Raw genomic sequence first — 144,179 nt, 5'->3', positions numbered from 1 at the left:
GCTCCTCTGAGACCACTCTGTCTGAGATCACTCCGTCGATGACCGCTCCTCTGAGACCACTCCGCCGGAGATCACTCCGTCGATGACCGCTCCTCTGAGACCACTCCGTCGATGACCGCTCCTCTGAGACCACTCCGCCTGAGATCACTCCGTCGATGACCGCTCCTCTGTGACCACTCCGCCTGAGATCACTCCGTCGATGACCGCTCCTCTGAGACCACTCCGCCTGAGATCACTCCGTCGATGACCGCTCCTCTGAGAACACTCCGCCTGAGATCACTCCGTCGATGACCGCTCCTCTGAGACCACTCCGCCTGAGATCACTCCGTCGATGACCGCTCCTCTGAGACCACTCTGTCTGAGATCACTCCGTCGATGACCGCTCCTCTGAGACCACTCTGTCTGAGATCACTCCGTCGATGACCGCTCCTCTGAGACCACTCCGTCCGAGATCACTCTGTCGATGACCGCTCCTCTGAGACCACTCCGCCTGAGATCACTCCGTCGATGACCGCTCCTCTGAGACCACTCCGCCTGAGATCACTCCGTCGATGACCGCTCCTCTGAGAACACTCTGTCCGAGATCACTCCGTCGATGACCGCTCCTCTGAGACCACTCCGTCCGAGATCACTCCGTCGATGACCGCTCCTCTGAGACCACTCCGTCGATGACCGCTCCTCTGAGACCACTCCGCCTGAGATCACTCCGTCGATGACCGCTCCTCTGAGACCACTCCGCCTGAGATCACTCCGTCGATGACCGCTCCTCTGAGAACACTCCGCCTGAGATCACTCTGTCGATGACCGCTCCTCTGAGAACACTCCGCCTGAGATCACTCCGTCGATGACCGCTCCTCTGAGACCACTCCGTCTGAGATCACTCCGTCGATGACCGCTCCTCTGAGACCACTCTGTCTGAGATCACTCCGTCGATGACCGCTCCTCTGAGACCACTCTGCCTGAGATCACTCCGTCGATGACCGCTCCTCTGAGACCACTCTGCCTGAGATCACTCCGTCGATGACCGCTCCTCTGAGACCACTCCGCCTGAGATCACTCCGTCGATGACCGCTCCTCTGAGACCACTCTGCCTGAGATCACTCCGTCGATGACCGCTCCTCTGAGACCACTCCGCCAGAGATCACTCCGTCGATGACCGCTCCTCTGAGATCACTCCGTCTGAGATCACTCCGTCGATGACCTCTCCTCTGAGATCACTCCGTCGATGACCGCTCCTCTGAGATCACTCCGTCTGAGATCACTCCGTCGATGACCTCTCCTCTGAGACCACTCCGTCCGAGATCACTCTGTCGATGACTGCTCCTCTGAGACCACTCCGTCCGAGATCACTCCGTCGATGACCGCTCCTCTGAGACCACTCCGCCTGAGATCACTCCATCGATGACCTCTCCTCTGAGACCACTCCGTCCGAGATCACTCTGTCGATGACCTCTCCTCTGAGACCACTCCGTCCGAGATCACTCCGTCGATGACCGCTCCTCTGAGATCACTCCGTCTGAGATCACTCCGTCGATGACCTCTCCTCTGAGACCACTCCGTCCGAGATCACTCCGTCGATGACCTCTCCTCTGAGACCACTCCGTCCGAGATCACTCCGTCGATGACCGCTCCTCTGAGATCACTCCGTCTGAGATCACTCCGTCGATGACCTCTCCTCTGAGACCACTCCGTCCGAGATCACTCTGTCGATGACTGCTCCTCTGAGACCACTCCGTCCGAGATCACTCCGTCGATGACCGCTCCTCTGAGACCACTGTCTGAGATCACTCCGTCGATGACCGCTCCTCTGAGGCCACTCCGCCTGAGATCACTCCGTCGATGACCGCTCCTCTGAGACCACTCCGTCTGAGATCACTCCGTCGATGACCGCTCCTCTGAGACCACTCCGCCGGAGATCACTCCGTCGATGACTGCTCCTCTGAGACCACTCCGTCGATGACCGCTCCTCTGAGACCACTCCGTCTGAGATCACTCCGTCGATGACCGCTCCTCTGAGACCACTCCGTCTGAGATCACTCTGTCGATGACCGCTCCTCTGAGACCACTCCGTCTGAGATCACTCCGTCGATGACCGCTCCTCTGAGACCACTCCGCCTGAGATCACTCTGTCGATGACCGCTCCTCTGAGACCACTCCGTCCGAGATCACTCCGTCGATGACCGCTCCTCTGAGACCACTCTGTCTGAGATCACTCCGTCGATGACAGCTCCTCTGAGACCACTCTGTCTGAGATCACTCCGTCGATGACCGCTCCTCTGAGACCACTCCGTCCGAGATCACTCCGTCGATGACCGCTCCTCTGAGACCACTCCGCCTGAGATCACTCCGTCGATGACCGCTCCTCTGAGACCACTCCGCCTGAGATCACTCCGTCGATGACCGCTCCTCTGAGAACACTCTGTCCGAGATCACTCCGTCGATGACCGCTCCTCTGAGACCACTCCGTCCGAGATCACTCCGTCGATGACCGCTCCTCTGAGACCACTCCGTCGATGACCGCTCCTCTGAGACCACTCCGCCTGAGATCACTCCGTCGATGACCGCTCCTCTGAGACCACTCCGCCTGAGATCACTCCGTCGATGACCGCTCCTCTGAGAACACTCCGCCTGAGATCACTCCGTCGATGACCGCTCCTCTGAGAACACTCCGCCTGAGATCACTCCGTCGATGACCGCTCCTCTGAGACCACTCCGTCTGAGATCACTCCGTCGATGACCGCTCCTCTGAGACCACTCTGTCTGAGATCACTCCGTCGATGACCGCTCCTCTGAGATCACTCCGTCTGAGATCACTCCGTCGATGACCTCTCCTCTGAGACCACTCCGTCCGAGATCACTCTGTCGATGACTGCTCCTCTGAGACCACTCCGTCCGAGATCACTCCGTCGATGACCGCTCCTCTGAGACCACTCCGCCTGAGATCACTCCATCGATGACCTCTCCTCTGAGACCACTCCGTCCGAGATCACTCTGTCGATGACCTCTCCTCTGAGACCACTCCGTCCGAGATCACTCCGTCGATGACCGCTCCTCTGAGATCACTCCGTCTGAGATCACTCCGTCGATGACCTCTCCTCTGAGACCACTCCGTCCGAGATCACTCTGTCGATGACTGCTCCTCTGAGACCACTCCGTCCGAGATCACTCCGTCGATGACCGCTCCTCTGAGACCACTCCGTCCGAGATCACTCCGTCGATGACCGCTCCTCTGAGACCACTGTCTGAGATCACTCCGTCGATGACCGCTCCTCTGAGGCCACTCCGCCTGAGATCACTCCGTCGATGACCGCTCCTCTGAGACCACTCCGTCTGAGATCACTCCGTCGATGACCGCTCCTCTGAGACCACTCCGCCGGAGATCACTCCGTCGATGACCGCTCCTCTGAGACCACTCCGTCGATGACCGCTCCTCTGAGACCACTCCGTCTGAGATCACTCCGTCGATGACCGCTCCTCTGAGACCACTCCGTCTGAGATCACTCTGTCGATGACCGCTCCTCTGAGACCACTCCGTCTGAGATCACTCCGTCGATGACCGCTCCTCTGAGACCACTCCGCCTGAGATCACTCTGTCGATGACCGCTCCTCTGAGACCACTCCGTCCGAGATCACTCCGTCGATGACCGCTCCTCTGAGACCACTCTGTCTGAGATCACTCCGTCGATGACAGCTCCTCTGAGACCACTCTGTCTGAGATCACTCCGTCGATGACCGCTCCTCTGAGACCACTCCGTCCGAGATCACTCCGTCGATGACCGCTCCTCTGAGACCACTCCGCCTGAGATCACTCCGTCGATGACCGCTCCTCTGAGACCACTCCGCCTGAGATCACTCCGTCGATGACCGCTCCTCTGAGAACACTCTGTCCGAGATCACTCCGTCGATGACCGCTCCTCTGAGACCACTCCGTCCGAGATCACTCCGTCGATGACCGCTCCTCTGAGACCACTCCGTCGATGACCGCTCCTCTGAGACCACTCCGCCTGAGATCACTCCGTCGATGACCGCTCCTCTGAGACCACTCCGCCTGAGATCACTCCGTCGATGACCGCTCCTCTGAGAACACTCCGCCTGAGATCACTCCGTCGATGACCGCTCCTCTGAGAACACTCCGCCTGAGATCACTCCGTCGATGACCGCTCCTCTGAGACCACTCCGTCTGAGATCACTCCGTCGATGACCGCTCCTCTGAGACCACTCTGTCTGAGATCACTCCGTCGATGACCGCTCCTCTGAGATCACTCCGTCTGAGATCACTCCGTCGATGACCTCTCCTCTGAGACCACTCCGTCCGAGATCACTCTGTCGATGACTGCTCCTCTGAGACCACTCCGTCCGAGATCACTCCGTCGATGACCGCTCCTCTGAGACCACTCCGCCTGAGATCACTCCATCGATGACCTCTCCTCTGAGACCACTCCGTCCGAGATCACTCTGTCGATGACCTCTCCTCTGAGACCACTCCGTCCGAGATCACTCCGTCGATGACCGCTCCTCTGAGATCACTCCGTCTGAGATCACTCCGTCGATGACCTCTCCTCTGAGACCACTCCGTCCGAGATCACTCTGTCGATGACTGCTCCTCTGAGACCACTCCGTCCGAGATCACTCCGTCGATGACCGCTCCTCTGAGACCACTCCGCCTGAGATCACTCCATCGATGACCTCTCCTCTGAGACCACTCCGTCCGAGATCACTCCGTCGATGACCTCTCCTCTGAGACCACTCCGTCCGAGATCACTCCGTCGATGACCGCTCCTCTGAGATCACTCCGTCTGAGATCACTCCGTCGATGACCTCTCCTCTGAGACCACTCCGTCCGAGATCACTCTGTCGATGACTGCTCCTCTGAGACCACTCCGTCCGAGATCACTCCGTCGATGACCGCTCCTCTGAGACCACTGTCTGAGATCACTCCGTCGATGACCGCTCCTCTGAGAACATTCCGCCTGAGATCACTCCGTCGATGACCGCTCCTCTGAGACCACTCCGCCTGAGATCACTCCGTCGATGACCGCTCCTCTGAGACCACTCCGTCTGAGATCACTCCGTCGATGACCGCTCCTCTGAGACCACTCCGCCGGAGATCACTCCGTCGATGACCGCTCCTCTGAGACCACTCCGTCGATGACCGCTCCTCTGAGACCACTCCGTCTGAGATCACTCCGTCGATGACCGCTCCTCTGAGACCACTCCGTCTGAGATCACTCCGTCGATGACCGCTCCTCTGAGACCACTCCGTCTGAGATCACTCCGTCGATGACCGCTCCTCTGAGACCACTCCGCCTGAGATCACTCTGTCGATGACCGCTCCTCTGAGACCACTCCGCCTGAGATCACTCCGTCAATGACCTCTCCTCTGAGACCACTCCGTCTGAGATCACTCCATCGATGACCGCTCCTCTGAGACAACTCCGTCTGAGACCACTCCGTCGATGACCTCTCCTCTGAGACCACTCCGTCTGAGATCACTCCATCGATGACCGCTCCTCTGAGACCACTCTGTCTGAGATCACTCCGTCGATGACCGCTCCTCTGAGACCACTCCGTCTGAGACCACTCTGTCGATGACCGCTCCTCTGAGACCACTCTGTCTGAGATCACTCCGTCGATGACCGCTCCTCTGAGACCACTCCGTCGATGACCGCTCCTCTGAGACCACTCCGTCTGAGATCACTCCGTCGATGACCGCTCCTCTGAGACCACTCTGTCTGAGATCACTCCGTCGATGACCGCTCCTCTGAGACCACTCTGTCTGAGATCACTCCGTCGATGACCGCTCCTCTGAGACCACTCTGTCTGAGATCACTCCGTCGATGACCGCTCCTCTGAGACCACTCCGTCTGAGATCACTCCGTCGATGACCGCTCCTCTGAGACCACTCTGTCTGAGATCACTCCGTCGATGACCGCTCCTCTGAGACCACTCTGTCTGAGATCACTCCGTCGATGACCGCTCCTCTGAGACCACTCTGTCTGAGATCACTCCGTCGATGACCGCTCCTCTGAGACCACTCCGTCGATGACCGCTCCTCTGAGACCACTCCGTCTGAGATCACTCCGTCGATGACCGCTCCTCTGAGACCACTCCGCCTGAGATCACTCTGTCGATGACCGCTCCTCTGAGACCACTCCGCCTGAGATCACTCCGTCGATGACCTCTCCTCTGAGACCACTCCGTCTGAGATCACTCCATCGATGACCGCTCCTCTGAGACCACTCCGCCTGAGATCACTCTGTCGATGACCGCTCCTCTGAGACCACTGTCTGAGATCACTCCGTCGATGACCGCTCCTCTGAGACCACTCTGTCTGAGATCACTCCGTCGATGACCGCTCCTCTGAGACCACTCTGTCTGAGATCACTCCGTCGATGACCGCTCCTCTGAGACCACTCTGTCTGAGATCACTCCGTCGATGACCGCTCCTCTGAGACCACTCTGTCTGAGATCACTCCGTCGATGACCGCTCCTCTGAGACCACTCTGCCTGAGATCACTCCGTCGATGACCGCTCCTCTGAGACCACTCCGCCTGAGATCACTCCGTCGATGACCGCTCCTCTGAGACCACTCTGTCTGAGATCACTCCGTCGATGACCGCTCCTCTGAGACCACTCCGCCTGAGATCACTCCGTCGATGACCGCTCCTCTGAGACCACTCTGTCTGAGATCACTCCGTCGATGACCGCTCCTCTGAGACCACTCTGTCTGAGATCACTCCGTCGATGACCGCTCCTCTGAGACCACTCCGCCTGAGATCACTCCGTCGATGACCGCTCCTCTGAGACCACTCTGTCTGAGATCACTCCGTCGATGACCGCTCCTCTGAGACCACTCCGCCTGAGATCACTCCGTCGATGACCGCTCCTCTGAGACCACTCTGTCTGAGATCACTCCGTCGATGACCGCTCCTCTGAGACCACTCTGCCTGAGATCACTCCGTCGATGACCGCTCCTCTGAGACCACTCCGCCTGAGATCACTCCGTCGATGACCGCTCCTCTGAGACCACTCTGTCTGAGATCACTCCGTCGATGACCGCTCCTCTGAGACCACTCCGCCTGAGATCACTCCGTCGATGACCGCTCCTCTGAGACCACTCTGTCTGAGATCACTCCGTCGATGACCGCTCCTCTGAGACCACTCTGTCTGAGATCACTCCGTCGATGACCGCTCCTCTGAGACCACTCCGCCTGAGATCACTCCGTCGATGACCGCTCCTCTGAGACCACTCCGCCTGAGATCACTCCGTCGATGACCGCTCCTCTGAGACCACTCCGCCTGAGATCACTCCGTCGATGACCGCTCCTCTGAGACCACTCCGTCGATGACCGCTCCTCTGAGACCACTCTGTCTGAGATCACTCCGTCGATGACCGCTCCTCTGAGACCACTCTGTCTGAGATCACTCCGTCGATGACCACTCCTCTGAGATCACTCCGTCGATGACCGCTCCTCTGAGACCACTCCGCCTGAGATCACTCTGTCGATGACCACTCCTCTGAGACCACTCCGCCTGAGATCACTCCGTCGATGACCGCTCCTCTGAGACCACTCTGTCTGAGATCACTCCGTCGATGACCGCTCCTCTGAGACCACTCCGTCTGATATCACTCCGTCGATGACCGCTCCTCTGAGACCACTCCGCCTGAGATCACTCCGTCGATGACCGCTCCTTTGAGACCACTCTGTCTGAGATCACTCCGTCGATGACCGCTCCTCTGAGACCACTCCGCCTGAGATCACTCCGTCGATGACCGCTCCTTTGAGACCACTCTGTCTGAGATCACTCCGTCGATGACCGCTCCTCTGAGACCACTCTGTCTGAGATCACTCCGTCGATGACCGCTCCTCTGAGACCACTCTGTCCGAGATCACTCCGTCGATGACCGCTCCTCTGAGACCACTCCGTCTGAGATCACTCTGTCGATGACCGCTCCTCTGAGACCACTCCGTCCGAGATCACTCCGTCGATGACCGCTCCTCTGAGACCACTCTGTCCGAGATCACTCCGTCGATGACCGCTCCTCTGAGACCACTCCGCCTGAGATCACTCCGTCGATGACCGCTCCTCTGAGACCACTCCGCCTGAGATCACTCCGTCGATGACCGCTCCTCTGAGACCACTCCGCCTGAGATCACTCCATCGATGACCGCTCCTCTGAGACCACTCTGTCTGAGATCACTCCGTCGATGACCGCTCCTCTGAGACCACTCCGTCTGAGATCACTCCGTCAATGACCGCTCCTCTGAGACCACTCTGTCTGAGATCACTCCGTCGATGACCGCTCCTCTGAGACCACTCTGTCTGAGATCACTCTGTCGATGACCGCTCCTCTGAGACCACTCCGTCGATGACCGCTCCTCTGAGACCACTCTGCCTGAGATCACTCCGTCGATGACCGCTCCTCTGAGACCACTCCGCCTGAGATCACTCCATCGATGACCGCTCCTCTGAGACCACTCTGTCTGAGATCACTCCGTCGATGACCGCTCCTCTGAGACCACTCCGTCTGAGATCACTCCGTCAATGACCGCTCCTCTGAGACCACTCTGTCTGAGATCACTCCGTCGATGACCGCTCCTCTGAGACCACTCCGTCCGAGATCACTCTGTCGATGACCGCTCCTCTGAGACCACTCCGCCTGAGATCACTCCGTCGATGACCGCTCCTCTGAGATCACTCCGTCTGAGATCACTCCGTCGATGACCTCTCCTCTGAGACCACTCCGTCCGAGATCACTCTGTCGATGACCGCTCCTCTGAGACCACTCCGTCGATGACCGCTCCTCTGAGACCACTCCGCCTGAGATCACTCTGTCGATGACCGCTCCTCTGAGATCACTCCGTCTGAGATCACTCCGTCGATGACCGCTCCTCTGAGATCACTCCGTCGATGACCGCTCCTCTGAGACCACTCCGACTGAGATCACTCCGTCGATGACCGCTCCTCTGAGATCACTCCGTCTGAGATCACTCCGTCGATGACCGCTCCTCTGAGATCACTCCGTCGATGACCGCTCCTCTGAGACCACTCCGTCTGAGATCACTCCGTCGATGACCGCTCCTCTGAGACCACTCCGCCTGAGATCACTCCGTCGATGACCGCTCCTCTGAGACCACTCCGCCTGAGATCACTCCGTCGATGACCGCTCCTCTGAGACCACTCCGTCTGAGATCACTCCGTCGATGACCGCTCCTCTGAGACCACTCCATCCGAGATCACTCCGTCGATGACCGCTCCTCTGAGAACACTCTGTCTGAGATCACTCCGTCGATGACCGCTCCTCTGAGACCACTCCGCCTGAGATCACTCCGTCGATGACCGCTCCTCTGTGACCACTCTGTCTGAGATCACTCCGTCGATGACCGCTCCTCTGAGACCACTCCGCCTGAGATCACTCCATCGATGACCGCTCCTCTGTGACCACTCTGTCTGAGATCACTCCGTCGATGACCGCTCCTCTGAGACCACTCCGTCGATGACCGCTCCTCTGAGACCACTCTGTCTGAGATCACTCCGTCGATGACCGCTCCTCTGAGACCACTCCACCATGCAGTGTCTCCCTTTTCTGCCTGAACCTTCCCTGCTATCTATGTCATGATTGGTGCTCCAGTTATACCCACTGATAGGCCACGTACAATGGACAAACACTCTCAAAGCTCCCTTTTTAAATAACCACCGCTGACCTGTGAGAAATCCCTCCTGTAAAGCTCTGTTGACGCCCCTGATAGGCCACATACAAGGAGTTATAGAGACAATTCATGTTCACTTGTCAACATCTGGAGTTAGAATTGGAAAGAAGGAAGGAACTCAAGAAAGTTATAATCTGTAAAGGCGTGGTACTGAGCAAACATTTGGGGTTTTTAACTGAGAAATCTTGTTACTGGCGTCTTAAAACTGGCCAATGAGGTAGGATGTGTTGGCTTCATTTTTCAAAAAACCTTAGATTCAGCTAAGGTTCTACTAAATTGGAAAATAATATATGCAAATCATATATTACAATAAATGAGTATAGAATATTGAAATATTGAATAGGCAAAGATCTGGCAAGTGAAGCTTAATGTGAATTTGTTCATTTCAGTCAGAAAAATAAAAAGCAAGCATGTTCAAAGTTCAAAGTAAATGTTATTATCAGAGTACATATATGTCGCCACACACAACCCTGAGATTCATCTTCCTGTGGGCATTCTCAGCAAATCTATAGAATAGTTACTGTAAACAGAATCAATGAAAGATCAAGTAGAGCATAGAAGACAACAAACTGTGCAAATACAAATATAAATAAATAACAATAAATAATTAGAGCATGACATACCAAGATACAGTAAAGAGTCCTTAATCTGAGATCACTTGTTGTGGGAACATCTCAATAGATGATGTAGTTATCCTCCTTTATTCAAGAGCCTGATGGTTGAGGGGTAGTAACTGTTCTTGAACCTGGTGGTGCGAGTCCTGAGGCTCCTGTACCTTCTACCTGATGGCAGCAGTGAGAGAAGAGCATGGCTTGGGTGGTGAGGATCTTTGATGATGGATGCAGCTTTTCTGCAACAGCATTTCATGTAGATGTGCTCAATGGTTGGTAGGGCTTTACCTGTGATGTACTGAACAGTATCATCCAGCTGTTGCAGGATTTTCCATTCAAAGGCATTGGTGTTCCCACACCAGACTTCTGTCTGCATGGAGAGAGATTACAAAGCTGTGGGACATCGGGGAATCTGTGTCTTTCACTAAGGGCTAGTGTGTCATGAGCCTATACAGCAAGTAATTGTACCGGCTAACAGTGTACTGCAAGGATAATTTAAAGAAAGTTTGGGAGTGTATGCTTTAATTATATAATGCCACCTTAAGTCCACATCTGTAATAGTGTATGCAGCATTGGTTTCCGTACGAGAGGGTGTAAATGTAGTTTGTTGAACTAATACCGGGAATGTGTGTCCTGTGAGAAATGATTGGACAGGCCTGCTTCGTATGCTGGAGATTGGAACAGTGTAAGGAGACATGATTGAAACATAAAATATAACAAAAGGTCTTAAAGTGGGACGTGGAGAAGATGTTGCTTCTAGCAAGAGAGTCTATAGCTAGGGACTCACTGTTTAAAAATAATGACTCACCTATTTAAGATAGAAGTAGGCCTATTTTTCAAAGTACATTCATTATCAAGGTATGTATGTAGCAGACACCCCTGAGACTTGCCTTCACCACAGACAGCCACGAAACAAAGAAAACCACAGTACCCTTCCAATGAAAAAGTTCAACGACTCACCCCCCATGCACTAAAAAATAACAAACCATACAAACAGCAACGAACGAAGAGTGAAGAACACAGAGCACAGAAAATTGAGAAGAGACCAGGAATTTTCGGTGTTTGGTATCTGAAATCCAGTCTGATTGGAAATCATCCAAAATAGCAACAGAAAGAGAAGCAATCAGAAACCATAAGCACATTATGATGTGAACCAATCCACGAACTGTGTCATTTAATCCTTGCTCCGCCACCGTCCTCCGACAGCATCGAGGGAGAGAGGGATCACTCAGTTGCGGGGTCCTTCCCTCAGCAGCAGTGAGAGAGAGCGGGAGAAAAACCATCACACACAGACACCTTCTCTGGCAGCAGCGAGAGAGAGGCGATTAGACAGCGCTGACACCCGCTTCACCTTACACATTCACCTCGGTGATTTCAGTCTTCCTCGACACTTCAATCGGCGAGATCAGCAGGAAACGGAGTCAATCATGAGCTCACTCCCCGTCTGCAGGTCTCTGGCCACACACTTCTCCCAAAACCTCATGGAGCAGTGCCACATCGCTCAATTGGCCCAAAAACACACCTCCAAAATGTAGGTTGCTGGCGCTGAACAGTAAATTTCAGGCTCCATCAGTACATTTGAAGGAAAAAGAAGTGAAAGAAGTAGTTTCATGAACCATCTAGAGGATGTCGCCTTTGGTTGTGGTGTTCAAAGGTGCCATCTTATGAATATTTGGAATTCTCTTCCCTAAAGAGCAATAAAAACTTTTTTTGCCTATTTTCAAGACAGGAGAAGATAGATTTTTGATGTCCAAGGTTCCCAGGAAGAAGCAGGGATGCAGATTTGAGGTCAGAGTCATGATTGTATTGAATAGTGGAGCAGGCTTGATACATAGACCATCCCCACTCCACAGCAAATTCAGATTCATCTGAGCTTCGATGATTCTATGGGTTTCAGGATTGTCAGAAGTTCTCAGTTTTGGCAGATGCTTTAACTCACTCATCATAAGCAGCCTATTGCAATGCTCCTTCCACTAGCTAGCCTGGCCTTTCACCATTGGCACTGTGTCTGCAGGGGGCACCATCTACAAAATGGGAGTCAGCAGCTTGTCGAGGCTTCCTTCCCTGCCTCACCATGGAAGGATGGGGACGGGAATTGCTCAGTGCCTTCAGGGTGGACCCTTGAGTTTCAAACTCTCTTAACTCAGAATCATAAACCGCCGTTCTTCTGTGTGATGTCACTCGCTGAGCTGGAGCTCCACGCCTATCCGCGCTGGGGATTCCTTCGCTGGCCCTCCCTTCTGTGGAAACAGTGATCAATCAATTCCACCTCCCCCAGTAACACACAAATCCCTTGGAATTAGTCTTCGATCTTGGGGACGTGGGTGCCATTGGTGAAGTCAATATTCATTGCCCATCCGCAATTGGCCATGAAGCCCGGAAAGAATCCTGAAATACTTGATTTACGTTAGCAGCGTTAGCAAAGGAAGGAATGAGTGGCTTAGGAACCAAGGAGTAATCTGCATGTGGACTCAAAGGGGTGTGAGTGAGATCCTAAATGGAAGCTTCACCAGGGGAAGGACCTGTGAGTTAAGTGAGGGGCACACTGATATTCTGAGGCTTGAGTGTATCAGGAGGACGGAGGTGTTAGAAATATCGATACACATCGAGGAGAAGACACAGACTTTAAGGAATATGCCTGATCGGTCACCAGTTACATCAGTGTGTAGATGACGTTGGTACCTCAAGAGTGATCGTCTTATGGCCCAGCCAGGAGCCTGGCTGAACACAGAGGTGCATTCCCTAAGAGCCTGGGATGCTCTGAAGCTCTAAAAAATGCACATGCACCTCCGAGGCCACGAAAGCTAGTCACCTCCCAGATGAGCAGCAGCTGCCGTGAGAAGGGCTCTGCCGGCGTAAGGTGGCCGGACCAGGTGACATCCAGGCTGAGTCCTCAGGGAGCGTGCACACAAGCTCACTAACATCTTCAACACTTCACTCATCCAGGCTGCTTCAAATCAGCCACCATCATCACTGTGCCAAAGGACCTTCTGAACTAAACGACTACCGCCTGGGGTTACAGCCACCAGCCATCATGAAGAGCTTTGAATGGTTGTTAATGGTACATACAAAAAATTCCATCCCTGCAGCATCGGATAGTCACCAATATGCTTACTGACAGAACCGCCCTGACATACCTAGAAAACAAGGGCACACATCAAAGTGCTGTTTCTAGATTTCTCTTTGGCATTCAACACGATTGTTCCACAGACCTTGATGAATAAACTCCTAGTCCTGGGTCTAAGTACACCACTGTGCGACTGGGTGTTGGAACAGACCTCAGGTAGTCAGGGCGCACAACCGCTCCCCTCTCCCCAGCATCCTCAATGCGGGCGCCCGCCCTCCAGGTCTGTGTGTTGAGCCCACTCTACTGACACACAACTGCGCAGCCAAACACACGTCGTCAAGTTCACCAACGACACGACAGTGGTGGGTCTCATCACCAACAACGATGAGGTGGCCTTGAGAGAGGAGGTGGAAGAGATCAAAGCCTGATGCCAGGCAGTACCCTTTTCCTCAATGTCAACAAGACAAAGGAGATGGTTACTGACTTCAGGAGAATGCCCACCACTCACATGCCCCTATACACCGGTGGCACAGCAGTGGAAACTGAGAACAATTTCAAACACCTGGGAGTGCACATCACCCACAACCTCTCATCCTACACAGTCAAGAAAACTCCCAGCACCTCTACTTTCTAAAGAGGCTGGACCCTGCACATCCATACTCAAGTCATCCTATCACTGTTTAGTACAGAAACTGCACTGCAGCAGACAGGAAAGATTTACAGCGGGTAGTCAAAATTGCCCAATGCATCCCCGACACCAGCCTAATTGCCATCATTTACAGAAAGGTGCCAGAAAAGGGCCAGTAACATCGTGAAAGATCCCAAACACCCCTCTCATATCAGGGAGGAGGCTACATAACATCCACTCCAGGACCACTCCGAAACAGTTACTCTCCCCAAGCAATAAGGCTGATCAGCTTCTCCATCCACCCACTCCACCACTACCTCGTTATTTCCTGTCAGTCACCTTATGTGCCACCTAGTGTCATTTTATGGACATACAATCAATTTATGTATATAAGCTACCTTATGTATTTATATTAACTATGTTTTTATTATTGTTATTGTGTACTCTATCTTCTGTGCTGCATCGAATCAGGAGTAACAATTATTTCACATCTTTACACTTGTGTACATTAAACAACCATGAACCAGTGTTCATAGTGGGGTGAGGTAATTCCCTGTGGATTGTTAACACCCAACAATGTGTATTTGCTGGGAGTGAAAGGATATCCACAGAAGGCTGAGGTTGTTCGAAGCAAAGTGCTCAGCTGTACCCCAGGACTCCTCACTGCAGTTAGTTACTAACACAATCTGTATAGAGCCAACAGCGTTAATTGCCAGGCTGGTAGACAAATCTTCTGGTCACTCTCTTTATACTTACTATATCTGGGTTTCGTGAATGGAGTTCGAACACCATCTGCTTTGGGATCACTGTACCGTGACTACCAGCACTTATAACACATAGGGCACAGGTCAAAGTTTATAATTTGATCTTTTTTCTTTACAATATATCAATCTTGAAACTAGTTTTCTACATATTTAAGGAAAATTACCCTCAAAAGCTGTGTGTGAATTTTTAACAACATTGAAAGAAAAATTCTGAAACCTATTTATAATGATAGCGTGTGGAATATGTGTCAACTCACCCTTACTTCTTTTGATCTCTTGCTATCAATGTCAGTCTGTTAACCTCATCAGCCACCATAATGAGTGTTACTGCCCATCGCACTGCTGACCTTTAGGGCAGCAATGAGGGTCCTCCATCTCTGTGGGAGTTCAGGGCTTCCATCATCATGTCAGTCACTTTCTCTTGGTTATCATACCGTCAGTCAGTCATGCAAGTCCCCGGTGGAGACTCAGGAACACAGTTACACTCAGATGTAGAAAGATTCTTCATTGCTGTTTCCATTACAATTTTGTACTACCATTCAGGGTTGTTAGCCCTGAGTTGGACCCCCAAACCTGGAGGACCTGTGGACTACTCTTAGACTGGCCTCTACCTTTTAAACTGTTTGGCATGAGTGACCCTACCAAGAGCGAAAGCATAAAGCCCTGACTCCAGCCAACGTAGCTCATTGAGGCAGGCGAGCCTTCATATCCAGCGACAAGGTTGTGGTCCGCTTGGATGAGGCACCATGATAGGCCCAGTCTTCTCTTCTTCCCCTTTATAAAGTCCATTGTCTTAATGTTGTTATGGTCTTCGCAGAGAACATTTTTTTATTTTAAATGTCTTCCAGTAATACCCAACTAAACTATTGCATGTACATAGAAGAGTTCAGCACAGGGACAGTCCCTGGGGTCCACAACACTACGCCACACTAATTGAACTGGTAACTAAATGCCAAATTAAACAAACCCCTTTTGCCTGACTGTCTGATATAATTGTCTGTTGCCATGATGCAACAGTCTAGGTTTTGGACAGTGGAAATCTGAAACTGCTGCAGACGCTCAGCAGGTCAGGCAGCATCCACGGAACAGGAAATAGAGATAATGTTTCTGGTCAGCGAAATTTCAACAGAGTTGGAAAAGTGAGAGCACGTGACGTCATAAAGAAGCTTTCGGTGCATTGGCCTTCATAAATCAAATTATTGAGTGGAGGAGATGGGATGTTATGTTAATGTTGTGTAGTACATTGGTGAGGCTTAATTTGGAGTATTGTGTGCAGTCTTGGTCACCCACTCACAGGAAAGATGTAAATAAGGGTGAAAGAACACAGGGAAAATTTACAACGGTGTTGCTGGGTCTGGAGGAGCTAAGTTATATGGAAAGATTGAATAGGTTAGGAATTATTCCTTGGAACATAGAAAATCGAGGAGAGGTTTTGATAGAAGTACTCAAAATTCTGAGAGATACAGATAGGGTAAATGCAAGCAGGCTTTGTCCACTGAGGTTGGATGGGACCTCAGGTCATGGGTTGAGTGTGAAAGTAGAAATGTTTAAGAGGTACATGAAGGGAAACTTCTTCACTCAGAGCATCATGGGAGTGTGAACAACTACCAGGGCAAGTGTTGCATGTCAGCTCAATTTCAATGTACAAGAAAAATTTGGATAGTAGGGGTATGGAGGGCAATGGTCCCAGAACAGGTCGACAGGTTGAGGCAGTTTAAATGGTTAGACGTAGACTAGATAGGCCAAAAGGCCTGTTTCTTTACTGTACTTTTCTATGACTCTCTGACAATTTAGTTATCAGTTGCAGGCAGGAGAGAATGGATAGAAGAAGGGAATATCTTTGATAGGGTGAGACCAGAGTTGCCATGGTAAGTGTAACGATAAAGCCATCTGATTGATTGATTAATGTGGGAACTTAGAGATAAAGAACACAAAGAAATAGGCAACATAAAGGAGTGAGACGCAGGTTAGAGTTGTTGAGGAGCAATGAAACCAGAAGGAGAATTAGGGAGTTTCAAAGGTCATGAAGCAGAATTAATACTACAATTGAAGAAACCTAAGCAGTTCTGAGAAAAATAAATTATCTGAGATTGTTGTAGTTGATATTGGGTCCAAAAGGTAGCAACGTGTTGAGGCAGAAGGTGAGGTGTTTTTCCTCAAATTACATTGACCTCATTGAAAGATGTGCACAGATTGGCATGGATTAGGGAATTAAAGTGACAGATAATAGGAAGTTTAGGATTGTCTGAACAAGTGTGGTCAACAAAGCAGAGACCAATACGCACTTGGTTTCTGTGATGTAGAGCAGACCACATTATAAGTAAGTTTGTAAAAGGTGAGTGCAAGTGAGTCATTGCTTCACCTGCAGTGCGTGGTGAGAAGGAACAAATTGAAGTGGGAAAGTGCTGTGAGAAGGGGAATGCTTGGTGGAGGCAGATGAGCTGACCAGGGAGGCAGAAAAGCTATCGTCCCCTCAGAATGGGGAAAGGAAAATGGAGGAAAAATTGTCACCACTGGTGGAATCCCACTTTAGGGCAATCGCAAAGTTTGATCCATTGAATGTGGCGGTTGGTGATGTAGAAAATTAAAGAACTCTATGCTGCTCTGCCAACAATAGTAAAGAGGGTCCACATTAAAGGAAAGCGTATGGCAGAGGTATCTGTGTGGAGACTCTTGTCCTTGGAATTGATACGATGGAGTTTAAGATTGATTCTTCTTTTAATTGTGGAGTAACTTCTCTCAATACTTTATCACTTACATCTGGTGTTCAACCTCAATGTGTAACCGTGCCTTCTGTGGTTTCTACCGTGTTTGCATTCCCTCCACTGGGACTTCACTTGACCAGGACACAGCTCCCCTCTCTTTACCTGCCCTTGCTCCGTACACCAGCACAGTGCTGTGTCGGGTAGGCCTTTGAGTTTAAGAGGCCACCTCCCACAGACTTGCCCGACCAGCATAGCTAGTCAAACATTCATCGTGTCTATTTAGTATTTCGGACATCAATCCGACACCAACCTGTCTTTGAGTTCGCAACCCAGAAGCACACCAAAGTACAGTGACTTGACAATCTTTCTTCAGAGAAACTATGTAGGTTCTAATTGTTTTCTTCACCTTTGCTTACAGCCCCCAAACTTATAACCAGCCAGTATGGCCCTGTTTTGCATTGGATTTGTGACTTCCATGCTAGTTGGTAAATTGGGCATGGATTATAATTATCTGACAAATTTGCCACTGTCTGTCCCAATTTCAACCAATAGGATCATCCTCTTGCATTCACGCACTCATTATATATATCTTTCCCTTTCCCTCTATTTAAACAGTATTATTCACTCAAGAAAGAATCCTCATTGCTTGAATTGAAAGGCTCCTGTATTTTGTTCTGGTCTCTAACATCTTCAGTACATCTGCTCTGGGCCCAGCCTGCCATCCGGTGCTTTCCATAGCCAGTAGAATGATTCAGGGGTGCGCAGAAGTTAATGTACACCAGTTACATGCATGTGTTTCAGAGGAAAGCTGGCTCTAGCCTTGTAGTCGATTGGGTGGTGGGGTTCAGCCGAGCTGTCATGGTCAATGTGGCACAGTGCTTTAAAAACATCACTGTTCCACACTGCTGGCCACCGCTCGTGCAGTCTGGACAGCGGCAACTCAGCTGGAGACCGCCAGACGAGGCTGAGGAAACAGCACTATTGCAAAGAAATGGAACTCAAGAGCATCAGTAATCATTTTAATAATTCTGTCCTGCAACAAGTCATGAGAAGTAATTGTCCGTCCGTGGCCAGTGTTTACACTCATCTCCCATTGCCCCTTGGACTGACAGGCTCAGCAGACAATGCACACTCAACTGCACAGAGCCCACAGTGAATGGTAAAATGACTGGGACAGAGGAGGATTTCTTTCACTTAAGAACACTGGTAAAATAAATATGTTTTAATAATAATTTTGTAGTTTCAGAGTCACACTTATTTAAGTCCAGATTTTATTTACTTACTTTGGAGTTGACGATGCTGTCGTCTACCTGCTGAACAGATTTCCTCCCATTTGGATAAGCAGGACAGCACAGTGAGGATCACAAGTTTTCATTCCTCAGTACCACACACCCTCACTGCTGGTGGAAGAGTTCCATTCAATGCAGGCTGGCACACCCTTTGTATTCTGGGTAATGGACTACCTGTATGCAGAGCTGTGTGTCAGACATGGCTATAGCAGCACTGGGGCCCCACAGGGGACTGCTTTGCTTCCCTTCCTGTTTACCTTGGACTTTAGATACAACACTGAGTCATGTCATCTGCAGAAATTCTCTGATGACAGGAGCAGTTGGGTGTATAAAGGGAGGACGGGAGGATGAAAACAGGCCCTGGTGGAGGACTTTGTCAAATGGTGCGAGCTGAATCATCTGCAGCTCAACATCAGTAAGACAAAGGAGATGGTGACGGACTTTAGGAAGATTATGCCTGCACTGCTCCCTATTATTATTGACGGTGAGGACGTGGACGTGGTGAGGACTGTTGTTGCCCGTACAATCTTCTATGCGGTGGTGTGCTGGTGCAATGGTGATGCCCAGAGGCTTAATGAACTGATTGGAAAGGCTGGCTCTGGACACACTGGAGGCTGTGGTAGAACAAAGGACCCCATGGAAAATCCTGGCAATTCTGGAAAAAGTTTCTCACCCTTATGCCGCCTTGACTGAACAGAGGAGAACTTTCAGTAATAGACCAAGACAACTGCGCTGCTCCATAGAGGCTGCATGAGGTCATTCTTACCCGCGGCCATTAGGCTCCGTAATGAGTCAACCTATAGCCGGGGAAGTGATGACCCCCCCCCCCCCTATAGACTGTTCAAGGTAACTTATTTTTTTTAATTCTCACTTACTTCTCTTCTAATATTTGTATATCTGTGCACGTGATGCTACTGTGACACTGTAATATCCTTTGGGATCAGTGAAATATCTATATCTAAATGTGTGGGGCTTCAGGAATGGGAATGAAAGGCAGGCTATTATCGAAATGGATAAAGACTGCAGGTGAGTTCAGGAGTGCTTGGTGGCCTTGGGCCTGTACTCGATGGAGTTCAGAAAGATGAGTTTGAGTTTGGACTTAAACCAATCAGTAACTGGGATCATGAGAAGAGGTGACTTCACTCAGGTCCGTGATTGAAGATTTAAAAAGCGGCGCTGCACAACAGTTTTCAGAGATTGAACTGCAGCTAATCAGTGAACAGGATTCATTAGCAACCCTGAACCTCAGGGGGACTAATATCCTCGTGGGAAGGTTTGCTCGAGCTGTTCGGGGTGGGGGGGGGGGTGGTTTAAACTAATTTAGCAGGGGGATTGGAACCGGAGTGATAGGGCTGTTGGTTTACAAACAGAGGCAGTGTGTAGTGAGACTGTTAGCAAGCACAGTCTGAGAAGGGCAGAATTTCAGTCAGCAGGATGAGTTGCAATGTAAAAGGGGGACCAAATCAAACAGGTGATGAATACAAGACTGAAGGTGTTATATTTCAGTGCTTGCAGTAGGTGGAGTAAGGTAAATGAACACGTAGCACAGTTACAGATTGGTGCTGTTGGCATCACCGAGTCGTGGCTGAGGGAAGTTTGTAGCTGGGAGTTTGACAGCCAAGGATACACATTGTACCAAAAGGACAGACAGGTAGGCAGAGAGAGTGGGATGGCTGTGTTCGTGAAAAATAAAATTAAATCCTTAGAAAGTGGTGACATAGGATCAGAAGGTGTAGAATCCTTGTGGGTAGAGCTTAGAAAATGCAAGGGTAAAAAGACTCTGATAGCAGTTACACATAGGCATCTGAACAATGGCCAGGACGACAGCTACAAATTACAATAGGAGATAGAAAAGGCTTGTCAAGAGGGCAATGTATGATAGTAATGGGGGATTTAAATATGTAGGTAGATTGGAAAAATCAGGATGGTGCTGGATCCCAGGAGGGGAAATTTCTCGAATGCCTACAAGATGGCTTTTTCGAGCAGCTCATGGTTGAGCCCACTAGGGGATTAGCTATTTTGTATTGGGGGTTGTGCAATGAACCAGAACTGGTTAGAGCTTAAGGTTACGGAACCCTTGGGAGCCAATCATCATCATAAGATAGAATTCACCCAGTAATTTGAAAGGGAGAAGCTGAAGACAGATATATCATTATCAAAGTGGAGTAAAAAGGAATTACAGAGGCATGAGAGGGGAGCAGGCTAAAGTTGATTGGAAAGGAACACTAGCAGGGATGATGGCAAAGCAGCAATGGCTGGAGTTTCTGTGAGCAATTTGGAAGGCACGGTATAGATACATCCAAAAGAAGTTTTCTAAAGCCAGGATGATGCAACTGTGGCTAACAAGGGAAGCCAACACCAATATAAAAACCAAAGGAAGGATTTATAGTAGAGCAAAGATTAGTGGGAAGTTAGAGGACTGGGAAACTTTTAAAATCCAACAGAAGGCAACTCAAAAAGTCATAAAGAACAAAAAGATTGAATATAAAGGTAAGCGAGCCAATAATATTAAAAAGAATACCAACAGTTTCTTCCAATATAAAGAGAGGCAAATATTGGACCACTGGAAGATGATGCTGGAGAGGTAGTAATGGGGTACAAGGAAATGAAAGATGAACTAAATAAGTATTTTGCTTCAGTCTTCACTGTGGAAGACATTACTAGAATGCTGGAAGCTTGAGAGTGTCAGGGGGCAGAAGTTGCCATTACCGTGGAGAAGGTGCTTGAGTAACTGTATTCTCTGAAGGTAGATAAATCATCTTCAGATGGACTACGCCCCAGGGTTCTGAAAGGGTTGGCTGAAGAGATTGTGGGCATTAGTAACGATCTTTCAACAATCAATGGATTCTGCCATGATACTGGATGTCACTCCAGTCAGCAAATGTCACTCCGCTCTTCAAGAAGGGAGAAAGGAAATTATAGGCCAGTTAATCTGACCTCACTGGTGGCAAAAATGTTAGAGTCAATTGTTAAGGATGAGGAATTGGGGTTCTCGGAAGCAGATAATAAAATAGACTGAAGTCAGCATGGTTTCCTCAAGGGAAAATCTTACCTGACAAATCTGCTGCAATTCTTAGAATAAATAGCAAGCAGGATAGACAGAGGTGGCTGTTCTATTCTTGGATTTTCAGAAGGCCTTTGACAAGGTGCCACACATGAGGCTCATTGACAAGTTAAGTGTCCATGATATCACAGGAAAGATATCACGAATAGAGCAGTGGTAGGAGGCAAAGAGTGGGAATACAGGGAGCCTTTTCTGGTTGGCTAGTAGTGCTTCATAGGGGTCTGTTTCTGCTTATATTATATGTCAATGGTTTGGATGACTATTTTCCAAATGGAAAGAAAATTCAAGAGTCTGAGGTGCAAAGGGTGCTTTCGAGTCCTTGTGCAGGACTTCCTAGAGGTTAATTTGTTGGCTGAGTCGGTAGTGAAGAGGGCAAATGGAATGTTAGCACTCATTTTGAATGGGCAAGAATATCACATTGGGGTTTTATAAGGAACTGATAAGGCCACAGATAAAGCATTGTGAGCAGTTTTGGGTCCCTTATCTACAAAAGGATGTGCTGACCTGTTCAGAGGAGGTTCTTGAGAATGATTCTGGAAACAAAAAGGTTACCATATGAGGACTGATTGATGGCTCTGGGCCTGAACTCACTGGAATTCAGAAGAATGAGGGGCGATCTCACTGAAATGTTGAAAGGCCACGATAGAGTAGATGTGGAGAAGATGATTCCTGTGGTGGGGGAGTCTAGGACCAGAGGGCACAGATAGAGTGGATGTGGAGAGGATGGTGGGGGAGTCTAGGACCAGAGGGTACAGATAGAGTGGATGTGGAGAGGATGGTGGGGGAGTCTAGGACCAGAGGGTACAGATAGAGTGGATGTGGAGAGGATGCTGGGGGAGTCTAGGACCAGAGGACACAGATAGAGTGGATGTGGAGAGGATGGTGGGGGAGTCTAGGACCAGAGGGTACAAATAGAGTGGATGTGGAGAGGATGGGGGGGGGGAAGTCTAGGACGAGAGGGTACAGATAGAGTGGATGTGGAGAGGATGGTGGGGGAGTCTAGGACCAGAGGGCATGGCCTCATAATAGATGGACAGAGATGAGGAGATATTTCTTTAGCCATGGAATTCATTGGGACCTGTGAAGGCCAGGTCATTGGGTATATTTAAGGAAGAAATGGATAGATTCCTAATTAGTCGGGGCATGAAGGAATTCGGGGAGAAGGCAGGAGATTGGGGTTGAGAGGGAATTGGATCAGCCATGACAGACTCGATGGGCCAAACTGTCTAGTTTTTCTCCTATAGCTTATGGTAATATGCGGGGAAACCACTGAAACCATTTGAATTGTGAAGTGTCTGGATAGAATGGATATAGAGGGGATGTTTTCATTATCAAGTGAGTTCAAACTATGAAGGCACAGCCTCGGAGTATTGGAGTATTAGAACCAAGAGGAGGAGGAATGTTTTCAGCCACATGGCAGTGGATCTGTGGCATTTCTTGATTGATAGAGGGGTAAAGGGTTTTGGGGTGAAGGTAACAGAATGGGGGGGGGGTTGAAAAAAATAAAAGTTCTAAGTAAATTTATTATCAAAGTACATATGTTACTATACTACTTTGCAATTCATTTTCTTGCAGGTGCTTGCAAAAAAGATTAAATATATCAGAATTTATGAAAAACTGTACATAGACAAAAACTGACAAGCAACCAATGTTCAAATGAAGACATTGTACAAATAAAAACAAACAGCTGAGAATGTAAATTGTAAAGAGTTCCTGAAAGTGTGTGCCTAGGCCATGGAGTCAGTTCAGAGCAGTGGTGGATGAAGTTATCCACACTGGTTCAGGAGCCTGATGGTTGTATGGTCGTAACCATTTCTGAATCTGGTGGAGTGGGTATTAGTCTCTTGTACCTTCTTCCCAATGATTCCCCCCTCCCCCCACCACCGAGCACTCAAGCAGTTTGAGGGTACTGGGCCAAGCTGAGGCAACTGGGACTAGCAGAGAGGATGCTGTGAACAGTATGGACCTGTTGGCCTGAATGGCCTCTTTTTCCAGCTGTTTTACTCTATGACTTTGACTCTTAATTTGACTCATAATTCATTATGGGCAGAACAGCTTTGTTGGCCGTCTGCTTCTAAATTTCTTTGATTATTTTTCTTTAAGATCCTTTAATACAGTTTTAATATTTGTACTTCTGTGTCGTGGTTGTTTAGCTTTCAAACTCTGGTTTAATTTGAATCCAACATGCAATCAACCTCCCTACTTCAACAACTCTACCCAATGATTTTGGCCGCACCCCTGAACACCGACAGAGACTGCCACCTAAAATCCACCTAAAATCAAGAATCTTCTGGAAGCAAAGCATAAATTATTCAAGAAAAGCTTTGAAAATAAAAGAACTAAATGATCACAAAATAATTGTGATTCTTATTAAAAATTAAGTTATTCAGTTGACAACTGAATATGTCTGGTTTTGTTTAACGTTACACTCGTTGCCATGACTTTGTTATAAGCACAATTTCTCTTTTCTGGCACTTTGCTCGCCCAGGGGTTGTTGGCAGACAAACTGCACCACCTTTTGGCAAAATTGTTTGTAACTTTTATTTTTTTTAGATATAGCAGTACAAATATTAAATTGTAATAAACAAGGAATCTCTTTGTTTGAAATCATATTTTGGCCTCATGGGTTCCCAAAAGGATCAAGCGTTAAAGGATCAACTGTTAAAGGAAAGTTTCGCTGGGTATTTAAAGCTGCCTGGTGCGTCCTGGGTTGTGTAATCTCTGTACATTCAAGAAAGCAAAGACACAAGAGCAGCTGAAGGGACAGCAACTGATCAGAATATAAGGTTAGAGTAACATCATTGCTTGGACGTACTAACTCCCAAAGGCACTGACTCAGGATGGAGTTATGTACTTTTTAGAGCAATAGTTCTGACATTAAGTTGCTATGGACAAGGAATCTCTTTGTTAAAATCAGATCTTGGCCTTTGCTTAGCTAAGGGTTCCCAAGTAGCTCATATTTAGAGAAAAGTTCCAAAAAGTCCATCTCCTGGGACTTGGCATCTTTACGAAGCACGGTATCCAGGTTTGATCACAGTAAGCTGGCTTAATATTAATTTAACTTGCTTATTTTTGAACATTGTGGCCCAGTTAAAATGGTGTCCCCATAGGACTTTCATGCAGTCAACCTTGGACATATTTAAAAGGTGCCATCTTCTCCAGTAGTGCTGGTTAATCATGGATAATTTTAAGACCAGCTAAAGAGAACCTCTATCAATTTATACTGTCACGGAGGTTTGTCACTGCCACAATGCTGCTCGTGGAGCCCTGGAGCATGAAAGCAGTGTGGATTTGGGAGCAGACCTCACCATCCTAGTCAGACTGGTAGTCAGACTAGTCAGACAGATAGAGACTCTGGAAGAACTAGAGATTGATCAGTGGCAGGAATGATGACCTGAGCCATAGGGTGCTGAATTATTTAGTAAATTCAAGGCTTAAATAGATAAACCTGCAAAAATGGGCTATGGGGAAGATGGAGGAAATGGAGGTGAGGAAAATGCATAGATCAGTCATCTTGAGGGCCTTTGCTTCCTACTGCTTTCATTTCTTGGTTCCTATCGGTGCATTACATGTAAATAAAAGTGATTATAAATTACATTGTCTGTTGTGAGAGCAGTTGGGCCCTACTGCTCTGATTTTGTATCGTGTGGTGCTGTGATTGAATTTCTACATCCATTCTGGCATTGATAATTGTTATGATAAATCCATTTAGCAGGCTTCTCAACTTTCCCTACCGTCTGTCGGAATTGTAAACAAAAGCACGCCCATGTCTGCAGTTTCATAGTGCAGCAAATGGTTAGAGTCTGGGATGGTAATGGGCATTTGTTCCGTTGAGTCAGTTAAAAAGTACTGGGCAGGTATCAGAAAGGAACACATTTATAAGGTTGTTTGGAGGGAACAGAAGAGTGGGATGAGATGGATTGTCACAGAGTTGGTATAGACTCATTCCCTGCTGTAATGTCGCTATGATTCTCTTTCTACTTTCGTCTGTTTTTCTTTCACCCCTTTTAAAACAGTGCCAAAAATTTTCTGCTGCTTCTCCCCAAAACCTATTGCTTTGCATTTCTCTGTGATGTTTTATCTGCCACATGTCCGCTACTTCCTAAGCCAATTGGAAACCAGGTGAATATGATCCACAGTGTTTATCTCATTTCAAAAGTTCAGTAACTTTTGAAACCTTTAAAATTGTATTCTGTCTATCCAGGTCCAAATGCTTCATTTAAAAAAAAAATCAAGCTGTGTGTTACTACCCCACACTCTGAAATCCAGCCATTCACACTCTACTCTGCTGCCTACCAACCACTTGGCTAGTGAAATGATATGTACTTCACAGAATATTTCTGTCTATGCCACTTAATTTTGTTGATTTTTTTTTCCCACCCAATCACTTCTTGAGAATGTGGTGTGAAGAGTGACTGCAATATTCTCTTTAAACCTTAATGTAAACCTACAGTGGCTAGATGGGAGATGCCAGAGAGTAGTGGTTGATAACTGTTTATCAGGTTGGAGGCCGGTGACTAATGGTGTGCCTCAGGGATCTGTACTGGGTCCGATGTTGTTCGTCATATACATTAATGATCTGGATGACGGGGTGGTAAATTGGATTAGTAAGTATGCAGATGATACTAAGGTAGGAGGCATTGTGGATAATGAAGTAGGTTTTCAAAGCTTGCAGAGAGATTTAGGCCAGTTAGAAGAGTGGGCTGAACAATGGCAGATGGAGTTTAATGCTGATAAGTGTGAGGTGCTACATTTTGGTAGGAATAACCCAAATAGGACATACATGGTAAATGGTAGGGCATTGAAGAATGCAGTAGAACAGAGTGATCTAGGAATAATGGTGCATAGTTCCCTGAAGTTGGAATCTCATGTGGATAGGGTGGTGAAGAAAGCTTTTGGTACGCTGGCCTTTATAAATCAGAGCATTGAGTATAGGAGTTGGGATGTAGTGTTAATATTGTACAAGGCATTGGTAAGGCCAAATTTGGAGTATTGTGTACAGTTCTGGTCACCAAATTATAGGAAACAACATAGAGAGAGTACAGAGAAGATTTACTAGAAACCTGGGTTTCAGCACCTAAGTTACAGGGAAAGGTTGAACAAGTTAGGTCTTTATTCTTTGGAGTGTAGAAGGTTGAGGGGGGAACTTGATAGAGGTATTTAATATAATGAGGGGGATAGATAGAGTTGACATGGATAGGCTTTTTCCATTGAGAGTAGGGGAGATTCAAACAAGAGGACATGAGTTGAGAGTTAGGGGGCAAAAGTTTAAGGGTAACACAAGAGAGAGTTCTTTACTCAGAGAGTAGTAGCTGTGTGGAATGAGCTTCCAGTAGAAGTGGTAGAGGCAGGTTCGGTATTGTCATTTAATGTAAAGTTGGATAGGTATATGGATAGGAAAGGAATGGAGGGTTATGGTAACTGAGTGCAGGCCAGTGGGACTAGGTGAGTGTAAGCGTCAGCACGGACTAAAAGGGCCAAGATGGCCTGTTTCCGTGCTGTAATTGTTATACGGTTATATGGTAATCTTAGAACACAATCTTGATCATAGACAAGAGAGCATTTTCAGTGTTGTTTGGCCATGTGCACTAAAATCGACTTTTCTACCCCCCCACCCCAGTTTTGTTTTCTTGTAATTGCTGCCTATCTGATGCTCCGAGACTGCAATGTTGTTGCAGGTAAGCTTTCTTTGTAATTGTGCATTCATGCACTGGTGCCTATGATAATAAGCGTGACATTGTTTTCACACAATTCAAATAAATTTGGCTCAACAGTAAAATATCGGGGAATCTTGATGACAGCTGACAGCACTTCCATCAGGCAGGTTGACCAGTGACGCCAGAAATAGGAAGATTTTCCAGTTCAACACGAGGCGAGGGAGATGATGTAGGAGGGGAGCTTCAGATTTTTGGATCATTGGGCTCTCTTCCAGGGATCGTGAGACAGCTTGCACCTGAACTGGAGGCGGAAGGTTTGCTGGTACTGCACGGTGGGGTGGAGGGGAGGGGGCAGTTTAAATGAGAATTGCAGGGAGATAGGAACCAGAGTGACAGAACCGGTTGTAGAGACAGATGTTGATAAGGCCTCAAAGTCAGGAATCAAAAGGTTGAGCATGGCACCACTAATGCCCTGAGCTGTGTATATTTCAATACAAGTATCGTAGGAAAGGCAGTTGAGCTCAGGGCTTGGATCAACACTTGGAATTATGATATTGTTGAGGCCATTACTGAGGCTTGGTTTCAGGAGGAGCAGGACTGGAAGCTCAATATTCCAGGGTTCCATTGTTTTAGATGCAACAGGGTGGCAGGGATTAAAGGAGGCGGGGTGGCAATACTAGTCAGGGAAAATGTTATGGCAGTGCTCAGTTAGGACTGACTGGAGAACTTGGCTAATGAGGCATTATGAGTGGAAGAATAAGAAACATTAATGGGGCTATATTCCAGACCATCCAACAGTCCACAGGATTTAGAGGAACAAATTTGTAGAGAGATCGCAGACTATTGCAAGGAAAATAAGGTTGTTATAGTAGGTTATTTTAACTTTTCTCATATTGACTGGGAATCCCATACTATAAAAGGACTAGATGGGATAGTTTGTCAAGTGTGTTCAGGAAAGTTTCCTTTATCAGTATGTAGAAGTCCCGGTGAGATTTGCTATGAGGGAATGAGACAGGGTGGGTGACAAGTGTGTGGGGGGCACACTTTGCATCTAGTGATCATAATGCCATTAGTTTCAAAATTAATATGGAAAAAGATAGGTCATTTCCTTGAGTTGAGATTCTAAATTAGAGAAAGGCCAATTTTGATGGTATCAGAAAGGATCTGGCGACTGTGGGTTGGGACAGGCTGTTTTCTGGCAAAGGTAAACTTGGTGAGTGGGAGGCTTTCAGAAGTGAAAATGAGTCAAAGCTTATGTGCCGGTCAGAATAACAGATTTAGGGAACCTTGGTTTTCAAGCGATATCAAAACCCTGGTTAAGGAAAAAAAAGGAGCTGCATAGCAGGTATGGACAGGCACTAACAAATGAGGAATTTATGTAGTATAAGCAACCCAACAGAACACTTAAAAAAAAATCAGGAGGACTAAAAGAAGGCATGAGGTTGTCCTCGTAGACAAATTGAAGGAGAATCCTGAGGGATTCTACAGATATGTTCAGAGCAAAAGGATTGCAAGGAATAAAATTGGTCCTCTGAAAGATCAGAATGGTAGTCCATGCATGGAGCCAAAAGAGATGGGGTAGGTCTTAAATGGATTATTTTGCATCTGTATTTACTCAGGAAATGGGGACAGAGTCTGTAGAAGTGAGGCAAAACAGCATCAAGTTCATGGACCCCACACAGATACAGAGGCCAAGGGGTTTCCTTAGACTCTGTGAGAGGCAAGTGCAGAAACTGCAGAGGCCCGAGCAGAGATAGTTACACCATCCTTAGTGACAGGTGAGGTACCAGAAGATTGGAGGATACCCGTTGTTCCTCCATTGTTTAAGATAGGCAGTTTCTTATTAGTTAAAAAAAATAAAATTACATTGCTTTAGACCAAATTAGTGTCTTCTCAGCCCAAAGGTAACACAAGTTGTGGTCAGAAATGGTGAGAGAAAGCACACTTCTTTCCTCCAGTAACTTACATCCACATATATTACTTGTTAAAGAACTGGAGCTGCAGCTCGATGCCACTTACCTCATACCAGAACTGAATTGACTTTATTACTTACATCCACATACACGAATAAAAATCTTTGCTCTACGTCCCCATCTAAATGTGCAATCATAGTCACTTATGATAATTTTCAATAAATAGAACAGTCAATGTAACACAGAAATACACTCAAATCAGTGTGAATTAATCAGTCTGATGGCCTGGTGGAAGAAGTTGTCCCAGAGCCTGTTGGTCCTGGCTTTTATGTTGTGGTACTGTTTCCTGGAGGATAGTAGCTGGAATAGATTGTGATTGGGGTAGCATGGGTTCCCAGTGATCCTTTGGGCCTTTTTTTTTACCCACCTGTCTTTATAAACGTCCTGAATCATGGGAAGTTCACAACTACTCCTGGTGCATACGAACAAGGTGGATGAACTCAGCAGGTCAGGCAGCATCCCTTCAAATGAGCAGTCAATGTTTCAGGCCGGGACCCTTCGTTAGAAAGGATCTGACAAGTGTGTGTTGGGACAGGCAGTTTACTGGTAAAGGTAAACTCCCGGTGCGGCCTCCTCTACATCGGCGAGACCCAATGCAGATTGGGGGACCACTTTGTTGAGCACCTCTGCTAAAGGGAGGTAGTCACCCCTAGGTTACAGAGGGCAAATAACTGGGTGACTGTCAGGACTAGGAAGGGAAATGGGCAGCCAATATAGAGTACGTCTGTGGCCATTCCCCTCAATAAGTATAGAAGAAGAAAGCCTTCAACTCTGAGTGGAGTCATCAGAACACCATCATGACGGCAATTTTTTTTAAAAGCAGGTTTTCTTATTTTTACGAGGCCGAGTTGCTAGCTCAACACTCAACCCAGCATAGATGGAAAGTGTGCAAGGGAGCCAGCTGGATTCGAACTCGGAAACCTTCGCTCCGAAGTCCGGCGCTGATGCCACAATGCCACCAGCCAGCTACCACTTTGGTGGTTGTTGAGGGGAATGACCTACCAGAGAGGCAAAGAAAACTGCAGTAACGATAGGGGATTCCATGTTAGAGGAATAGACAAAATTCTGTAGACACTTGGATGGTATGTTGCCTCCAAGGCCAGGTTCATCCCAACGTAACAGCTCCCTTTCCCATTGTCAGTACCCCATGAACTGAATCCATGATCTCCTTGAAAAGAAGCACGGATAGAAAGCATCAAATGGACCATTCTGGTTCCATTTCCCCAACGTCAGTGAAATAGGGCCTCCTACCTCCAAGCTCATAGGTTCCAACTTGCTTCCAGTTCTATGACTGAATCGTGTACCATTCACTGGATTGACAAGGGCAGTAGTGTCACGTTTTGCTTTTGTGCCGCAAGTGTACAGAATGAGACCGCCCTGTCAAATTCCACTGTGATGAATGCACAAGGAAGCTAATGTTTAAATCAACCAAAATATCATAAAACTCTACTTAGGCCGGGCCCAGGTGTTGATTTTCACCGGTGTTTTGATGAGGTTTCCATTGTCCCACATTGTTCAAAATTGCATTCCAGTCCTTACTTTGAAGGAGACCCTGGTCTTTGTTAAAATCCCTATTCTCTAGTCTTACTTCGATAGATTCCTTCACCAAGTGGTTGCAATAGCCTTCGGCACAGTACAGTAACGTTGCGCCAAAGTCAATCCTGTGACGGGTTTCTCCTCATTGTAAAGTTTCCTGTTTTCTCCCCCACTGGACCTTTTAAGCAGGAAACCATCGCTACCTCCTGTTTTCCCTATATTTCCATGGCCTCTGACAATACGGCCAGAATCCTGAAGAAATACCAGATAAATACCATCCACGAACCTGTATAGATCCTCAAATTCCAGCTTACACGGATCAAAGATGACCTATGACTCAGGACGGTTGGCACTTACAGGATTCCCTGTGCAGGCAGAGCAGTGTATATTGATAGGACACACAGTGGAAACCCCCATTAGGGAGCAGAGAAAGTATATCCATTTGGGTTGCCCAGAGAAATCGGTGGTGGCAAAACACAAAGACCACAGGATTGAGTTTGACGGCACAAAAATACTGTATGTACCATTTAGTGGTCACTTTTGGGTCCATTTAATGAAGGGAGGCATTGTAATAGGACTAGAGAATAAGAATTAAAACAAAGGTGAAGTTTTCGCTCTAATCTCTGTTTTAAGATGGCACTGCCGAAGTTGTGTGACAGTTTACTGGTAGATCAGAAGGTGAGTACAACTAAAGACATTACTGATAACAGGTTTTCTGAAGTAAATTGTGGTCAACTATCAGTGCAAACGTGTGCGTGTGTGTGTTTTCCCCCTTTCTCTGCAGTGATTATGATTCTTTTAAATTGGGTTCTTCAGGGTTTCTTGCTTTTGTAGCTGTCTGTAAGCAAACAAATCTCAAGGTTTATAATTTATACATCCTTTGATAATGAATGTACTTTGATTTGATTTGAAGTTAGAACTGGAATCTGATTTTAAACAAGGTGGGACAGCAGAAACTTGATCAGGAGAGACGGATACTGGGAGTTGAGCATATAGACCACCGGCCTAGACATCATACCTGATGAAGATGGGGGGAGTTCCTGTGTGCAATAGTAGTTGTTAAAGAAACAATTACAGCAGCAAAGATATACTGGGAAGGCAGTTAGTTAAGCCCTAGCTCTAGTTTAGAAAGACCAAAACAGGGTCTGCACTGGATTCTGGAAACAAAATTTTAAAAAAAGGTAATGATGTTGCTGGCAATACACTGCAGGTTTATCAGTCAGAAGATAGAAGAGGTAGTGGAGAAACAGACTCAAAACATTAAATACCTGGGAAAAATTTTGAATTGCCAAATCATAGGAGATGGACCAGGTGCTGGAAAATACGATTAGCATGGATGAGTAGGATAGAAGAGGCCCAGAGAACTACAAAAGCAAATATTTGAGGTGAAAAAGCAACAAGGTATTTAACCCACCCCCATTCCTCTAAACTCCAGAGAACATAGCCCCAGAGCCAAACACACTTTATTGGCAAATGGGTGGAGGAGGTGTATTAGTGAACAGGTTGCCATGGGTTTGGATGATAAAATCAGCAGTTAAATAATGTCTGTGTGAGGTGTGTAGTGATGGTAGGTGTGTGAAACAAACTGAATTGTTGGATGAGAAATGATTACTTTAACACAAGTGAAAACATGCAAATACAAGTTAACCTCCTGAGGCTTGAATTGAATTTTTTGTCCCTACCTTTTTCTTAACCAGTCTGAGGTGTATTGGCAATCCGTTTCTTGTCTTCCATTTCTTACTCAGTTTAGGTGCCCATACTTTGGCAGCTTGTTCCAACTCACAAATCTCAAAATTAAAGTTAACTTTAAAATACTGTATTTATTGATAAGTCAAAACAAAACTTGAACTTTATTCAAATTTAATAAACCAGACTGTACACAAGTACAAAGGAGTTAAGAATTTTGCATGGAGCTTTAAAGTTACAAATGTGCAATGCAAAAGATGGAAAATAATAGATAAATATTAAATTGCATCACAGTTTGAAACCTAAAAATAAACTAATTGTCCCAATGTGAGACTCACTACAGATGTGGAGATATTTTGGCTATGAAAATAGTCTTCCTCAAAATTACGAACACATCCAATTTGAAACTGTAAATCTTTGACAAACAAAATTAAGTTTCTTGCACTTAAGTTTCCACTGCATATAATAGATCTATGTTCAAAGCAAAATATAGTTCAGAAAATTTCCCTTAAAATCCTAGGTGGAGTGACAAGTAATGCATTGGTAATGGAAAATGGGAGTAGTATAGATGGCATACTAAGGGTTCAGTTTCCATGACATAATACTCTACAAGGTGCTAGACTCTGAAATAACAAGCAGGAAACAATTGCCAAGGTACATGATACTGTCTGGAATGTCAAATAGGGCCTCCCAGTGTAAACAAATCTAGACCTCTCCACATTGATCCAAAATAAAATTCTGGTTTGCAACCCCAATATGTGATACATTACCTGTGGGAAGGCTTCGGGACCCACAGCACTTTAATAAAATGAATGATTATTAGAGAGCAAGCTGAAACAGCTTTCGTCACTTGTTAACGTGGAAATGGTATTGGGGAACAAGAGCTTTTGCAAGTCAACAAAGCATCATCAAAGAATGAGAAAACTGAAGGACAATGGGAGGTAGAAACTAATTCCGAATTTGGTCAATCCATTTCTACTTAAATGTTTAAAAAATGAGTATAAGCATTTTACCCATTCACTGAAATAGTAGGGATGGGATATTTTTTGTCAATGATAATCTTATCTATTAGAATGCACATGTGCAATATTCTGTTCTGGACTGGAAAATTAACGTAGATATGTGCGTAGCTAGCTCTTGAAACCATTTGAAGCAGTTACTGGAAACAAAGTATTGTTAAATTTCTACAAAGTTCTTGCTGAATGACTTCTGTATTTCTTTGGGATGTCCTCTTTGTCTTCTGCCGATGAAACTCACTAAGCTTAGCTTAATTCATAGGGACTGGCAGAAAATATGGAAAGAGGCTTAAAATGATTAATATTTGACAAATAAGCACACAAGTGAACCCTGTATGTGGTGAGGTTGCAAGATGAGTTGTTCAGGTACCACCTTATCAATTAACAGAGAATCCATTGGCCTTGGTTAGACTATCCTGCAAATTAATGCTACAAAATATTGAAATATCATAAAGATGAGATCAGCAGACAACCATGCAAATAGTGAAAGATAGAAGGAAATCAACCATAGCTTTTAAAAATTTAGTGTTATGTTGAAGCCACTGTTAAACTACCTCCACTTTAGAGAGAAGTCGTTTCTTCTGAAAGTTTTTTTTCTATCGTCGTTTCCGTAACGAGTCAGTTCTTGAGATCACACCATCAATAAACATTGCTCCAACACTCCATCAATACATATACAAACATTTTCTTCTTGACAACTTTTCCTTCAACGTTAGCTCTAATAAAGCATCCCATGGTTAACTCTGTTTGCAGTAAATGAATAACTACACACATATACAGATGTCTAGGGAGCTCACTTGGGCTCAAATGAAATCCTTTTTATATATTAAAAAAAAAGCTGGACTGACATCAGTTGGGAAGGGATTGACTGTTGGGAAGGTGGCCTTGCAGTGTTGGATCCACAATCTAAGTAAAGAAACTGATTCAATGGAAGAACTGGACTACGAGGTAGAATTTTCAAAATCAAGCACCAATACCAATGGTGATGGTTTGAAGAGAGAAAAGAAAATCAGCTTTCAGAGAAAAGGCAGCTCTGCAAATAATGCACACAAAGATGAGACAGCAATCTTAAAGATATGGTTCATTCCCCTCTGCTTGAATTGCCTGTGAAGTACTTTCTAGCCAAACCAAAGGCCAAAATTTACACTTTTGGATCAGGATGGAGTGTTGGAGTCTGCATCCCGAGGAAAATCGTTATTTTAAAGGATAAACCTGTATTTCCTTTCTATGCAAACATTATAAAAATATTAAAAATCCCTACATTCTAGATCTATGGCTCAAATAAGTCTACTACAGGAATGGAGGAGCTTACTTTGTGGAGGAGGGCTTTGACGGCAGATGAAAACAACACTTTTAAAAAAGGCTGTGTGCATGCAACTCAGAACACAACCACAAGTTGAAGTTGCTGCAGAGGGGGCAAAACAAACCAGCAACATTGGGCAATGGGAGAATGGCATGGCAATAATAGAGAATCACAGAAATGACTGATCCAAACCAGACAGCCACTAATCAAGTACCTCCACAAAAAAGCCAAGCTCTCCTAGATATACACATTCATTGAAAAAAACTAATCATAACTTAGTCATTACTTCACAAGGTTGCCGTCTAAATTCTATACACTCTGACAAAGAAGGAACAAAGTTAACAACCAAATGATATCTTGATACACTAGGTTCATTGACTAAATGTCAAATAAAAGTTATGGATTAACAACTTAGTCAGTGTGCAATAGCCCTGACAATTAAGTGGGCTCAAACCCTTACAAATTTTTAAATATTATAGCCAAATCATTCACATTATAAAAGTTAGATCTAGAAAATTTTGGGGAGCTGGACAGTCATGATATTGGGCTGATTCCCGTTGCCCCAACTCTCTGCTCTGCTAACTGGAGCAACATACATTAAACAATGTAATTCTTTAATCATCCTAACATTCACTAGCATATTAAATAGGGCCTGTGCAGCCAGCAACACTGACGTGAACACTCAGTTCCATTATTCAATGTAAAATGTTTTCTGTAAAACAATTATGTACAATATAATCAATTTGCTTTATAAAAACATTAAAAAATAAATTAGAAAGTTCTCCAGCTAAGCTGGATATTATGCTGTCCTCTTTGAACTATCAAGTGTGCTGATGTTGCTGGGACCAGACTGCTGTTTCTCTAGCCACAGTTCTGCCAGCTGCTGAGTACAGCCATAGGTTGAGGCTCTGGAGGCCAAGCACATTTTGTGCTGATTTGGTTCCAAGTTTGGATCACAGTAGATTGGATGGTGGATGTGAACGATTCCAACTTCTTGACTCCTGAATGGTTTTAAACCAACCTGAATGACTTTGTTGTAGAGATCCACATCCTCCATTCCCCAGCCTTGGATCGAGATGTTAAATCCACCAGCAAGTACAAGATCACTTTTGTAAATGCACGAGATCCCAAACCCATAGTATCTCCAGAATCCAGTATTTTTTGTAAAAGCAGAGTTGTTATTATTGGGAGATTTCCCTGCATGTACAATCTTTGGGTCAAATTGGGTAAAGATAACTGGGAAGTACACTTGCTTCCCTGGTGCAGCATTATTTCTGCAACGCTGCAGAAAATCTATTGAAAAAATCAAGTCAACATCACAAAATAAAAGTAGAGAATCATTACTAAACTGGGCAGCTCCATAATGCAGCGCAAGAGCCCTGGAAAACTCTCCAAGTACTGGAAGAACCTGGATCTCTGCTTTGGGATATTTCACTTGATAACCTCTTGTCAATTCCAATTGCTTTGTTTTATCTGGATTGGAATCAGAACTGAGTAGCAAGATAACTAACTTGACATTCTGATTTGAAATCAGACAAGTCCTTTCAAAGTTTTCCATGAATCTCACGAACATTTCAAAACGACCAGACAGAGGGACCAAGATGTTGATTTTCTGGTCTTTGGGCTTCTCTTGCCCAACATTACTCGCTCTAAGTTGGAAGGGAAGAAATATCTGCAGGGGGTTTGAGAGGATGGAGAAAGATTGTGAGATCCTGTTAATGCTGTTGGCCAAATCTGCCGCATCAATCTCTTCACTCTCAGAAAACTGGACCTTGCTGAAAGTTTGCTGCAGGTAAGCATGCCTCCTCACTGGGACAGTCATCTTCTTTCCCTTGTGCTTTTTATAGAGAAGCAGCAGGTCAAGTACATACTCTGCCCCATACATAGGGTTAACCCTTCGGTAACCGTACTGAATTTCTTTAAAGTCAATAATCCGTCCCCTGGACTTAGCATTAGCATTGATCATTTCCATCAACTGCATTACAATGTCATTCAAAGCTTCTTTCTGAGAAAAATCCATCCCTCTTCTTGGTGGCTCTCCATCAAATGCTGAATAAAGGTACTTCCCCGTCAGGAACTCCCATTCCAGAACCTCTTCCCTGTGTTGAGGTTGGAACCGCATAAAGGAAGGTGGAATTCCCAAGTGAATGTCATCTTTGTGAAGTTCGGTGTTGCTGTACTTGCCCATCAGCACAATCTCCCGGTGAAGCTGGATGGTGCGATGGCGAAGCTCCGAGATCCGACGACTCAGCATGTAGCTGTGAAGCCGGTATTGATACTCTGGGCTCTTGTTCGGATGCAGAGTGATCGCTCGCTGGATCTTGCTATTGTGGAGGTTCTGTATATAGCCCTTCTTATTCTGTTCATAGTTCTCATAAAATAACTGCTGCATCTGTGAAGAAAGAAAAGACACTAAAATTATAAATGCAGAGGTGCACATTGTGCTTTCTCTATACAGACAGAAAATAGCAGGCCAATTGATTCTGAGCCTGCTCCCATCTTTCAATACAATTATTGCTGATTCAGAGCTGGTTTCAGCTTTGTTCCCATATCCTTGGTTTCTCGAACACTAAGGAAATGCAATATTCTAGGTGCATAGTAATTCCTACAGTCACCTTCAGAACTTGCCATGAACAGTCAATTAGCCTCAGAATGGTGAAACCACAGGAGTTGCTGGGCCAAGTACAAAGTTGTACATCTGAGCCAACATTCAATGTGCTCAGGCCAGTATGGATATAGAAATCAGGAGTAGCTCTCCTGATCCACTACTTCCAGACATCAGCTAAGAACAGACTGGGCTGCAATTGGGCCCATTTTGGCCTGTGCTGCTCAGGGATGGTGCACTGATTTACTCACTGTGGGTTTAATGTTCTATTGGGCCAGGTGCCAAAATGCATAGCCGCTATTCAAAATGTATAGTGATAAACTCCTGCTCATTACTTAGGAACCTTTTGCAGTAATCACCTATGGAAAACTTGATCAGTAACATGCATTGTGAGAAAAAAAAGTTGCATCTCCCTTGAGCTTGAAATAGGCAGAAGGAAACTATCGAACTGCAATATTTTCAGTCTACAGAGGAGGTAGACACCTGACACTGTGGCACCAAGATAACAGCCTTTCCCTCAATGTCCAAAAAACAGAAGAGCTCATTGTGGATTACAGGAGGAACGCAGACAAGATCAACATCAATGGGAATGCAGTTAAGGGGGTGAGTAGTTTCAAGCTCCTCGGTATACACATCACTGATATCACCTGGACTGTACACACCGGATGTATGGCAAAAAAGAACACAATAGTATTTTTTCCACCTCAGGCAACTGAAAAAGTTCAGTATGAACACCCAAGTTCTCAAGATCTTCTACAGGGGCACCATTGAGAGTACACTGAGTGGCTATAATATTGCCTGGTACGAGAACTGCACCGACCTTGATCGCTGGGCACTGCAGAGAGCGGTACGGACAGCCCAGCACATCTGTGGATGCAAACTTCCCTCCATTGAAGACACAGAGTAGCGGGTGCAGAAAGGCGGCCTGTAAGATCACTGGGGACACCAGTCACCCCAACCACAAACTGTTTCAGCTGCTTCCGTCTGGCAAACAGTACCATAGCATTAAAACCAGGACCAACAGGCTACAGGACAGCTTCTTTCAGCAAGCCATTAGACTTATAAATTCACGTCTGTACATTGTGACTGAGTCATAACACTAAGATTTTTACTCCCCCATATTGTGGGATGGATTTAAGATTTAAATAAATTCAGTTAGTTCAATTACACATCAGTTCCACAAGCCAATAATCCTCCCTGATTATCTTAGAAACTAAAAATGTGTGGGATTTTTGCAACAGCTTGATTACAGCAGAAGCTTTTCGGCCTAATCTTCCTTTGAGCTCTCTGCTGATGGCCCTGCACAAGCTCACAACACAGGGCAGTATCCCAGCTTCATCCACCCAGCGACTGATTCCGTCCATGGCCCTCCACACATCTGATTTGCCTTGTACTTGAAGTAGCTGAGTAGTTTTAATTGGCTGGTATTAAAATTTTAATTGGCTTGAAAACTGGATTAGAGATGGAAAATACTAACAGCACAATTACAGTAGTTCTGATGAAAGGTTGTCGACCCAAAATATAACCGCTTCACTCTTCACAGATGCAGTCTAGCTGCTGACTATAGGCAGCATTTACCACTTTCATTCCAGATTAAGTAAATTCAGCCCTGTGTAACTTTTCTAGGTAAGCTTGAGGGCAGAGTAAAGTCCTGCATCAAGAGATGTGGAAAACAAAGTGGACAGTTCTCAATATCAGTGGATGTTTCATGAATTGCCTGTAACACATCGGTGATCCTGGTTCAGAGAGGTACTTAATGTTTAGCCAAATGACTTGTAGTGGCTTTCTATATTGTTTCTTGATCTATTGCATTTAAACAAAATTTAAAACACACCTCATAGCTTCAGGGTCTAATTCACAACCTCCTCTTGAGCCAAACATGAACATGTAACTAATTGTATCACGTGCCTAGGCCTAATTCTTCAAGCTTCAAAAAGCCACAAACACGACTTGAAATACTTATGTGTTCCCTTCTTATTTTAATAAAACTGCTTAAAGGGAGTGGGAACGAGAATTGCTTCAAGCTGACGTATCAAGGGAATAGAGCTGAGCTCATTCCAATGCTGGTTCAGGGTGGAGTGGTGATGCAGTGGTTAACTGACCAGACTATTAACCCGAGACCAGTTATCCAGAGACATAGTTCATATTGCATCATGGGGATGTGAATTTTAAATCCAGATTAATTGGGAATTAAAAATAAAACTAGTTACAATGGTAACCACAGAAGTCCACAATACTGAAGTTAACTGTTTTTCTGTCTGCTCAGCCTTTGCCTGAACAGCATAATTACAGTTTTGCTTTAAATTTATGATTTGTAGCATGTGTGGCATTCTGGCTTTTGTTTTAGTGTCTCCTGTGGATGAATTATTTAACACAAAACACACACACAGGTGTTTATGTGTTTATGGTTTGGAACGTGCTGAGAAATGCCATAAGTCTTGCACAACACTGTCTGTGTTTCTCAGGGTCAGAAAGGTCAGGCCTCCCCTGTGGACACAGGAACCTTGAGTGTCCTGGACCAGCTTCTGCAGTTCTTTCCCAGCTGAACCTGTGCAGAGCACTGCCTGCTCCATTCAACTCTTTGGAAACTGTGGATCAGAGGAAGAAAGGTAAAATAAACACAAACACCAGGGATACTCTGCAGGTCAGGCAAGTGGTTCAGGTTGATGACCTTGCATTGGAACAGGAGAAGTGAGAAAATTAGTGTTTCAAATTGCAGAGGATGCAGGGCAGAGGAAACAAAGAACAGGAACATCTGTGACAAACTGGAGACCAAATTGTCCAGATACTGTACAGTACATGATTCATGTTTATGTCATGATGAGTGGGAACAAGGCAATTTGGAAAAAATTACTGGGTGGGTGTGCATCTTGTTGAAAGATTTCTATTTTCATTAGGAGTCTGCTTAATAATTCACATTAACACAAATGGATATCACCATGTTAATTGCAACATTGTATATAAATGGACCCGTCTTCATTCTTAAACTTATTGTTAAACTAAACTACCATAAACTGAATGTTCTGCGCAGGATGAGCTCTACAGCACATTATTCTGACCCCAAAGTACAAATATGCTTTCCAGTAACAAAGATTCACAGCAAGATCCTAGAAAACCTGGTCTACTTCTTTCTAAATGCCACCTCCTGCAATCTGTCCCCATGAACACTGTTTACAGGCACTGTACACAAAAACTGTTGCCAAAGCACCCTGTGCCAAAGAATTCCACAGATCACACTCTGGCCAAAGAAATTCCTCCTCATCTCCACTCTAAAAGGATGCCCCTCTATTCTGAGGGGGTGTCTTCTGGTCTTAGACTCTCCCAACATAGGGAACATCCTCTCCACATTCATTCCATCAAGGCCTTTCAGCGTTCGATGGGCTTCAGTGAGGTCATCCCTCATTCTTCTACTGAATACAGGCTCAGAACCATCATATGTTCTTTTTATGACAATCCTGGAATAATTTTTGTGAACCTTTGAACTCTCTCCAGTTTTAGCATTGCCATTTTAAGATAAGGGGCCCAAAACTACTCACGATACTCCAAGTGAGACCTCACCAGTGCTTTCATGTTCTAGTCCTCTGGAAATTAATGCTAACATTGTACTTGCCTTCCTCATCACAGACTCAACCTGCAAATTAACCTTCAGAGAATCACGCACAAGGACTCCCAAGTCCCTTTGCAACTCAGAGTTCTGTAATTTTGTTCTATTTAGAAAATAGCCTACCCTTTCAGTTCTTCTGCCAAAGTGCATAACCATAAACTTCCTAAAAACTGTATTTCATGTGCCACTTCTTTGCCCATTCTCCAAATCAAGTCCCTTCTGTAGCCTCCCCATTTCCTCAAAACTATCTGCCCCTCAAGGTAACTTCACATCATCTACAAACTTTGCAACAAAGCCATCAATTCCATCATCCAAATCATTGACATATCATGTAAATCGACCCCAACACAGAACCCCGTGGAACACCACTAGTCACTGACAGCCAACCAGCAAAGCCTCCCTTTATTCCCACTGTTTGCCTCCTGCCAATCAGCCACTGCTTTATCCATGCTAGAATCTTCCCTGTAATACCATGAGCACATAGCTTGTTAAACAGCCTCATGTGTGGCACCTTGTCAAAAGCCTTCTGAAAATCCAAGTACAAGATATTGATTGATTCTCCTTTGTCTATCCTGCTTGTTATTTCTTCAAAGACTTCCAGCATATTTATCAGGCAAGATTTTCCCTTGAGAAAACCAAGCTGACTGTTTTATCCTGTTTTATCATATGCCTCCTAGTGCCTTAAGACTTTATACTTAATAAACGACTCTAACATCTTCCAAACTATTGAGATCAGACTAACTGGCCTGTAATTTCCTTTCTTTTCCCAGTAGCCAACAATTTCAATTGCCATTCTGACATGCCAGTCCATTTCCTCCTTTTCTGCCATGACGACGCCACTCTCATGTTGGAGGAGCAACCTCCTTCTGTCTAGGTCAGGGGTCAGCAACCTTTACCACTGAAAGAGCCACTTGGACCCGTTTCCCACAGAAAAGAAAACACTGGGAGCCGCAAAACCCGTTTGACATTTAAAATGAAATAACACTGCATACAACGTTTTGTTTTGCCTTTATGCTATGTATAAACAAACTATAATGTGTTGCATTTATGAAATTGATGAACTCCTGCAGAGAAAACGAAATTACATTTCTGCATGCAACAGAAACATTTTGAACTCCGAAAAAAAGACGTTAGGTTAAAGGTTACTTTTAAGTAAAATACTCAACGTCTATTTGAGTCCTTCTTGTATTTATGAAAAACGCCAAACTTAAATTTGCCGCCAGCAGCAAATCAAAAATAACATCAGCCAGCTGTCAGCCTGAAAAATAAAAGGACTATTTCACTGAACAATGAAAACATATGAATATACGTAAAATAATAGGCAATTAAAATATTTATCATACTTGTTCAGGTTGACTCACACCTGACAATGCAGTCGTATTCAGTAGGGATGGATTGATGCTTAGGGGAGTGACCGGGAAGGATAATGTGTTTTTTTCCTCTCTGAACTCACAGAAGCGTTTCCCAAACGATGTTTGCATTGCGATGATTGCAGAATGTAAATACTCCGAATTTATCATGTCGTGACATTGTTTGAACTCTCTCAAATTGGGCAAGTGAGACAATGTGCCTTTCTGTAAATCTCTGGCAAGCAACGTCAACTTGCGCTCGAATGCCAAAACATCCTCCAACATGTGCAGGGCTGTACGTCCTTACCCCGTTGAAGAGCTGTGTTCAGCGTGTTCAGGTGCGCTGTCATGTCTACCATGAAGTGTAGCTTTTCCAGCCACTCTGGCTGTTCCAGCTCAGGAAAGTTGAGCCCTTTGCTGCCCAGGAAAGTTTTCACTTCTTCCAGACACGCGACAAAGCGTTTCAGCACCTCCCCTCTGGACAGCCAGCGATAAAAACACGTAGCGGTTGCTACACGCAGTCAGTAAACTGCAGTCAAAGTTAGCTTTATTCGAACTAAACAGCCTTGCTTTTAAGCCTCCCTCAACCCGCCCCCCATGGGCACGGATGCTGCAAAAGACACGTACTCACAAACCCCCGTAGGCTATCTCCCTTAGCCTGAACGCTGGCTAATTGTGAGCCGGTTCGGATGTGTCAGGAAATGGGTCGCCACAACATCTTATTTAGATTGTACAAGATCACCATAATCTTCAAATTTAGATTTACATTTCAAAAACTAACAAACTAACATAAAATACATTTTAATTAAATACTGACCATGTAGCGGTGTGCTACACGCAGCGCTAAAATTACGACACGGAGTCGGTAACTGCAGTCGAAGGAAAAAAACTTTATTCGAAATCTTCAGCCTCACTTTTAAGCCTCCCTCAACCTGCCCCCCATGGCGCAGAGGCTCCAAAGCTCTGTGCTCGCAAACCCCCGTAGGCTATCTAATTGTGAGTCGGTTCGGATGTGCCAGGAAAAGGGTCGCCACAACCAATTATTTCCCAAAGTAACAGGGAGCCGCAGCACAGACGTAAAAGAGCCACATGTGGCTCCGGAGCCGCGGGTTGCCGACCCCCGGTCTAGGTAGACTCCAACTTGATGTCATAAATAGCAATTTATTCAACTTCCAGTAACATGTTTTTCTTTTTTTTATTCCCCCGCTTTTCTTCATTTCACCATTCTAGCCTCCTACCTCTTCTCCTCACCAGCCTATCACCTTCCCCGGTGCCCCTCCTCCTGTTTCTCCTACGAACCACTCTCCTATCAGATTCCTTCTCCTCCAGCCCTTTGTCTTTTCCATTTATCACCTCCCTGCTTCTTACTTCATTCACCCTCACCTACCCACTTTGCTTCACATATCACTTTCTAGCTCGCCCTCCTCCCTCTTATTCAGCCTTCTTCTTCCTTCTTTGATGAAGGGTCTCAGACCGTTGATTTCCATAAATGTTGCCTGACTTGTTAAGTTCCACCAGCATTTTGAGTGTGCATCCCTCAGCTAATCAACAAGCTTTAAAACACGGGTCTCTGTACCCACTTCTGAAACTAGAACTTTGACGTCCTTATCAGGAGACCACAGTCAATGCGGATCAGTAATAACTAACTCGTCACACTGACAATCAACATAAATGCACCTCAATGATGTGTGCTTAGCCCACTGCTCTATTCCCTCTATACTCATGACTGTGTGGCCAGGTACAGCTCAAACACTACCTATAAATTCACCAATGTCACCACTTTGATGGACAAAATCTCAAATGGTGGCAAGGCAGACACATTGGTTGGTTGAGTCAGCTCACAATAGCAACTTTGCTCCCAGTGTCAGCAAGACCAAGAAATTAATTGAGGACTTCAGGAAGGGGAAGTTGGGAGAACACAGACCAGTCCCCATTGAAGGGTCAGTGTCATCATCTTGGAATCCATCCTGGGCCGAACATGTTGATGCAATCATAAAGAAGCCACACCAATGATAGTATTTAGGAGTTTGTTGAAGCAACCTGACAGGTCGCATTACAACCTGGTATGGAAGCTCCAGTACACAGGATTTAAAGGGACTGTAGAGGGTTATAGTCTAATCCAGCTCTATCACAGGCATAACCATCTCCACCAAGGACATCTTCAAAAGATGGTATCTTAAGAAGGTGGGATCCATCATAAAGGATCCTCACCATCCAGGACATTCCCTCTGCTCATTACTACCATTGGAGAGATGGTACACAAACATGAAGACCCACACTCAGTAATTCAGGAATAGCTTCTTCCCTTTTGCCATCAGATTTCTGAATGGTCCATGAACCCATTAACATGAGTTTGCTATTTCTCTTTTGTAACTTTTTGCAATTCTTATATTCCACACTGTACTATTGTTACAAAGGAACATATTTCACGGCATACGTCAGTGATAATAAACCTGATTCTGATTCAATATAGATGACATAGTTGAATGTGTCGACAGTGTTTTGGTCATTGAGGAAAAAGTGTCTTGGAGATCAAGAACAGTGCCTCTGGGAAGCAATTACCTGGGCACTTCAAAATGCTTATGAAACCTGGCCTACCAACTGCAGGCACGTCATGGCACTGAACACTGAAAGCCATGACCATTGTATCCTGTGCAAAACCCACTGGAATAAAAAATGTTATCAATATGAGCATCCTCTCCCTGACTTAGATCCCATGCACTGAAATTATAACTGAACTCAGATTGATCCATTGAGTAGGCAACACAAATTGCATAACTAATATCAAACTCCTGAAACTGACACTTTTCTAGGGAAATGGGAAAGACTTCCAAGGAACTATAGTACTTAAGGACCACTAACTACTGAGACTTCTTGACCCATGAACACTCAAAGTGGGGAAGGGACATCATCTTTCACCACCCAGGCCAGCTACCCCAGAGCCAACTGTCAAACAGTGCGCATTTCCTACATTGGTTCATCAATCACATCGGAAACCACAGGTCAGGAGTGGACCACTGTAAGTGTAATGGGTACCTTTGTGAAATTTCAGGGGATTCTGTTCTTGGTCGCTTGTTTTTTTCCCCCTGGTGTGTTAATAATTTAAATATTTTCTATTGGCATGACAAAGTAGTTTGTGGATGATACAAACACCAGTTGTATGACTCAGAGCAAAGATTTAGTAAGATATAGATAGTCTGACCAGTTGGGTAGAAAAATAGCAAATGGAATTTAGTCCAAAGAATTTGAGGTACTACGCTTGAAAGGTGCAACAAAGCAAAGGAATAAACATTTAATAGTAAGTGGTGTAGAGAAATAGTGGGACCTTGTAGTAGTCGTTTACAGATTCCAAAAGGTAGTAGAACAGCTGGTTAAAAAGGCACGTGGAGGTTTTCCGTTATTAGCCAGTACAACGAGCTTATGACAGAACTGTATGCAATATCTATATGATCAGACTTGTATGGAGTTTTGGTCAGCACACTATAGGAGACCCATTACACTGCAGTAAGACGTTGCCAAGACTTTATAAAGGTAGCCTGGAGGGAAGACTGGATAAATGAAGGTTGGCTTTCTTTAGATCAGATGAGGCTGAGGAGACTCTAGAAAACCAAAGGGTATGGATAAAATTAATTGAAAATACCTACTTCCATTAGCAGACAGGTAAAACTAAATTGGGGTGGGGGTGGGGTTTAAAGTAATCTGGAGAAGGATTTGAAGCAAGATGATCTTTCCCCTTTCAAGACTAGTGAGATTTGTAGTTCACCACCTGAAAAGTACTTGAAAGTGAATATGAATTGCTGTGACCTACAGGGATGGGCACCTAGTGTTGAAAAATGGAGTCAAACTATTTCAACAAGCACAGGTACATTGGGTCAAATGTCCTTCCGCATCTACAGTTTCTATTACACTTGCAGCAAGTTGAGAAAGGTTACTGAGGTGACATCTGTAAATGTGAGAATTGTTGCCCGAGTAGGTGGCACGTTTTAATTCTACATTTAATTTCGCAAATTTTCAGAAGTCTGTTTGATAAAACGAAGTGATCTAACTGAATGCCAGGCAAGCCAGATAATGAGATCTGCTCACATCAAGTCGGCTGCTTCAAGTTTCGTTTTCATTATTTATTCAGGATGCAGGATCATTGGAAATATTTATTGTCTATCCCTAAACTGCCTCTGAGAATATGAGAAGTCTTGAACCATTGCAGCTTTTTTGTGAAACTATTCCTACAGTGTTATGGAGGGAGGGAGTTTTGGAAAATAACAATGATCATTTCCGAACCAAGGCTGTGCATGTGACTCAGAGGCAAGCCTTTTGGTGGAGTGCCTCGTACACCTGTGTCAATATCAAACTTCATGACCGAGGTCCTTTCTAAGTTTGAAAGATGCCATGAGTAACCCTTGTGAGTTTGTAGATAGTAAACATTGGCACAGTGATGTGTTAGATGGAATGGCAATCAGGTGGGTTCCTGTCCATTGGACAGTGATACTACACCTGCACTCATTCAGGCAAGGGATAGGGTTCCTGTCCATTGGACAGTGATACCAGAGCCGACTCATTCAGGCAAGGGATAGGGTTCCTGTCCATTGGACAGTGGGGCTAGGGTTCCTGTCCATTGGACAGTGATACCAGAGCCGACTCATTCAGGCAAGGGATAGGGTTCCTGTCCATTGGACAGTGGGGACAGGGTTCCTGTCCATTGGACAGTGATACCAGACCTGCACTCATTCAGGCAAGGGACAGGGTTCCTGTCCATTGGACAGTGGGGACAGGGTTCCTGTCCATTGGACAGTGATACCAGAGCTGACTCATTTAGGCAAGGGATAGGGTTCCTGTCCATTGGACAGTGGGGCTAGGGTTCCTGTCCATTGGACAGTGATACCAGAGCCGACTCATTCAGGCAAGGGATAGGGTTCCTGTCCATTGGACAGTGGGGCTAGGGTTCCTGTCCATTGGACAGTGATACCAGAGCCGACTCATTCAGGCAAGGGATAGGGTTCCTGTCCATTGGACAGTGGGGATAGGGTTCCTGTCCATTGGACAGTGATACCAGAGCTGACTCATTTAGGCAAGGGATAGGGTTCCTGTCCATTGGACAGTGGGGATAGGGTTCCTGTCCATTGGACAGTGATACCAGACCTGCACTCATTCAGGCAAGGGATAGGGTTCCTGTCCATTGGACAGTGGGGACAGGGTTCCTGTCCATTGGACAGTGGGGACAGGGTTCCTGTCCATTGGACAGTGATACCAGAGCTGACTCATTTAGGCAAGGGATAGGGTTCCTGTCCATTGGACAGTGGGGCTAGGGTTCCTGTCCATTGGACAGTGATACCAGAGCCGACTCATTCAGGCAAGGGATAGGGTTCCTGTCCATTGGACAGTGATACCAGAGCCGACTCATTCAGGCAAGGGATAGGGTTCCTGTCCATTGGATAGTGGGGCTAGGGTTCCTGTCCATTGGACAGTGATACCAGAGCCGACTCATTCAGGCAAGGGATAGGGTTCCTGTCCATTGGACAGTGGGGACAGGGTTCCTGTCCATTGGACAGTGATACCAGACCTGCACTCATTCAGGCAAGGGATAGGGTTCCTGTCCATTGGACAGTGGGGACAGGGTTCCTGTCCATTGGACAGTGGGGACAGGGTTCCTGTCCATTGGACAGTGATACCAGAGCTGACTCATTTAGGCAAGGGATAGGGTTCCTGTCCATTGGACAGTGGGGCTAGGGTTCCTGTCCATTGGACAGTGATACCAGAGCCGACTCATTCAGGCAAGGGATAGGGTTCCTGTCCATTGGACAGTGATACCAGAGCCGACTCATTCAGGCAAGGGATAGGGTTCCTGTCCATTGGATAGTGGGGCTAGGGTTCCTGTCCATTGGACAGTGATACCAGAGCCGACTCATTCAGGCAAGGGATAGGGTTCCTGTCCATTGGACAGTGGGGACAGGGTTCCTGTCCATTGGACAGTGATACCAGACCTGCACTCATTCAGGCAAGGGACAGGGTTCCTGTCCATTGGACAGTGGGGACAGGGTTCCTGTCCATTGGACAGTGGGGACAGGGTTCCTGTCCATTGGACAGTGATACCAGAGCTGACTCATTTAGGCAAGGGATAGGGTTCCTGTCCATTGGACAGTGGGGCTAGGGTTCCTGTCCATTGGACAGTGATACCAGAGCTGACTCATTTAGGCAAGGGATAGGGTTCCTGTCCATTGGACAGTGGGGCTAGGGTTCCTGTCCATTGGACAGTGATACCAGAGCCGACTCATTCAGGCAAGGGATAGGGTTCCTGTCCATTGGACAGTGGGGCTAGGGTTCCTGTCCATTGGACAGTGATACCAGAGCCGACTCATTCAGGCAAGGGATAGGGTTCCTGTCCATTGGACAGTGGGGATAGGGTTCCTGTCCATTGGACAGTGATACCAGAGCTGACTCATTTAGGCAAGGGATAGGGTTCCTGTCCATTGGACAGTGGGGATAGGGTTCCTGTCCATTGGACAGTGGGGATAGGGTTCCTGTCCATTGGACAGTGATACCAGAGCTGACTCATTTAGGCAAGGGATAGGGTTCCTGTCCATTGGACAGTGGGGATAGGGTTCCTGTCCATTGGACAGTGGGGATAGGGTTCCTGTCCATTGGACAGTGATACCAGACCTGCACTCATTCAGGCAAGGGATAGGGTTCCTGTCCATTGGACAGTGGGGACAGGGTTCCTGTCCATTGGACAGTGGGGATAGGGTTCCTGTCCATTGGACAGTGATACCAGAGCTGACTCATTTAGGCAAGGGATAGGGTTCCTGTCCATTGGACAGTGGGGCTAGGGTTCCTGTCCATTGGACAGTGATACCAGAGCCGACTCATTCAGGCAAGGGATAGGGTTCCTGTCCATTGGACAGTGATACCAGAGCCGACTCATTCAGGCAAGGGATAGGGTTCCTGTCCATTGGACAGTGATACCAGAGCTGACTCATTTAGGCAAGGGATAGGGTTCCTGTCCATTGGACAGTGGGGATAGGGTTCCTGTCCATTGGACAGTGGGGATAGGGTCCCTGTCCATTGGACAGTGGGGATAGGGTTCCTGTCCATTGGACAGTGATACCAGACCTGCACTCATTCAGGCAAGGGATAGGGTTCCTGTCCATTGGACAGTGGGGACAGGGTTCCTGTCCATTGGACAGTGGGGATAGGGTTCCTGTCCATTGGACAGTGATACCAGAGCTGACTCATTTAGGCAAGGGATAGGGTTCCTGTCCATTGGACAGTGGGGCTAGGGTTCCTGTCCATTGGACAGTGATACCAGAGCCGACTCATTTAGGCAAGGGATAGGGTTCCTGTCCATTGGACAGTGATACCAGAGCCGACTCATTCAGGCAAGGGATAGGGTTCCTGTCCATTGGACAGTGGGGATAGGGTTCCTGTCCATTGGACAGTGATACCAGAGCTGACTCATTTAGGCAAGGGATAGGGTTCCTGTCCATTGGACAGTGGGGATAGGGTTCCTGTCCATTGGACAGTGATACCAGACCTGCACTCATTCAGGCAAGGGATAGGGTTCCTGTCCATTGGACAGTGGGGACAGGGTTCCTGTCCATTGGACAGTGGGGATAGGGTTCCTGTCCATTGGACAGTGATACCAGAGCTGACTCATTTAGGCAAGGGATAGGGTTCCTGTCCATTGGACAGTGGGGATAGGGTTCCTGTCCATTGGACAGTGGGGATAGGGTTCCTGTCCATTGGGCAGTGATACCAGACCTGCACTCATTCAGGCAAGGGATAGGGTTCCTGTCCATTGGACAGTGGGGACAGGGTTCCTGTCCATTGGACAGTGATACCAGAGCTGACTCATTTAGGCAAGGGATAGGGTTCCTGTCAATTGGACAGTGATACCAGACCTGCACTCATTCAGGCAAGGGATAGGAAGGTATCCCACTGCCTTGAAGATGACAGAAAATTCAGATGCAGAAGCAAAGTTAGCGATAGAGTGGAATGAGAGATAATAATAACAATTATTTTTAAGTGAGGGAAGCATGGATCTAAGCCTGAATTAATCACACCAAAAGAATCATTCAGGAAAAAAAAATCAGTGGGAGTTATAAACAACCGTGAATTACTAAGTCAGAAGTATAAAATGCCAAAGTGAACAATGAAGTGCTGCAAGTTTTCCTTAAATTTCATAGGAACTGTTACAAGGGAAAAGACAGAGCAATTAGAGCAATTATAGAATAGAAAATTCAGTGATGACTTGACTGGGGCTGAGGTCAAGGTTTACTCACTGAACAAGTACTCAACAAAGCACTTAGCCAATGTAGGTTTGGTGTCACTAAACAAAACCACTTCATTTTCAGCAGAGCCTGCATTAAAAAAAGTGAAAAAATTGCAAGTATGGTGGTTGTGCGTGACTGGAAAGCATGGGGTGCTGAGAGGGAGAAAACGATGTTAGTACAGCTTATATTACCAACACTTTAGTCAATTCTTCCCTGCCAAGGAACAGCTGAGATCACTGGATATAGCACAAGTTTTGGGACTAGATAACATTCTGATGGCGATACTAAAGACTAGATTGTATTTTCCTCTGCCTAAATTGCTCTAATACAGTCGTAAATTGGCATCTCTCTAAAAGAGCAGAAGATTGCCCAGGGGTATATTGTCCATTGAAAGATCATATCTGATATACTTAATTTACCAGTCTACACAAAATGGAGCAAGTCACTGATTATGCAATTTTGCAGAGCTTATTCTCCATGACCGCTCAAGGCCTATTGCGGATTCTACCTAGAAATAAAATGCAAGCATGGGCTGATAATGTGGCAAGTAATATTTAGGCCCCAAAGATGCCAGGCAATAACCAGTAGTCAAGCCATCTATTTGGCATTCAATGATATTAGCATCCCAAGCCCCTGCCATCAACTCTTTGGATGCACTCATGACCTGAAACTGAACTATCTCACAATTATTGTGGCTGCAAGAAAAGGTCAGAGGCTATAATCTCATATCAAGGGGCTGCTCCAGACAGCTCAAAGATTTTCCACGATCCACATTTCAAATGTATGAGGGGATACTCCCCTCCAGTCTGGATGAGTGCAACTCTAATACTTTAGAGGATCAATTGCCATTAAGGTCAAAGCAATAGCTTGAAAACAAGGGAGTTTTTACCCTGGGTTACAGCATGGCTCTCAACACTGGAGTTGATGGCCTGTGCAGCTACAAAGAAATGGTACCATTCACTCAAAGTAATCTGGTTAACATGAAGTTTTCCAAAGTTTATGGCAGCTTAAGAATCTATGTGCAGTATGTAAGCTTCATTATTTACAAGGACATGGGTTAATTCTACAGAGAGTAGTATATTAGACACTGCAGTTTGCTTGAAGGGCAGGAAAAAAAAAGCAGATGTGCTACAGATTTGAAGCAGGACCTATGGCTTGCTACCAAGAATTTAAAATTGTTTTTTAATAATGGCTAATACAATAGAGGTCAGGGACAGGCTCTTTGTCACAGTCTTCGCTGAACATCGTGCCAAATTCAACTAACCCATCCTGTCTGCCTGCATGTAGATGTATTTATCAAAGAGCCACTTAACTACCACTATTGTATCTGCTTCCATCATCACCACCGTCAGTACATTCCAGGCACTTAGCCCTGTGTTTAGGAAAAAACTTGCTCCGCACATCTCTTAAACTGTTCCCCCATTTACCTTAAAATTATGTCCTCTGGTTTTTAAGGAAAATAAATTAGCTCTCTACCTTATCTATGCTTCTCTATTATTTTATTTTTTTTTAAAAACAAACTTCTACCAGGTCTTTCCTCAGCTTCGAACACACCATAAAAATCAATCCAAGTTTGTCCAACCTCTCCTTACAGCTATCCTGTCATCCAACAACTTCCTAATTCAATTCCAAAGCCTCCACATCCTTCCTGCAATGGGGTAAATGCAACTGCACACAACACTCCAAGAGCAGCCTGACCACAGTTTTGTACAGCTGTAATGTGACTTCCTGGTGCTTATACTAAGCATGTCAAGTCTTCTAATGGCTATCTAATTTTGTTGCCACCTTCAGGATACTATGGATTTGGGACCCCAAGACCCCCCCCCCACATTAGTGCTATCATTAACTGTATACTTTTCCCTTACATTTGACAGCGCAAAGTGCAATACCTCACTTCTCCAGATTAAACTCTGCCTGCCATTTCTTTGCCCATATCTGGATCTCATCTAAAACCTTTGACTATCTTCTTCATTTCTGTATCTTCACCACCCTTTGTGTTGCCTGTAAATTTACTAAACACTATAGACCACTTTCTTTTACACAGCACCTAATTAAGTCCTATATCCTTCGTGACTGTTCAACTCCAGCCCTACCCATTTATACCTCCAAGTCATTTCACAAGTAGTATTCTTCTGGGATCAATATTGTTGTTGCTTACATTTGAAAGTCAACATTTGCAAAGCACAATTCCAGTGCAAAAGTGTAGAACTGTTACCATTTCAAATCATGAAACAGAAACCTCAGATTAAAAAAGACAGCTGCATGGACCAAGACATGTACAAGGCATAACCTCCAGAGGAAACCCGAAAATTGAAGGCAAAAAATGTAGCACTGAGAAAGAAAATACTGAGCCAATATTCTGATTCAGTAAACAGTGGAATCTTATTGAATTGTCCAATTTTTTTTTTTGGAGGGTGGGCTTGAAAGAACAGCTGTCACACTGGTGTTTTCCCCCTTGTTGGCCGTTTAGAACCAGGGGATCTCTCTCAAGGGCAAGCCATTCAGAAATTTCTTTACTCCAACAGTATCAAATCGTTTCGAGTTCTCTATAAACAGATGGCTATGGAAGCTCAGTACAGTATATATTCAACATAGAAAGATTGGAATAACCACAACTATTGCTGGAAGTACTCAGTTGGTTTGGCAGCTTCTGTAGGAAAGAGATAGATTTTCAGGTCAAAGACCCTTCACGAGAATAGGGAAAGGTCAAATGCAATTAAGAGTGATAACTTGATCAAGGAAATATAACATTGCAAATAGGTCAGGTTTATGAAAGGAGAAAGGAAATCTGAACATCAGAGATGGACACCTTACAGCAGAAATGGACAGTTATAATACAGACCAAAAAAGCAATTTACTTTAGAAGAAATCGATAACAGTCCAGAAGGCTACAGCATGCCTACACAGAAGATAAGAAAATACTCCTCAAGCTTACAAACGTAATAATGGACTGGCAGGCAACTCTGATTTGGTTCAACAGACTGGAGGCGGGTGTTCCGCAAAGCATTTACCCCAATCCAGGTTTGGTTCTTCTTATGTAGATCAGACCACAAATGCCACACACCACATTTGAAGAAGTGCAGATGAATGACAACTTCACCCCAAAAAAATTATTCTGGATCCCTGCAGGATGGCAAGGAAAAACATGGAAAACACTTGCATATTCTGACATTGTGTGGACAAAAATTACATACAATGGGGAGACACTGGATTGTAACATGATATTAGTGCAGGAAAGTGCTACTAAGTAAAAGAGCATGGAATAGCAGAGTAAGTCATGAAGCGGATTAACTCACTCCTGTTTCGATTTCTTTTGCTCCTCTGTAAAGACATTCAGCTGCAAATAGTTACACCATCCCCCAGAGTTAACTGATTGCAAAGCTGCTGGATTTTATTGAGCTCCCAGCATCAGGAAAGGGAATACTGTCCAAGGTCTCATTTTCATAGTGTTAAATCTTATACGTGTTAACCATTGGTGTATGCACTGTTAACTATTCAATAAAAAGCTGCATCATAATAATGCATTTCAACTATTAAATCACTTCAAAATTCTGTAACTGCTTTAAAAAAAACAAAATGGAGTGAAGTATATTTGAATCTTGCACAATGAACTCATCCATTGTAAAATGAAAATTTAAAATGGCATAATCTTACGACTTTCATGCACTAACATCATGTTACAATCTAATTGTATGTTTTTTTTAAAAAACCTTTTCTCCTTCTCATCATGCAGGGATCTAAATAGTCCAAATGACCCGGCACTGTGGACATCTTCAAAAAGTGATGTCTCAACAGGACCCCACTCCCATCACCCAGGACATGCCCTCTTCTCATTCTACCATCAAGGTGGCCTGAAGAAACACACGTAACGTTTTGGGAACAATTTCGTCACCTCTGCCATTAGATTTCTGAATGATCAATGAACCCATTACACTACCTCAATATATTTTCGAGCACAGAAGCTTGGAGACAGGGTTGCAAGCTCATGATTGACTCCATTTCTCACCCATTAAAGCGTCAACGAGTGAGCGGAAGGTGCTGTGTCTACTAGCCTTTTGTTTGCTGCTGCTGAAGGAAGGTGGCCTGCCAGTGATAGTCCCTTGCCCACTGCTCCAAGAGGAATGTCCCTAGCTTCGAATGGTCTCTCTCCTCGCTCGATGCTGCCGAAGGATTGTACTGGAGTCCTGGGTCTTGGGCAAGGTTTAATTGACGCAGTTTGTGGATTGTAGTCTAGTTCATGTTATATGTTCCTGGCCGTTCCTTTTCTTGTTTCTGTTTTGGGTGGGGTGGCCTGCAGATAACGAATGACAGCACTAGATTGAACTGGTCTGAGCTGAATATGCCTAAATCTTTTCATTTTTGTGCTTTATATTCTGTATTTTTTGCTGTTTGCGCGATTTTTTACACATTTGGTGGTGGAGGGTGTTTGATGTCTTTCTTTGAACGGGTTCCAGGGTTTTCTTTGTTTTATGGCCGTCTACAGGAAGACAAATCTCAGTTGAATACTGCGTACATACATACTTTGATCATTTATGTACTTTGAATCTTTTTGCACTACTTAATTAAAAAATTGTTATTGTAAGTTATAGTTTTGTTTTATTAGGTATTGCAATGCACTGCTGCCAAAAAAACAACTTTAACAACAAATGGCCGGGATAGTAAAGCTGATTCTGAATCTCAGGTTTAGGAATCCTTGTCATTTTTCCAAGCAGAATTAAGTAAAACTCACAAGTGAAGAATAGAAACGTGTGAAATGGAAATCACAGGGTTCCTTTAATTCAGCAAGTAGAAGACCTTAAAAGTAGTCTTTAAATTTTTAAAGTTTCACAAAGGTAAATAAAGATTTCTAGAATATAATGTTTAAGATCATTAAATAACAGGCAGCCACTCAGATCAAATGAGAAAAAAAAAGTGTTTGCAGCAAAAATGAAAATGCTTTCAGTTGAAAGATGCTGAAAAGCATTAAACAATATGGTAAAATCCCAGTAAGGCACATAGAAGATCCAGAGCACAGACCAGATGGGCTAAAGTTGCTTATTTTCTCATTGAGTATAGTTTAGTTTTGTGGTGCAAGAACAAGGCAGTCTTATTTATTCACAGAGAACAGATGTCATTGCCAGAGGCAGTTATTTATTGCCCTGTTAGTGCTTATAACTAGAAATAGTGACTATTTTTAAACCCGACAGTCTGCATAAATCTAATATATTGAAGAGGGTTTACTTAATAGCCCTCATAAAACCTTGATACACAGTGAAACACTGCTAAGAGAGAAGCACCAAAATAACAACCCCTTACAACATAAAAGGGGTTGCATTTCTAATTAAAATAAGGAGAAGCAAAGAAAAATTTCATAGATTCACCACCATTTTCATGAAATTTCTTCCCATGGTTGTACTAAATGTCTTACCACGTATCCTGAGATAGAGGTACCAAGGTCCAGCCAAGTGAAAACTTCCTGATATCAGTCTACCAAGTCTTCTAATAGCTTTTTCTTCAGTCGTTCACCTTTTCCAGTTATCACCACCAAGCTTATCACTTCATTCCCCACTCTCCCCCCCCCCCCATTAGACTTTATTTGTCACCTACCTATTGGTCTGTACTCCTTTCCCTCCCCATACCTTCTTATTCCGACTTCTTCCCCTTCATTTCCAGTCCTGATGAAATGTCTCAGTCCAAAACATCGACTGCTTATTTCTCTTCATAAATGCTGCCAGACCTTCAGAACTTTGTGTTACATTTGAGATGTTTAAATGTTTTGATTAAATTACCCCAGTTTTCTGAACAAGCAACATAATCTTTCCTCATAAATTCTTGCTACCTGATGAATCAGTCTAGTTAACTTCAATGCTCTCTCTGTGACAGCATATCGTTTTTTAGATAGGGAGACCAAAACCATACACAATACTCTAAGGTGTGGGCTCATCAGGGCTTAGTACAACTAGAGCAAGACATCCTTACATCCATATTCAAACTCTTTTTACGAAGGCCAACATGCATTCCATTTTGTGCCCGATTGATATACCAGTACGCTTTGCTAGAGTACAAAAAACACCCAAGTCCATTGCTACAATGTTTCCCTATCTAAAGCTATTAATATGCTTGTTTTTTTTCTACTTCACTTGACTTTTGCCCACTCACTCTGCATTCTCCTCACAACCCCATTCAGTTCAGTGTCATCAACATGCTTAAAAATATTCTGTTGATTCCTCATTCAAATTATTGATAAACACCATGAATAGCTGAAGCCAAGAACTGACTCCTATACAGTTTTTTGCCCTTTAACCAATCAAGTATACTCTCGTCTATCACCCCAACTTTAATGATTGGGTCACCCTCATCTATTCTGTTAGTTACAATCTCAAAATTCCAACAGCTTTGCCAAACATGATTCAACTTTACATCAACTTCAACAATCCCAGGAGTATTTTCAAATAACCTTCTACCACTTTCTTATTAGTATTATAGCCTGATCTTGTCTATAGTTCTACTTTCGCTCTCTCCTTTCTTAAAATAGTGGCTCTTCCCCCCATCATCCCCCCCCCCAAAGTCCCGCTGAAAGGTCTTGGCCCAAAACATCGACATACTCTTTTCCATAGACACTGCCTGGCTTGCTGAGTTCCTCCAGCATTTTGTGTTGCTTGAATTTCCAGCATCTGCAGATTTTCTCTTGTTTAAAATAGTGAGGTAACTTTTATTTATGCTATCTTCAATCTGTATGAAATGTTCCAGGATCTGTGGAATTTACAAAGATAACAACCAGTGCATCAATTATTTCCAGAACCACCACCTTCAAAGTCCTGGGTTGCAAGTTAATTACCCCTTGGCTCCATTATCCTTTATTTATAAACTAATACTAATTAGTTTGTGCTCATTTAAGACATCTAAATACTTCATTACTTCATGGAGGCTTTCTTCCACGGTGACAGACATTTTTTTTGATTAATTCCGCTGCCATTTCTTTATAGTGAAATATAATTTCTCCCATCTCCACATGCAAGGGCAGATAGACAAAATGGCAGAAGGATAAGCTATAATTTTTCCACATATTTCTGATTTTCCAGTTCTTAACAATTCCTTGGTCCTCTGATATGAAAATTTTCCTAATCCTTCATCCACTTCAAAGTAAATTTATTAGCAAAGTACACGTATGCTACCATATACTACTTTGAGATTCATTTTTGTGCAGACGTTTACAAAAAACTATAGTGTTTGAAAGAAGGCAAACTGCAAATAAAAAATAATACTGAGAAGATGAGTTGTAAAGAATACTTAGAAATCGGTAGGTGACACAATCAGTTGAAATTTGCAGTGAATGAAGTTATCCACATCAGTTCAGGAGCCTGATGGCTGTAGGGTAATGATTGTTCCTGAACCTGACGGTGCACAGTCAAAAGCTTCTGTACCTCCAGCTCAATGGTAGCAGTCCAGCAATCCCCAGATTGGTGAGTCCTGGCTCAGAGGTCTGTGTGTGTAGAAGGCACAAGAGCCCATGATGGGCCAGGTCACTGGGGTCGGAGGTTCGTACAAGTCTGGATATCAGTCACATGACCAACGAGTTCCAAGGTAGTCTAAAGGCCCATGATCTGCGAGTCCGGAAATGATTATTTTCTATAACTTCTGCACTGCCCAGAAACCCACTTATTTAACCCTAGCCTAATCACAGGACAACTTACAATAACCAATTAATCTACTAACCACTACATCTTTGGATTATGGAAGGAAACCAGTGCAGTTGAAGCCCAAAGGTCAAAGGTCCATGATCAATGACCCTAGAGATCTGACTCCTGGGAGTCTGGACGAGGAATTAGTGTTGCAGGTCCAATATTTCCGAGTCTGAGATAGGACTTGAAACTCTCTCTGACTAGGGCCTATAGAACCAAGGATCCCAATCATAGTGATTATTTGTCCAGAAATTTCTTCTGCTATGTGATGGCAAAATCTTTGAGCAGGTAGGTAATTTCAGTGACTGGTAGTAACTCTTAGTTAGTCTGCAAGCCTGATGCTGCCAAGCTTCCAGCCATCCATTAGATAACAAATAAAGAAAGGGACTCCTCACCCCAAATATTTCCACTGTTTTACATAACATGAAATTTGGTTTGTGGAAGTAGCACTGTGCAAGAATGTATAATTAAATTACAAAAATTAATAGTGCAAAACAAAAATGGGGAATAGTGTGGTACTGCACATGGGTTATGGACCTTGCAGAATTCTGACAAATGAAAGAAGCTGTTTCAGAATCACCGAGTGTGGGGCTTCAGGCTCCCAAACCTCCTCACTGACAGCAGTAATAAGAGGGCACATCCAAACAGTGAAGGTCTTTAGTCATGTTATCTTTAACCTTAAGGTGGTAAAGATTCCATAGAATCTTTACCATCTCCTGCTCCTTTCCCGTCCAGTATCATGCTAATGACTTTACCAAGTAATACACAAGTTCATGATACTTCTGTATCATGCAATACCCAAAATAAATCTGGGAAGCTGTCTTGGACAACACAAAATATAGATGTTAACCAACAATCTTAGCTCCCTACCAGTTCCAAACTGTTTAAATCTTCTGTAAATCCAATCCAAATTACCAAATCTATATTCTCCATCTAAAGGTCTGCAAAATTTAACTGCTATAATTGCATCTTTCCTAAGGCAAGAAGAGACAACCAATATTCTTAAGTCTAATCAGTGCCCTGTACAATTCCAGTAAGACACCTTTATCTTGGGCTCTAAGCCTCTTGTAATAATATTTACCTATTGCCACCCATCATTGCACCATAAGCAGATAGACACATTACACCAGATCCCCTCATCCAAATCATTTATTATGTACAGTAATGTGAATAGGTGGAGTCCTCTGTACCACCCACTAATGCACTCCACTAATTTCCTCAAACTATACTTCCCATCTGTTATATCTGTACATCACCCACATTTCACTTTATCCCAGTTTTGTCTAAAAAAGAAAATTTACTGAACCCCTCCTGCTCTTAATCTCATTTGGCACCTAAAGTTGACTTCCTAAGACCAAATACATCATATCCACAACTTATCTGCTATGTTTGTTTTTTTTTGAGGTTGTAACACTATCAAACCTAATTTTCCTTGAGGCATTTTGAGGCAGATGGGACTGGTTAGACCAGGGGTGGGCAAACTTTTTGACTTGTGGGCCACAAAGGGTTCTAAAATTTGACAGGGGGCCCGGACCAGGAGCAGATGGACGGAGTGTTTTGGTAATACACCTCATAAGAGAAAATAAAATATCATGGGATATGTAGAAAACATGTGCTTTAATTTCAATTGAAAATGAACAAATGCATTAGAACAAAATATCTGTCTTTGAAGTCCCATGGTATTTAGCTATTTATTGAAATAACTTTTAAAACACTGAAAATTAAATGAATAAAATACAGCTTTTTTTAATAGTAACAGTTATTTTAAAGCTCTGAAAATTCTGTTATCCTTCAAGATATTATCATCATCACTCTCCTCCTGACTGTCTTTATTTCAAAAACGGTAGGAGATGCAGGTCTACTTGTCCTGCTCCTTCTTATTCAATTGTCCCGTGCCAAAACTCAACAACGACCAGCACAAAGACAGAACAGTGACAGTGCGCCAGTATGCAGAGCGCGTTATTTGATCTGGAGCGCATTTTTTATTTTGAGAACGTACGTGCACCTGCGCACTACTCATGTCCATCACTTAACAGAAATGACATGTAACATGTAAGGCTTATTGAAAAAAATATTTTCAAATGCATTTTTTACATAACACAACGAAGAAACTTATTTTTAATTTCAGTGGGAACAGTGTTGTTGGTCTCCCTTTTTAGCCAGCGCATCAAAGTCTGGATTTAGTTTTGTTGTGGCGATTCTCAGGATGGATCTGAGGTGTTGGTCAGTTAAGTTGGATCTGTGGCTGGCTTTGTTGATGTTCATGACGCTGAACGCCTGTTCACACAAATAGGTCGAGCCGAACAAAGAGTAAAGTGCAAATGTGGAGTAATACGCTGCACCTCAACAAAGGACAATGTGTAGCGGTGTGCTACATGCAGCGCTAAAATTACGACACGGAGTCGGTAACTGCAGTCGTAGAAAAAAAAACTTTATTCGAAATCCCCAGCCTCACTTTCAAGCCTCCCTCAACCTGCCCTCCGTGGCGCAGAGGCTCCAAAGCTCTATGCTCGCAAATCCCCGCAGGCCATCTCCCTTGACCAGAACGCTGGCTAATTGTGAGCCGGTTCGGATGTGCCAGGAAACGGGTCGCCACAAATGTATATAGAGTGCGTTATCTATTGGGAAAACGCCAGAATTGCAGGGAAAAAACGTTAACAAGGTTTATTAATATAATTTCATCAAGTTCTGCGGGCCAGATTAAAAAGCTTAACGGGCCGCATATGGCCCACGGGCCGTAGTTTGCCCATGCCTGGGTTAGACTGATATCATAATCTGAGCAGGTGTAGTGGGCAGCACAGCCTGTTTGAGGTGCTCTGCAATCTTAATCTTCCCAGTCCTGATTTTAGATGTCTTGTTATCACTTACAAGTGTCCAGCATTTTTCTTACTTCTAACTCCTCTGTAATTAATACCCTAGACTCTCAAAAACATAGCTCATCAAAAACTCTACTGCGCTTATTTCAACCTGTAATAAGTTCTATTCACTCATTACCAGCATTTGCCCAATATTCACAATTTTAAAACTTAACATTTCATTCAAATTCCTTCATAGACTTTTATTCACAAATTAACTAAAATCAATTTTGTTAGAATCTTGGATACTATTTGGCCAAATTTTTTGTAAAGACATCTACAGTTAGGGATCATTGCCTAATCTGCAGACTAGTCTCTTGGCTATACACACTAATTAATTAGTGTGTATAGCCAAGATAGCCATGATCACTAGTTAATTGATCATAATGGATTTTGAAGCAAGAATTTGATAGAATTTAATTGAAATGCATTTAGATACTCTCCACTGCTTCTGTGGCATTTCAGTGTGATAATTTTAAACCAGAAACCTTAGAGAGAAACAGTGACAAAATTGCTTTTGGAATTCAGCATAGATCTGACAAACTAAAACTAAGAGGAGCAAAAGGTCAACATCTGCCAAATTGTATAAATTATACAAATTTGAGAGTTATGATAACTTGTGGGAACAAAAGTCAAAGTAATCACAAGAGCAAGAACTACCACAGATAGATCACTCCCTCTAAACAGGACCTCTCCATGTTGTTCAGCATGACTATTAATTGGATAGCTTAAAAACTCATTTACTACTGTTTAAGCTGTATATAAACTTGCAAACTGTGACATATATTCTCTATTATCTTTTGGAACCACAACAAAAACTCTCCAGGCTGTGATCTGAAGTTATTTCCCAAGAGAACCTGGTTCTCTCTTTGCCTCTCATTACAAACTCGAATGGTCTACTCTAATATGGTTGGGATCACCTTCTCAAGTGAACACTCTAACAGTGGTATCCTTTACCCAACATCCCTCAACCACTAATGGAAAGAAAATCTAATGATCTAGTCACAGAACTAGAAAGACCAAAGGAAGATGGAGACACTATAAACAATGGGTAAAGATACCAGAAAAGACCTCAAGAGATTTTGATAGGAAAGGGGAATACAAGTTTATAAGCCAATTTAGACAATAGGAGCAGAAATGAGCTATTCGGCCCATTGGGTCTAATCCCCATTCAATCGTGGCTGATTTATGATTGTTCCCAAACCTCTCTCTTGCCTTTTCCCCGTAACCTTAGGCACCCTCACTAATCAAGAACCAAAATACAAAAATCTGAGCCACAGAAGTTTGAGTCTGTAGTGAAGGTGACAAATGTGATGCACGGACTAGAATATAAAAACAAGGATGTAATGTTGAGACTTTCTAAGGCACTGGTACTTGGTACACTCACTTGGAGTACTGTGAGCACTGGGCCCTCATCTTAGAACAGATGTGCTGAAACTGGAGAGGGTTCAAAGGAGGTTCACAAAAATGATTCCAGGATGAAACAGCCTTCGTATGAAGAGTGTCTGATTGCTCTGGGCCTATATTCATTGTAATTCAAAAGAATGAAGGGTGACCTCATTGAAACCTATTGAATGTTGAAAGGCCTTGATAGAGTGAATGGGTAAAGGATGTTACCTACAGTGTGAGAGTGTAAGACCAGTGGATACAGTCCCAGAATAGAGGGGTGTCCTTTTAGAACACAGCTGAGGAGGAAATGCATTAGCCAGGGCGTTGTGAATCTGTGGAATCTGTTTTCACAGCTGTGAAGGGCAGATCTTATGTATATTTAGAGCAGAGGGTGATAGATTTTTGATTGGTTAGGGCATAAAGCGATACAGGGGATTGCAGGAGAAATGGATCAGCCATGATGAAATAGCGCAGCAGACTTAACGAACCAAATGGCGTAATACTGCTCCTATAATGGTCTTATAAATGATAAGACCTCCACTTTAAATTTACTCAATGACTTGGCCTCCACAGCCATTTCGTGCAATGAACTCCACAGACTCGCCACCCTCTGGGTAAAGAAATTCCACCTCACCTCAGTTCTAAAGTAATATCCTTCCATTCTGATGCTGGTCCTAGACTTCCCCACTATCAAAGCATGCATAAAAAGCATTGAGCTCATCTGGGAGTGGAGCATCATAGCTATTCAAAATGCTAGGCTTCACATTGTAGGAAGCAATGGACTGCAAACCCTGCCCAAGCTGATGTGCATCTGATTCTGCCTCTAACTTCAATCGAAATTATTTTTTGCTCTTATAATAGCCTTCCATATATTGTACCTGGAGTTTTATATTTCTGGATCACCAGTCTTGAATGCCACAGATCTAACCACCTGCAGATTACGAAACTCCTGGTTCATTTGGCTTGGGTGTGCCCAGTATGTTCTTGAAGGCACTCAGCCACGCAGGTCTTGATGAACTCTGAGACAACTGTGGCATAATCATTCAGATTCGAATTTGAATTAAAGCAGACCTGCAAATGCTCCTCCACCTCCCTTGACCATACTTTCTTGGTCGTCATCACTGAAGCTGCGGTTGTTAAGTCTCTGCCTGAGGGCTGGGAGTAGAAGTACAGCCAGATGATTGGACTTTCCCAAGTGGATGGCATGGTACGTGCTCTTAATGATGGTGTTACAGTGGTCAAGTGTGTGGCTTCTCTGGTTCCAGAGGTGATATGTTGAGAATTATTTCGGATGATTGACAATGGAATCTAATGAAAAGCTAACTTACTCTGCATACTGGAATGCATTGCATTACGAATAGTGAAAAGTTATTCAATACAGCTTAAAGGAATATTAAGTTACAGCAGGGGCTCAAGATTAATTGACCAGTTGCTTTAATGAGCCAGCATAAAATTATATAAATTTCAGGCACTGTAAGATTATATCATTCTATAAATTCCACAGAACTCTCTTCAAAATCTGGCTTATAGCATACAGAACTTTTAGATTAATACATTAAGACTCTCTGTATGCCTGGAGAATAGCAAGCCAAAAAAAAGCGAAAAAGTTCAAGAAAACCTTGTTGGACTGCATTTGTAAAGATTCATATGTACAGCCCAATGTAGCCTTAATTTTAGTTAAACTAACCATCTCATATGATTTGTGGCAAAAGTACAGCATCGCCAACCACTGCCGATCATAATGATTCTAATTGCTTCCTGAGCCTACATCATGTACAGTACATCTCCAAACGTGGTTTGACCGTTTACTCAAATATTCAAATATTTATGAACTACAACCAAGCCCAATGAAAGCACAAAAGCAGTAACCAAAAGCCAGTTTTTAGACAAAAAGGGTTAGACAGAGAACATACTTGCTTCATTAATATCTTAACAGATATGCCTATGACTAATCTCCCCAATATTTATTGACCAACCCCAATTATTGCAAAGTGGTAGTAAGTAAACTTTGATTGCTGCAGTCTATGAATGTACTCCCTGCACATTTAAAATAGACAGCTCTATGATTTATATTGCTCAACTTCCATTATTGAGTTTTATTTAAGTTAGGAACGTATGCAACTTAGCCGTTTCCATCTTTATTGCCGATTCCTCTGTTTTGGGTGACATTAGAAGCTTGGGAAGTATTCTCGAAAGAAGTGGAGGTCTGCTACAGTACATTATTGTCAGCAGTACACATTCAAACTGTCAGTCTGCAAATAGTGAGAGAGTGTTAAAGGATGATAGATAGGCACCGATCAAGTGGCTTTGAACTGCTTTATTATTGGTGGAACTGCACTGTTCCAGGTACGTGGTTTAACGTGCCTTGGAAACATAAAGGCCAAGTCCACACAGGGCACATTACTCAAAGAGACTCCTGCATCTACTGTAGAAGTTTGGTTCAGTAATTTATTTTTAGCTGAAGTGTACTCCAGGAGTGTTGATGGTGGGGGACTCTACAATGGTAATTCTGAACATTGGCAGTTAGACAGATATTCACCACACAAAAACACACTAAAATTTACCATCTAATTAGCCCAATCCAGAGTAATTTTTCGCAGCTTACTACATGCAAGTAACAATGGCTTCATAATCCGAGATTGGAAATGGAACCAAAGACAAACATCCTACTCCTGAAGAAAGGTAGATAGATCACTGATGAACAGTTGGAGAGCTAGGTCCAGGCTACCATCCTAAGGAAATCAGCCAATGTTAAAATTAACAAGTCATTGATTAAAAACAGATGGAACAACTTTTTTCTTCAAAAGGATGAAGTATATTTGAAACGAAAGAGGATCTAGTGCTTTCTTGGCAAACATGACTAATAAACTCCTCTCAGGCGTCTAGCCAGGTCCAAATATAGATTGTAACCAATGTTTCGATGACAAACTCTGCCATAGCAAAACAAAACTTCGGTTATAATTGATACCTGTACCCAGTTGGAAGCCCAAGAAGAGTTTATTCGAGCATTTGAAATGTTCTTTCTTTAAATTGGTAAATACAAAGTGTTCAGAATATTTTCAATGTGGTGGTAATAGGTCGTTGATAGGGTAGTGGGGCAATGAAAAAGGATGTGAGGGATTGGCAGGATTGTAAAACTGATGTAGAACTGAGGTTAGTCGGTTCAGCCACAGTGATATTTAATGAGAGACCAGTCTCAAGGTGCCAAGATGCTGATTCCTGTTACATGTTTGCATTAAATGTGAAGACCATATACAGATTTTTCAATACATGTAATAAAGCGGTAGTGTACATTGAAGGTTATGAACAGTTTGTGAGGACAGCAATATGCCCTGTAAGAGAAAATATTCCATGTGATGACAAACATATATTACACATTTGAAGAGAAGATTACTACAATGCAAGTCATGACAGAAACTGGGAAAGCACATAAAATTAAGAAATTGTTACAACCGACAGAAAGCAGAGAACTGTTTACATTACATTAATACAGGAAACCAATGCAACTGCTGAGACCATATACGAGTTTGAAAATGGACTAAAAGCAAGCCCTAAACTGTCTTTGCAATGATGTCTGTCAAGAGATGGGACTATGCTACAAATGGAGAACAGTAATTTCAGCAAGGTAGACTCTGCGACATCTTCGTTTGCCTGAAGCTCAAGAATGTGCCACAAACAACTCAAGATCTTGCCAAGACCAACTCAAACTTTGGATTGCAATGATCATAGAATGTCTGGGACTTTGGTGAATGGTCGTAAGAACCTCTAACAAGCAGAAACACCTTCCTCTATCGATTGAACTTCGATTTCTCAAACATCTGGTAAATGCACCCCCCCCCCCACCTTCATCATTCCCACTTCCCTCTCATCTCCTTACAGGCTCATCAGTTCCGTCTGGTGCTCCTCCCACCTCCCTTTCTTCCATAGTCTTCTACCTTCTACAAGATTTCCCCTTCTCCAGCCCTTTATCTCTTTCACCAATCAATTTCCCAGCCTTTTAGTTCACCCCCTCCCCTTTTCCAATTTCACCCATTACCTTGTCCCTCTTCCTCCCCTCCCCCACCTTCTTACTCTGACTTCTCGTCTTTTTTCCACCTGATAAAGGGTCTCGGTCTGAAACGTCAACTATTGACTCTTTTCCATAGATGCTGCCTGATCTGCAGTTTGTTCAGAATTGTGTTGCTTGGATTTCCAGCATCTACACATTTTCTCTTGTTTGACACCTTCCTCTGTGCAAAGTACAACTCAATTAGTAGAATGTTTCCTCAAATCCCAATGAGCTGGTTTTACCATGGCTCTAACGTATGACAATAGCACAAGACATTCCTTAAATTACATTTGAATTGATCAAATTTGATTTAGACTTGTTTTATAACATTCTACTGACTTAGCTGATGAATTCTTTTTAGCCAGCTTCTAAACTTTATCCAGTTAGTGAGCAATATTTTTGATTAATACCAAAAATTACTGACTGAAATGTTACTGAACTCACAAAACTCACTCATAAGTGCAATAGCGTCACAGCTGAACAGGCTCATGGATAGGAAAGGGTTAGGCAGATATGGATCAAATGCAGGCAAATGAGACTAACTCGGGAAAGCACCTTAAATCAGCATGAGCGGATTGGTTTGAAGAGCCTATTTCTGCGCTGTATAATTATGACACTAGAATACAATGCTCAAATATGATAAAGGTCTAGAAAATCTTAAAAACAAGCAAGAGTTTGACCCTTAGAAGCAAGGGGTTGGCAAAAATCAGTCAATGAAACTATATTGAAATTTTGGGAATTGTCCTTTCCTTAATATCCTGAAAACTGGCATTAAAAAATTGGTGAATACAAAAAAAATTCGACAGTCAGTGAGTGCTGCCTCCAGTAATATAATCTCCATCAAGCAATCTTACATTCATTTTGGGGTTTCTCAATGTATTAGTTCAACAACTAGCAGTGAACTGAACAGCAACAAAACCCTAGTCATCTGCAAACAGATTCCCAAAACCTCAAGGGCTCAGAAGAACAGGACAACTAAAATAGCTTCACCTCAACCAAATTCACGTGAGCAGCAGGACTTGACACCGCGATGACCAACATCAGTCAATACTGAGTGTCCAGAGCACACAAGGAGCCTGGACTAATTCATCACTGCCACTGGACACCTCTACACAACTGTTTACATATCATAAGAAACAATAATCCATTGACTATAACAAACACATATCCAGCCATTTTACAAAACAAGAATCTACTGGAATTGACCAATTAGAGTTAATGTGATCTCAGAATAATGCCACATATTGTGTGAATAGATTGTTGGTATTGGAATAACTATATTCACTGTTTGTGAACTGGGATGGAAAGGTCCAGCACCTTTAATATTATTTGCCAATTGAATGGGAAGATTGATGTCCCTTCTAAGGACCATTTAACAAGGCAAAGAAATTTTGTCATTGGGATTGGGTTTAGAGTTTTCACAAGGAGTGGACTTGGGCTTAACTTCCTATCCCAGAACATAAATTGACAGGAAATGGTATCCACTGCATTCCAGAGCAAGGATTTCCTCAAAAATGTTGTCCTTCCCTGAAAATTTAGAAATAGCGCCTTGTAGCCCCGTCATTAATGTACATCAAAAGCAGTGGTCCATGTACATGGGAACATAACAGTACATACAGGTGTCCCGCTTTACAAATGTTCGCTCTATGCCACTTCGCTTTTACAAAAGACCAACATTAGTAACCTGTTTTCCCATTTTGAGGATTTTCGCTTTTACGAAAATTTTCCCCATATAAATTAATGGTTCTTTGCTTTATGCTATTTCAGCTTAAGAAATGTTTCATGGGAATGCTCTACCTTTGTAAAGGATGGGACAGCTGCACGCTTCTTTCTAGTGTAAAACAGAACAGACCACTACTTCTGATGTCCTGTCACTCAGCCAACTTTCTATCTGTACTGCTAAACTACCCCTCTGGATTTTCTATACTTATCCCATGCTTATTTGTCTTATCCGGCTGACATGGTTTAAGGTCTTTTCTTTCAACCCCTGCTTTTACTGTCTTTGGTCACTGAATGAATAAAGACTGTGCAGGAAGACACCTACAAATGTAGCTTAAAGATGGGCAAGAATTGTACCTCAACACTCATGTTGCAAGATTTCCAAATGAGATTCGGAAAGAAAATCAAATGGCAGAGCATTAGCTGTAGAAGTTGTAGAAGACCCTAGATGCCAAAACCGTTGCATGTCTCAGGAAATAAACAATTTTTTTAAGACAAGAATGGATGAGAAAATGCTGGACCCAGACAAAATGCATCCCATATTTCAAATGATCATCTCTTCTGGCTACAGTGACAGAGGACTAGGAAACCAGCTGATGTGGTACATGGTTTCTCGGGCTTTCACAACCCAGATGGGGCCACATTACTGGTGAGCAAATCAGGACTTCAACATGTTAGACAAGTTATGTGCTACACTATCAATGCCTTGCTTAAATCTGAGTACCAACAAAAAAAAGGGTCAGAACGCCAAGGAAAAGAGGAATTAAAAATTAGCTTAGTCAGAGGTTGCAAAGTATAATGGTTGATGGAACTTCAGTGACCAGAGGGCTACGATTAGTGGCATCCTGCAGGGCTCAGCAATTGTCTCCTTGATCTTCATTGTTATTATGAAAGCCCATATAGGAGCTATGACTGTCTGCAAATGATAATGATATTGGTAATATGGCTGATAGTGAAGTTCAAGGGTGTAGGAAAATACAATAGGGCTGGCTGAAGGGCACAGAAGTGGCAAAATCAATACAAAAAATATGTAAGCCAATGCTCCTGGGGAGGGAGAACAGTGAACAAATCACAGAGTACAGCATGGAAACAGACAGATCACGTTGACCAAAATGCCTAATTAGTTGCATTCTCCTAATGGAAAGATAGCAGAGAAATCCTCCAAAGCAAGCCCTCAAATCCCACAAATTAACACAGTATACCTGCTTACCAGTTCATCCAAAGGAAAATACAAGAGCAAGTCACAATAACTATACAAAACTAGCATTAAACTGCAGTTACAATCTGATGATCACACCACAAGGATGACAGCACTACAGCAGCTTGAAGAGTTCAAGCATTTTATGTCAGCTCAACACCCCTGCAAGAACATTAATAGCTGACCTTGCCAGCAATAAATCTTAGCAATCTTTTGCACTTAAGAACCTTAAAGTTATGTAATGAAAATCAGTTCTCCTAAAATTTTCATACTAAAATTTGATTCACCGCATATTAGTCCAAATGGAATTGTTAAACTTCTCATAATTACTTCTCATAACCACTGAAAAATAGTGCTTCTTCCCACCACTGAATTTTTTCCTTCATCATTTAAAGCTTCTTTTTGCACACCCTACGCTAAGATATTTGAGATCTTGTACTCCTTAAGGAGAAAACAAAATCTGTGATTGAGTGGGAGGTTGGGTCTGGAAGAGGCTAGAATTAGCAAGGAATGTGCAGTTTACTTTGCTCTGCTCCTGACACACGAAATACAGGCATAAAAAGGGCTTTGTTTTTCATTGCAACGAACAAGGCTTGCTTATGCTGTGTGCAGATTATCAAGGCACCAGCACCCTTTACTTCAGTAAGTGCAGCTCACCGTTCCAGGTAGATATGGACAATTTCAGAGAAATACACACTGGGAATTACTGGAGAAAGACTAAAATGGTACTACAATGCCCAGCCACTAGAGACCCAAAGCACAAGACTTAATGAAAACAGTTTGAAAATTAGTGACACTCACAATTTGATAACAGCAATAATTTAGGATTATCTTAAAAAAACTGTTGGAAGGGCCAACAGCTAGTTCGTTGGAGGGGATCTTTTCTGGGACATTATGGATAATGAACAAGATCAGCAATGCCCATGTTTGTGGGAGTTACATTTAGTTAATATTCAGTTAATATTTAGTTAACAGCATATTTAGTTAATCAATAATAAAATTGTTAACTTAGGGCTTCATCCAATTCAAAAAAATGTTACATCAGCCCCAAACTGGCTTATAATTTTAACTAATTCAAATACTCCCCTTTAGTTACATTAATTTCAGACTGCTCATCTAATCAGTACTGTGTTATAATTCCTGAGGTTTATATTAAATGCACTACTGTTTGGTATTACCCAGAATCATGATCAGGTCACAAGGCTCTTTCCAACTGAAGCCAGAGTAAAGAAAAAGGTAATTGCATAAGGTACTGCTGTGAATGGACTGAACTATTCAGCTTACTACTACTACTGAATATTTTCGATTGACCTCCTCATTAATTTGGGAATTGACATGTACAATTTCTCACATGCAAACAGTAGAAGCTCAGAGTGCAAATGACTCCATTCCCTGAGCTCAAGGGCTTCAAGTTTCAGGAGCCAGGTCAGACTATTATGTAACTTTTATTGCTAGGAGTTGAAGTGTCACTATTTACTCACACTCACTACACAACTAATTCAACCCATTCTGACACACAAGAGATTGCAGACGCTGGACCATGACACAGTGAACAGCCTGCTGAAGAACAAGCAAAATGAATTGTTAATGCTTTGGGTCCAAACACTGAATCAAGTCTAAGTGGAGAGGGGAGAAAACTAGTACAACTCAAACCAGGTAGGGGAGGGGCAAGAAAAACCTGTGAGAAAATTGTAAAGTCTACCTCCATATGGCTGGGCATGAACAACGCGTTTCCTAATTTTAGGAAACCCTCTCCTATGGCAGGTTCTTTCCTATCCCTCATCCCCTCTTAGGAGTCTCCTCCAGATCCCCCCCATTTTTGTCCCCTTTACCCCCACACAAATCCACCACCCCCAGCAAATTAGTCACCTTGTCCCCTTCCTGATTCCATCCACATATCAAACACACAGTTCATCCACAGGCTTCCTCCCGACCTCCTCACCTTCATCTAGTTCTAGCTAGTTCCATCTGCTCATCACTTCTCCCCTAATGGTTCCTATTATCACCATTTTTACTCATCAGATTCCAAAACCTTTGCAGTCCTGCTCAAATCCCTCCAGCAGCTGTATCCAACCTTTACATCATCTATCATTCACCTGCCACTCTCCCAATTCCACTAGACCCCCACCCCTCTCCACTGCAAGCTGCTCATCATACCTTCCACAGTCCACCAGTGAGCACAGTCTCTTGTCTCACCCCTCCCCTTTTCCTCTTTACACAACCACCTCCCTGGCTCAGTCCTCATGCTTGGTTTTTAACTCAAACTATGAGATTTCTGTTCCTCCTACAGATCCTGTTTGACTCACCGAGTTCCTCTGACATATTTCTTCATCCATTCTCGGGCATGTTTATTATGCTCAGCTGACACTGTGACAAATGACATGGTTAATCTGAGGATAGTATTAATACCCTGGTTTCTGCTAAAATTCCACCCATCCGAGCAGGTCCATTCCTACAAAATTTCAAAATCTTAAAACACTAGAATTCATTCACTTTTCTTTAATGAAGGTTGTCTGCCAAAATTGGCTGCTCAGTGTGCCAGGACTTGCTGTCCAGAGGGCCCCCTCCAAATCGTGCTGCATGAGGTAAGTTCTCTGAAAGAGCAACTATTGTTTAGCTTTTAACATGAAATGCAACAGTAAAACATATTCTAAAAGCTGATAACTTTTTTTTTTAAAAACACACACACACTTAATCAACCAAAGAATTTAATAAAAGCAATCAAGTTTATTTGTTTTCGAGGTTCAGTCCCCTCCCCATTCTCAATATATAGTTAGCTTTAAGTCAGCCTCGGGGCTTTTTTCCAAGCACATTCCCTACAAACCCCCAGTTTAGATTGTCACTTTCTATCCACTCCTTACATACAGCATTATTCAGTTTTCATTTTATTTATATTTACAGCACGGTAACTGTCCCTTCTACCCCAATGCTATTGAAAATGACAACTGTTCTTAGGACCCCAAGATCAACCCCAAGAGAGGAACATCTCCCAAAAGCAAGTACAATCTGAAGCACAAACTCTTCCAAGCCTCAACGAGTAAGGGATTTTAAAAGACAAAAGGCCCAGAGTGCTAAGGGAATCATGGATGACTGGGGCTGCGTATGTTATTGGATGGATTGCAAGTGCAATGGAAACTACTTTGGGGGGCTGTAAGCACCATCTGATCCTACATTAAATGCTGCGATTAACACATTTCAATGCCTCCCTTTATCTTGACTTATTCAGCCATTTGCATCACTAATGATCTCTTCACAAGCAAATTCAGATATTCATTTAGAGAACAATTTACTATAGCAGCACCACAATCATCAAACCAGCACAGCACCTCAATTGGAACATAATTTAGCCCATAAACACTGGAACAACTCAGCAAGTCAGGCACTATTGCAGAAGTGAAATAAACAGTCAATCTTTCTGGTCGAGATCCATAGTCAGGATTGAAAGGAAAGGGGGCAGAAGCCAGAATAAGGGCAAGGGAAGGAGTACAAGCAGGGAGGGGATAGGTGCAAGACGTAAAGAGCTGAAGGAGGAATCTAACAGGAGAGGAATCATGGAAGAAAGGGGAACCAGAGGGAGGTGATGAGCAAAGGATGTGAGAGGGTAACCAAAATGTAAAATGGAAAAACAGAAGGGTCGAAGGAAGAAAAACAAATGACCAGAAGTTGAAGAAACTGATATTCATGCCATCAGATTGGAAGATACCCATTCCTAAAGCACTGCTCCTCCAATCTAAGTTCGGCCTCATCTTGGCAGTAGTAAGCAATGCACTGACATCAGAAGCAGTGACCAGGAAATTCAGACTGATAATGAAACCATAACTGGTTTAGTCATGTCATTCAGGAATAAAAGTAAGCCACCCATGACTTGCCTGTTAAAGGTGACTAACTTGTAAATGCATCTTCATTTCAGGACAGATAATAAATGCTAGCCATGTCAGTGAACCTGGATGGTTTGAGCATCTCAGAAACTGCTGATCTCCTGGGATCTTCATGCACAACTGTCTCTCAAGCAGGGGTCCTAACCTAGGGTCCAGGAACCCCTTGGTTTATGGTAGGAGTCCATTGTAGAAGGAAAGTTAGGAAACCCTGCCTTAAGAGTTTAAAGAGAATGGTGCAAAAAAAAATCAAGTGAACAGCATCAGGATAGGGTGTGGTAGCTGTTTACAAAACTAGAGCTTCTGCAGATGCTGGAAAACCTGAACAATGTACACTTATACTGCAAAGCCATTTGTCACTACTGATCTTCAGAGGAAAGAAATTGCTACCCTTGGCAGGTTTTATGAAACTACAGAACAGTAGCAATGGTTTCAACTTAATTCAATGGGTCATACATTTGTTTAAAAATCTGAGAATAACACCTAATAAAGCATAAAGCATCATCCCAAGTTACTTCAGGGAAAACTAGCTTCATAAATTCAACTACTCTCTCATTAACACACACAAAATGCTGGAGGAATTCAGCAAGTCAAGCAGCATCTATGGAGAGAATAAACAGTCGACGCTTTGGACCAAGATGATTTGCTAATGCTAGGTGCTTTACTAGGTTTTGTTCTTTTACAGAGCAGCAACATTACAAATGAGCGGTTAGCTGGGTATTCAAGCGGATCTGGTGTCCCATGTACGCCAGACTAGATAAGTACAGTAGAATAAATATCCACCCATTGAAAAATATTTGTGAACCAGACTGATTTATGATTATGTAGTTCTGGTCATTACTTACATTTGCTGCAAAGACCGTTTGTCACCACTGATCTTCAAGGATGCAAAATGCAAGTTATCCTTGAGGGAATCCTGCATAAGGACTCCCAAGTCCATTTTCCACCTCTGATTGCTCAATTTTCTCCTCATTTAGAAAATAACCTATGCCTTTATTCTTTCTACTCAAGCGCATGATTATATACTTCCCTACAATAGGCTACGAATCACTCCTTGAAAATCTCTACAGTCTGATTTAATTGCTTTGCACAATAAACTCCAATGGGGATATTTCAAACAGATGGACCACGATTAAATATTGTGCTAGGCTAGTTTAGGAACACAAGAGACTACAGTTGCTGGAACCGGGAACAAAAAAAAATCGAAAACTGCTGGGGAAAAAAAAGAGTTAAATTACTCAAGTACAATGTCAATCTCTATTGAGTGAGCAACCCAATTAGCCTGCATTAGAAGACAGCTCATTTACTGTTGTATGAAACTCAATCTAACAATTCCCACCGTCACACTGAAATGCACTCTGTGGCAACAGAGGGACAGAAGACAATTCTGGTCAAGACCCTGCTTCAGAAGTGGGAGTAGATCAGGCAGATGATAGCTTCCAGAAGTGGGAGAGAGGGGTGAGGCCGAGACCAGTGAAACCAGATGCGGGAGCGATGACTAAATCAGAGTTCAGGTTTCCTGTGACGGGGGCCTCCCTACTGACACCCTCAGAAGTCAACTGCAGCTCCAAAAACTAAAGTAGCTCTGCACCATCCAGGAGAAGCAGTGCGTTTACCCACCAACAAAACAACATTCATTTCCTCCACCACTGCACTGAATACTACCTACACTAATGTGCTTGGACCACAGTTTACCCAGCACCTCCCAAACCCATGATGGCTATCAACAGACAAGGAGCAGCTATATGGGAACTCACTGCTTTTAGGTTGTCCTCCAAAACACACACCCATTGCCTTATTATTGCAAAATCCAAATCCTGGAACTCACTGGGATCACTAATGATTCAACCCCACTTTCCTACAGGCAGGGCCAACTAGTTTTGCCAGTGACAAAGATTTCTCAGAAAGTTATAAACAGTGGTGTCCAAATTACTCAAGTACCATGTCGACCTCTGCTGAGTGAGCAACCTAATTAGCCTGCATTAGAAGACAGCTCATTTACTGTCGTGTGAAACTCAATCTAACAATTCCCACCATCACATTGAAATGCACTCTGCTTAAGATGCAAGCAGATCATGCACCGTTTAATTTATGATTCTACAATCTTTCTAATTAAACAATGGACAAAATTGCATTTAGTGTGCAATTTAAATCTAAACCTTTTAAATCACATCATAGAGCATCAGTATTGAGAGCTCCCATATTGACAAATCTAATAGACTGTAACCAAATCTGCCGTCAAGGATTAGACAGGAAAGCAAGTTGTCAATTAATTTAACTTACAGCCCCTACACAACTTTGGCAGGTGAAGTATATTGCTGGATTTACATTGTTTTATCCTCACACTGCATAAGAAAATTTAGCTGATTCAGGTTAATGGTAGCAAAACTATAAATTACTGATTAAACACATTTTCCTCAGATACCATAACTGCAATCAATAGCCTGCAAATTCCCTTTCAGAGCTGAGCTTTTGAACCGCCTGTATGACCTGAGAGTTTTACAGTGTGAACTGGGGTTGCAAAGACGCAGGATGGTTGCAGCATGGGGGGTACAGGCCAAATTGAGGCAGCGGGGCCCGGGCCCGAGTGCGGGAGGTGAGCCAATGCTGGAGCCACTTGGAGGCGATTTGATGCAGCAGACAAGGTGGATGCACCCAGGACCAGGTTCAACAGCGAGGAATGAACTGAAGTTTGCGATTTTGTAGATTATATATATATATATATATTTTTTTTTAAAGTTAACTTGGTTGCATGAAGGTCAGTATTCCACTTGAACTATTAAGATCGCTTGTAAAGTTGGCATGGCTCCAATCTAGAAAGAATGTTTTGCTCATTTGAGTCAGTTCAAAAATATATTTACCACTGAATGCATCCTGTTCTCAGTAATGAACTATGGCAGTGAGTTCACTTACATGGCATAAAATGTTAAAAATGGCAGTTTGTATTCATTATTCAAGGTAATCATAAGTTTGGGTGGTGCCCCAGGTAGTCATTCTTTCAACACGTTTGACTCTTGTTACTGATTCTTCAAAGATTGAAAGTTTAAATCTTTTACTGGAATGATTGTGGTGTCTGAGATGTGATCCTGCATATCTATTTCCTTCCAAGAGAGTTCAGAGCCTATTTCCAGAAACATTGTCCTCTGGCTTTACTGCATCTAGTTCTGAGACACCAACTGGTGTTTCTCTTAGTTTCTGGAATTGACAAGGCTTAAGTAAAGCCATGGCAGAATTTCTGACTGTACCACTTGTGAAATGAAAGTTTAGTATTCGAGTGTATCTCCTGGTTTGGCCTGATAATGACACATACACTAAGTGGCAGAGAGTGAACTAAATATTGAGACCTAGCACCATCATCCCAGTTGTGGCTCTTCCTTCAGCCATTGAATTAAAGCTTTGCCATGCCATCTAATCCATCTCTGGAACAATTTTGCGATGACTTAATTTATTTAGGTGCTCTTGCCCATTAAACCCTGGTGTTTGGACTACTTTTTCCAGCTGTATTCTTGTTTTGTGCATATTTTAAGTTTTGGTTGGTTCAAATTTAAAAAAAAACAAAATACAATGGATTCTAGTTAATTGGGACTTATCAGGACCAGTACATTTTGGCCCAATTAACTGGGTGCCACAATTAGCAAAGTTTCACGGAAATAGGTAACAAGGTATAAAAAGAAACAAACTACTATTTAACTGAGTAACAAATTATGTTTTTAAATTAAGTACAAGTTCAGTAACCCTTATCCAAAATCTTGGAGCTGGAAGCATTTCAGATTTTGGGTTTTGGAATATATAATGAGATAGCCTGGGATTTCATTATTTTTGAACTGAACTTGTGTGCTATCAGTAATTAGTCTTTGTCACACATATGTAGCCATTCAGCGTGTTTTCTCTTCAGCCAAAATCTTGGGAAATTCAGTTAATTTCTTTGCTGCTCCTTGCTCAGCAAACACTATCACTACAAATCTCTAAAAATTTAATGCATGCCTTTAATTTCCGCAACCAGCCTGATGAATATTCACAATTACCATTAATTTTCAGTTCATTGTGATAGATTTTTGCTTGTTTCACGATCAACATACTGTCAGATGACATACATTCACTCTGGTGACGGACCCACTCTTTCAATACAGAATTAAGATCTTCATTTGCTGTAATGTTTTTCTATTTTTCATTCTGTTCTTTACATATGTGATGTCACTTCTCATCTGTCTGTTGTGTGCGGAGACCGATGCACCTCCTGGTAACCTTCCCAATGACTTGTCTCCAATGGGAAATTCCACAAGTCGGTGCTCAAAATACATTGTGGATAAAGGGTACTCAACCTACACGGGACAAATCATAACACTAAAACTACTACAATATATAAAACTGTATTAGTTCCTCATAGTTATTCGGTGTCCACTGATATGTTTTCATTGACTGTAAATGAAAGTGCAGGACTGCCTTCAAACAGTGCTTTTGACAATTGCATCCTCCAAATCTTCATTTCAAGACGATGGTCAAAATCTTCAAATTCTTCGTATTTCCTAACTTGTTGAAGTAATAAAAATGTTTCATTTTCATTCCCAGTTGTTTCTGGCATCTCCAAGACCACAGTGAGCAAAACAGTTCCGAATTGTCTTACTGGTAATTACTAACCAACTATCAGAGACAAAAATCACTGCTTTTTTTTTTAAAAACACGAACACACAAAAATGCTACTAAACAAACGTTTACTCTGAGCTAATGACCATATGACGTGCACGTGACCGATTCTAGTTCGAAAATGTTTGACAAGTCTCCTGTCCCAATTAAGTGGCATAGTGCCCCAAATAAAGGAAATCCCAGCTTCTTTCCGGATTGATTCTGTACTTTAGGAGCTGTCCTGAATAAGCGACTGCCTCGATTAACTGATGGCCCAATTAACCAGAATCCACTGCATCTATTGGATTGGGAATTGTGCACAGAACTGTGGATTTTATTTCCATTTGAAAAAGTGGACACAGGGCAAATGTACTACGTATTGCTATACATCATGCTACCATTTAAAGTTCTGTCCTGGGTTCTCAGTTTGCAGCTCAGGTTTTAAGTTAAACCCCTTCCATCCACTGCCATTAAATGTGAACGCCAAATACCTTTGAGTTTCAGAAAGTATCTGTATATCATTCTTCCCCTGAAATTTATAATTTCAACATTATATTTCATAAAGCATCCCGAGTGTTGCTTCTACTGTCATATGACCCTTGGCCAATCATTCTGACCCAAAACCAATAGCATCAAGCACGAGAATGCTCTGCTACCTTCCCCATAAGTAATTATTCTACTGTAGGTAGAAGACTTTGTCACTGGCATTTGGAACACTGGACACCCACGTTTGCATAATTATGTTCACATAACTTAAATCTATTTCTTATGTCGGATGCACTAGCAATTTCCTCTTTAGCTATAGCCTTTAGTTAAATGTTTGTAGGTAAAAAATATTTGTGGGGATCTTTAGAATCTATGCGAGGAAACTGCTAACAATGACTAAATACAGATATCTGAATGTCGAGCAAGCAGTAAATGAAGGGAATCAGTAGATTGATTTGCATCTTTGGCAAAAATGGATTGTACAGAACAGAATTTGGTTACTACAATGCAATGTGCTGTAGATTCTTTTTAGATACAGCTTTTTGTTTCGATGCTTGCAGTACAGTTCTCCAATGTGCAGACTCCAAGGCTTCTGTGCAATTAGGGTCGGACAATTAATGCGGTAACCACATCAGTAACAGAATTCATGAGCAACACACACAAATTGCTGAAGGGACTCAGCAGGTCAGACAGCATCTATGCAGGGGAATACAAAAGCCACCATTTTTAGGGTGTTTTCCTCCTCCTAGACGAGCTGCCAACCACAGCTACATCTGGCAAAAAAAAATTTTTCTATCTCCAGACATTAAGAATTTCCACATACTTCCAAGAGTAACTAATTAGAAATCACTATCTCAAACATAAGTGTTACAATGACTGCCAAATGACAGGAAAAATAACAGTCATGGAGATTTCCTGCATAAAATGAAATACTGTAGTTCTGGATTGAGAAATTCCACCCAGCGTCTCAGCTGCACCTAACCTGGCTTAATACCTTCATAAAAGAACTACAGTTTTTTTGGTTGGTCTACTTCTTTTATACACACATACACACACCAACCCAGAAAAGCAATAAGCCAACAATCAAACTCAGACGTGGGTTAAAATTTGACTGTACAAGATAAAGATTCCAACACGTACACAAGGTACAGTCGGCCCTCTGCATGCGCGGATTCAACCAATCGCAGATCGGGAAAACCCAGAAGTTCTCTCTCCAACACGTTGTTTGAGCATGTACAGACTATTTTTTCTTGTCATTATTCTCTAAACTATACAGTATAACAACTATTTACATAGCATTTACATTGTATTAGGTATAAGTAATCTAGAAATGACTTAAAAGTACAGACAGCCCCCGGGTTATGAACGAGCTCTGTTCCTGAGTCCGTCTTTAAGTCGGATTTGAAGTCGGAACAGGTACATTATTATTTAGCGTCAATTAGTCAAATGTTTTTCTTGGTATATAGTACATATTTTACATTCCTATGCATATAAAACTCTTAAGAAACATACGTATTTCAATAATTAAACCACTGCATTGCTTAGTAATAATTGTAGCTTTCATCGGGGCAGGGTCTATCACATGCTCCATTAAAATTGTTTCGATCGTTGACCGACTGTAGCCTAATGCTTTTCCAATGACCGATGACGTTTCACCTCTTTCTGATCGCTTTATTACTTCCACCTTATTTTCAATCGCAATCATGATTATATTCATGAACAGAAACACTGCGGATTCAGAGCTATGCTGCCATGTCCTAATGTCCACCGCACAGAGACACGTTAAATAAAGTCCGGGGTTCCGCTTGGTCCTAAAGACCACTGCACTGCTTCAGGTTAAATAAGGGACTTGAGCATCCGCAATTTTTGGTATCTGCGGGGGGGGGGGGGGGGTCTCGAAACCAATCCCCTGTGGATAAGGAGGGCTGACTGTATATGCATTTCATCTCTGCAACACTATTCACTCCATCTCAATACTACTCCAAGTCTGATCAAGCCACTGCTCTTCTCACCGCTGAAATACCACTCAGATTTTAATTAGCCTTTTGTTCAAATACAATTCCATCACAAGAAGAAATAAAATCTTCAACCTGAACACCGAAAGCTTCTTAAACCCCCTGCCCCTCCCCTAAATACTGTCTGATCTGCTGAGTGTTTTCAGCATTGCTTTTATTTCATATTTCCAGCATCTGCAGTATACATTTAAAAAGTAATTCTGATGCAGAACATCAGATAATTATCCCTTACTTGATAAGCAAACCTCAGGAATTCATAAGGTTACACTGAAATTTGGAAATGAAAGCTCAGTTTTTGAAGAATTTATTGCAGCCTCTTATTTTAAAGATCAATTTAATTCAAGTGTTTGCTTGAAGTTTCAACTTAAGGCACTTCCCCCTATGTTATCCAGTGCACTAGTTATGATGCAGCATGTTATAAGGAGCAAGAAAAATGTCTAGTCTGCTTTGTAGATCACAAACCTACAATTTCAGCCTTCTCTAAAAATTTGTGCTAACTACCCTTTGTCTTTAAAAGTAAATCCCCCCCCCCCCCCCCCACAGCTGCTGAAAACTCATGGGGCAAAGAAGCGAGAATTACTAAACCCTGTATTGGCTGCTCTACATAAAAATGATCAGCTCCATCTGTGAGAGGTTGGGACCACCTTGAATATAGAGCATTTTGCTGCAGAGTAGAACTTAGCAATAAGATTCCAAAAATTTATTCTGTTGCAGGACACCAGTTGGGTCCACATCTAGAAAGGATTCTACACCATTCACCTGCCCATTCTATGGTTCATTCTTCTACTGCTAACATCAAGGCACCACAGAGTCCATGAGTAACAGTTTCCCTCTGGCCCAATACAAGGATCTCTTTACTTAAATAACAATAAGGCTTGAACCATCCTCACTCATTACATTTCCCAAAAGCCTGCAGTTGAATCATCACATTTCCCTTGCAGAATCTGCATCAGTCTGAGGTTAGTTCCAACTGGAACTGCTGAGACCACAAAGAGAATATTCATTTTGCAAGTTAGAGAACATTGTGTAATAATAGGTGGCATTGTTGAATATGTAGTTAGATAGTATATTGACAAAGATCTGGGGAAAATACAAAATAAGAAAACTGGATGGGTCGTGTCTAATGATGAAGAAATGGAAAAGCATATTTTAGAACAAACAAGCAAATCAACCCAAATATTAAGGTCCCCCACAACCTCATCCACAGCTGTGTCACCACCCATGGCTCCAATTTGCTAATTAAATTTGCTGACGACATGACACTGGCCTAATCTCAAATAATAACAAAGTGGCCTCCAGCGAAGAAGTCATCACCCTGACACAGTGGTATCAAGAATACAACCTCTCCCTCAATGTCGCAAAAACAAAGGAGCTGGTTGTGGATTACAGGAGGAATGGAGACAGGCTTGACATCAACGGATCTGGGGTTGAGAGGGTGAACAGCTTTAAGTTCTTTGGCATCCACAACACCGAGGACCTCAAGGGGTCTGTACACACCAGCTGTGTGGTGAAAAAAGCACAACAGCGCCTCTTTCACCTTAGACGGTTGAGGAAGTTTGGTACAGGTCCCCAACTCCTAAGGATTTTCTACAGGAGCACAATTGAGAGCATCCTGACTGACTGCATCACTACCTGCTATGGAAACTGTACTTTCCTCAATTGCAGGACTCTGTAGAGAGTGGTGCAGACAGCCCAGAACATCAGTAGTTGTGAACTTCCCATGATTCAGGACATTTACAAAAACAGGTGTGAAAAAAGGCCTGTAGGATCACTGGGGACCTGAGTCACCCCAACCACAATCTATTCCAGCTGCTACCATCCGGAAAACAGTACCACAACATAAAAGCCAGGATCAAGAAGCTCCAGAACAGCTTCTTCCACCAGGCCATCAGACTGATTAACTCATGCTGATTTGAGTGTATTTCTGTGTTACATTGACCATTCTATTTATTATAAATTACTATGACTGCACATTGCACATTTGGATGGAGATGTAAAGATATTTTACTCATGTATTCTGCATCACTACCTGCTATGGAAACTGTACTTTCCTCAATTGCAGGACTCTGTAGAGAGTGGTGCAGACAGCCCAGAACATCTGTAGTTGTGAACTTCCCATGATTCAGGACATTTACAAAAACAGGTGTGAAAAAAGGCCTGTAGGATCACTGGGGACCTGAGTCACCCCAACCACAATCTATTCCAGCTGCTACCATCCGGAAAACAGTACCACAACATAAAAGCCAGGATCAAGAAGCTCCAGAACAGCTTCTTCCACCAGGCCATCAGACTGATTAACTCATGCTGATTTGAGTGTATTTCTGTGTTACATTGACCGTTCTATTTATTATAAATTACTATGACTGCACATTGCACATTTGGATGGAGATGTAAAGATATTTTACTCATGTATTGTATATAAAGGATGCAAGAAATAAAGTCAATTCAATAAAGTTGCTCCACAACAACTTTGTATGTCAATGATTTGGATGACAGAATTAACAGCTTTGCGGCCAAGTTTGCGCATGGTATGATGATAGGTGGAGGGACAGGTAGCATTGAGGAAGCAAGAACGCTGCATAAGGGCTTTGATTGGAAGAATGGGCAAAGGGGTGGTAGATGGAATATAGTACAGGGGGGTGTATGGTTACTTTGATAGACGGAATAAAATTGTAGACTACTTTCTAAACAGGAAGAAAATTCAAAATCCAGGGTGCAAAGGTGTTTGGGAGCCCCTGTGCAGATTCCCTAAAGGTTAACTTGTAGGTCGAGTCAGTGGTGAAGAAGGCAAATGCAATGTTAGCATTCACTTTGAGAGGACTAGAATATAAAAGCAAGGATGTAATACTGAGACTTTATAAAACAGTGGTGAGGCTTCACTTGGAGTATTGTGAGCAGTATTGGGTATTGAGCTGCCATTGGGAAGAGGAAATCTCATTAAATGTTAAAAAACCGAGGCAGATGTGGAGAGGTTGTTTCCTGTAGTGGGGGGGGGGGGGTGGATGGAGTCTCGGACTAGAGGGCACAGCCCCAGAATAAAGGGGTGTACCTTTAGAACAGATGAGGAATTCATTTGGAAAGCGGGTGGTGAATCTGTGGAATTAGATGGCTGTGAAAGCCACGTCCTTGAGTATGTTTAAGGTGGAGGTTGTTAGGGTCTCGATTAGTTAGGTCGTGAAAGGTTACAGGAAGATGGCAGGTGTTGAGAAGGGAATGGATCAGCCACGATAGAATGGTGGTGCAGACTCCATGGGCCAAATTCTGCTCCTCTGTCTTGTGGACAAAACAGCAATAAAGCTAAAAGGTTACAAGCGTGTATATACAAAGGCAAAGGCTCATTGTTTAATCAGCAACAGAGAGCCAAGTTGGAAGTAAGAGTTTAAAGAGGATGTTTATTTAGCAAGAGCAATTCAGATGGCAAGAGAATGATAATACTAGGCTGAGCAGATTTAATCTGCATCTCAGTGGCCAACTTCACATCCAACATGATAGCTTAACACTGCAGAGAAAAAATCCTCAACGCAAGCAACTTCTCAAAGACAAAAACAATATTTGGTCATGTTCTCGAGGCTTGTTGCAACACAACTAAAAACAAACTTTTTGAGTCAACTTTTCAGTTACTCCGAAGAAGAAATAAAAACACCATCTGCCAACTGGCCTTGGAGGCATAACATCTTAGAATGCCCGGCTAAAACCAAATAGCTGACATTTAGATTGAACTACAGGCACGGCGAAGCAAACTTTTAAACTCATGAAAACATACTTGGGGTTGTGAGACAACTCCTTCAACGGCAACTCTTCTCACAATTGAGCAACCAGTCTGTTGCCTGCATCCGTGCAAATTGTAAATAACCGAGGCCACAGTACTGATCCCCGTGGCACACCACTAGTTAAATCGTGCCAAGAAAAACAATCACTTATGCCTATGTTAGTTAGCCAGCCGATGTACGACCTCTTACTTCCCACAACCACCTTTGACGCGAAAACTTTCATACAGAAGTCTCCTAGACTCTTAATTAGGACTAAATACACGCAAGTTTAAAACGCGACAACATAACCCCTAGTTAGGAGTGTCCCCAAGCAGTACAATGTTAATTCTGTCATGTCAAGCACCTTTAAATGAGATCACGACTTACTTCTAACTATGATTATTAAGCCGAAACCTTCCCCCACCCCCATTCCCTCATGTTTTTGGTCGAGTCACCCAACTAAAACCAATAAACTACCAGGCGAACATCATTTGTCATCTGCCTCAAAGTTCCAAACTTTAAAGATTGCAATGCACCAGCCTCCAACATTTGGAACCACTCTATTCTCCCTTTGAAGAAGTGGTCGGGTCAACTTTTTCTTTTGCCCCCTGAAGTTCACACGCTGCGGCTTGACCCGGGCAGACGACTCCGGGCTACTCCCTCGGGTCTTACCTCGTACGACCAAGCGCACTGGACGCCGGCAAACCTGCGCACACAGCGGCCGAGCTCCAGGTCCTCGTGGGTGGTGTACATCTCCCGCAGGCACTGCCCGATGTGAGGCAGCACCCGGCGCAGCAGCTCCCGGCTCAGCACCACGCCCGGGCCGCCCATGCAGAAGTTCTCACCGGGCTCCAGCGCCAGCTTGCCCATCTCCTCGGGGGCGCCGAGGCCGGTCTGGCCCAGGTAGAGCGGCTGGCTGCTGTTGAGGCCCCGCAAGAAGCTCTCCAGCTTCTCGCCGCGGATGTAGGTGTCGTCGTCGGCCCGCACGAACCACTCGAATTGCTGCAGGTGCCGCTCGGCCATGTACTTGAGCATCAGGAAGGACTTCTTCTGCGGCGGGTAGGTGTCGTCCACGCCGGGCAAGGCGACCAGGGGCAGCGGCAGGCTCAGATCCGAGCCCTCGCTGGAGAAGAACTCCACCCGGCCGGGGATGTGCCGGGCCCAGGTCCGGTAGGCCGCCAGCGCCCGGCTCTTCAGGTACTTCTTGGCGCTCATCACCCCCACGTACATGAAGCGCGAGGCCGGGGCTTCGGAGGCCGACGGCGACGACGCGTGTAGCCGGCCGGCCCCGGGCCCCCGGCGGCCGCACACGGCTCGCACCCACTGGCGCTGCGCCTGTCCCCGTTCGGAGGCCCGAGGGAGGATGAGCCAGGAAGCCAGCGCGAAGCCGAGCACCAGGCCCAGCAGCACGCTCAGCCAGGAGCGCCGGCACCGGGGCGCCATCCCCAGGCCCGCTCTCTCCCTGCTGAGGAGGAGTGGGGGTCCCTGTCGCCAGCCGCTCAGCTTCGCGCCGCACTCAGCCCAGCCGCTTCCAGGGGCGGAGCAAGGCCCCGGACCGCGGCCGCTCCATGCTCCGCTCTGCGGCTTCCCAGCGCCGGCAGCAGCGCCTTTAACGCGGCCCGAAGCGCTCCGCTGATTGGCGGCTCGTCCAGATCCGGCCCCTTAAAGGTGCCATGTCAGCGGCGGCTGGGGCTTTAAATCCCGCCCCGCATCCAGCCCGCCGATTTCAACTCCTCGAGCTTCCTCCCTCCGGGATTTCAGGCAAAAGTATCGCCGGGAGTTGAAACAAATCCCAGCCCGTTCCCTACGCTCGCAAATACAGACGCCTGCCCAGGAACTTGCTTCAGCAGCACGATTCCACTAAGATCAGGAGGAGTTAGGAATCTGGAACAAAATCCCGTCTGATCTTTGAGCTCGGCCAATTTCCACCATTTCATGGAACATCGAACAGTACATCAGAGGAACCGGGTCTTCCACTCACCATCTTGATGCCGAATGAAACTAATCCCTTCTGCCAACACATGAAACAATATCCATGTACGTTTTAAAACTCTTGAATGCCCTTATTGCGCCTGCTTCCACCTCCACACGTATCAACAAGTTCCAAGTACTTGCCTCTAAAACATTTCCCCTCTCATTTTAAAGCTATGCCCTCTATATTTCGTCATTTCTACCATGCGATAAATATTCTGGCTGACTACCCTATCTGTGCCTCTCATGATTATATGAAGTCCTAGCTGGTCTCCCCTTCCACCGTTTGTCTTGCTGTGTGCGGGTGGTAATGTAAGTTTTCTGTAGTTGCAGGCAGCCCGAGGTCTCGTAGTTGAAGCCCACCTTCTGGAGACTAACGTGGAACTTAATTGAAAAGTGAAGTCACTTATAAAGTGCACGTGCTCTAAAGATTTTTCACATTTAAAATATAGCACTGATGACAGGAATTATGACAGGAATTTGTCAACTCAGTCATTCAACTAAACATTTCCAAATGCCCTGGCATTATTCCTTAAGTAACATCCCCAGAAAGATTTATACTTTTCATCTGCAGTGATACCATGTACCTACCTTAGAGATTATCTTCAAAATATTTATTTGGCAGAGCACTTTAGGACAGCTTGTTGAAACACAGCGGCTATCATCCATATTTTTGACTACCTCAGTGTGTCAAAGTATGTCTGATGTATAATTACTACTGTAAAATTGTAACAAATTTAGAAAAGATTCAAAATCCAGCATTATCCCAGGGGAGATTTTAAAATCAAGCCACGTCTGCCTGTATAGAATTCTTTCTGGATTTAAAGCACTACACACCTTGTCCATAAAGTTAAGACCCAATACCACCCATGTGCTGCAAACCTCTGCAATTTCCTTTATTTAAGGTCGAAGCAGTCAAACTAGGGGTTAAAATGAGCAACCACAAAAAGAGATTTAGAGCCCAAAAACTAGCCCTTGTGCATTTAAAACCATCCAAGAGTTAAACCCAAAAAATTCATGGGGATTAAAACCACTGCAGTTTTGGACAGGGATTTGAAGTCTAACTGAGAGGATGTACTTACTATATGAGGAAATGCAGCCTAGGTTGACCAGGCTAATTTCTAAGATGGTAGGAACCCAGTCAACAAGAAGTGTATTCATTATAATTTAGGATGGGATATATTGAAAAACTACAGAGCTCAAGAGTTCAACTGACTGTAAAGAGAATATTTACCCTGGCTTTGATATCTGAAATGAGGGGAGTTCACACAGGTTGGAGTTCACTGCCACTAAGGTTGTGGCGACCAAGTCCCTGAATAAATTCAAAGAGATGGATAATTTTTTCAGGCAAAAGGGTGTCAAAGAGAAAGGATGAACATGGCATGGTAGTACTGAACTGGTTATGGGTCAAATGGTCTTCAGCTGTTCTTACTTTACTCAATCTCCGTGTGAGAGAGTGGGCAAGTTTAAGGACTTAACATGAAAGTGAGTGTTGCATGTTGGATTTCTTGCCAGTGAGGTAGTACAAGGGAAAAGGAAGAATGAAATACAGAATATAGCGTTACAGAAAAATGCAGTGCAGGAAGTCAATAAGGTGTACGGCCAAGATAAGATAGATTGTATGGTTAAGAGGCCATCTTACCATAACAGGGAACTGTAGCGGTGTGCTACACGCAGCGCTAAAATTACGACACGGAGTCGGTAACTGCAGTCGAAGGAAAAAAACTTTATTCGAAATCTTCAGCCTCACTTTTAAGCCTCCCTCAACCTGCCCCCCATGGCGCAGAGGCTCCAAAGCTCTGTGCTCGCAAACCCCCGTAGGCTATCTAATTGTGAGTCGGTTCGGATGTGCCAGGAAATGGGTCGCCACAGAACGATTCTTACAGCAGTGAGATTGGAGCTGTCCTTGAGCCTAGGTTTTGCATCAAGTCCAATGGGAGAGGTAAGGGAGAAGGGTGAATGGATTTAGTAAGTGTAAGTCCATGGAAGGGAGGCTGGTTTTTGTGATGTGCTGAATACAGTTTCTTACTGTCTTGGGCAGAGCAGTTGTCATACCAAACTGTGATGTGTTCTATGATTTGGTTATAAAAACTGGTAAGGATCATTGGGGACGTGCTGAATTTCTTTGGCCTCCTGGGGATGTAATGGGACTCAGGTACTTTCTTGGCCATGGTTGAACCTGAACAATATTGCATTGTGTATCCTGCACATTTACCTGCATTGTGATCATACAGGTAATGGGAAATCAACTTCAAGCTTAAGTTCGAGTTTAATTATCATCAACCATACCTGAATTTCCATGAATACAATCAATGTTCCTCCGGGCCCAAGGAGCAAACCACAGTACCAAGTCACGCACGGCACAAGGCACATGTAGCACATAGAAGATAGCAGTAAACATAAAAAGTGACGTCCTGTAAATTGATGTTTCATGGGTGTTAACAGCAAGAACAAGCAGTTCTCAGCAGTCCGCATATGAGTGTACGCACACACTCAATCTAGCTTCATTGCACTGATCAAACTCTGGCGGGAAGCACTGAAGGAAAGGGGGCGGCGCTCAACCCAGCATGAACGCCGTGCTCCAAAGTCTCCTCTCTTGAACAACTTCAACAGGCAAGCCCATGACTTCAGGCATAGTCCTCAGTACAACTGAGGCCACGCAGCTGCCCCACCATCTATTTTGCAGATAAACAAGGGAAAAGGACTTGCGACATTTTACATTATCAACATCCAACGGGGCCTTGCAATCACAAGAGAAACGTACAAGGTAATCATTCGCCGTTAGACTGTAGACTGCCTTTGTGCATCGACTCTGATGAATTCCTGTAGCAAGTGGTAACACCATCCACACTGTCCAGCTCCTCTGCTAACAAGCAGCTCGCTGATGGTGTAGACCTGCAGTACCCGACTTTCTTAATGTCAACTCTCACACCACACTTTTTGCTGTAACAAAAACCCCAACATGAAAAGCCATTGACCTGAAACATTCACTTCATCTCTCTCTCCTACACCCCCACCCCAACCTACTGAGTATTCCGAACATTTCCAATCTTTATCCCAAATATTCAAGGAGGTAATTTTCCAGCTGAGCAACAGATCTTCATCTTTCAGTGGGAAACCACATGAAGATTTTATTGAATTTAGGGGTCTGTAGGCCACATGTAATGGCCAATACCAGATGAAGTGGTAACCTCAGTGTGCAGGACAAAACTGAAGCAGAACACAAATAAAAAGGTTGGAATTTAACTAAATTAAGCTGTGTCATTTCAGCAATACAATCTACTTCAGACTATAACTTTCATTAAGTGTTTTGGCTTCTGGTTCTAGATTAAATGTCTCAAACTCTTGTTCTGCATTTTTTTGGATTATATTTTGCTCATAAGATCTCAGATATGACCATGGTGCAGCTAATTTATGATTTCTGAAATTAATCATTGTTTAAAATGATTTATCTGTAGTGATCGGAGACCTCTTTGTGCTTTATTAATATATACTTTTACTTCAAACTTCAAAGTGATCTTAGTTCAACTTTGCTGAATATCACTTTGTCGTGCCTGTGGCTCAGATGTTATTTTGACTTAAGTGGGAAAACTCATTTTCCATTGAGCACCATATAAAATTAAGACACAAGAGTCTGCAGATGCTGGAATCTGGAGCAACCCCCAAATGTTTCAGGAACTCAACTGGTCAGGCAGCGTCTATGCTGAGAACTGAATGGTCAGTGTTTCATCGTCTGGACCCAAAACATTGACTGCCCATCCTCCATCAATGCTGCCTGACCTACCACATTTGTCCAGCATCTTGTGTGTTACATGCAAAGATTGAGGCCTGTTTGTTAACAAGAATAAAAGAGTGAGGGGTAGACTCCCTTCAGTATGCTCCATCATTTAGTATGATCATGGCTCAGAACATACTTGTCTCAGCCCTGTTTTCCTCCTCCTCTGCCCAGATTCCTAGTAGTGATTACAACACGTGTAAAGAGAAAGAAAACACAACTTTAATGCAGGAAAATCTCAATTAGTGTTGGATAGTGCTATTAGTTTTCTTTTTCTAGTCGAGGGTTAAAAGCAAAGCAAATAAAAAATCCATAGGAAACAGGGAGGGAATATATAGCATAACTTATTTTGTTTTGAGCTGTAAGTCACAAAAATGCAGAGGTGCATCTAATGTTGTCACTGAACATTGCATCAGCCAGTTTCACTGTAATTGCACTTGACTGCAAGGTGCAAAACAACTCAAAGATATCAGTATTTCTCCTCAAGGACAGGGGTTTCCTTAATGGTAGGGACTCAGGGCATTTAAACAAAAATCAGGAACCTCTGCAGTAGAGGCTTCTTTGTATTGCAATTATTTTGATCAAAGGGATAGTGGCAATGGTTGAATCTTGATTTCTGGTACATGGGTTTCCACTGGGTGCTAAAGCATTCCCAAACATCTTAATGATCAGCTGGCTGATAGTTTAATAAGTTACCATAAATTGCCCTCAATGTTAGTTGAAGGAGAAATGGTTTGGAATAGTTGATGGGAATTGTAAGAGGAGTTAATGAAGAATTGTTAATGGCTAGATTGAATGCAATGCACCGAAGAGCCTGTTTCCATTTGATAAAACTCAAAAAAGATTGCACATTTTGATCAGGAAAATTTGAAGTACCCCTTAATTTTCATGTGAACAGGATAATTACTCCAAACATTTGCAGCAATGACTAATTCGAGTGTTTTAGAGCTAGATGGTGTAATTATGACTTGTGCAGTTGCCAGAGCAGACACAAGTGGAAAAAAATTGCTGTAGATGTTAGAAATCTCGTGTAAAAACAGAAAACCCTGGAAACACTCAGAAAGTTAGGCAGAAATCGGTGCAATCCAGATGATCAAAAGAGCTCAGCAACTTGACAATCCTCTAGTCTCACCTTATCAAACAGACTAGATGGGCCATAGGGTCTGTTTCTATGTTGTAGTGCTCGGTGACTCAATGTCCTTACCATCTCCCCACACACTTTGTCAGCAACTTCAAACTAACTTGTTTTCTCTTACCCAGTGCCAAGAAAAGATCGTTGACATGAAACACCAACACAAGTACCACCTTAAAAATTGTGTCCAGCATTTTTGGCTTTGCTGAATTGAGATCTTCATTACCGTAACAAAGGATTCATCCACTATATTTAAAAAGTATGCACTGAACAGTTTAAGCCATATTCAATTATTTATTTGTAATTGTACCTCTGATCAGTCATGTTTATAAACCACAAAACCATTTAGCCATTTGAGTCACTGCTGATTCTTTGCTGCAACAAATCCAAACTAATTTCATACACGGGCATCTAACTCTTCAAATGTTCATCTAATTTAATGTAATTTCTGCAACAACCACTCCCTCAATCGCCTGCATAATAAATAAATCTCGTCTTATATATCTGTTTGAAGAGAACACCTCCAAATTACCAGTACGTCCGTCCAATGATGATCTTCAGCCTCTCTCCTTCATGATCAATATAATAAACAATTTATCCCCTCAAAACTTTGTAATTCTGAAAACCACTAATTAAGCCTCCAATCAATTAAGCTGGAGGGTGGAAGCGGGTGTTGACAATCTGCTGAGCAGGTATTACAAGTATCTACAGAAATAAACATACCCAGAATTTTAATAAACACTTGGACCTGCAGAACCAAACACACACTTAAAGTACAGAAACACTGGCATATGGATCTGCACAAATTTTCAGAAATACATGCACATATACTTGGAAACAGTACAGAAACATATACTAATTCAGTTTATCTCCCCACCCATGCTGCCTGAACTGTTGGAAATTTTGCAGCATTTTCCCCAACTTTTATTACAGAAACATCTGCACAAATGTACAGAAAGACATACATGGACTCACAGAAATTTAAAGTAACAAATCCACAGAAACCCTACTTTCTTTCGGAAACACTCAGCGACCTATAGACACACATACAACAGCAATATAGTGTAGCAATGTTCAGGTACTATCAGGTTCACATAATTGGATCTGCAGGATCAAGCCTAAATAAGGATTAACACGAATACATTCAATGATTTTTATAACTATGAAAAAGCCCACCCACAAATAAGCAGATGCACAACATGCATCTGTACAGGTGTCTAGGTGTACGTACACACACGTGTATTCAGAAAAATAAAGTACACACAATTCTACAGAGTGATGATCAAAATTCTACATAGGCATGAATGTGAATTTACTTAGATTTACAGTAATGTTATGTAAATTAAAGGCAAGTTAGATAGATCTGCAGAAACATCCGTTCACTAGTCTAGAGATATGAATGATTTATAGATGCACTCAAAGCTACAGAAACTTCCATTTACTAAAACAGACAAGTTTAGAGAAATCGAACACACACAAATCTACCAAAAGCATCCGAAGATCCATACACACCCACGTACACTCAGACCTCAGGAGCCACACAGAACCACTGAAGTACACACTCAGAACTGCCAATGCACACAAAAACAGAGCAGCACCCACGTCTACAGAAACATCTGCAGTTTTTCCAGAAGCAATCACATCTGACCCCATGAAAACAGACATCTATCTAGAGGAACACAAACACACACATGTTCCTACCAAGTCCTCCCCAAACACAGATCTGCACAATTATGCCTGCACAATAATCTTAAGAAATGCATACATATATATTCAATAAAACCAACACAAAATGCACAGGAAGTTTAGCTGTGCATTCAGAACCACACATCTCTATAGAAAGCACTGCCCACACAAACTACAGAAATAGATACACAAATCTACAGAATCATACAGTCATAGATAAAATATGGAAACAGGCTCTTTTGCCAAAAAGTCTGCATCGAACAGCAACCACCCATTTCCACTGATCCTACGTTAATCTACAAGATGCCAGATCTTGCCAGAGGACAGATGCCCTCAAGCCTAAAATACCCATCCCCACAATGCCGCAGAAGCACTTCCAAACACTAAAAACTACATCTCCATGAGTCCTAGTAAACAAAAACATGCACACACTTATGGAAAAGTAGGCATACTATTGTAGAGGCATTTTAACAAAAGCAGATATGCACAAGTCCATATACAGAAGCAACATTCTATAGGAATTATGTACAAGGATCTACTGAAACACACACACTGATTTACAGAAATTCACAATCATCGCTGTAGAAACACTTCCAAGTTTCCACAGAATTATCTACAATAATACATGTATCTACACAAGCCATTTATACACAAGCATAAAGACGTACATGGGTAGAGAGACAGACAAATAGAAACTGAAATATGCAGATACATATGCACACTGAATGAGTCCTTTTTTTCATTTGCATGGTCATCAAAGCCACAGAGCAAACGTATTTCACATATCACAATAAATATTTGGAATCCCATAGTTAATACTTTTAATCATAGGCTAAAAACAAAATTAATTCTTTACGCTGATACTTCAAAATCAAAGATGTTCATTTAACATGATGTCTTAATGCCACTACCCTTGCCCATTTTCAGAGATCCTCACTGGCACAAATGCCATTTACAAGGATAACATCATTCATAGCTGTCAATTCATAAAGTTTCAGTTGAGCGAACACCGCCTTGTACATTAAAAAGTGAGTGTTAAAATTGAGGTCTCTAACAGCAAATTGAAACTACTCTTAGCAGAATAAAATGAATGAAATTGACAAGCTTGGGTAAGAGGATAGTGATTCTCCAAAGGTGGCCAGTGCCAACTGCGGGAAAGGCACTGACCCATCTTTAACCTCATGCCCCTGCAGATGGCCCTCTGTGACCTGGTCTCCACGAACACGAACCTCCACCATCCCCTGTCAGAGGATTAAAACCTGAAAAAAAACAACAGAAGAATGTGAGAGGAGGTGAATGTTGAGAAAAGCAGGCAGCAGAGAGGAAAGCTGAATTACGTGGGGATGAAGGGATCTTGGGTGGGGAAAGGTGGCAAAGGCTAAGGAGTGGACACGTGCACAGATAGTGTCCAAAAGAGATTATTGCAATGCATAAAACACTGTTACCACTAATAACTGATGTGAGCCAATGTACTCTCATAGTACTGGGTTGCCAGGGAAACACCAAAACTCTGCCTCAGCTAATGAATCTGTGATGAACACCAAATGGAGGTATAATTAAGGGTAGCGGGGCTCAGAATAGAAAGGTGTTGGACTTCAATACCTTTCACCTAAGTGTATATCACCTAAAGCATCAGTGGCAGGAGAACAGACCCCGGGGAAAGTTATTTCTGACCAGGAGGAGATGAACTATATCCCATGCTTGCAGCCTATGCTTATTTACAGAATTAATGGAGGTCAGTACATTCTCAGATTCAAGAGAGGTCAGGGACAAACAGAGCAGGACAGCATGAAGCTCTCTTTGACTTGCCATAGCAGAAAAGCGATCTATGTTTAAAGAATTAAATACCTGAATGGCGTAACTGCAGAAATATCGTTACTAAATGTGTATGAAAGGAGGAAAAGAAGTTACAATATTCCTTGGATCATGAGTAGACAATGAAAGGAAGAATTAAACACAGTGAATTCACATGGTACAGGAGAGAGGATGCAGTGGGCTGTACAGAATATGGAAAAAAAGACTGTCTGACAATATTACAGTAGTTCTCATTAGCATTTGAGCTCCAAAACCTATAACGTTTCAGCACAAGAGACAAAAGATCTATTAAGCCACCAGTTTATGCAGAGAGTCAAGTTATGAAACAGGCCCAACAGCCTGCTGAATCCATGGCAATCATCAAGCATACATTTATACTAACCCTACACTAGTCCCACTTTATTCTCCCCACATTCCCAGCTGCTCTCCTGAGATTACAACACTCACCTACACAAGGCCCTCTGTAGGTCGCGGTCAACCTTGGATGATCTGTCCCAGCTGTCTACATGATACACAAGCCAGGGCAATACAATATGGAGAGCAAGCTGTTGCCCCTTCTCCACACTGTGGATGAATCCCTAGCAACGGCACAGACCAATACAGTTTGGAATCAGCGCTGTTGCAGGAGTTGCCATTCAGCATCGAGCTCAGCATAAAACAGCCTTAGGAACTCCAGCTCTGGATTTTTACTCCTGAACCCTTCCGCATGAGTGGGTATATCGGCAAGGCAGTGCAGATTTCCTTCGCCTAGATGAGCTGCCAACCATGGCTGACAAGGCCCATCTGCCTAAAGCAACTGCTTTTATGATGCCAGTAACCCACTTCTCCTGCCAGTAGGAACAGTTCCACTGGGCTTAATAGCTGAGCCACACACGAAGGCCAGGAGCTGGACTTGGTTGTTAGAGGCTATATGAAATGCACACCATTGGGAGTTTTTAAATAGGTAGAGGGAGCTTATCCTCTCTGCCTCCCCTGGCTATAAAAACCTTAAGGAACCTCACCTACACACAAATAAGTAATTCTCAATAGCTGACCACCACATCTTAGAGATACAGGAAGAAACCAGAGCACTGGAGGTCAGTGTTGTTTCTGGCTCACTGGAGCAGTGAGGCAGAAGCTGTAACTGTGCCCTGCACTGTTCGTAACTGTTAACCACTACAAATTGCAAGAAAAGTGCACTTCAATTAAAGTGTCAGACCATAACCAAAGTAACACAGATTGTGAACTCAGTCTGCTCCTGGTAGTCCAGTGCTATAAATGAACTCTGCCAAAACTTAACACAGTATTTTGTCCAAAGCAGTGAACAAGTGAATTTAAAATATTCATTGTCCATAAGCATTTCTGCCCTTGTGGTTCCTGAAACACAACTCCACATTAGTGAATACCTGATAATGGTGGGCACTCACTCACCTCCTCTCAAGGGCTTTTTGTCAGATTTAGGCTTTGTTGGTCTCTGTATGTTGGATTCTGGCTCCTATGTTAAACAAGGATAAAACAACCAATTAGTCCTGTAACGCAAACACCACTATGGCAGCAAACATTATAAATATTTAAAATAGTAAATTACGAAAGATAACACAATCATGTTACAGAATTCAAGTTTGCTTTCTTCCAGGAGCTCTTTCCTTCTTGCATATTTTCCCATGCTTTGATTTTCTCCCTCCTTTTCTCTTCTTCAATCTGCAATAAAATAAAAAATAAGAACATCGAAGCATTCACTGCCCCGAAGCAGAATCTGCAAGCCCCAGTGCAGCAATCTACCTAATGAATTTTGTCTTAGTGCAAAATCCCCAGACCAAAGCTACACACGTTCACTTGTAAACTTACTAATTGTTAGCTCTTAGTTTTAGTTCTCCTTTACAAAAAAAATGTACTGTCTCAGAATTATCGGAATTAAATAACATCTTCCATACTCCAAGCACGAACTCTCAGGAACTTTCCACCAAACAGATGCCATCAGTTCTCCTTGCTGTTTTCAGAGCCACAGCTCCGACATAACATTCAGCCCATCATGCCCCCTAACACCACCCATTTCTCCTTTTACAAATTTTTAACTAATTGTCTTTGAATCTTCCACCAGCCTTTGACAAAGTAGATTTAAGAATACAAATGAAGCATTTAAAAATATTCCCCATTTTCAATTGGTTTATAGATCACTGGCCAGTGGAACACCATTGTATCATTACTGAATTTGAAGGTTGTGTTGTATGTACAGAGGTTCAAATCTTGTTTGCATAGACCTTTGACTTTACCACCAGCACCAACTGATTTGATGTGCCCTTACTTCTTTCTGTTTCTCTTTGTATTTTGCAGCTTGGGCATCCAGTTCTTGCTGCATTCTAAGACGGGCAGCCTCCATTGCTTCCTGTCGCCTCACAATTAATGATGGTTCTGGGACAAAGAGAATAAATTGATTTAATAGAATTGTGAAAACCCCTCTATTAAAAAAAAACTAACTCTAATGAGTAACCTGTTTTCAAAATAAATGACAATAAGTTGCTGAGTTCTCTGTCACATCTGTGAGGTGTGAAATTGAAGTCGAGTTTATTGTCATCTACACTAGTACACGTAGGCACAGTGTGAGATTAATAACCCCCCCCCCCAACAAGAGAACGAATTGTAATTGCAAAAAGGTTTAAATGCAAAATTATTCCAAGAACACTTAAGATTAGAAAATCACAGAAACAAGATACAACAATGTGCACAAACTTTTCAAATAACTGAATAAAGTCAGTTTGTGGGAATAAGCATTAGGAAGGCTTCTTTTGTCTTTTATTTGCTTTTCTTGTTTATTTTGATAACCAAACATCCTTCCAAACCAGTTGTTTATTTTGTTAATATTTTTCACTTCCTGAAGCTGAAATACGCAGTAGAGACTACACAACAAATTTCATCCCCAATTCTTCATTCTATTTATATATTTCTTCTCTGCCAGAAGCTCTCCCATTACTATCCCGATTTAATCTTTCATCAAAATCCTTGCTCCGGGTTGATTCAAATGCATTCCACCTACACCATAACCCACTACGGAATGGCCAGTTACAATTGCATTATGACCAGCTATGGATTGGCCAGGTACACCCTACATTATAACCAGCAATGGAACAAGTGGTTACACCTACATTACAACTAGTTAGGAAATGGAGCTAGTTACTTCTCAAATATAAATGCATTCAGCTTCAAGGTGTTCAAATTCCTGGCACTACAAAAGACATGCAGCAGAATATGCAATTCTTTTCAAGGTGATTAGAATTTAATTACTTCCCCTGGGTATGATTGTAAGAATAGATTTAATGAAAGGAGAAAATAACTCCAGGGATATAAAGGGAAAGACTATGCAGATAAACACCAGACTGAGTGAGGCCTTCTGTGCCATAGCTTTGTCACTGGCTTGTCCACCTCACTAAGCTTCACTGGGTTGGGTAGAGGACTGCTAGGCAGCTGTGCGAGACTACTGAGATAAGCAATTACAGGAGAATCCAAATGCAAAATAATAAGGAATGGGTCCTGCAGATCTGAAGTCAACACAGGTCAGCAAGCAGACGGAAATAGATCCATCAGATTTCTAGTGCCTTTTGGAGAAGTTGAGGCAAGCTGCGGATGGTCATAAAAGAGAACTACAGAACCCAAATCTGGAAAGGCATTAAAGTGACTACACCACATCACTACACCTCAATTCTGACTGAAAAGCTCCACAACCTGGGACTCTGCAACTGGATCCTCAGCTTCCTAACCGGAAGACCACGATCTGTGCGGATCCAAAATAACAACTCCACTTTGCTGACAATCAACGCTAGTGCACCTCAGAGATGTGGGCAGACTAATAAAAGCTAATTGTGGATTTCAGAAAGGATAGGGCAAGGGAACACACACCAGTCCTCATAGCGGGGTGGAAAGGGTGAGCAACTTGAAGTTCGGGGATGTCAGTATCTCGGAGGATCTATCCTGGGCCCAGAAGGCATGATAGCGGCTATATGTCACTTGGACTTTGAGCAGATTTGGTACATCACTGAAGACACTCGCAAATTTTTACAGAAGTACTGTAAAGTGCTTTCTAACTGGCTACATCACTGTCTGGTATGTGGGGGGGGGGGGGGCTACTGCACAGGATCGAAATAAGCGGAAGAGAGTTGTATACTTAGTTCCAATGTGAGCACTAGCCTCCGTAGTATCCAGGACATCTTCAAGGAGTGATGCTTCAAAAAGACATTGTCCATCATTAAGAACCCCCATCACCCAGGTCATTGCCACCATCAGGAAGGAGGTACAGAAGCCTGAAGGGACACATTTAATGATTTGGGAACAGCTTCTTCTCCTCTGTCATCCGATTTCTGAATGGACATTGAACCCATGAACACTAACTCACTGCTTCTTTATTTTTGCACTACTTATTTAATATATGTATTCTTAATGTAATTCATGTTTTTTCTATTATGTATTACATTGTACTGCTGCCACAAAGACAACAAATTTCATGACATATGCCAGTGATATTAAATCTGATTCTGATCCTGAAGTGGATTTTAACAATCAGTGGACACAGGTTATCTTCTGTGGGTGGAAGTTACTTACTGCAGGCACAATTTGACTTTAACTCCCACCAACCCCGAGTCCTGGTCTCGCTCTCTCTCTTTCTACTTAACTATGGTGTCTCTCATTATCTCACCAATATATTAAATAACTTGTGTGCAACCAATCTCCATAATGTAATCCTTGTGTTTCCAGTAAAAGAACATTAAACAGAGAAAATGGAGGAGACTATTTGGCTCCATGAGCTTGCTCCACATTTCAGCAACTCTGGCCTGATCATTCACAACACCAGTACCCTGTCATCTCACAATATCTCTTACTAATGGAATCCAGAAATCTATTGTTCTCTATGCTATCAATGGTTCAGATGGTTCCATTTATTATCACAGAATGTATACAGTGTACAACCTGAAATACTTAGCATTTGCAGACATCCATGAAAATCAGAACCCCAAAAGAATGAATGACAGAAAAATGTTAGAAACCCAAAGTCCCCTCTCTCCCCTGCCCTGTGCAAGCAGCCAAGTATCAATCCTCCCCCCACACATTTCAGCAAAAGGCATGAGTGCCTACCACCCACCCACCAAGAGGGCGCCCAAAGAGGGACCATGATCTTGCAGTCAACAAAAACTACTGTTTGACACACCACCGGCACCTTCTCTCTCTCTCTCTCAGTAACAAGGGACAGAGAGAGGTCACCATTTCACAGGGAGATTAGCAGCAATTGTTACGATGTTACAGTCTGCCACCATCACTTTTAAATTCTGTGATTCTTCAACTCAAGAATCATCAGCAAACTTTCCCTACCATCGAGAGAAAGACGGAGAGCTAAAGTCCAAGATGGAGGTAGGTAGCTCCTCGGGATTTATTACCTTTCAGTCCCATTAATTTTCCCAGAAGTAATTATTTATCAATGCTTGTTTCTTTGAAGTTTGCACAATTAAAAACACATGATACAGGAGGCCATTCAGCCCATTATGTCAATGTTTAAACCCAGCTTCTCAGTTAAACTGGAAGGTACCCTCACTGAACAAACCGTACCCAGTTCAGCCTCTGAAGGCCGTGCCTGCTGGCGGCTCTTCAGCTGCAACATCGAGCCGATTCTCTGAAGGATGAAGTAGCCAGCAACGCAGCTGAAGAAGATGTACCAGCCATATTCCGAAAGGATGTGGAGCACATGTGTCACTGAAAGGCAAACAGAAACACTATTGCTGGCACTTTGCTCACGCAGGAAAGCGGTAAACATGCAGCTAGCGCTGAGCCCACTCACTAGACACTGTTCCGTCCCCAGACGGTTAAAATCCAGCAGCTCAGGTCATTTTTCCAGGTCCATGGGCAGCAGGAGACAGGGAAATTTTTGGTGGGTCTTGTCCCAAACTCCAGCAGGTGAATTTAGAACGAAAACAGGTACATTCTCCTACTCAGCATCATACGTGATGGTGCACTTCATGTCTTGGGGCAAAATAGAGAGCGACAGAACATTTTTGAGGAAGTAACTGAAAAGGCTGAAGGGAATGTAGAAGGTGTCAAGTACATGAATTTTCGGAGCGCTGGTTAGTTCAATGGAATTACGGGAACAGTCACATATTGCAAGGATAGGAAACTGCTTAAAGACAGACAGAGTGTGGTGGTAAACGGTTGCTTTTCAGAGCTGAAGATATTGTGTCGCAGAAATCAGGGCAGGGACCACTGTTTCTTTAATATATTAATGATAAGGATTTCCAGCATCTGCAGACTTTTGTTTCTCATTTTTAGTTCATATTGGTTAACAGGGTAGACTTTAGGGGCCTAATGGCCTAATCCTATTTCTTGGGTTTCTGAAATTTCTGCAGAGGCATGCTTACTAACATGCTTCCAGGGTTGAAGGATTTCAGCAACAAGGCTGGACTGGAGCTGAGTACTGTGAGCAGTTTTGGGCCCCCTATCTAAGAAAGGATGTGCTGGAATTGGAGAGGGCCCAGGGGAGTTTCATGAGAATGGTCCCAGGAATGAAAGGATTAACATAGGAAAAGCATTTGATGGCTCTGGGCCTGTACTCACTAGAGTTTAGAAGAATGGGGAACAAAGGTAAGGCCCTTGCTGAGGACAGAATGTTCAGCCTTACAGAGGGCTAAGCTAGAAGGAATGGTGAAGACAACAGTAGGGATCGGGAGGAAGGGAAGAGTTAGTGGCATCGGGGGGGGGGGGCAGGGGTTGGGTTATCAGGGGAGGTAGGGTAGGAGGAATATGGAAATTCTGAGGACCTAAGAGGTGGCAGGGGAGCCTGAGACCCAGGGGTGTAGAGAGCAGGTGGGGGAAGGGGATGCCGGGGGCCCAGCCCAGAGTTAGAGGCCACGTAATTTGCAGTCAGAAGGTTTGGGGTTGTCAGAACCAGAGAAGGCAGCAATGGGTTCCATGGTCTGGAACTGCTTGGGATCTTTGAAGCCAGAGTTGGCAATAATGGGCCCACAGTCTGGAGGAGTCCAGGGCACTGGAACCGGATTTGGTGATTGCAGGATCCACGGTCTGGAGACGGGCGATTTTCTGAACCTTCCTGGATGTGAGGAAAATGAAGACCTGATGGCTGAAGGCATGGATCCAGCAGAGGATGAAATGTCAGAGTGGATCATGGCAGGCAGAGGAGGCTGAGGTCTGGAGCTGTGGCAGAGACTGAGACAGGAGTGGGTTGTGCGTAGATCTTGGAGGAAGAATTGGCAGGAGAAGCAGTGAATCGAATGTAGATACCTTTGACCTTTAATGGGTCCAAGCTGGGAGGACAGAAAACTGAGCTGCAGGCCACGTGGAACAAGATGGTGGTGAAAACAAGTTCCCAGGAAGAAAATGTACGTGACTTTGGTAGCAGGTCTGGGTGATTTCATGGTTGAAGATTCAGGGAAGAGCAGAAATCACAGAAGAGAAGCAGTGACAGAGGGATGAAGATTTAAACTTCTTCAGGGTGGGCATCCCTTGAAGAAACCGCAGTGAAGGGGTAATTCATAAACAAGAGATTCTGCAGATTCTGGACACACAAAATGTTGGGAGGAACTCAGCAGGTCAGGCTGTAACTATGGAAATTTATTTACAGTCAATGTTTCAGACCGAGACCCTTCTTTAAGAATGGAAAGGGAAGGGAAAGAAGCCAGAATTACAAGGTGGGCTGGGGAAAGGAGGACTCGCTACAAGGTGGTAGGTGAAGCCAGGTGGGTGGGAAAGGTAAAGGGCTTGAGAAGAGAATGAACCAAAGGAGACAAGGAATGAGGAGGGGACCCCAGGGTGGCAAGAAGAGGCAAGAGGCCGGAGGGGGAATAGAAGAGGAGGGAAGTTGGATGTTAAAAAATACCAGAAGGAGAAATTGATATTCATGCCATCAAGTTGAAAGCTACCTAGGCAGAATACGAGGTGTTCCTCCTCAACCCGTCTTTTACCTGGTTCTAACAAAGGGTCACACATCCAAAATGTTGACTGTTTCTTTTTCCGCAGATGCTGTCTGACCTATTGGGTTTTTCTTCAACATTTTCTGTTTTTGTCCAAAACTATAAGCAGCCCTTTAGAGTTATGGGTACCAAGAATATATGATGTAATTCCTTATTAATTTTACCCCTGTGCCCACTATACCCTAAGTGTTCTGCACTGTTCTTAAAACCTTCACTTACTTACTTTACTCTGCCTTGATGTCTAGGTTTGTGTGTGTTTTTACTCTCAGTTCAGTAACTGTCTCCACAATGCCGTCCTACTGCCAGTCCAGCCACTTACCCACATTCATTCCAGAAACTAAACCTACTGCCATCGTCTCTTTCAATGGGTTAGTCATGTACCAATTACAAATATTTTTAGAATTTCACTCCTCCTGTAACACTTACTGCTCTGGCACCCCTCAGTCACCCATCTACATACTTGCTCCTCTATCCCATTTAAACAATTCGTGTACTCTCTGCTGAACATGACTACCCATTGCTGACTGGGGGAGCCACTTCATCACGTGCCTTCGCTCTGGCCACCGCAACAGCCAGGCTCTTCAGGTGGTCAACCACTTCAATTCCTCTTTCCATTCCCATACAGACACGTCCATCTGCAACCTCCTCTTCTGCCACATTGAAGCCAGGCAAAGTTAGAGGAGCAACACCTCATATTCTGAGGATAACACACACACACAAAATGCTGGAGGAGCTCAGGTCCGGCAGCATCTATGGAAATTAATAGACAGTCAATGTTTCAGGCTGAGACCCTTCTTCAGGACTGGGAAGGAAGGGGGAAGATGCCTCATATTCTGTCTTAGTAATCTTTAACAGGAAAGCATTAAGTTTGATCTTTCTTACTTTCAGTAACAACTCCCCTGTTTTCTCCCCCCACTTTTTCCCATCATTGCTGCGATCCCCTCACCCTTTCTGTTCCTCCCCCCGCATCTTCATGGCCTGCCTGTCACCTACCCCTTGTTCCCCACTTCCTTCCTTCATCATGTGCTCTACTGTCCTCTCCAATCACATTTCTTCTTTAGCCATTCGTCTTCCCCACCCCCTCATCTGGACTCACCCATTTCCTGCTGGATTATGCTCCCCTCGCTTTTTCATTCGGGATTCTGCATACTTCCTTTCCAGTCCTGAAGGGTGTCAGTCTGAAATGTTGACTGTTCATTTCCCTCCATAGATGCTGCCTGACCTGCTAAGTTCTCTCAAAGTCTGTGTTGCCTCTTTCTTTGTTCCTCAATTTGACCCATGTCATCTTGCTAGTTGATTTTTCATGTACATCATCTTTCCTCAGATATAATTATTTCCTTCATCAATATTGCTACATACTCACACTCCTATCTTACTTCCCTATCTTACCTGAAAATCTTTTAATCATGTTTCAGTGACTCTCGTACAGCCATCTGTTCAGTACGTCCTCTTTGACCCTTGCAATAAGCATAGTCGAACCGTTTTCCCGAATGTCTGTTCTAGCTGTTGTTTCTCATGCCTTCTAAACCCATTCCTAACTACCCAGCCCCTTATTGTGCTGCCGTGGGAACAGGAAGCTACAAACCAATCGTAGAAGTAGAGACAAGGAATGCAACACTGACGGCATTCCAGTTCCAGGAATTTCATTAATTACGTTATCTAACACCATTGTTGTAACATAAAATTGGACTTGCTGCTACACCTGTGGAAATTATTATTCTGTTATCAGGATCTAGTCTGTTACTTAATTAAGTCTTGTTTTGATAACCTTTGTTATCAATATGTAGTAATTGTGGTCTGACTGGAAATCATGTCTGATGAGAATGTAAAATGTGCTTAAAAATCAAGTAAATCAGCTTTGACTAGGCTCCTGGTGAGCTGCAGTTTTAATAAAGTGTCTGTTATTTCAGGTACTAACTCTGTGTGGCCCTTCAGTTTTCTCCTTCCCCCTGCCAAGCTAGTTTATATCTTCCATGACAGCATCAAAGCTCAGCTTGAGGATATTCTTCCTGGAGCCAATGCAATGCCACCGCTCAGACCTATCTATTACACTCCCCCAGAAATCCACAGTACTGTAGATCGTTCCACTGTGAACCGACATAGATAGTACAGCTTCCTTCTGCATAATAAATGTATGATATTTTAAAATTATATATGGACTTATTTAGATTGATACCAGTTTCCAGCTCCCAAACTCTACATCCCATAAAGGGAAGCTAGATTATGCAAATAAACTAGCACAAAATATTAAAAACACAGTAAAAGTTTTTATAATTACATAAAGCAGAAAAGGGTGCCTAAAGTGAAAGTAGGTCCCTTGGGACGAGAAGGGGAAATTGATATTGGGTAATGAGGAAATAGGAGAGGCTTTGAATAACTATTTTGTGTTGGTCTAACATGTCAAAAAGAGATGATATGGATGAGACGGGAGGTGATACAATGGCTATCACTAAAGAGGTAGTGCTGAGCAAACTTGTGGGCCTGAAGATAGACAAGCCCCCTGGTCCTGATGGAACGCATCCCAGGATACTAAAAGAAATGGTAGAAGTTATAGTTGAGGCTTTGGTGATAATTTACAAAAAATCTCCAGACCCTGAGCAGCTCCTGGCAGATTGGAAGACAATAAATGTCACACTACTGTTCGAAAAAGGATGTAGGCAAAAGACAGGCAATTATAGGCCAGTTAGTTTAGTATCTGCAGTTGGGAAAATGCTTGAAGTTATCATTAAAGAAGAAATAGCAAGGCATCTGGGAAGAAATGGATCCATCAGGCAGATGCAGCATGGATTCAGCAAAGGCAGGTCCTGTTTGACAAACTTACTGGAGTTCTTTCAGATTATAACAAGTGCAGTGGATCGAGGGGAACAGATGGACACTATTTACTTGGATTTCCAGAAGGCGTTCGATAAGGTACCACATAAAAAACTGTATTAGCATGGATAGGGGATTGGTTATCTAATAGAAAGCAGAGTGTTGGGATACATGGGTGCTACTCTGGTTGGGAATCAGTGGTGAGCGGTGTGCTATAGCAGACTATCATTTATTTAGTAAAATTTTGCAGCATGCTGCTGTGCAGAGGGACTTGGGAGTGTTTGTGCATAAATCATAAAAGGTTGGTTTGCAGGTGCAACAGGCTATCAAGAAGGTAAATGGAATGATGGCCTTCATTGCTAGAGGAATTGAATTTAAGAGCAGGGAGGTCATGCTGCAAGTGTATTGGTGAGGCAGCACCTGTAGCACTGTATGCAGTTCTGGTCTCCTTACTTGAGGAAGGATACACTAGCTTTGGAGACGGTGCAGAGGAGGCTCAACAGGTTAGAAACATAGAAAACAATACAGGCCCTTCGGCCCACAAAGCTGTGCCGAACATATCCTTTTCTTAGAAATTCCCTAGGGTTACCTATAGCCCTCTATTTTTCTGAGCTCCAAGTACCTGTCCAGGAGTCTCTTAAAAGATCCTATCATATCCAGGTTGATTCTAGAGATGAGGGAGATTATGAGAGATTGAGTCTCCTGGGACTGTACTCGCTGGAATTCAGAAGAATGAGAGATCTTATAGAAACATAAAATTATGAAAGGGCAGAGATAGGAAAGTTGTTTTCACTGGTAAGTGAGAGCAGAACTAGGGGACATAGCCTCAAGATTTGGGGGAGTAGATTTAGGATGGAGATGAAGAGAAACTGATTTTCCCAAAGAACGGTGAACCTGTTGAATTCTCTGCTCAATGAAGCAGTGGAGGCTACCTCAGTAAATATATATAAGACAACGTTGGATCGATTTTTGCACGGTAAGGGAATTAAGAGTTAAGGGGAAAAGGCAGGTGGGTGGAGATGAGTCCATGGCCAGATCAGCCATGATCTTATTGAATGGCGGAGCAGGCTCGACAGGCCAGATGGCCTCCTCCTGCTCCTATTTCTTGCTCTTATCACAGTAATCTTAGACCTTCACTCTAACACCTTTTAAATATGAGGAGTGTATTTGTCACAACGCAAAATGACAACAGCAGGCCTCCTGCCACATCCAGGGAATGGTGTCTTGGAGATGTGCAACACCAGAAGAGCCCGAGCTGGACCAAATCACCAAAAATAGAACAACATGACAACCTCAAACTGAGCAAGGTGAAAATATCACTGCTCCCACATAAGAACATGTTTGGAAAAAATGGAAATCTACATCCCCATCTTTCACCAACCACTTAACCTCCTCCCGTGATCCACCTTCACTTCCAGCTGTATCGGACCTGATCTAATCTTATTTCACCGCATTCCACTACTCACACTATTGTAGCAATGCTCTCCTCAAAGATATCCTTTCTCACATATCACCATCACTTTTATTGGAACTTCTGTGAGTTCTAATTCTCATTTTTCATAATCCATTTGAAAGGCCCACTGGTGTCATGTCTGGTTCCCTCTCTTGCTGATTGTTTCACTCTCACCCTTGCCTTTGTCAGCATTTGCTGCCATTATCTCCAACTCTCTCCCAAGCACCCCATTATCCGATCCATCCTCACACCTACACTCATCTCGTGAGTAATGCACGCCCGGTCCTCACCTTTTTTTGCACATGAATTTGACTTTTTAACAATACAATTCCCTAATACCACAATAACTTACCTAAAGGTGTCTCTCTCACGTATGGACTTGTCGGGGCCTCAAACAAATGCAAAATCGGGATCAACTGTGTAAAGAGCATTGCCGGTCCGCTCCAAGAGACCGGGGGTGAGAAACCACATGTTTTTAGGGTTGGCAGTGTGTTTTCTGAATGCCAACCGCCCCCAGTGCGGACGTAAACAATCAGTCTTTAAAGTCACGTATGCAGAGCACGTTAAATAGTCAGAAACACAGTTTGAAGTGACACCGTGAGGTTTGAAAGTGACTCTGGTTCGTCTTTTCCGTAATCACTGAGGCCCAGTCCCCAACACCCTCGCCTGTCACTGCCCGCCAGGCCTCTTCTCAGCCCCCGACACACAGTCCCAGCCCCAGCTTCCCTCCGAGTCCCGGACACCCTGCCCCCTCGCCTGCCCTCAGGGCCCCCGACCCCTCACCTACCTGCCACCACCGCCGGCCCTTCGCGCTCGTCCATCGCTTCACTTCCGACGGAAAAGCTGATCGTTGACTTCCGGCAGCACTCCACCAATCAGGGCCTTGGCTGACGTGGCCGAATCAGGACGGTCTCTCGGAACTTAAAGGAGTAAAGCAGTCTGTGCAAGTGGGGCCCACCGCCGGGCCGATGTCCTCTTCCTATGTTAGGAGTCGGATCTGAACAGTTAAATATCGGGAATCTGGCACCCAGTTTAGCCCGGCAGACTGCTAAACCGATGCCCGTCAACCGGAGGGCAGTCTCAGTATGTCCGAGAGACAACGGACACTGCATGTGGCACTGCAGAGCAGTCAACTTGTTCCGGCGAGTTATCTTTGAACTGAAATATTATCGCTGTTTCACTCCGCACAGATCCTGACCAACCTGCTGAATCATATCTATCGTTATCAAGAGATCGTGCAGATACTGATAATCTTATTCCAGGCACACAAAATGCTGGAGGAACTCAGCAAGTCAAGAAGCACCTATGGAGGACAATAGATAGTCGATACTTCGGCCCGAGATTGGCCTGAATAATTGCCTTCCATAGATGTTACCTGACTTGCTGATTTTTTCATATGTTATTCTTTTAATTTTACAGCGTTTTCCTAGATGTCAACAACCAGCACGTATTTACACCAGAATAATCACCCAGCCCTCTAGACCTCCTGTACTGCTAATCAAGAAATTACGCACGCCATTTAGCCCATCGAGTCTGCTAAGGAAGTTCTACTAAGACAAGATCTTGATCGACATCCTGTAGTTTGCAGCTCTTCAGTATCTGAACAGGTGAAAATTCCATTTCTTAATGTGTCTACCAGTTAAATAACCCCTGATGAGAACTGTCTTTCCTGCACGTCAGATCCAAGTTTCATAATCTAATCATGTAAACCTCTCCAACACAATTTTGGGCCGGCAGTTAAATCTACAACACACATTAATGCTTGGTGACATTGTGTCATTCCCAAACTACTGTGTTACTGGGAGTTCTGCACACACTTGACTCCCCCGTGGCATCTCACTGGAGGAGAATGGTGGACAGCCAAGGTACGTTGTTCTCCTCTCGGACTCATCTATGAACTGCGTGGGGTTGCCGGGGGCCTTGTTGCATTCACAAGTTGATTGTGCAACTCCTTGGTTGTGCTTGGAAAGCCACAATCACCGCCCCCTTTTGGGATGACGCGCACACTCACCAGACAACACAGTTGTGGTTCAGGTTGCAATAATTGTTTTCTGATCACTGCTTGAAACAGCAGTGGGTCCACAGGGGAGACCAATTGTCCTTGTAGTCAGTGTAGAATCAGCTTCTCACATGGTTGATGCAAACTTGGTTCCCATTGCACGGAGGATATTTGCTTTCACGCAAGTATCCAGTATGCCTTCGTCACCATCCTCATATTGAGGGGTCCTTCTTTTCTCCAGTACGGATCCGACCTGAATGTTACCATTCATTATATATATTCTAGTTTTATTAACCCTCTCAAAGTGCGTAACCTGGTATTTTTTCAGGATTAAATTCCATCTGTGATTTCACTACCTATTGGAACTAACTAATATTGTTCAGTGAGCAGAGAAATGCCCGCCTAACCACCAGCACAGCAAGTAATCTTTGTCACAAACAAGAGAAAATCTGCAGATGCTGAAAATCTGAGCAACACACACAAAATGCTGGAGGAACTCAGCAGGCCAGGCAGCATCTATGGAAAACAGTACTGTATAGTCGATGATTCAGGCCAAAACTCTTCGGCAGGGCTGGAGAAAAAAAGCTGAAGAGTAGATTTAAAAGGTGGGGGGGGGGGGGGAATAGAGAAACAGAAAGTGATAGGTAAAACCTGGAGGGGGGTGGGGAGGAGGATGAAGTATAAAGAGCTGGGAAATTGAATGGTGAGATGAAGTGAGAGGAAAAAGGGGATGGAAAATGGAGGGGGGTGTGTTTGGGGGGGGGGCATTATCAGAAGTTTGAGAAATTGAGTTGGAGACTACCCAAACAGAATATGAAGTGTTGGTCCTCAACTTCCAACCTGTGTGGCCCCATCATGACAGTGGAGGAGGCCATGGATGCCCATATCAGAAAGGGAATGGGAAGTGGAATTAAGATGGGTGGCCACTGGGAGATCCCACCTGTTCTGGCAGACTGAGTGTAGATGCTCAGTGAAGCAGTCTCCCAGTCTACGTTGGATCTCACCGATGTACAGGAAGCCACACCTGAGCACCAAATACAGTAAATGTCTGCAACAGACTCACAGGTGAAGTGTCACCTCACTTGAAATGACTGTTTAGGGCCCTGGATGGTAGGTGAGGGAGGTGGTGTAGGGGTAGGTGTAGCACTTGTTCCGATTGCAAGGGCAAGTGCCAGGAGGGAGATCAGTGGGGAGGGACAAATGGACAAGGAAGTCACATAGGGAGGGATCCCTGCAGAAAGAAGTGGGGGGGGAGGGGAAGATGTGCTTGGTGGTGGGATCCCATTGGAGACGGCAGAAATTTCAGAAAATTAGGTGCTCGACGGGGAGGCTGGTAGGTGAGGACAAGAGGACCCCTATCCCTGGTAGGGTGGCAGAAAGATGGGGGTAAGAGCAGGCGTGTGTGAAATGGAAGAGATGTGGTTGAGGGAAGCTTTGATGGTGGAGGAAGGGAAGCTCCTTTCTCTTTTTAATTGTTGTGTCATTGTGGACTTAGTAACTACAGCTCTTACAGCCTTATCATTAATGTGCTTGAAATAGAAAGCACCCAGCACCAATCCGAATGCTACACTGCTGGTCATAGGGTTCTTTGTTTTGTGGCTGCCTGTAAAGAGATGACTCTCAAGGTTCTAGAGAGAACATGTATACATTTCATAATAAAATGTACATTGAACTTTAGTTACTTCAGCAATCCTCAACTATCACCCTCAGCCTCCTTCCACCAAGCTGCATTGTCCTAGATGGCCTGGGCTGTAAATTTTTGGATATGATACCCCATCAAAGGCCTTCTGAGGTTTCTGGAGACCCATCAAATGCACAACCCTGCACTTAATCTTCACAGATCAATTGTTCTGCCTGGAATGCCCATCAAAGCAATGATTAAAACCTGGCTTTGCAAGTACAGATGATCCTGCCTTCAGAATTGTCCCCAACAATATAGAGCTCCAGCGACCACCAGGTTCAGTAACTCTGCACCACCTTTACACGTTATCCATGTGATAATGGTTCTCTGCAGGGGGTCAATTTCCTCAAACATCCACAAAATGTGCAGTTGGAATGTTAACTGGCCACCAAGTCACCTTTATATTAAAAAAAAATCGCTGATGAGATTGCTGTGTTATGGTGAGGGAGAATATTACCCTGGTTTTCCGCATTTTGGACTTTTAAACTCAGGTTTTTTTTTGCATTCTTCTTTTGCCTGATTTTTCTGATTTTTTTTAATGTGCAGCAGAGGGGATATGGGGATCGATGTGCCTGTTCAGTCTTTGTTCAGGGATGAAAGATTTGGGGGCTGATGATCGTGCTGCCTTTCTTTTCTTTCTTGGTTTCATGGCTATCTGGAGAAGAAGAATTTCAGAGTCGTACACTTTGATAATAAATGAACCTTTGAAATTCTATCCAGTGTGGGGGGGGGGGGGGAAATTCCCATTACAGCAAGAGAGCAGTAAGTAAAACAAAATCACATTGAAAAGGTGATGCAAATGATGGCGATGTCCTGGTAGCCAGACCAAACAGGGCTCAGACAAATGGGAGTCCCTCCACTTCGGCTACATCTTAGAAAGACGAACCAGCTGAACAGTGACAGGGATAAACAGCAATAGGAGATAGATGTACATTACTGGTGAAGGTTCACGGGGTTGACATAATGGGAGAATAGAAATATAGCATGGATACAGGCTCTTTAGCCCACAATGATGATTATCCATCCATTTATACTACCCTACATCAATTTATTTTGCTTTAAATTCTCCCTGCATTCCCATTTACTCAACTGCAAGCACAAAGCAATTTAAGGAAACCAATTCATCTACCAATATGCAAGATGTGGGAGGAAACCAGAATACCATGAGAAACCCCACCTGATCAGAGAACACACAACTCCACAAGGTCAGGAATGACCCGTGTCTCAGGGGTACCTTCTGTACCCACTTAAACAGGTATTCAATGCAAGATTTGCAGTGAGTCCACAGGAAAAAAAAATTGGGGGGGGGGGGGGGTTTGCTGAAACAGGTGGCCACAAATACTCTCCAGTCACTTATTCTCCACTTGGAGTTGTATATGCCACATCCAGTATGACTGTCCTGCTTCTAGAATGCTGAACCATCTTACATTATGATCAGAGACCTCTAATGTTGATCGATGCTGCTAGTTCTCGTAGTTTTCCCTTTCGTTCAATCTCCTTTATCACACACTAATAAAATGACACCACTCTCCCTAAGCTTGCATCCACAGACCCATTGCATCTGGTAAAAGCTGACAATGATTTCCCTTTCTCTCTGTTGACAGTATACACACACACTTCCTCTTTTCCTGGACTTAATACATCTGCTACACACCAGTATAACGTGGTCAAATTTTGTTAAAAAGCTCTGTTGATCCTAAAAACAGAAAATGCTGAAAATACTCTAATCAGGGAACATCAGTGGAAAGAGAAATTAAATTAATGTTTTAATTCTAAAGACCAGTTGGCAGATTTAAATGATCACTGACCAAGCGCATTAAGAGTGGAAGGGGATGTTATCTTCTGGGGTAATTTGCTTCTCTTCAGGTTCCTTGGGTCTCCGGTGACTGATGGAGCAACATGGGATCTTATCTTCCAGGTGAGGGCAGGTGGTGCCCGACATAATTTATAAGATGGTCACCAAGATCCTATTTCTTGGTAATTAATATCCCCAATGAAGCTGGGACTACAACACTAAAAATCAGTTTTCACAGCAGTGAACCTGGAGCTTGTTACTGTGATGGATATGGTGATATGTTTGCTGCTTAATGAATTGATTTTCTCTAATGATCTGTTCATCAGCGTCAGAATGCTCTTGCCACAGGCTTTGAGAACATCACAGAAGCTCCTGCCCCAGTCACTCTGTACTGCATTCCCCAGCACCAAACTTTATTTTAAATATCTCCCCCACCCCTAGCTCTGTACTTAGTCTTCTCATCTCAAATGTATTTTAGTGGAAAGGTGTATTTTAGTGAATCACTGTCTCTCTCCCATGTGCATCTATGTTAAAGTCAACAGACAATTATAATGCAAAGAATGTTTATTATCAAAATTCTGACAAGCAAACATAATTTGAGAACAATTGAAGTGAACTGTCACTTACAGCAACACAAACCAGTCTTTCCTGTATCAAATACTGATTTGCATCGACAGTGGTCCCTGGACGTAACAGTTGGATGTACACGTTTCAGGTGGTAAGAGCTGTCGACTGACAAATAAACACAAGCTCAAAGCTCGTTCCTTCACTAAATTCAAAGCTTCATGTCCAAACCCAAGACTGTGGAAGTTTAACCAACACTAAAGGAAGCATCAGTTGCCATTGGTAACAGCATCCGTCTCCATTTCCTCCTCCTCAACTTCTTCTGTAGGACCTGCAAACACAACACACTGTGACTATCATTTTAAATTTGCTACCCAGAGATGAAAGATTTCAATAAGGGTCAATAAAAGCTGCACGGAACCAGGAGTTTACAACTCAGCCACAGACAGAATACAATTTCCAACTCAAAACACTTTAGAGAAAGAACCTGCAGAGTAGGGGATTGAGTATGTCAGCATGAATGATCAAGAGTCACTGCTTCAGCAAGCAGATTCCATTTGAAGACTTGGTTCAATTATTCACCAAAGCTTTCCCACCAGCAAGTGGAAACACCATCGGTAACAGCCACACAGCTGGCTGCTGGGACGGTGCTACTCATATACATTGGGAGGCATTACAGTGACTTCCAAAGCAATTGTTCCACTCCACCTTTCTTCATAGAATGAGCTTACTATGAGGAAAGAGAAAACACTTCAGGGATGCTCTCCAAGTGTCAATGAAAAATTGCACCCCCCCCCTCCGACTGATAAGGTAATGCAGGGATGCAGGGAATGTTTATAAGCCTGGTTGCTGGGACAGTGGGACTACCATGCAAGAAGAGGATGAGTAATCAGAACTCCACACCACTAAAAATAGCTTAGAAATGAGAAAAAATGGAGCAAGGACAGTTTAATGACTCGACAGGGTAGAACGAGAACTCTTCTCACAACTAGAGCTTAGAACCATGGGTTACAGCCTCAAATTGGTGTTAGGGAATGCAGGACATAAATTAGGAGAAACTCCTTAACAAAAAAAAAGCAACTCTTTGTAAATCTTTATCCCAAGGACCACGAGCTCGATCATCAACAGCAATCAAAATGGAGATTAATAGATTTCTGCATCTTTTCCAACATTTCCTTGAGGCATGGTGGTGTGGGGCATTGTTTCATTAAAAGCACAATATTGGCGTCAGCAATGATTGTCAAAGCCTCTCATATGCAAATTGAGCACCATGCTGTTAAATGTTCCACGAGCATAACTGGGTGCATACACCTACATTGTTGCTGCTATTCCTCTCTGCGCCTTATGGTGTGTCAGGCAGCAACATCGCTGTTTCTTCAGCATTTGTCTGTTTTTTTTAAAATACGCCAAGCTGCTAGCTCAAAGCTCAACCCATCGCGGATGAAAAGCAAGCAAGCAGCCAGATGGATTTGAATGCAAAACCAGTCACCAGCAGACAGCACGCAAGCCTACGTACTGTTAAATAATTTAGCTCCCCCCACCATGCTCATATCTTGGTTTGGAAAGATGCAGTTACAGGTTGGCCAGGAACTTTGCTTCTGTAATCATGAATTGTTTTGGACATCTTGTGAACTTTCCCTACACTTCATCATGGTTGAAGTTACAATTCCAAGGCACTTCAAGCAACAAGAATTTCTTCCTAGTGGATGTTTCTTTCCTCTAATTGTAGTTTGAGGAAGGTGGGGCACTGAGGCCAATGGCTGAGGGGGTCACGTATGCAAGCACAGCAAGGTTGGATGTTGCGGGTTGATGTTCAGCCTCAGAGCTCAATATTACATCAATAATTTGTAACCACAGTTGAGCTGTACAGTCCATGCAGCCAGGTTTCTACCTGTCAGCTTATACTAAGATTTGAGAGTGGAGGTGGCAAGGTCTGTTGACATATAAAAAAAATGGCCTTTGTTTATAGGAAATGCAGATCTACCGAGAGACTTGGACAAAGGGCTAGCAGAACCAAACTACAATTATAGAAAATTTAAAGCACAGACCATTTAGCGCCACATATCTACGGGGAAATAGAGCAACCAATCTAACCTCACATTCCATCATCATGTCATAGCTTTTCTTGTCCAAATCCAAGTTACAGCTCAAACATGTGGTTTGCTACCTCTTATCAATCTTTCTGATAGTGAATTCCATATCACAGGCTGAAAAGAGCCATCTTTCAACTGATTTTAAATAGAAATCCTCCGATTTTTGACAGATACTCTATCTAGATCCTTCAAACACCACAATTAAATCTCCCCAAATCTACTGTTCTAGAAATCCAACCCCATCTGATCTTTCATCAGAAAAATCCCATCTTCAATCTCAAAGGCTTAAGCTTGAGCAATTGGGATAAACTTTAATGGGAATCCAGTCAATGTTTATGAAAGGTGAGACAGGGCTTTGTACAATCTCACTAACAGTTTGTTTCTTTTTGAATAGTGCAGGGGTTCCCAACCTTCTTCATGCCCTGGACTAATGGAGGGATCCATGGACCCCAGGTTGGGAACGCCTGAGATTCTAATGGCATAGGGAATTCAGCATCAGAAAGTAGAATAATTAGTCTGCATAAAACAATGCAACACATTACTGGCAGATTGGGCTTGGTGGGGAAAAAAATGAACTTTCCTTGCCCCGGACCATTTGATTTTGCAGTGCTTGCTTCTGACTCAAGATTTCCTACTACTCACCAGTCTTGTCTCTGCCTGGGATTTGTCCAGCCTGTAGCATCCCTTTCAGCTTTTCCACCTCAGCCAGAGTTGATGCATTTGCAATAGCATTCTGCAAATGGAACAAAAACAACAGGTTTGAAACAGTCTTGTTGTTGTCCAATAAATATGTCATCCTTTGTCCTCTTCATAGGCCTGCTGTTTCTGTAATTGCCACAGCAACCAGTTGCCCCCATCGTGAAGGAGATAACAATGTACCAAACACTCAAAGCAAGGAAAACCTTGGGGCTTTGGAACTAATACTTGCCAAAGCTACTGAGAATATTTTGAAAAAAAAAGGACAAGTCTTCTGCAGAAAAAATATTTTGGCATCATGGGTAATAGGTAGTGACTTTATACACAAGAGAAATTATACTACCCTTATGTATTAATTCTTATATTATATTGTATTAATCCGTTAGTCTCGTGAGACCATGGATTTGCACCTTGGAAAGTTTCCAGGGTGCAGGCCTGGGCAGGGTTGTATGGGAGACCGGCAGTTGCCCAAGCTGCAAGCCTCCCCCTCTCCACACCACCAATGTTGTCCAAGGGAAGGGCACTTCGGCACTTGGCACTGGTTGTCGCAGAGCAATGTGTTGTTAAGTGTCTTGCTCAAGGACACAAAGTGCTGCCTCAGCTGAGGCTCGAACCAGTGACCTTCAGATCACTAGATCGATGCCTTATCCACTAAGCCACGTGCCAACACATGTATAAATTAGGATAAATTATATACAAGTGTTTCCTCTCAAAAGTCGCTTTAGGGTTAATACCAGAGGGTAAAAAAGACCAATGTACAAAAGTAGTGAACAGGTTTCCCCTCCCCTTTTCTCTTCAATTTACCACTCTGGTCTCATCTCTCATCCCTACCCACCTATCACTCACCCTGGTGCCCTTCCTCTCCTTTCTCCACTGGTCGACTCTCCTCTCCCAGACGACCTCCTTCAGCCATCACCTCCCAACTTCTTCATCCCCCCTACCCGCACCCACCTGGCTTCACCTATCACTTTCATGCTTGTACTCCTTCCCCTCCCCTTCACCTTCTTATTCTGCCTTCTTCCTGCTTCCTTATCAGCCTCGGTTCAGTTTCTTGGCCCAAATTGTTAGCTGTTTATTCATTTCCATAAATGCTGCCTGACCTGTTGAGTTCCTCCAGCATTTTGTGTGTTTAACAGGTTAAATGCTCATTTTTGTCTGTACTCCATCTGTGTGATTTAGATGGTACACACGAGGAAAGCCAATCAGGCAACATTCTTTAGCTTTTGTTCAATGCACTGTGTATGAAGACCTGCTAAGTTTAAGCCCACGAGACCAGTGCCAGAATGGAAGAGTCAGAGCTTGAAGTCACCCAGAGTTGCAAGGTGGGGTGAAGGCCAGATGTGAAGGGCTTTAGTTACATCAGACACGTTACCACAGTACAGAAGGTAGTGATTAGTTTGGGGCTAATAAGAGCAATAGGAGTTAACCCAAACTGTCAGCATTCAGCTTGGCCCTTTGCCACTTAGGGCAAGTTGCTTTTTACTGAAATCAAATTATTTCCAGTTGCAGATCTGAATTACAAAAATGACCATATTAACAATTTGATCACAAACAAGAGAAAATCTGCAGATGCTGGAAATCCAAGCAACACACACAAAAATGCTTGAGGAACTCAGCGGGCCAGCATCTATGGAAAAGAGTACAGTCGATGTTTCAGGCTGAGATCCTTCAGCAGGACTGGAGAAAAAAAAGCTTTGGAGTTGATTTAAAAGGTGAGAGGAGGGAGAAACAAGGTGATAGGATGAGGTAAGAAGCTGGGAAGCTGATTGGTGAGAGACATAGGGACATTGGTGAGAGGGAGAAGGGGGAGTCTGACAGAAGGCCATGGAACAAAGAAAAGGGGGGAGGCAAGAGAGGGAAAAGGGGATGGGGTTTAAGTTCAAGAAATCGATGTTCATGCCAACAGATTAGAGACTACCCAGATGCAATACAAAAGCATTGTTCCTCCAACCCAAGTATGGTCTTATCACGACAATAGAGGAGGCCATAGACAGACATACCGGAATGGGAATGGGAAGTGGAATTAAAATGGGTAGCCACTGGGAGATCCTGCTTTTTCTGGCGGACGGAGCTTAGGTGCTTGGTGAAGCAGTCTCCCAATCTACATCAGGTTTCACACCGGGAGCAATGGACACAGTACATGACCCTAACAGACTCACAGCTGAAGTGTCACCTCGCCTGGAAGGACTGTTTGGGACCTTAAATGGTAGTGAGGGAGGTGGTGTAGGGGCAGGTGTAGCAGTTGTTCAGCTTGCAAGGAGGTAGATCAGTGCAGAGGGATGAATGGAGAAGGGAGTCACATAGGGAGCGATCCTGTGGAAAGCAGAAAGTGTGTGTCGGGGGGGGAGATGTGCTTGGTGGTGGGATCCTGTTGGAGATGGCGGAAGCTGTTGAGAATTTGGTGCTGGACACGGTGGGGTGGGGGGTGAGAACAAGAGGAACCCTATCTCTGGTAGGGTGGCGGGAGGATGGGGTGAGAGCAGATGTGCATGAAATGGAAGAGATGCAGTTGAGGGCAGCGTTGATGGTAAAATTTGAACTGTCCTTTCCCCAGACTATCTCCAAGAACTTGACATTGTGGAACGAAAATAGCCATTTACTTGGATTTACATATTTATGCACATTTTTCCCCTCTGACCAGAGTCCTCAAGAGTTCAGATATAAAACAGACAGCTGGTGCTAGCAATGTACTAAACCTAGACAGTTAAGGCCATTTAACCAACCTTCTCTCTGTTAGCTTTAAAAACATGCCTAGTTTCTCAAACCCTTGTGCCCATCGCAACTAACTCCAGTGTCCACTCCTCTATTCTCTCCCTGAAGTCCTGAACTTCGCTAAGCCACTGTTCAAATTACAGGACATCATCTGTCCAATTCAAATATCTTTTGAAGAAAAACAAGTGAAGTTTGCCCACACCATTCCTGGTTGCAAAGTATTCTCAAACAAAAAAGACCAAATTTGAGGAAGTAGTAAAATTAATGTTTCAGAACGTGGAGCAGTTAAAAATTAAACACATTTAAATTTGCAGGATGGGTGCATTGAACAAAAGGACCATCTGTAAAAGGGTGGAGACTGATTGAGTAACACAAAGGATGTGAGTGAAGGCTTTTAATTGCAGCCAATTAATTTCCTGTTTGCATCTCCTCCAGATGGACAAAGTCAAAGGAAAGCTCTGCAAATATTGTAGTTATTGGGAGACTAAAATACAAGAACACTGTAAACACCCAACAGTTTAGGTAATAACAGAGAAGAGAAAATTTTTAGTTTGATTTGTAATCACGTAATGGCCAAATGGTGTGTTAGCGTTTATATGAAGATTTGATTAGAGGAACAATAACGGCTTTTCAACTGAAGAAGGCCCAGTGACATCCAACCCAATGTACAGTGGACAGATGTGATTTGCTTACTCAAGGGATGCACTTGCCACAGAGGCAGTGCTGCAAAGTTTCACTAGAGCGTTCTCGGGATTTTTGAGGGGCTGATTTTCTGTCTACAAAGAAAGATCGAATGTACAGGGACAGTGCTGTGGGGGTAGGAACAGTGAGGGCTAATCACTAGTAAATAGTGATTTGGAGTGTGCTAATGTGGCAACAGGGAACTGCAGACAAAGCCTAGCAGTAGTCATAGGAGTTGTTATTGGATTCCAAGTTTCAGGAGCTTGATTAATTGTGGTATAGTGTGCATCCGTCGTTGTAATAGAAAACTGGATTAAGTAGAGCCATGGAATGCAGCAGCAACAAAACCCAAGTTTCAGGAATCTCTTTACGTTTTAATGTGCAGCAGTATGTAATAGACCTGTGGACAGTCACTTTAATCAGTAATAAGATTACTGTTACCCAATTACCTGCCTAGTCCGTTACTTAATTCATCTCCCTCTAGACAGTACTGAATTCAACCTATAATTTTACTGGTAATCTCATCAACTGACAATGTGCCAAATTCATGCTCAGGTAGATCAGTTTTGACTGGTCTCCTGCTGTGCACCAGCTGTTAATTCCTGCAGACTGTATTGGAATCCGAAGAACGAGAGGAAGTCACCAAAACTCATAAAAGTGGTAAAAACTTTGACAAGTTAGATGAGTAAAGATGTTTCCTTCAACTAAGAATTCTTGGAACAGGGGCAGTTTGGTAATATAGGATAGGCAATTCAGGTTTGAGATGAGGAAACATTTTCGAGGTAAATGTTTGGAATTCTTTACCCTGGAAGCTCAGTCACTGAGTCCATACCAAAGAGAAAAATAAAGGTAGGTTGCCCACAATTCTGGTGAATGACAGAGCAGATTCAAAGGCAGATGGCTTACTCTTGCTACTTTTTATTTTCCCAAAATTAATATATCCATTAATTTGTCACAGAAACATGTTTACCTGTTATTCCTCTCACTGCCCAAAGAAAATATATCAAATTAGCTAACACAGTAGGGAGAGGGGTGCCACCTTTGGATTCATCCTCCATCCACCCTCCCTCTCATCTGATTTGCAATTTTCTATTTTTGTTGGGTAAAATTATGGAATTATGGTGCAAATGTAATCAAGTCATCACCCAAGAGAACAGATCAGCTTTAGTGTTTTGTTGCCGCACTGTACATTTATTCAGGAGAGACTTTGAAAAACTTAAGTTACGAATTACTTTGTGATTATTTCCTTTTTCTTAAACTGATCAGCCAAATATCTTGTTCATACATTATTCCCAGAAACATTCCAGACCCTATGTCGTAATATTCCCTCGTTTCACTTTCCAATTCCAGCATTTACCTTTGAGAGGTCCATTTAAAGTTGCAGCACAAACTAGACTATTACCTTAATTGCTTCAACTTCAGGTCCAGAAGGCCCCGTTTTCTTCTTCTCTCCTGACAATCCTGCACCTGGTGTGAAACTTAAAACACACAATTTAGTCAATTAAGCTGTCACGTACAATCTTCTCTGGACCTTTAAAGCCACAATATTTAAAAACCAGTGCAGTATCTGTTCTTTTCATTAACTGATACATTTTACAGCACTTCCCTGAATAGATCACTACTTGAAATAACTTCCCTCAGAAACACAAAGATGCTGGGATGGTAGCAATTGAAGTACTCAAAGTAGCCAGCAATTTGGAAATACTATTAATCCTTGACAAGTCAACAACCTCTAACAGGTTAAAAAAGATAAGCCCAAAATTACAGTGTTTCTGAGGCAAGACATCAAGTTAAATTTGGTATCTGTATCTTACGTCTTTGTTTTCTTGGTTATATCCTTTGCAAGCTGTGCCCCACGTTTGCCTTTGAACATTCGATCCGCTTCCTGACGTTCCTGCGGCGATACATCACATCCAGTTACAGTCAAACTGATTGGCTTATCCCAGAACAGTAACATTTTGCCTACCCCCGTACTTTTAGGAACACCAATATATAGTTTACACCAAACCACATCCTAACAAACCAGGAATTAGTCAGGGAATAATGGACTCCCTTGAATGTCCATCCCACGTATCAAGTTGTCACAATGCAAAGAGTTTCACTGGGCTTTGCCATGTAGCCAGACCATAACACTGCAGTTGAGTAATAATCTGTGTCTCCCTGCTTCCCAGCTCCCCCCACCCCCCCCCAACCCCGAGAACCGGGCTCATCAATTGTGATCATGCCCAAACTCAGGACAAAGTGAATCCAAAACTGTCCCAGATTTATGTTTAAAAGCTTGTTGGCAATTACTTCTGCCCCAATGGGTACACAGTAACTTTGCAGTAGCGACAGGATCAAGTATGGGAAAGACCACATGTGGATGCAATCAAGTCCACTATGTATCTATCATTAATCTGGATGAAATCCAACTATGATGAATGTGCACAGGAACCAATCACATGTGAGAGCAGCACATTGAACAGGTAATGATGTAATACTTAAAGCACAGATTTCAAAGTCAGCACGTTATTTTACAGCAAGTCAATACACTCAGTATTATTCTTATTACTCTAAGATTCTTGGGATGTTTTACATTACATAAATGCAAATTTCTGTTAATCTCCAAAATAATTAGCAATTGATTAACAGTGGAGGTATTTGGTGTTTTGATACTTATTCCCAAGATAATGATATACACATATAATCTAACAGAACTTTCTGGAACTGGTGAAAAAGCAGTGTGGTTCTTACAAAATAACATTACTACCCAGATACTTAATTCAACAGAGTCAATTGTCAAAATATAATGTCTAAAGAATTCAGAATAATAGCAAAATAAAGACACTCTCAAAATCCTGAAATCATTGCTTCAGAACGCTCTTAACAATAAAGGTCAACCTGTACCTGACCCAAGGTAGGAAGGAATCCAGCAAAATAACCTTCATGACTGTGAAAGGAACACGGCTAGTATTTTTGGATTTAGCACTAGTTTTGGTTATGAACCTGGATTAAAAAATGTGGTTTTTAAGCAAGCGGAGTAAATGATTGTTTTTTTGAAACTAAGGATGGTTGACTGTGGTGCTCACAAGAGCCAGTGCTGTTACCGCTGCTTCCTGATTTAGAAATAAACTGCACTGTTGAGTAAAATTACAAAAGTACCCACCATCAATCACCCAACCAACAAGATGAATTCAGATTTCTGTTTTACACAGGTTCGCTACACAGCAGTACAACTCGATGGGAGAAGGGAGGAGGAAAGAACTGACAGCTGCTCCATAGTGTGAACAATGACAGAGCACAACAACGCACACCAACACACACCAATGCACAACAGCACACACCAACATTAAGTTCCAGCTTTGCATCTGATGTGAGACATTACTTTGACTTGGTGCGAGCTGATGGAGAGGACTGAAGGCCCAAATCAAAGTTTAACACTAGCCTCTTGGCCATGATACAATAGTACGAAAACAACGATAACAACCAGAGCTACAAATTTCAAGTGCTTAAACCAGCAACACAAAACTGAATCTTGTGTATTTATACCACTTTTAAAATCAAGAGTTCCAGGAACAGTGGCCTGGAGGACTATCCAGAGACACGTTCAAGACCTGGCAGAACAGCAGAGGGATCTAAATTTCAATTGATAGCCAGTGCCCTGTTGCAGTCAGAGGCTATCGTCCCCACAAGCATCATTAACACATTGAAATTTTACTCAGCAATGCAGTTTATTTCTAAATCAGGAAGCAGTGGTAACAGCACTGATCCTTTGGAACACCACAGTCAACCATCCTTAGTTTCAAAAACCAATCATTTACTCTGCTTGCTGCTACCTTAAACCACTTTGAAAATTAAAAAAAGCCCAGGTGTAGCTGGCCCTCTGCTTCTGTGAGCCTCAAGTGTTATTAATTGCATTTTGTGATACCTTGTAAATACGAATTTAAAAGGCACTTAACACCCTTTAAACATAGAATACATAACCCACAATGTTGTGCTGATCTTATAACCAACCCTGAGATCAATCTGCCCCTACTCTCCTACAGAGCTCATTATTTTTATGTCATCCACATGCCTATCTAAGAGCTTCTTATAAGTCCCTCATGTATCAGCCTCTACCACCGCCTCTAGCAGGGTGTTCCACACAAAATTTGTTCTTTGGGTATCTTTTTGACTAATCTACATTGAAATTAGTAAGACATGGCTTTTTACAAATCGTACTGGCTCCCCATAGCAAACTTTGCCAAGTGTTTGGCAATTTATCTTCCCGATTGTCATTTCTAAAATCACAACCAGCATTAATATACCATTGGATCAGCTTAGTTGCCAGGAAAATCCCTATGCCTTTCTTAAACAAAACCGCCACATCTGGAATTTCCCATTCCTGTCATCTCCCCCATATTGAAGGATTAGAAGACTGTGGTCAGTTAATTTCACTTAACAACCCAAGTATCAGGAGGGAGATTGGTGTGTGTGGGGGGGGGGGGGGGGGGAATTGACAAGTTATGGACAATTAAGTGCTGGTTGCGAAGGCTACTGGGTGAGTGAAAGAGGAACCCCATCACTGGTGGGGTGAGGAGGATGGGGTGAGTGCAGCATCAATGATGGAGGGAGGAAAGCTCCTTTCTTTGAAAGTGGAGGACATCTCATTAGTTCTGGAATGAAAAGCCTCATCCTGAGAGGAAACGTGACAGTAACAAGAGGAACTGAAATAAGGGGATGACATTTTTTAAACGAGTGACAGGATGGGAAGAGGTATATTCCAGGAAGCTGTGAGAATCACTGTAGCATACCAGACAAACAGCATTACATACCATATTCACCCACCTGTCCAACAAGCTAGACTGACCAGAGCTGGCAGTATGCAGACAGGAGGGCCAGAAAACATACTAAATTACAACAGGAAAGAACCAACCATTGTCCTCCAACCAAGCTGTGCTACAAAACTGGCAACTAGTGAACATAAGAGATCTATCTTGTCCATGAAATGAAACCAAATCCATGCCCATTCCATGAGTCATTCCATGCCCAGCTGATGGAAGATACAATTGCAAACACTGACTAAAGAGCTGAAATCAAACTTTCCAATCCAGCTTGACAAACATTCCATCAAAGCATTAACATTTCAGACATTTAGGTTCCTATCCAAGTTTGTTACCACCTCAAAGATACATCTGAATTCTTCACTCACACCTAGCCAGAGACTGGAAATAAATTCCATCTCAATGTACATGACCAAACTTAAAATTGCCCATTTCTGCGCTGGATCCACATCATTGTGCAAGGAAACTACCCAACTACCATCAGGAGGCATTGACAATTTGATCAGTTCTGTGTACAAGATTAAAAATGCCTACAGTTATTACACTACCTTCACTTTAACTAATAGTTTGTCAAACGATACCGCTGCTGCTTCTGGGGAAGTATGTCAAGATCCTTTTGGTTCTACCTTTCACTTTGGTCTTCCTTGAATCACAGCAGAACCATCTTTAGACTTCAGACCCATTTATGCCATTGGTTTTCATAGAGACCAACACTGCAGTTGCTCCACAAACAGTCCAAACTTCTTTACCACTACCACTCTTTTTTGAATGTCAACCACACCATGGTCAGTTCAGTCAAATGCTTTTTTGTTGTAATCTTCAAATGACGTACAAGTAATTTACTGTAACGCTGCCCTCTGGGTCTCCATAACTGCTCTGTATGTATTCACAACTTCTGACCCCTTACCAAGCTAAACCCCCATGAGCAACCATCTCCTCCCCAATGTCAGACAATGGCCAAGCTCAAATTCAAACTCAAGTTTGAGCCTATGTTCCTCAAGATGCAGATACTCCCCATGTGTACTACTTCCCTGCAAGCTCATTATAATAAATCAACATACTGGCAGCTCTTAAGAGCATAAGATATGGAAATGCCATTGTCCAGTTGTGTACAGTGTAATCTTGAACTGACATTAGTTACATCTACCTTGCCATTTATAGATTTCTTAGCATTATCTTAACAGCAAGTAGCACCACTGCCTTACAGCATGCACTAACAGGAAAAGACAGTTGAATAAAATACTAGAGAAAAATCATTTTTCTGCAAATATAATCTGTCACACAAGGGAATAATTCCAGCATTCTGTCAGAGCTGTGGCAATGGAACTCAGTACTCCAGGGAGCATTTTCCTTCTCATTTCAGAGAAGACATCACCATATGACATGATACTGACGTGATTTGTTTATCTTGAGCTCCCACAAAACAAATCCTTCAATCTGAAGGAACTTCATTCCATAGTGTAAAGATATACAGACAACAAACTGCACAAAATCTTTAACAAAAATGTGCTGCAGTAGCTGGTCCAAACCATACCTTCAGCTTCACCTTCTGGAAATCCAGGACTCTAACTTGTGGAACTTTGTGGATTACATAAAGTCGATAATGCTTCTTACTCGTTACAGGATTCCGCAGGAGGCTGCAAAAATCAGGGTTCATTATTTTTAAGTGCATTCAGCCTAACAAACTGTCAGAACAATCAACATTTCATTGAATGGAGGAAAAAGCAGGAAATATAGGGTGACACGGAACAGAACAAGTTAATGGCTTGGCACAGATGCTGTCATATGAGTTGGCAGATGGCTTCAGAAAAACAGCAGGAATATACAGGGTTCAGTAGAAAGCTGGCACAATAGAAAATAATCATTTTGCAGGTCACTGCTAATGGCTTACATCAGGTCATTAGGATTCTGCAGGCCACAGTGACCAAAGCAGGATATGTTATCAGTTGTCCAATCTGAGCAGCATCAAAAACAAGAGAAAAATCTGCAAATGTTGAAAATCCGAGCAGCACACACAAAATGCTGGAGTAACTCAGCGAGCCAGGCAGCACCTATGGAAATGAATACAGTCGATGTTTTGGGCCAAAACCCTTCAAAGGTCCTGCTCTTTTCAATAGATGCTGCCTGGCGTGCTGAGTTCCTCCAGCATCTCTTGTGTGTTTCTCTAAGCAGCAGCGATGGTGTTACATTGCCATCTGCTGACAACAAACACAATGACAAATTCAAAGTCCAGGTAAATTTATTATCAAAGTTTATATATGTCAGCACGAACAACAGAGATTCTGTTTCTTGTGGACATTCTCAATAAGTCCATTAACCATAATAGAATCATTGAAAGACCATACCAACAGGGTGGACAACCAGTGTGCAAAAGACAAATATAAAAAGGAAAAATAATAAATAAGCACTAAATATTGAAACCATAAGACAAAGAGTCTCATCTTCATGGAACAGTTCAGGGACAGGGGCAAATGAAGTTGAGGGAAGTTTCAGAGCCTGATGGTTGAGGCTAATAACTGCTCTGGAACATGCTGGTGTGGGTTGTACCTCCTTCCTAATGCAGCAGTGAGAAGAGACATGATGTGGGTAGTGAAAGCTCCTGATGATGGATGTTGCTTTCCTGTAACAACACTGTGTAGAGTTATCAATGATGGGAAGGGCTTTACCTTGGATGGACACACGGTCACAGCTCACAAACTGGCTAGTTGGACAATTTGGGTTTTCGAGCTCCAACAAGATGCCTTTTATACAAAAACTTCCACTCAAAAAATTGAGTTTATCAGCGCCCAACTAAAATTTAGTGTGGGTTTTACAACGGCTGGAATGTGTATTCTTACATTGATGGGCTCCTTCTCTCATCACAAAACATTATAATAATGAATTGACACACAAATTAAAATTAAACAAGGTTCTGTATCAATGATCCAAACAGGTACTTTATTGTAAACAGAAGGGCATAATGCCACACTTAAGTTGTGTATTTTTATTTACAAAGTACACTGGCCAGGCTCAACATGTCAGTTACAAAGTCGTACATACTACAGTTACAGTCCCAGATGTGTCATTCAAATCAGATAAATACAATCAAAAACAGTGAATGAATAAACTCCTCACAGGCTTCCAACTGGGTACAGGTATCCATGCTAACCAACATTTTGATGATAAACACTGCTATCTTCATCAGGGATGATGCCTGGTATATCTAGTCCGGTGGTCTTTATACCCCCATATTCCATCCACTGATTTGTTAGCCCTCACCCAAACAGGTTTCAGGAGTCCCACCTTGCTTATAATTGAATTCCAGTTCTTAAAGTGAGACCCTCACCTTTGTTAAAATCCTTTCCCTCTAGTTTTATTTTAGTGGCTTCCTTCACCAGGTGGTCCCAAAAGCCACTGGCACTGCACAGTAGTTTTGAGAAATTGTCCCACAGGGTGAGAGAGTGGAAACCTGATTGGATGAGGACCAACCAATCAGTAGGGTCAGACTACAGGGTGGGGGAGGGTATAAATACCACTGGACTCGACATGCCCAGGCATCATTCCTGATGAACACGTACAAACAAGCTGGATGAACTCAGCAGGTCAGGCAGCATCCGTTGAAAGGAGCAGTCAATGTTTCGGGCTGAGCTCCTTTCAACGGATGCTGCCCAACCTGCCGAGTTCATCCAGCTTGTTTGTACGTGTTGATTTGATCACAGCATCTGCAGTGTACTTTGTGTTTATCATTCCTGATGAAGATGGCAGTTTATCATCAAAGCACCGTTATAGTTGATACCTGTACCTGACTGGAAGCCCTAGCAAGTTTATTCGTCATATGTACCAGCAAAACACCAAAGTCCTTTTTTAGAAACAGTAAACAGGCAGTGAGACTTCGTTAAGAGACGACACGTGATCAGATGTTGCCTAGCATAAAATATAATACTGCCACAGAAACAAGACCAACTAGCCACCTACTAGTCAATAATGAACATACCTCAAGAACGAGAGGGACTTTATAGTTGAAAGTGTATCTAGATCCCCCTAGAGAAAGGAAAAAACTCGTGAATACCAGCAAGGCAACAGATGCAACACTTTTATTAAATGACGTTACCAGGGACTGGAGGGCTTGAATTACACAAAAGACAGCTTAGAATGACTCCTTTGTCCTGGGGTGTAGAAAACCCAGCAGTGGCTATACAGAGAGGTAAAAGACCATTAAGGACATAGACAAGCAGCATGGTCTATCTTTTTCCTAGAGTAAGAGAGTCTACAACTAGAAGGCACAAACTGTACATATAGGGAAAAGTTTGAGAGGACTTGGGGGGCAATTCCCTGTGTGCAGAATGAGCTGCCAGAGGAAGTGGTAGTTGCATATACAATCACAATGCTCGGAGACACAGGATAGGGAATATTGTAAAGGAAGGCCGTAAAGTCAGCGAGTGCAGGAGCGATGAGAACTGACAGTATTGACATGTCAGAAAGTTGCTCCACTCACCAGTTCCTGTAGATTGTTGTTTGTGAGCACCAACTCCTGCAGGTTTGGCAGGGCCTGCTCAAGGCCTTCGCCTATCCGACTGAAAAGACATTTTATAGATCATTACTACAAATACCTGTAAATCATCACGTACCATCAGTGGGAATAGTTTTATGCAGGAAAATATTCTAACAGTTCAATCACTAAATCGGAAACAGAGAAGTCTACTTCACTGCAGGTATTTTATGATGTACTGGGTCCAGAGCCGGGTTTCCCAACCTTTTTTATGCCATGGACCTCATTAAGAAAGTGGTCCGTGGGCCCCAGTCTGGAAACCCCTGGTCTAAACTGGAGACCGACTGCCCAGCCCATCAGTGTACTAGCTGAAAATGCACACAATGCTACAATTCTATGTAGCATTTTCCCTTTGCACTTGCCTGTAGAAAACCGTCGCTAATTGGCACCCAACAGTCCTTTGACATTCTAATCAATGCATTTATAGAAATATATTAGTTTCTACTAGCTGAAATTCTTAGCTTACTTCTTAAGAATATGCAATATTAAAACTGAGTGATAAATCTGACATACATCTTCACCTTTCAGTTTCTGAACAATTTTAATATTTACATGAAGTCATCCAGTTCTGCATAAACTTTAATGACTTCCCGCTGGAACACATTGAGCCTTAAAATTCCCATTTACAATAGACAGTAGGTGCAGGAGTAGGCCATTCGCCCCTTTAGCCAGCACCGCCATTCACTGTGATCATGGTTGATCATACACAATCAGTACCCCGTTGCTGCCCTCTCCCCATATCCCTTGACCCCGCTATCTATAAGAGCTCTATCCAACTCTCTCTTGAAAGCATCCAGAGACTTGGCCTCCACTGCCTTCTGGGGCAGAGCATTCCATAGATCCACCCCTCTCTGGGTGAAAAAATTACCTACCAATGTACGACTTAAATACACACGGGCCCATTTATCCTCTTCTGTCAGATGGAGCAAGTTTCCATCGAAGGGCTCACTCACCAGATCCGATTGTTGTTCAACAGCAGGCTCTTCAATCTGCGGAGCAACGGGAAGCCATCCAACTTCCGAATTTCATTGTCGGAGAAATCGATAGCGTCAAACTGATCCAAAGTCGCCCCCAGGTTCTCCACCACAGGGATCTTATACCCTACAACAGGGAGAGAGTTCGGTGAGACAAAGCAGGAGCGAGTCGGGTGGGAGGGGACACCGGGACAGGGCCAGACCGGGGTGATTCCCAGGCCCGCCGCTGCCGCGGCCTTCCTTCCCGCGCCCTGAACCCGGGTCGGCCCAGCGGCTCACTCACCCCGGAGGTCGAGCTCCCGGTCCCGCACCGGGTTGGTGTACTGCGCCGCCAACTCAATCAGCTCGGCCGTCAGCTTCACCATGCTGACCAGCGACTGCAACGCACGCCGGGACCTTCCTCCCGAGATGCTTCAGAGCTCCACGTCACTCCCGCGAGACCTTCCTCCCGAGATGCTCAGAGCTCCACGTCACTCCCGCGAGACCTTCCTCCCGAGATGCTTCAGCGTTCGCCCCTTACTCCCGTGGTGCCTGGGTGGCTCCGGTTTCGCTCCCGGTTCCGTGGCGGAGTTGCTACTGCCCGGGCAATCGGAGTGGGTCAGGCCCAGGCGCGGAGGCGGTCTGAGCTGGCACGGCCCACCATTGAGTATGAGTAGGGCTGGGCTGGGCTGCTACATTGAACCATTCACCTGCACTGTCGGGTCCTGAATCCTTGAGTTTCTATGTCAAACTGAGGGGGTCTGAGTGAAATAGATGCCGTTAGGGGGAAAGCTGAACTCGTGTAAGATCAGAAGGGGGTTTGATGTGAGAGGCTTCCCCGCCCGGCAGAAGCCTTGAACCGGAGACAGTCTCGGGATAAAGGACTGAGATGAAAGTGAATCTTCTCAATCCCTTGTTCTGTGCTCGCTGAATCATTTATCTGCTCAAGGTTACATCAGGATCAGTTTTCTGATTCAAAGAAACAGGCCCCAGTGAGTCTGCAGCAACTACCCATTAACACTTAACCTATATTAATCTCCTGCTTTTCACTTTCTTCCAGTTTTCACCGCTTCTGAAATCTAATTATAACCATGCCGATTTCAACGGTGTTTTGTGACCTTGACGTTGCTTTGTCTGGGGAAATGCCTCATTCATAGAAAGATTTAAAGGGCATGGCAGAAAACCCCGGTGATCAGGAGAATCCTGAGTTGTTGATGGAAACGGGAAGTTGATTTTGATGGTAAACACTGACCCCTGGTGGTCAGACATGGAAGGTAAACACTGACCCCTGGTGGTCAGACATGGAAGCGCAGCCCCGCCGCCGGCTTTTGTTCAAACGAGTTTTCCGGAAACGATGGGGACGATCCGCCGGCTACAGCCGCCTTCTGCCACGTTGGACTCTGTTCACGCAACCTCTGAATGGTTAAATGTCTGCTCAACTACTCTAGTTGGCCCGACTTAAAAAAAAATACATTGCAATTTGCCAACTGCAAGTAGTCAAATCCTGTCATAACTTGGGGAGGAGCAATATTGTAAAGAGGAATACGGAACTGCAGAGGATTTAAACAAATAGGTTGCGCCTGCCGGAAAATTTCGCCGACATGCTGGAGAAGCAAGGGTCCAGAGCAAGTCAGGAAGAAAAATAAATCAAGTTCAAATTAAATTTATTGTCCACTACCTGGAAATCAATTTTCTTGCAGTCATTTACAGGAAAAAGGAAACAACAGAATTTTGCAAAAAAAACTACATAAACATCGACTTGACAACCCAATGTGCAAAAGAAGACATTGTGCAAGAAAAAATAATACTGAGAACGTGAGCTGTAAACTTGTGAGAAAGTAGAGATATTGTGATTCCTTCTTAGTGAAGGCACTTAAATGCTGATCCAATACAGATCCTGTGATATGCTAAAGCTACCTGGCCTCTCCATCTGTGATTGCCAAATGACATCTGGCTCCTTCCTCCTGTATATAAAGTGATATTAATGAGGCAGATACTGCTCATCTTAATGAATCTAAAAGATGATAAGCCCTAATGACTGGATAAAGTCCAGTTTTCAGTGTAGTCATGGAGAGGGTGTTGTCATGTTCCAAAATTCCGTGGACCCTAGTATCATCCCTGCAGACTGAAGCTCGGTATCTCACAAAACAGAGCCTTGAACTGTCAGTCTGATGCTGGACTCTGTGACAAAGGAATACTTAGAGATTACTAATATGATTGAGTAAATTAGTATGGATTTATAAAGGGAACTAATCCATGAGTGTTTTTTGAATTATTGTCAGATCCACAAGCACATTAATGGACCATGACAATAAAAACTTGCTTGCAGCAGCATCGTGGTTGCATAAGAATAGGAACAGGAGTCGGCCATCCGGCCTGTTGAGCCGGCTCCGCCATTCTGGCTGATCTGACCAAGGACTCATCTCCACCGACCTGCCTTTCCCAATAACCCTGCTATGCCCAAAACCTATCCAACCTTGCCTTAAATATATTTACTGAGGGAGCCTCCACTGCTTCATCGGGCACAGAATTTCATAGATTCACCACTCTTTGGGAAAAGCAATTCCTCATCTCTGTCTATTCCCCTGAATCTTGAGGCGATGTCCCCTAGTTCTAGTCTCACCTGCCAGTGGAAACAACTTCGTTACCTCTATCTATCCCTTTCATAATTTTATATGTTTCTATAAGATCTCTCATTCTTCTGAATTCCAGTGAGTACAGTCCCAGTCGAATCAATCTCTCCTCATAGTCTAACCTCCTCATCTCCGGATTCAAGCTGGTGAAACTCCTCTGCATTGCCTCCAAAGCCATTTCCTCAAGTAAGGGGACCAGAACGGCACACAGTACTCCAGGTGCGGCCTCACCAGTACCCTGTATAGTTGCAGCATGACCTCCCTGCTCTTGAATTCAGTCCATCTAGCAATGAAGGCCAACATTCCGTTTATCTGTTTGATGGCGTGCTGCACGTACAAACAGCCTTTTGCGATATATGCACAAGCACTCACAAGTCCTTCTGCACAGCAGCATTTTGCAATCTTTTACCACTTAAAAAATAAACTGAACTTCCATTTTCCTTCCAAAGTGGATGACCTCACATTTACCAACATTGTACTCCATCTGCCAGACCTTGGCCCACTCAACCTATCGGTATCTTTCTACAGATTCTCCGTATCATCTGCACAATTTCCTTTTCCGATTTAGTGTCATCAGCAAACTTTGATACACTATGCCTGGTCCCCTCTTCCAGATCGTCAATGTATATCGTGAACAGTTGTGAGCCCAGCACTGATCCCTGTGGCACAACAATCACCACTGATTCCCAACCAGAGTAACACCCATGTATCCCAACTCTCTGCTTTCTATTAGTTAACCAATCCTCTATCCATGCTAATACATCACCCCCCACTCTATGCAAACTTATGGTAAAGTCTTTTATATGGCACCTTATCAAATGCCTTCTATATATAACACCTTATAAGTCTTTTGTGGATAAATCCTTATGGATGAGTCTTTTATGTGGCACCTTATTGAACGCCTTCTGGAAATCCAAGTAAATAATGTCCATCTGTTCCCCTCTATCCTCAAAGACCTCCAGTTTTTGTGAGACAGGACCTGCCTTTGCTGAATCCATGCTGCGTCTGCCTGATGGATCCATTTCTTTCCAGATGCCTCACTATTTCTTCTTTAATGAGAGCTTCAAGCAATTTCCCAACTACAGATGTTAAACTAACTGGCCTATAATTGCTTGCCTTTTGCCTAAATACTACTTTGAACAGTGGCATGATATTCGCTGTCTTCCAATCCACTGGAACCTGCTGAGAGTCCAGAGAATTTTTGCAAATCATCACCAAAGCCTCTACTATAACTTCTGCCATTTCCTTCAGTATTCTGGGATGCGTTCCATCAGGACCAGGGGACTTGTAAATCTTTAGGGCCACACAGCACTATCTCTTTAGTGATAGCTATAGTCCTCCCCTTCAATCGCATTGTCATGTACCCCGTGACTGGGTTACCAACCCAGCAGAAATGGAATGATACGTTGGAGCCTGGTATCACTGTTACTAGAAGTGTTTATTAGTAAACTAAGTAATACAGTGCCAAAAATGCAAATATACATATAAAACAGGTTAGCAATGATAAATACAGAAGTGTAGGAGGAAGAATCAAAACCAAGCTCTATCAAAGTCTAGGGGTAAATGAATAGTCTTAAGACAATGCAGAGTTCAGCTCAGTTCAGTTTGGGTTGAGGTAGTTGCTGTTGTGATGTTGGAGAGAGAGAAAGATGAGCAGCTGCAGCTGGCAAACCTTCTATTGTCTTCTTGTTCCGTTGTACTGTTGTGGTCACCGATTATGACCCCTCCGTTCCAGGCCAGACTGTTCTTCAGTGGTGGGCTTGTCACCCAGGCGAGGGTGGACACACACACAAGCCCCCACTGGCCTTCACACACTGTGAGCCTCTGACCGATTCCCCCCGAATAGATCCTCCAAGCCCCCATCTTCCTGTGGGTGCACAACACTCTTTCAGTGTCCCATGGCTTGTCTGCTGGTGTCTCAGCAGACTTGTCTTTTATCTCCCCTGCCGGGGTACCAGCCATCCATCAAACTGGGCCACTCCTTGCTGTCTCAGCAAGAATGTTCATGAGCAAAAAAAAAGTGTCCTTGTAGTAAAGGTAAATAATCAGTGAAGAATACTAAATCTTCCAAGGAGCCATAACTTTAAATCTTTGTCTCTCTCTGTCACATCTGCAGCAGGATGCCTCCCCCCTCTTTATCTCTCTCTCTCATTAGCAGCATAGTTCACAGGGGGGGTTAACTCTGGACCCCATCTCCAACTGGTTTTCTCATCACACATAACAAATCCATATCATTTCTCTTTGGCATGTTAGACCTGTCCTGCACAGTGAAAACCAACACAAAATAGTTATTCAAAGCCTCGGCCATTTCCTCATTTCGCATTATCAATCCCCCTTCTCGTCCTCCACGTTCACTTTAGCCACCCTTTTCCACTTTATATAATTATCAAAACTTTTAATATCCATTTTCATATTTTGTGCTAGTTAATTTTTGTAATCTACTGTATGTTCCCTTTCTTCATTGCTTGCTTTGTGGTTCTTTGTTGCTTTCTAAAGTTTTCCTAATCTTCCAGTTTTCCACTACTCGGCTTTTGGTTTGATGCCTTCCTTTATTTCCTTGGCTGGCTCTCCCCACCCTTGCTGTCTTTGTTTTTAAATGGAATGTACTTCTGTTGAGCACCGTGAAAAATCTCTTTGAAAGTCTTCACTGTTTCCAAACTGTCACACCATGTAGCCCATGTTCCCAGTCTACCCTATCCAACTCCTCCCTCATCCCATTAGACATAGGAGCAAAATTAAGCCATTTGGCCCATCAAGTCTGCTCTGCCATTCAATCACAGCAGATCCTTTTCTTCTGCTCAACCCCATTTCCCGGCCTTCTCCCCATAACCTTTGACGCCATGTCCAATCAAGAACCTATCAATCTCTGCCTTAAATGCACCCAACGACCTGCCCTCCACAGCTGCATGTGGCAATAAATTCCACAAATTCACCACCCTCTGGCTAAAGAAATTTCTCTGCATCCCTGTTTTGAATGGATGCCCCTCTATCCTGAGGCTGTGCCCTCTTGTCCTAGACTCCCCCACCATGGGAAACATCTACTCTGTCTAGGTCTTCAACATTCAAAAGGTTTCAATGAGATCCGCCCCTCCCCCCATCCTTTTGAATTCCAGCGAGTTCAGACTCAGAGCCATCAAATGTTGCTCATAACCCTTTCATTCCCGGAATCATCCTCGTGAACCTCCTCTGGACCCTCTCCAATGCCGGCACATCTCTTCTAAGATGAGGAGCCCAAAACTGTTCACAATACTCAAGGTGAGGCCTCCCCAGTGCCTTATAAAGCCTCAGCATCACATCCTTGCTCTTGTATTTTGGACCTTGAAATGAATGCTAACATTACACTAACCTTCCTCACCTCCGACTCAACCTGCAAGTTAACCTTTAGGGTGTTCTTCACAAGGACTCCCAAGTCCCTTTGCATCTCAGATTTTTGGATTTTCACCCCATTTAGAAAATAGTCTGCACATTTATTTCTACTACCAAAGTGCATGACCATGCATTTTCTGACAATATATTTCATTTGCCACTTTCTTGAAATCTCCTAATCTGTCTAAGTCCTTCTGCATCCTACCTGTTTCCTCAACACTACCAGCCCTTCCACCAATCTTCGTATCATCTGCATACTTGGCAACAAAACCAGCTATTCCATCATTTAAATTATTTATATGCAGCATAAAAAGAAGTGGTTCCAACACCAACCCCTGCGTAACACCACTAGTCACTGGCAGCCAGCCAGACAAGGATCTGTTTATTCCCACTCACTGCTTCCTTTCAATCAGCCAATGCTCTAACCATGTTAGTAACTTTCCTGTAATACTACGGGCTCTTAACTTGGTAAGCAGCCTCATGTGTGGCACTTTGTCAAAGGCCTTCTGTAAGTCCAAATATACAACATCCACTACATCCCCTTTATCGATCCTACGTGTGATCTCCTCAAAGAATTCCAACAGGTTCATCAGAAAGGATTTTCCCAGAAGGAAACCATGTTGACTTTGTTCTATCTTGTCCTGTGTCACCAAGTACTTCATAACCTCATCCTTAACAATTGACTCTTAACATCTTCCCAACCACTGAGGTCGGGCTAACTGATCTATAATTTCCTTTCTGCTGCCTTCCTCCTTTCACTTGCAATTTTCCAGTGCTCTGGCACCATGCCAGAGTCCAATGATTTTTGAAAGATCATTGCTAATGCCGCCACAATCTCTAGTGCTATCTCTTTCAGAATCCTAGGGTGCAGTACGTCTGGTCCAGGTGACTTATATACCTTTAGGTCTTTCAGATTTTTGAGCATCTACTTCTCTTCCTTCACACACTGCAACATCTGGCACACTGCTAGTGTCTTATGCAGTGAAGACTGATGCAAAATACTTATTTAGTTCATCTACCATCTCTTTGCAGTTATTATTTCTCCTGACTCATTTTCTAGTGGTCCTATATCTATTCCGATCTCCCTTTTATTTGAAAAAAGCTTTTACTATCCACTTTGATATTATTTGCTAGCTTGATATTTCATCTTTTCCCTTCTTTTAGTTGCTCTCTGTTGGTTTTTAAAAACTTCCCAATCCTCTATCTTCTGACTAATTTTTGCTTTGTTTTTACATTAGCTTTGACTTCCCTTGTCAGCCATGGTTGTACTATTTTGCCATTTGAGTATTTCTTTATTTTTGGAATACATATGTACTGCACCTTCCTTATTTTCCCCAGAAATGCACGCCATTGCTGCTCTGCTGACATCCCTGCCAGTAGCTCCTTCCAATTTACTTTAGCCAACTCCTCTCTTGTATCACTGTAAGACGTACAAAAAAGCTGGATGAACTCAGCAGGTCGGGCAGCATCCGTTGAAAGAAGCAGTCAACATTTTGGGTCGAGACCCTTCGTCAGGACTAAAGAAGGAGGGGGCAGGGGCCCTATAAAGAAAGTGGGGAGAGAGTGGAAAACCAGAGGAAAGATCAAGGGGTGGGGGAGGGGAAGCAGGGAGGGGATAGGCAGGAGGGGTGAAGAAGGAATCTAAGGGGAAAGCACTATGGGTAGTAGAAGAAGGCAGAATCATGAGAGAGGTGATAGGCAGCTAGAAGAGGAGACAGAGTAGAGGTGGGATGGGGGAAGGGGTAAGGGAGAGGGAGGGAATTTAAACAGACGCTGCCCGACCTGCTGAGTTCATCCAGCTTGTTTGTACGTCTTGATTTGACCACAGCATCTGCAGTGAACTTGGTGCTTTGTATCACTGTGATTTCCCTTACTCCACTGAAATACTGCTACATCTCCCTGTCAAATTGCAAGTTGAACTCAAATCATATTGTGATCACTGGTTCTTAAGGGTTCTTCTACTTTAAGCTCCCTAATCACCTCCAGTTTATTACTTAACAACCAATCCAGTATAGCTGATCCCCTAGTAGGCTCAACAACAAACTGTTCTAAAGACAGTGTATTATGCCTAAACAAGGGAGACTACATCATCTAAAAAGCCATCTCTTAGGCATTCAACAAACTCACTCCCTTGATCTCTTACTATCTTTCCTTTCAGTTAGTCCTGACAAAGGGTCTTGGCCCGAAACGTCGACAGCTCTTCTCCCTATAGATGCTGCCTGGCCTGCTGTGTTCCACCAGCATTTTGTGTGTGTTGCTTGAATTTCCAGCATCTGCAGAGTTCACTCTCTTGAGATCTATTTACCAACCTGATTTTCCCCAATCGACTTGCATGTTAAAATTTCCCATGACTATTATAACATTGCCCTTTAGACTCACCTTTTCTATTTCCTGTTGTAGCCTGTGGTCCGCATCCCAGCTACTGCTCATCAGGGACCTTTTACCCTTGCAGTTTCTTAACTCAACCCACGAGGATTCAACATCTTCTAATCCTAGGTCACGTCCTTCTACTTTGTTTAGGCACGATACACTGGTTTTAGATCGAAATATTGTATTTGTACGAGAAATTCAGTCATACTGTGATCACTCTTTCCAAGAGGATCCCTAACTCCAAGATTGCTAATTTGACATTGCACAGGACCAGATCCAAGATAGCATGTTCCTTTGTAGGTTCAGTAACATGCTGTTCAATAAAGCTATCACGTATGTATTCTATGCTGTCCTCCTCAAGACCACCTTGACTACCGGTAACTTGATTCACCCAATCTATGTGCATTTAAAGTCCCCCATGATAACTGCTGTTCCATTCTTACATGCCTCTGATAGTTCTCTGTTTATTGCCTGTGTCACTGTCATGTTATTATTCAGTGGCCGATAGACAACTCCCATCAGAGATTATTTTTTTTTCCCTTTACTATTCCTAATCTCTGCCCAGATGGATTCAATATTCTGCTCCTTAGATCTTATATTGTCTCTCATTATCACCCTGATCTCATCTTTAACTAAGAGCACCACCCCAACTTCCTTATTTTCTGTATTGCCTGATGTCCTTAGATATTTAATTTCCAATCCTCTCTACCCTGCAACCACATTTCTGTAATGGCCTCTAAATCATACCCCTTTGTACTGATCTGTGCCAAAGTTCACTGATCTTGTTTCGAATACTACCCGCGTCCAGATAAAGTGCCCTAACACTCATTGTGCCTTTAAAACCTAATATTCTTTGTCTCTTTTGCACTTGACTTTTCTGCACTCCACCCTGGCTTTTCTCTTTTTAAATTTTTGCCTTTATCTTTATCCACACTTTTCCAATCTGTTGAACCACCGCTATTTAGTATATAAGCAGCATTCACAGGAAAAACATATATAAAAGTTAAACAGTTTTTAAAAGAAAGAACACAATTAGAATAAAAAAAGCCACAAAGTCCATTTTAGTACAAAGTGGTCATGGTTTTGCTAAACTCTGGTGATTAGAGTTGTGCTGGTTGCTGGTTGAAGGGAAGCTGCTGCTGGTGGTGTGGGACCTAAGGCTCCTGTGCAATGATAGCTGTGAGATGAAGGCATGGCTGGAATGCTTGGGATATATAATGATGGATTTCTCTCTACAGATGCTCCCTGACCTGCAGAGTTCCTTCAGCATTTTGTGTGTGTTGCTTTAATGATGAACGATGCCTTGAGGCAGCACCTCCTGTAAGTATTACCATTGGTGCAGTAGAAGGCAGGGGAAACTGGTTGATATGGTGTTTTTGGGTTTTCTGAAGGCTTTCAATAAGGTGCCGCGAAGGAGATTGGTGATCAGGTGGAAAACCAAGCGCAGGAATAACCAAGATCCTTCTCAGGGTTTCGGGCGATGTACTGCAGAGATCCCAACCTCTCAAGATATACATCAGTGATCTAGTTTTGGGAAGCAAATGTATTTCCAAATTTGCTGATGACACAAAACTACACTCAGACATCTCTTTATTGGGTAACTGCAGATGCTGTGGTCAGAGCAACACGTACAACACGCTGGAGGAACTCAGCAGATCGGGCAGCATCTGCGGAAACAAGCAGTTAATGTTTCGGGCCACCTTTCATCAGGACTGAAGAGGGAGGGGGCAGGGGCCCCATAAAGGTGGTAGGGTGAGGGTGGGAAGGAGAAGGCTGGTAGGTGCCAGGTGAAAAACCAATCAGAGGAAAGATCAAAGGCTGGGGGAGGGGAAGCAGGGAGGGGTTAGGAAGGAAAGGGGAAGAAGGAATATAAGGGGAAAGCACTATGTAGTAGAAGAAGGCAGAATCATGAGAGGTGATAGGCAGCTGGAGGAGGAGGCAGAGTGAATGTGGGATGGGGGAAGGGAGAGGGAGGGAATGACCAGAAGTTGGAGAATTTGATGTTCATCCCAAGGGGCTGGAGATTACGCAGACGGTATATGAGGTGTTGCTCCTCCAACCTGAGTTTGGCTTCATCATAGCAGTAGAGGAGGCCATGTATGGACATATCTGAATGGGAACGTGAAGGAGAGTTGAAGTGGGTGGCAACCGGGAGATCCTGTCTGTTGTGGCGGATGGAGCAGAGGTGCTCGATGAAGCGGTCCCTCAATCTGCCTCAGGTCTCGCCGATGTAGAGGAGGCCACACTAGATGCAATAGATGACCCCAACAGACTCACAATGACCCCAGTTGCCTCACCGGGAGGACTGTTTGGGGCCCTGAATGGTGGTAAGAGAGGAGATGCAGGGATAAGTGCCAGGTGGGAGATCTGTGGGGAGGGACGTGTGGACCAGGCAGTCGTGGAGGGAATGATCCCTGCAGAAAGCAGAGAGGGGTAGAGAGGGAAAGATATGCTTAGTGGTGGGGTCCTGTTGAAGGTGGCGGAAGTTGCAGAGGATAATATGCTGGATCCGGAGGCTGGTGGGGTGGTAGGTGAGGACAAGGGGAAATCAGTCCCTGTTGTGACGGGAGGAGGGGGTGAGGGCCGAAGTGCAGGAAATGGGGGAGGTGCGGGTGAAGGCATCATTGATGATGGCGGAAGGGAAACCACGATCTTCTTCCCACCCTGCCAAATGCAAAAATGCTATTCCCTATTCCCAGTTCCTCTGTCTCCACTGCATCTGCTCCCAGGATGAGGCTTTCCGTTCAAGGACATCTCAAATGTCCTCTTTCTTTAAGGATCGTGGTTTCCCTTTGTGGTGGCCCGAAATGTTGACTGCTCACTTGCACGGATGCTGTCTGACTGGCTGAGTTCCTCCAGCTTGTTGTAAGCGTCACTTTATTAGGTACCTCCTGTACTTAATATTTAAGTGGCAACTGAACGTGCAGTGAGGATGCTCAGTCATTCCCATAGAATATAGGTGTCTGGGTGTGAAAGGGATATGGGTTGCTGTAGGTGATGATGTTTGAGGTAGAGGAGAGGAGGTGTATGTGTGCAAAATAAACTGAAGGGTCTATAACAGAGTGAAGACCAAGAAGTCCTGAATATTTCAAGTAATGGTAATGTTTGCTGAGAGGATGATGAAGATATTGGAATGACAGCTGAGCTCTCTGGCAGAGATTTAAATAGATGGAAATGAACAAAAGCTGCAGGAGAGAGAAAAAAATCAATTTTGGAACCCCTTTACCTCATTTCACTTTACTCACCGTTGATCAGCCACCTCCTCCCAAACACTTGCCCCTCACACAACACTTACACATTTTACACATTATACATTATGGCCTTTGGCTCTCCATTCAGCACACGGTTCCTACTTGCTCCTGCCTTAAACTAATTTCCTTCTCCATTTTCTGGCTTATGAAACTGTGGTTTGCCTGTTTGACACTACGTTCAGTTCTGATCATTGAACTTTGGCCTTGCGAGGGCCTTGGAAGAGAATTCAGAAACGATTTGCTGGAATGGATCCAGTGGTGTGGGGATGATGGGGAAAGGCTGCGATTGTTCTTGGAACACAGATGGTTGAGAAGGATTTTGATCGAACTGTTCAAAAATTAGAAGGATCAGACTGAATAAGAAAAAAAAAAGACATATCCTTCCTTGATGGAAGAGACAACAGACAGGGCACAAATTTAATGATCAACATCAATACCAAAGTAGGCATGGCAGAAGGCCGGGGAATGAAACGGTCTATAGCAACCTGGATAAGAAGATTGACTAAGTAGCAGAAATCCATATCGTATTGGAAGATTGTTTGGACTGGAGAAGGGCCTACAGTGGAATTCCTTAGGGATTATTCACAAGTATACTGCTTTTCCTAATAGTTTGCATTTTGATATATGGAGCACAATATCCAAATCTGCAGTTGATGTGGATCAGCTAGGATGTGGAGTGAACTGTGGAGTTAAAAGGTAGTGGACTGTAGATAGGTTAGTAACAAGGAAGAAGAGGTAGTAGGTGGAATTTAATGCTAGGGGAGGTGAAGTACAACTTGGTAGGAAGAAGAAGAGGAAATATAAATTTGGGAGGCATATTTCTGAAAGGGGTTCTTAAAGTAGTTCATTGGATGAAGGAAGGCAACTTGAAAAGGATAATAAAGATGTGGAATCCTGCTCAATATAATCAGAGGCACAGAGTAACAAGAATAGATAGATAATGAACCTTTGGGCTGGCCGGTGGCATAGTGGCATCAGCACTGGACTTGGAGCTAGATGGGCCTGAGGTCAAATCCGGCCAGGTCCCAACTGCCATCTGTGCAAACAAAAGGCCTGGCAACCTACTTCTGTATCTTGAAAACCTTATGGACAACTACACAACCCATAGGGTTGAGATGACGCCACTCAACAACAACAATGAACCTTTATAAAACACTGGTTCAGCCACAGCAACTGTATTTTGTGTCCATTTTATTTCAGATTTCTAAGAAAAATCTAAATCTAGTTAGTCTAAATCTAATAGATTTCTATTTCAATTAATGGAAGTCAAAATCCAGGGAACATAAACTAACTAAAGCACCAAAAGTGATCTGAGGGAAATCTTACTAATGCAGTAGTCAGGGTCTGACAAAGCTGTCATAGAGATTCAACTGTAGTGTTCAGAGGATGGGTAGGCGTTCAAAAGGAAGGGAATTACAGACCGTGATGGAACAACGGGATTACTCCTGTGAAGATCTGCTGGACTCAGTGATCCGCTTCTGTACTGTGACCATTCCATGATTTCATCACTGCTGGTATGCACAGCCTGAAGGGGCAGTAGAAACAGATTTAATCACAGCTTTCAATAGGGAGTGTGGCCTGTGGCCAAGTGGTTCAGGCGTTGGACTAGAAAGCTGAAGGTCGCTCGAGCCCCAGCCGAGGCAGCGTGTTGTGTCCTTGAGCAAGGCACTTAACCACACATTGCTCCAGTCCATCCAGCTGAAAATGGGTACCGGCACTATGCTGGGAGTTAACCTCGCGATAGTCTGGCATCCTATCCTGGGGGGAGTCGCTTCACGCCACGGAAACCGGCATAAGCACCCCCCTGATGAGCCTATAAGGCTCGGGACAGACTTGAACTTTACAATAGGGAATTGGAAATGAGATAAGTTAGATATGGTTTTATCAGAAGGCTTGCTGTAATGTATCCAGCTAATGATTTCATGCCAATAAAGTTCTCCTTTTCCTCCCCTCCATGATATATTCCACCCACCTACACTCATCGCAACGTTCTCTCCTGATGAATTCCTTGATGTTCCTGTTCCTGAGGACTCTCCTCTAATCAAGTTCAAAATGATTGTTATTCAACTGTATTGTTTTGAGTGATGGACAGACCTGATGGAAATGGGGTGCAGAGTTAACCCTCCCCAACCCCCCCCTTCTGAGAACTACAAACTATTGCTGTTGCTATGCTGCTACTGAGAGAGAGAGAGAGAGATAAAACCCAGGCAAGAACATCTGCTACAGATAAGAGGGGGAGAGAGACTGTTGATTTACTGTATTTTGACTCTTCCTGGATTATTTACCTTTCACTACAAGGACTTTACTTTGCTCATTAACATTCCTCAGGAGACAGCAAGAGTGGCCTGATTTGATGGACATGGTCATTCAGAGTTGATGGATAGCTGAGACCCCGTGAGTCGGGATAAACCCTTCAGACACACCGGTGGACACTGACTGAGTGTTGGGAACCCACAGGAAGGTGGGGGCTTCGGAGACCGAACCAGGAGATCGGTCACAAAGCTCACAGTGTGACAGCAGGGCCGGTGGGGACTTGTGTGTGTGTCCACTCATGTCAGAGTGACGAGTCCACCACAGAAGAACGGTCTAGCTGAAGGACGGAGGGGTCATAATTGAATGGCCACAACGACACGACAGGCTAAAGAAAGCCACAGAAGGTTTGCCTGCTGCAGCTACCTAATCTCTCACTCTCTCTCTCTCTCTCTCCAACGATTACAACAGCCATAACTACCTCAGCATGCATGTATGAACTGAACTGAACTTTTTCTTTGACAATTCATTTACCCCTAGACATCGATAGAGCTTGTGTATTATTGCTTATTATTATTCCTACACTTTTAGGTTTATTACTGCTAACTTGTTTTATATGTATATTTGCATTTTTGATACTGTATTGTGTAGTTTACTAATAAACACCTTTAGTTTTGGTACCACCAGACTCCAACGGATACTTCTATCTTTGCTGGTCTGACACCGAGTTACAGGGTACGTAACAATATATAGCTAAATGAAACAAC

General features: G+C 43.6%; 3 protein-coding genes across 3 annotated transcripts; all 3 read right to left on the bottom strand.

Moving 5' to 3' along the window:
• Positions 1-32,813: 32,813 nt before the first annotated feature.
• Positions 32,814-91,452, bottom strand: chsy1 (chondroitin sulfate synthase 1). The gene is made up of 2 exons (XM_059952607.1): positions 85,125-91,452; positions 32,814-37,404 (listed from the first exon to the last, which is right to left on the bottom strand). The coding sequence occupies exons 1-2, from the start codon at positions 85,893-85,895 to the stop codon at positions 35,812-35,814; spliced, it is 2,364 nt and encodes a 787-aa protein (XP_059808590.1). The 5' UTR covers positions 85,896-91,452; the 3' UTR covers positions 32,814-35,811.
• Positions 91,453-91,604: 152 nt separating this feature from the next.
• selenos (selenoprotein S) lies at positions 91,605-107,976 on the bottom strand. The gene is made up of 6 exons (XM_059952609.1): positions 107,826-107,976; positions 100,403-100,546; positions 97,116-97,222; positions 96,422-96,511; positions 96,242-96,305; positions 91,605-94,275 (listed from the first exon to the last, which is right to left on the bottom strand). The coding sequence occupies exons 1-6, from the start codon at positions 107,857-107,859 to the stop codon at positions 94,196-94,198; spliced, it is 519 nt and encodes a 172-aa protein (XP_059808592.1). The 5' UTR covers positions 107,860-107,976; the 3' UTR covers positions 91,605-94,195.
• Positions 107,977-113,065: 5,089 nt separating this feature from the next.
• snrpa1 (small nuclear ribonucleoprotein polypeptide A') lies at positions 113,066-130,004 on the bottom strand. The gene is made up of 9 exons (XM_059952608.1): positions 129,847-130,004; positions 129,543-129,690; positions 128,536-128,614; positions 128,035-128,081; positions 125,596-125,698; positions 121,074-121,153; positions 120,662-120,737; positions 115,813-115,903; positions 113,066-113,408 (listed from the first exon to the last, which is right to left on the bottom strand). The coding sequence occupies exons 1-9, from the start codon at positions 129,926-129,928 to the stop codon at positions 113,347-113,349; spliced, it is 768 nt and encodes a 255-aa protein (XP_059808591.1). The 5' UTR covers positions 129,929-130,004; the 3' UTR covers positions 113,066-113,346.
• Between the last annotated feature and the right edge of the window lie 14,175 nt (positions 130,005-144,179).

This window comes from Hypanus sabinus, chromosome 28 (genome assembly GCF_030144855.1).
Source record: "Hypanus sabinus isolate sHypSab1 chromosome 28, sHypSab1.hap1, whole genome shotgun sequence".
In the NCBI taxonomy this organism is placed as follows: domain Eukaryota; kingdom Metazoa; phylum Chordata; class Chondrichthyes; order Myliobatiformes; family Dasyatidae; genus Hypanus; species Hypanus sabinus.
This window is presented reverse-complemented; position numbering and strand designations above follow the sequence as displayed.

Excerpts from the sequence above, each read along its gene's own strand:
- selenos (XM_059952609.1), bottom strand. The coding sequence starts at position 107,859 with ATGGACGAGCGCGAAGGGCCGGCGGTGGTGGCAG. Across the intron at positions 97,223-100,402 it reads GCCTTCAGAGGCTGAACTGG|AACCATCATTAATTGTGAGG; the intron begins GTACGGTTTGTT and ends TCTTTGTCCCAG. Across the intron at positions 96,512-97,115 it reads ACAAAGAGAAACAGAAAGAA|ATTGAAGAAGAGAAAAGGAG; the intron begins GTAAGGGCACAT and ends ATTTTATTGCAG.
- snrpa1 (XM_059952608.1), bottom strand. The coding sequence starts at position 129,928 with ATGGTGAAGCTGACGGCCGAGCTGATTGAGTTGGCGGCGCAGTACACC. Across the intron at positions 128,615-129,542 it reads TTGAACAACAATCGGATCTG|TCGGATAGGCGAAGGCCTTG; the intron begins GTGAGTGAGCCC and ends ATGTCTTTTCAG. Across the intron at positions 128,082-128,535 it reads ACAACAATCTACAGGAACTG|GGGGATCTAGATACACTTTC; the intron begins GTGAGTGGAGCA and ends TCCTTTCTCTAG.
- chsy1 (XM_059952607.1), bottom strand. The coding sequence starts at position 85,895 with ATGGCGCCCCGGTGCCGGCGCTCCTGGCTGAGCGTGCTGCTGGGCCTG. Across the intron at positions 37,405-85,124 it reads AGTGCGCTTGGTCGTACGAG|ATGCAGCAGTTATTTTATGA; the intron begins GTAAGACCCGAG and ends CTTTCTTCACAG.